The sequence below is a fragment of the Chiloscyllium punctatum genome, chromosome 36, assembly GCF_047496795.1.
Source record: "Chiloscyllium punctatum isolate Juve2018m chromosome 36, sChiPun1.3, whole genome shotgun sequence".
In the NCBI taxonomy this organism is placed as follows: Eukaryota; Metazoa; Chordata; class Chondrichthyes; order Orectolobiformes; family Hemiscylliidae; genus Chiloscyllium; species Chiloscyllium punctatum.
In genome coordinates this window covers 63,656,310-63,793,566 of record NC_092774.1, presented here as the reverse complement: position 1 = coordinate 63,793,566, position 137,257 = coordinate 63,656,310, and the positions used below count along the sequence as shown (strand labels likewise).

At 45.3% G+C, this 137,257-nt stretch overlaps 2 protein-coding genes, 2 long non-coding RNA genes and 2 other non-coding genes across 8 annotated transcripts; 5 read left to right on the top strand and 1 right to left on the bottom strand.

Annotated features, from left to right (window-relative positions):
• The first annotated feature begins 39,890 nt into the window (after nt 1–39,890).
• Nucleotides 39,891–115,541, top strand: LOC140460594 (uncharacterized). 3 transcript variants are annotated; one of them, XM_072555207.1, is made up of 2 exons: nt 39,891–40,358; nt 113,690–115,541. In XM_072555207.1, the coding sequence occupies exon 2, from the start codon at nt 114,098–114,100 to the stop codon at nt 114,968–114,970; it is 873 nt and encodes a 290-aa protein (XP_072411308.1). In that variant the 5' UTR covers nt 39,891–40,358; nt 113,690–114,097; the 3' UTR covers nt 114,971–115,541. The 3 variants fall into 3 exon arrangements, with proteins under 3 accessions (XP_072411308.1, XP_072411309.1, XP_072411310.1); XM_072555208.1 differs by lacking the exon at nt 39,891–40,358 and adding an exon at nt 110,598–110,728; XM_072555209.1 differs by lacking the exon at nt 39,891–40,358 and adding an exon at nt 110,879–110,891.
• On the bottom strand, nt 40,821–50,359 carry LOC140460606 (uncharacterized). Its single transcript, XR_011954235.1, has 2 exons — nt 50,215–50,359; nt 40,821–49,360 (listed from the first exon to the last, which is right to left on the bottom strand). It is a non-coding gene; the product is annotated as an uncharacterized lncRNA (long non-coding RNA).
• On the top strand, nt 78,895–78,968 carry trnan-guu (transfer RNA asparagine (anticodon GUU)). Its single transcript has one exon. It is a non-coding gene; the product is annotated as a tRNA-Asn (tRNA).
• On the top strand, nt 81,471–81,542 carry trnae-uuc (transfer RNA glutamic acid (anticodon UUC)). The gene has a single exon. It is a non-coding gene; the product is annotated as a tRNA-Glu (tRNA).
• Nucleotides 115,542–118,527: 2,986 nt separating the features above from the next.
• On the top strand, nt 118,528–130,540 carry LOC140460603 (uncharacterized). The gene is made up of 3 exons (XR_011954232.1): nt 118,528–118,632; nt 123,432–124,790; nt 126,584–130,540. It is a non-coding gene; the product is annotated as an uncharacterized lncRNA (long non-coding RNA).
• Nucleotides 130,541–130,844: 304 nt separating this feature from the next.
• LOC140460588 (uncharacterized) lies at nt 130,845–134,202 on the top strand. Its single transcript, XM_072555197.1, has 2 exons — nt 130,845–131,114; nt 132,345–134,202. The coding sequence occupies exon 2, from the start codon at nt 132,549–132,551 to the stop codon at nt 133,623–133,625; it is 1,077 nt and encodes a 358-aa protein (XP_072411298.1). The 5' UTR covers nt 130,845–131,114; nt 132,345–132,548; the 3' UTR covers nt 133,626–134,202.
• Nucleotides 134,203–137,257: the final 3,055 nt, after the last annotated feature.

Below are 137,257 nucleotides of genomic sequence, written 5' to 3'. Positions count from 1 at the left end.
ACAAATTCCCGACCAGTCCCAATGTGATTGAAATACTTCAACCCCTCCACTGATTTGCATCTTTAAAAAAACCGTGGAGCAATCTCCCTTTCTTTTTGACGTCGTTTCTCAACTGTAGTCGGCAGGGTTCACACCTGCGTGGGGAAACCGCAATGGATTTCATGTCCATCGCATTCACCACTCGGCCCATCAATACAGAACCACACTGACAGCTTCATTTCCCAGATCTCTCTGCCTGTGGAGCTGACAAAAAGTGAATCCTTGCAGAGTTTGTTTGAATTCAATCACTTCTCAGGTTTCGAAAGGGTTAAATATCTGCAAATGGCGAGTCTGCGTGTTTCATCCCGGTAGATGAAATGGACGTTCAGTTAAAAACAAAAACAGAAATTGCAGGAGCAACTCCGCAGGTCAGGCAGCATCCGTGGAAAGAGAATCAGAGACAACATTTCAGAACTCGTTTTTTTCCTCATCCAGGTCCAGCCAAACCTGCTGAGTTTCTCCAGCAGTTTCGCTTTCTGTCTTGAATTCTCAGCATCCGCAGTCATTTATGTTAGAAATTCAATCAATTCAGAAACCCCTTTGTGCTGCCTCAGTGGAATAGATTTCCGTTTGGGAAACATTTTCCTGACACCATTAAAAACGTGCACTTTCGCAGCCAAGAAAGCGGTAGGAGCGAGAACAAGGAACACGCCGACCCTGAGTGGTCTCGAACCACCAACCTTTCGGTTAACAGCCGAACGCGCTGACCAATTGCGCCACAGAGACAGGTGCAAGAGCTGCTTGCACAGTGTCTTTGAGGAACCTACTAATAAATTCATAATTCAACCCGCCCCGCCCAAAATTACCATTGTCTTCTATCAGTTTTACTTTCCATAATAAAGCCTTGGACATTCATTGTGGAGACATGGGGACAGCCTGATCCCACCATCTGCAGGCACATCCATGTCACGAGGAACGAGCTCTCCACCACCGGGGCCATCGCCCTCCGAGCCTTTCAGTGTTTTGCCTCTTCCTGAATTTTCTCATTGGCGCCGAGCCGAGAAGGGGTTTGAATTCCTGATGTGCAGAGAATTCTTTCAATGTCTCGGGTCAGTTCAGGTCCCGAGAATATCAGAGTCAATCAGCCTCTTAAACAAGGGGATGGAGTCTGGACTGTCTCTGCTCAGTCCGTCAGTTCATCCTTCATTCTCCTCTAATTCCACTTCCCAAAGAGTTTCGAAAGATTCACAAAGCTGGAGACTGGGATTTCTGTTTTACTTCCTGAACATTTTTCCACCTGCTAACTGACAATACTTTGACAAAACCTCTTCCCCATTGTAACATTTGCATCATGTCCAGGGATGAGCAATTTCCAATCCCAAGTTTGGGAATGTTCTCTTTGGAGCAAAGAAGGTTAACTGGAGATTTCCAGGGGCTGTTGGCAATGATGGGAGAAGACGTGGTGTGAATGGGCAGGTTAATAATCAGAAGAACCTATTGCCACTGACTAGGGTCAGTTACCAGAGGACAGGGATTGAAGTTCTTTAATGGAAAGCAGCATTTGTGTCGAACAAACACAGCGAATACTGCAGAAAGCCAACGGGTCGAGCAGCATCCATGGAAAGGGAAACAGAGCCGACGTTTTGAGTGTGCTACGGTTTTTGTTCAGAACTCAGTCTTTTGCCTCTTCCCGAAGTTGGTCCAGGTCTGTGTCTCAATTGGCAAACACATGGCAAGTGCAGTTCCGCAATGTGAAGTTATAGCCTTTGCTGTTTAAAAAAAAAGCAGTGCATTGTTAAAATTATATATTGGAATGTGGAGAAAGTGAGGACTAGAGGTGAAAGTCGAAAAATGTGGCACTGGAAAAGCACAACAGGTCAGGCAGCATCTGAGGAACAGGACAGTGAACGTTTCGGGCACAAGCCCTTCATCAGGAATGATGTATGGATGTACTAAGGGGTCTCAGAGTCCCTCCACACCAGTCAATGCCAGCTGTCGGGCAGATGCAGCAGGCAATGAGCAAGGCAAGTGGTATATTACGAAGAGGAATTGAGTTCAGAGGTGGGGTCATTGAACATATTCAAGGCGAAGTTCATCTGAGTTTTGAACACCAAAGAAGTGGATGCTTATAGGGGAAGGTAAGAAAATGGTTTTAAGACCAGTACAGATCAGTCACAGAGTCAGACAGTACTGAACAGACCCTTCATCCAACGAGTCCATGCTGAGTATGTTCTCAAACTAAACTCGTCCCACCTACCAGTGTTTGGCCCATAACCCTTCCAACCTTTCGTATTCATGTACTTATCCAAATGTCTTTTGAACATCGTAACTGTACGTGTATAAAATCATGAGGGGCATGGATAGGATTAATAAACAAAGTCGTTTCCTGGGGTGGGGGTGTCCAGAAGGAGAGGGCATGGGTTTCGCGTTAGAGGGGAAAGATACAAAAGAGATCTAAGGGGCAACTTTTTGACGCAGAGAATGGTACGTTTATTGAATGATCTGCCAGAGGAAGTGTTGAAGGCTAGTACGATTGCAACATTTAAAAGGCATTTGGGTAGGTGTATGAATAGGAAGGGTTTGGAGGGATATGGGGCCGTGTGCTGTCAGGTGGGACTAGATTGGGTTGTGATAGTTGGTCAGCATGGACAAGTTGGACCAAACAGTCTGTTTCTATGCTGTACATCTCTACCACAATGTTCAACATACGCAGTGACCTGGCCTCCACAGTTTTCTGTGACAATGAATTCCATAGATTCACCACTCTCTGGCTAAAGAAGTTTCTCCTAATCTCCATTCCCCCTTTATGCTAAGGCTATGCCCATGGGTATTAGTCTCTCCTCCCAATGAAAACATCTTCCCAATGTCCACTCTGTCCAGGCCGTTCAATGTTCTGTACGTTTCAGTTAGATCTCCCTTGAATGTGGGCCTGTTAATCAGCATGAATCAAACCCTTCAGGATGAGGACATCCGTGATTAGACTCAACAAAGTGAGAATGGAGGGTGAAAGTGTGGGATGGGGATTTTCAGCTTTTAGGGAGTAAGTTAGGAAAGAAAGTTTAATATAAATTATAATTGATCAGATGAGCCGATGGGCCAAGGAGTAGTGGATGGAGTTTAATTTAGACAAATATGAGCTGTTGCATTTTGATGAGGCAACTCAGGGCAGGACCTATGCGGTTAATGGTAAATTAATGGAATTCTGTGCTCAAAGAAGCAGTCGAGGCAGCTTCATTAAGACACTGTTGGATGGGGGTTTTTTTTGCGTGTTAAGGGAATTAAGGGAAGTTGGGATAATGCAATTAGGAGGAGCTGAGACTATTGATCGATCCGCCATGATTGTAATGAATGGCGGAGCAGGGTCGATGGGCCAAATGGCCTACTCCTTCTATTACTTTGAAACGATAACCCTGCGTTTCCCATGGTCAACCCACCTAACCTGCACATCCCTGGACACTAGGCAATTTAGCATAGCCAATCGAAATCAAGAGCAGTGAGCAATGTAGTGATGTGGAAACCAAACACCAGAGAATGAGAGAAAGGGACAAGGAGAATAAATGTACTAGCAATCAAAACTGGATTCTCACCATCACAAAAAATAAAACTAAAAGCTGCATTGTAAAAAAAGCGAATTAATTGACTGCACACATTGAAGAGAATAATTATGATCTGAGACTCCTTACAGAGATATGGCTTCAGAATGACAAGGATTGGATCCAGAATATCGAGGGGAGATGTGGCATTCAAGTCGAGTGAGAGGCTCAGTAAAGGTAGAGGGTGGGCACTGCTAATCAAAGCACTGATAACATGGTAGTCTGGTGTCAGCTCGGATTTCAGGTCCTTATTTCTCTGTCCTCTGATCTCCCTGTTCCCACAGAGTTAAATGTTGTCTGTTCTCAGCTCTGCTCGATTTCTGTTGAAGCTTTGACCCCCTTTTACACCTTCTGGAGCAACAAAATATTCTGAGCCTCCTGGAAATGACACCTTATCTATACCCCTCCTGATTTTAAAAATCTCGATAAAGTTATCTGTCAACTTGCTCGGCTCTGTTGGAAAAATGTTCCAGCTTCTTCTTAATTCAAACCCTCCATTCCCAGCAACACGCTGGCAAAGTAAGGAATAGGGAATTGCATCAAATCACATAAATGTACTGTCTGAAATAATCTAGCTGTGCTCTGGCCTGAGATATTGAGAGTCCCTGGTGTAAGTAATTACGAATGCAATAATTTTGGTCACAGAATTGAACAATCATTTTGCAACAAAGGGGTCTACTTTGATAAGGAGGTAGCGGTCATTTCTAGGGTAAGTGAACAGTTTGTAGATCAGGGAGATGAAGTTCCAGACACTTGTGAAGGGCTAGAATTGAATTTGATAAATAAGACAAAGAACTGTGGATGCTGGAAATCTGAAACAAAAACTGAGAACACGGGAAAAACTCAGCAGGACTGGAAGCATCTGTGGAGAGAAAGCAGAGTTAAAATTTCGAGTCCAACAACTCCTCTTCAGGATTCTGAAATAGTTTAAGCCTGGCAGTAAGTTCAGGTAACCTTTACTGCGACCCAACTTTGTTACAGCTTCAGATCTCCACATCACAAGGCGTACAAAAAGTAGCTTTTCTTAAAAAAAAAGCACCTCAAGCTCAAAGTGCGCACACTCACCCCCCACTCCCCCCACCACACTTTCTTTATTATTGGTTCGTTGAGTTGTCCCTTTGTAACTGGATCCTTCGTACAGCCGGGTAAAGCATGCAGCTGGGACGACTGAGTGAATCCTTTCGCGCAACGGCAGTTTCCATCACTGAAAAGGACATGAATGAATCAGATGGGTTTTTGCCCTCTAAAAACGGTTTCATCCTTAGATTCTGAAGTCCAGATTACTGACCGAATCCCAATTCTGCCATCTGCCGCGACGGGATTCGAACCTGGGAGTCCCCAGAGCTGGGTTGTTCGTGGCGCTCGGCCATCGCTCCTTCCATCCCCCTGCAATGGCACGTGAACACGCTGGTGCCTCCACAGGTGGGAGGAGCAGGTGAAGTCCTTCCGGCACTGACAGCAGGTGAACGGCCTCTCTCCGGTGTGGACCCACTGGTGGGTCAGCAGTGCAGCTGACTGAGTGAACCCCCTCCCGCACATGGGGCATGTGAATGGCTTCTCTCACTTGTGGACCCACTGGTGCGTCTCCAGATGGCTGATCCGACTGAAGCCCTTCCTGCACACCGAGCAGATGAATGGCCTCTTCCCGCTGTGAATACGTCTGTGGGTTTCCAACACGGATGGGAAAGGGAATCCTTTCCCTCAGTCCCCACATTTCCAAAATTTCTCCATTGGGGGAGCTTTCCTTGTGTTGGTCTGGGTTTGAAATTACAATCAGAACGGGGACATAGACTATCCCCACCGTCAGGGATGAGACTTTGATTCCCCCAAGCTGAGTAAATGGTGTGAAGCACTTTTCACAGTCAGCGCACTGAATCTCCCTCACTCGGTGTCTCGGTATTCTTCCTGCCACACCAGTGTCCAAAATCTCTCAAGCAAACAAAAGCAACCATGTCTTCTTGATTGGAATGGTTGCTGATATTCAAGTCCCAATGAATCAAGCGGCTCTGTCAGAACTTGATGTATCATTTGTTTTCAGATTTCTTTCGGCACGTCTTCCTGGAAAAAAAATCACAAAATAAGTGATCATTGGCAGTACACTTAAACGAACATAACATAGGTGGCAGTTCCTGTAGTTTGCCAGATGCCTGCTAATCACATAATACCCAGCACACAGAAACCTGAAATCCCTCATGCAGCCAGATAGGCTCAGGTGTGTTTAGAGGAAAACTTAATTCAAATCTAATCTAATCTTAAACTAAATACGTGTACATATATCAATATGACAATCCTGTCAATATGGCTCAGTTCCATGAGAAACTACACTTTTAATTGCGAACATGAGGAAAAAAGCAGTCATTTTCCAGGGTGCAAACTGCATACGTGCCAAACTGAGGGAATACACAAGGAAAATACCTAAAATAGAGATAGAAAGTATTTGAGCACCTTTGCAGAATCTGCTCCCTCTCTGGATTCACTCGAGTTGCTACAAGTAAACCTCCCTGGGGGTCAGACAGCCCTGCATCGGGAAGCACTGGGATGGTCAACTACGAGCAGTTTACATGGAGAACACATCTCCACATTAGCAGCCTCGAGGCAAACGTCCCTTCCTTCCACTTAAAGTTCAAGACCCCTCAAAGCGAAATTCCCCAGGTAAGTTTGGAAGAATTTCTTCCAGGTGTTCACTAATCATTTCTATGAGCAATTTGTTAAAGTTTGAATATTGTGAGTTTTGAAAATTAGTGATTCTGAGCGAAATCACAGTTCGAAAAACAGAATGTGGGAATTTAGACAGAGTTTATATTTGCACATCGACGATATGTCTGCACAACAGCATATGATACGACAGCAGTGAAGATCTTCTGACCTCATTCTCAAACGTGCCTGCCACACGCCAGATGAAAAGCTGAATACTCCTGTGGAAAAACTGCCGAGCAATGCAAGAGAATGGCACAACAGGTGCGTGTTGGGACCGTAACCCAAAAGAGAGACCATTCTCTCCTATTCATTCAAGGTCGTCTTTAGCAGCTTTCCCGTATAACGGCGCTCTGTTCTGCACCTTGCCTTCACATCCGCTTCCCAAAAAAAGCTTCGACATAAATATTTCACAATGATATACTGGCCCAATGTGCACAGTTGAGGTGACAACCTCTGAGGGGTTTCCTCTTCTCTGTATCCTATGTTGAGGAGGGCAATGCTTGTTACTGGCCACTCGGGTGTTAGAGAAAAGTTTCGAAACAGTGGAGGGAGCCCGATTCCTGGGGACGGGACAAACAGCAGCAGGGAGACAGAATGAGAAGCAGCTGTTCTGGAAACTCTGTCACTTGCAATTCTGAGAGCAATGTCAAATGTATTTCACACTAAGCAAGTCTCAGCTGGCTCAAGAGGAGTGTGGTGGATGCAGAAAGAGCCGCTGTTTGGCTTGTTGGTCTGGGGGCATGATTCTCACATAGAGTCTTTAACAGTGCAGACTTGTGCGCGGTCCGGGATTCAAATCCCAGACGAGCCTGCGTCTCTTAACTTGATTTGTGCAAAAATGCCCCATTAATTTTCTCAAAAAGCACCTTCGTGAAGCGAAGTTGGGCTGCCAGGAATACGAATGAGGCAGAAAACAGGGAAGTGAAATGGTTGGAGATCGCGTTGAACAGGTTGACGTCAGTGGTGCGGTATTTGACGAATAAGGTAAAAATGTCAGCAATCAAGGTAGGTTGAAAAATTGGGCCAGCTCTCCTCGGAGAACCAAAGTTGTCCAAGTCAGTAGGGGCCTAGAAACAGGAAATAATGCTGTGAAAATGCTCCCATGCCTGAAAGGATCTATAGTGATTCGTCATAGATTTAAACTCACGAGGATGGGCGAATGCAGGAGACTAGGTTGCGGCAAATGTGCAGGTAAAGTGCTGCTTCACCTGGAAGGTATGTTCGAGCCTGGAAGGATATTCAGGAGGGAGCAAGTAAATTGTGCTTCTGAGTGAAATCACGGTTCGTAAAAACAGAATGTGGCAATTTAGACGGAGTTAGTATTTGCTTGTTGGCGATACGTCTGCCGGTGCATGATGGGAGCAAAACCCAGAAGGGAAACCATCTTCCCTATTCACTCAATGTCGCCGTTAGCAGCTTTCCCGTAGAACGGCGCACTGTTGTGCAGCTCGCCTTCTCATCTGCTTCCTAAAAAATTTCGACGTAAAGGATCGGCAACGATTCGGCAGAGTTTTAAAGGCATGAGGAAAAGAACCAAAAGTGATATTCGGAAGAATGCTTTCGTACAGGGAGTGGTTGGGGTCAGTAAATCCCTAACTGACACTGACAAAGAGGCAGATTCATTAGACGCAAACGGGAATTCGGTGATCATGTTTAAAGTAACAATGTGCAGAATTACATGGAGAAGGCAAGAGAATGATATGAATAGAGACCCACGTTTACTTACTGTGTCGACCCAGCAGATCGAAGGTGGGCCGCATGGCGTCTATTTAGAGTGAAATCACAAGAGAATGTGGGAAGTTAGAAAAAGTTGATATTTACACAGCCTCCATACGTCTGCGCAACACCATATAAGACGACAGCAGTGAAGATCTTTGACATCAGTCTCGAACGTGCATGCCACGCGCCAGCCGAAAGGCTGAAGGGACCTGTGGCACGACACACCGTGCGAGCAGAGTGGCGCAGCGGCTGCGTGCTGGGCCCATAACCCAGAGGTCGTAGATCGAAACCATCCGGTGCTATTGTTCAATGCCTCCATGAGCGACTTGCCTTTGCGATGGTAGTCTGTTTAGCACCTTGCCTTTCAAACCGTTCAAGTAACGTGCTTTTGGAGGTCTGAGTGTTCTTCTCCTGTTCTTCGTCGGTTTCGTATGAACTGAATCGCAAAACCACTTCTCTGAGATGCCAATGAACTGATAAAATTGAAACGCATGCCTTGTGGTTTCGTGCCTTCCCTGCAGTAGTTCGCCAAGTCCGTTCCGACGTGAATGACAATACGATCCGCATGTCGGAAACCGCATCCCGGGGACAGAATGACAAGCAGATGTTCTGCAAACTCTTTGCTGCTTGCAATTCTTGGATCAAAGTGGAATGTATTTCACACTGAGCAAGTTTCAGCTGGCTCAGAGTCTTCAGTGTACATTGCTCTCTTTCCCGCCAGCTCAGAGAGAGAACAATAGGAGGGACAAAGGAGTAAATAACGAACCGTGTGGGAGGGTGAATAACTGTTAATGGAGACCGTTAGTGACTAACAATAAGTAGTGTGTCGTAGCAGACTATGTGATAACAAAGGCTCGTATGTGTGTGGTAGGGGTCAAGGACATGGGGGATTTCAGGCCCTAAAGTCATGGAACTCGATCTGGAAGACCAGAGGGCTGTAGGGTTTTGAAGTGGAATATGAGGCGTTGTTCTTCCATCTGGAGCTGAGCTTTGCTGGAACACTGCTGCAAGCCTGAGACAGAGATGTTGGCCAGGGAACATGGTGGCGTGTTAAAGTCGCAGGAAAGCAGAAGCTCAGGGCCTTTTTTTGCGGGCAGAGCCGAGATGTTCTGCGAAGCAGTCATCCAGTTTATACTTCGTGCTCCGTTGGGGAAACGACACTGTGAGCAGCGAATGCAGTAGACGAGGTTGCGGCAAATGTGCAGGTAAAGTGCTGCTTCACCTGGAAGGCATGTTCGAGCCTGGAAGGATATTCAGGAGGGAGCAGGTAAATTGTGCTTCTGAGTGAAATCACGGTTCGTAAAAACAGAATGTGGCAATTTAGACAGAGTTAATATTTGTTCGTCGGCGATATGTCTGCCGGTGCGCGATGGGTGGAAACCCCAGAAGGGAAACCATCTTCCCTCTTCACTCAATGTCGAGTTTAGCAGCTTTCCTGTAGAACGGCGCACTGTTGTGCACCTCGCCTTCTCATCTGCTTCCCAAAAAACTTCGACGTAAATATTTCACATTGATACACAGGCCCAGTATGCAGAGTTGAGATGACACACTCGTGGAGGTCTGCGGGGTCTTCTCCTGTTCTCTGTACCCTATGTTGAGGAGGGCAATGCTTGTCACTGGTCACACCAGTGTCAGAGAAAAGTTTAGAAAGAAAACGGTTTAATTTTCTGCCAGTAGAGAGGGCCCGGTTCCTGGGGACGGGCAAACGGCAGCAGAGAGACAGAATGAGAAGCAACTGTTCATACAGTCATAGAGATGTACAGCATGGAAACAGACCCTTCAGTCCAACCCGTCCATGCCGACCAGATACCCCACCCCAATCTAGTCCCACCTGCCAGTACCCAGCCCATATACCTCCAAACCCTTCCAATTCATATATCCATCCAAACGCCTCTTAAATGTTGCAATTGTACCAGTCTCCGCCACTTTCTCTAGCAGCTCATTCCATACACGCACCACCCCCTCCCCTCTCACCCTAAACCCTAAAGCCCTCTAGTTCTTGACTCCCCGACCCCAGGGAAAAGACTTTGCCTATTTATCCTATCCATGCCCCTCATAATTTTGTAAACCTCCATAAAGTCACCCTCCAACCTCCGACGTTCCAGAGAAAACAGCCCCAGCCTGTTCAATGTCAACTGGACTTTACTCTGAGCAAGACTCAGCAGGTTCAAGAGGAAGGGCGGGGGCAGGGACGCCGGCGCACCAACCGTGGGCTCGTTGGTCTAGGGGTATGATTCTCGCTTTGGGTCTTCGTCGACGCAGACGTGCGAGGGGTCCCGGGTTCAAATCCTGGACGAGCCCGAGTTTCATGACTCGCGCGAAAGTGCTTGTTTAATTTTCTCACAAAGCACCTTCGTAAAACGAGGTTGGGCTCCCTGGAGGACCAATGGGACAGAAAGCAGCGAAGTGAAATGATTGGAGATAGCGTTGAATAAGTTGACGTGAGTGGTGCAGTGTTTGAGGGATGTCAGCGATGAGGGTCGATTGGAAATTTGGGACAGCTCTCTTCGGAGTACGGAAGTTTGAAATCTGGCCCGATTGAAGCTTTTCAAGTCATGCGAAGTCTAGACAGAGAACGTAATGTAGTCAAAATGTTCCCACGCCTGAAAGGATCGGCACCACCCCCTGCATGAAAAAGTTGCCCCTTCGGTCTCTTTATAAATAGGCAAAGTCTTTTCCCTGGGGTCGGGAGTCAAGAACTAGAGGGCTTTAGGGTTTAGGGTGAGAGGGGAAAGATATAAAAGATATGCACCTTCAGGGTACAATCGCCTGAACACCCAGATCTCTAACGCCCCCTCGCGAGAACCAAGAATCCTCAGTTCTATTGAGAGGGGGAAGTTGGATGTCAGTCATTTCTGTCGTAGAGAATGCATCATTTTAAAAAAAAACTGAGAAGGGCATTCCTGACAGAAGATTCAACAGAAGGTGGCACAGAATATTCCAAGAGACACGTATCCTGGCTATAATCTGAGAGACTAAATTCAATTTTTTGTTACGAGAGGAATTAAAATTTATTGGATCAGCATATCACGAGAATCTTGTTTTATTCCGGAACAGTCAGTAGTTAGAAGGGATTTATTCGGTTTTTTAATAGTTTAGTTCATCTGTTCACCGTTACTGTTGGATAAATAAATGGATTTTTGTTGAGTGTTACGGATTTATTTTTAAACATTATAGCAGGTTATACCACTTTTCACATTAAATTGACAGATTATAGGGTGATGCGCTTGTCTTTGGGTGTTTTGGTTTGAGATCTCTGGTGGGGTGGGAGTTGGTGTCAGCTTTCCCTTTCTAACAGTATTGACGTGATGTCATACTGAATGCAGTGGAGTCAATATTAATCCCAGCCTCTTGCTCTGGTTGTGGGTGAATCGCCTTAATTTGGTCACTGACTCAGAAACAACACACAGAACCAACTGCTGAAACAATGATTCACACTTCATTGCACTTAACAACCAAAACTAAAAACCCTCAAGTAAGCAAGTTCAGTCTCACAGCTGCCACCCTCCCCCCACCCGGCTATCACCTGATTGCTGGCAGAATTTAACCGAGTTTCCATCGACAGTGCCCATCTCTGGAAGGGTCAAGGGGTTTGACGCAATATTCTTCTTCCAATACTGCTGCTGCATCGTTCTGGAGTGAGAACGTAGAACAATACAGCACAGTTCAGACCCTTCAGCCCTCGATGTTGTCCCAGCCTTTTATCCAACTTGAAGATGAGACTCGCCTGCACACCCCTCAATTTACTCCCGTCCATGTGCTTGTTCAGCAGTCGCTTCAATGTCCTTAAATGTATCTGACTCTCATTCCAACCCTGGAAGTGCATTCCATGCACTCACCATTCAGAGTAAAAAACCTACCTCTGACATTTCCCCTAAACCTTCTTCCAATTACCTTAAAATTATGCCCTGTCATTTCTGACCTGGGGAAAAAGTCTCTAGCTATTTGTTCTATCTATGCCTCTCAACATATAGTACACCTCTATAAAGTCACCTCTCATCCTTCTTCGCTCCAATGAGAAAGGCCCTAGCTCCCCCAACCTAAGACATGCCCTCCATTCCAGGCAGCATCGAGGTAAATCTCCTCTGTACCCTCTCTCAGCTTACACAGCTTCCTGTTGTGGTTCTGTTCGCCGAGCTGGGAATTTGTGTTGCAGACATTTTGTCCCCTGTCTAGGTGACATACTCAGTGCTTGGCAGCCTCCTGTGAAACGCTTCTGTGATTTTTCCTACACATCTCTCCTAAAATTAGGTGACTAAAAGTGAACATAATATTCAAAGTGTGATCTAACCAGTACTCTATACAGCTGCAGCATAACCTTGCAGCTCTTAAGCTCAAACTCCCTGCTAATCAAAGCCAACACACTGTACACCTTCGTAACAACCTTCTCAACCTGGGTGGCAACTTTGAGCGATCTATGGACTTGGACTCCAAGATCCCTCTGTTCCACCACATGGTCAAGAATCCTGTCTTTAACCCCATAGGTTGAACAAACAGAGGAGTTTGGTGAAATGAGAATCATTAGATAAATGCTATTGAGTGAACTGATGGTGCTATGGGCTGGCAAATCTCTGGGTAGAGGGGGACTTCATCATAGAATTTTAAAAGGTGGCTAATGAGTTCATATTTGCATTAATGTTAATTTTCCAAGATTTATTAGATTCAGGCAAGTTTTCCTCAGACTGGAGAGTAACATACTTAATATTTCTGTTCTCGAAGGGAAAGATGTGGTCCCTTGAGTCGATGGCAATTAAACATTTGTTTTTGAATCAATTAAGGAGATTATAACCACCATGTCAAAAAGCTCGTGGTAATTGAAAGGAATCAGCATGCTAATATGAAAACGAAATGCTGTTTCACCAATTTATTCATAGAATTCCGAGAGTGTGGAAAGAGACCATTTGGCCGATCAAGTCCTGCACCAACCCTCAAGTGCATCCCACCCAGATCCAAACTGCCACCCTAATCCCGTAACCCTGCATTTAGCATGGCTAACTCACCTAGCTTGTACATCCAAGGACATTACGCAATCCAGCATGGCTACTCCACCCAACCTACACATCTTTGGACTGTGGAGCCCACAGTGGAAACTCACAAAGACATAGACAGAACATGCAAACTCCAGATAGTCGACTCAAGGCTGAAATCAAATCGGTGTCTCTGGCCGTGAGAGGGAGCCACTGTGCCACCATGCTGTCCTCAAGGAATTCTTTGAAAGAGTATGTAAATTGAAGCCTGTGGATATATCCTAAAGGTGTTTGACATGTTTTCACGAAAAGCATATTGCACAGACGAGCTCATGGTGTAAAGTATAGTTATAGAACATCAACTGACTGGCAGAAAACTGAATATGCAAAAATGGTTCTTTTGTCAAATTGGTTGTATATGACAATGTATGGTGGGGTTCCAACAGGCATCTCTGCTGGCTCCTCAACTTTCTACAATTATATAGATGACTTACAGGAGGGGATCAAAGGTATGTGGTTACATTTGCAGGCAACACAAAGATAGATGGAGATGTACATTGTGGGGATGACATATCAATGATGCAGATTGATAGATTGGTTAAATAAATAAGCCAAACTCTTGCAAGTGGTGTACAATATGGTAAAATGCAATTTGTTACCTACTTGGAGAACAACTGCATAATTCTGAGGTGCAGAGGGATCCGGGGGCCTTGCAAATAAGTCACAAGTTAGAATGCAAGCACAGCAAGTGATTCGAAAGGCCAATGACATAAATGTGAGGCGATTATGCCTCAGTTACAGAGCAATGGTGGGACTACATCTTGAACACGGTACTCAGTTTTGATATCCTTACCTAAGGAAGAATGAAAATGCATTAAAGGCAATTCCCAGAAGGTAAACTAGATTGACACCCACAATGAACAAACTGTCTAATGGAAAATCATTAGACAGACAGGTCTGACTTTCAACCCGAGTTTGGAATAGCAAGGGGTGATTTGATTGAAGTTTCTATGAGCCTGAATGGTCTTCAAAAGATGGATGTTGAAGGATGTTTACTTATTGTTGTGAACGAACAATTGGACCACCCATTTATAGAGTCATAGAGATGTACAACATAGAAACAGACCCTTCGGTCCAACCCATCCATGCTGACCAGACATCCCAACCCAATCGAGTCCCAACTGCCAGCACCCGGCCCATATCCCTCCAAACCCTTCCTATTCATATACCCATGCAAATGCCTCTTAAATGTTGCAATTGTACCAGCCTCCACCACTTCCTCTGGCAGCTCATTCCATACATGAAAAAGTTGCCCCTTAGGTCGCTTTTATATCTTTCCCCTCTCACCCTAAACCTATGCCCTCTAGTTCTGGACTCTCCGACCCCAGGGAAAAGACTTTGCCTATTTATCCGATCCATGCCCTCATAATTTTGTAAACCTCTATAAGGTCACCCCTTAGCCTCCAATGCTCCAGCAGCTCAAATCCTCCAACCCTGGCAACATTCTTGTAAATAGTTTCTGAACCCTTTCAAGTTTCACAACATCTTTCCAACAGGAAGGAGACCAGAATTGCACGTAATATTCCAACAGTGGGCTAACCAATGTCCAATACAGTTGCAACATGTCCTCTCAACTCATGTACTCAATACTCTGACCAATAAACGAAAGCATACCAAATGCCTTCTTCACTATCCTATCTACCTGCGACTCCACTTTCAAGGAGCTGTGAACCTGCACTCCAAGATCTCTTCGTTCAACAACACTCCCGAGGACCTAACCAATAAGTGCATAAGTCCTGCTAAGATTGGCTTTCCCAAAATGCAGCACCTCGCATTTATCTAAATTAAACTCCATCTGCCACTTCTCAGCCCATTGGCCCATCTGGTCCAGATCCTGTTGTAATCCGAGGTAACCCTCTTCGCTGTCCACTGCACCTGCAATTTTGGTGTCATCTGCAAACTTACTAACTGTACCTCTTATGCTCGCATCAAAATCATTTTAGTAGATGACAAAAAGTAGAGGGCCCAGCACTGATCCTTGAGGCTCTCCACTGGTTACAGGCCTCCAGTCTGAAACACAACCCTCCACCGCCACCCTCTGTCTTCTACCATTGAGCCAGTTCTGTATCCAAATGGCGAGTTCTCCTTGTATTCGTGAGATCTAACCTTGCTAATCAATCTCCCATGGGGAACCTTGTCGAACGCCTTACTGAAGTCCATATAGATCACATCTCCTGCTCTGCCCTCATCAATCCTCTTTGTTACTTCTTCAAAAAACGCAATCATTTGTGACAAAGAAGGAGGGAAATTTTTTGGAAGGTTGTGCAGCTTTGGAATACTTTGTGACAGAAGATAGTGGAGGCAGGACCATTGAATATTTCTAAGGCAGAAGTAGATTAATTCCTTTGCTTAAGAAGAATCTAAGGTTATGGGGATGGATGCGAATGTGCAATGTATAACACAAAGTAATCAGCCATTATCTTCTTGGAGTGGAGCTGCTTAATGATCCGAATGGCTTACTTCAGCTCCTAATTTGGACATTCATATATTCTGCTAGCTATAATGACCTGAGTTTGACTAGCATATATTTCCAATAAGCCCATGTTGATTCTGCTCAGTCCTATCATTAACTTTTAACTGTCCTGTTGTTGTACCTTTTATTATAGATTCCCTGTGCTCTCTTCCTTCTTTCTAAAACAGTGGGATGACATATGCCACTTTCCAGTTACCACTTTCCAGTGAACTAGCGTTAACCACCAAGCCCAGGGAATTTAGCTACTTTAAATCCTATTCAATTCTCTGATGCATTTTTGTTTCATACATATTACTATCCGTCAGTTCTTCATTTATACTAGCCCCGACATTCGCCATAATTTCTGGGAGCTATTAGTATTTTCCACTGAATGACATTTCCATCACTGAACCTCTTACCAACAACATCCTGTGATTTAAACCTGTGACCTCCTGATTCAGAGAGAAGGCTGATCCCTACTCGCAGCTGGTTTGGGTGTATGACTGTCACCAACACTGTGGCAGATTGGGAAATCCATTCTTGTTGGGCCAGTAAATACTCAATTCACGCTGCTCAGAATCAAAGGAGTTGACAGTGTCATGACAGTGTCAGTATCAAAGGAGTTGACAGTCAGTAATTTGATTTATCTGAAACAGGTGAGATGTTCCCTGCCTCTGTGCCAAAAGCAAAGATCATGTCCAAAGAATCTATCCCTAGTGGAGGTTTCCTACTAACAATTGGAGTCCAAGACCTTTGTCCTTGTTTACTGATAGCTTATTGCTCGAGAGGTTGGATCAAGGGGACACCTATCCAGTTCTTGGTCAACTATCAACTATCCAGGGGCAGAGGGGCATCAACTTGTGCAGAAAGGAGCAGGAAGAAGCTAAACAGCGTTCATGGGTTAAACGAATGAGTGGAAAAAATGTTTAATGTCACCCAATACGACAAAATCAGAACCATTTACTTTTCACCCAAGAAAGACTGATTGGAGAACTGCTAAATTAGTAGAAACTAAGCATATAAAAGGGAAAAAAACACTTTGGAGACCAAGTACACAAATCATCAAAAGTAGCAGACAGGTACAAAAACAAATTGAAAAATACAAATAGAGGCCTCGATTACAAAGGAGATGAAATACATGGGGTTAAAAGTTATGTTTCAGTTCCAAGCATCATAGAATTCTAACATCACAGACAGACACCATTGGCCTGTCATGTCTGATAATTGAATTCTGGTGGAGTTTCCTCGCTTTCAAATTTGTGGTGTTAAATTCTAACACCACCTCTGCACACTTCTGGAGACCTCGAGTTTACAGAATCACACCACATTCCTCTCTACCTCATCCAGGAATAACTATTTCTCCCGAGAGACTGCCAGTCCCTCAGATTACTTGGTACCCCCGAATACAATCCGCATGTCAGGAAATCTCTGGTGCAGCCCCGACACGAACAGTCACCCTTGGAACTGAAGAAAATGCAGAAATCTAAGGTGCAAAGAGACTTGGGTGTTCTAGTCCAGGATTCTCTCAAGGTAAACTTACAGGTTGAGACAGTAGTTAGGAAGGCAAATGCAATGATGACATTTAATTTGACAGGACTTGAATGTAAAAGTAGGGATGTACTTGAAGCTTTGTAACACTCTGGTCAGGCCATATTTGGAGTATTGTGCGCAGTTTTGGGCACAAATCTCAGGAAGGATGTACTGGCCTAGACGTGTGTTCAGAGGAGGTTCACGAGAATGATCCCAGGAATTAACATCTGAACAAATAAGGAATGCTTGAGGACGCTGGGTCTATAGTTAATGGAATTTAGAACGATGGCGGGGGATCTAATTGAAACCGACAGAATTCTGAACAGACTGGATGTTGGGAAGATGTTTCCTTTGGTCGGAAAGGCTAGGAGCCGAGGGCACAGCCTTCGGCCAAAGGGAAGACCCTTTAGAATGGAGGTAAAGAGAAACTTCTTCAGCTAGAGTGGTGAATATATGGAATTCACTGCCACTGAAGACTGTTGAGGCCAGGTCATTGAGTACATTTAAGCTGTGAAAGATAGTTTCTTGAGTATGAAAGGGATCAAGGGTTACTGGGAGAATGGGGTTAAGAAACTGATCAGCCATGACTGAATCGCAGAGCAGTCATAATGGGCTGAATGGCCTAATTTCAGCTCCTACGGTCTTATGATACACTGATGTGTGGAGGGGTGAGGAACGGGGGGGAAAGAGATGAAGAGAGGAATACAATTAAGGGGAAGCTGGACACAGATGAGGGAGAAAGGAAGAGAAGGAAATACAAGAAGTGTATATTAAATTAGAGAACGCATAGGAGATCTGGCATACAGAGGGATCTGGGCATATAGATCCCTGAAAGTGGCAAAGCAGGCAGGCACGTGGTCAAGAAGGCATACAGCACGCTTGCCTAGAGTGTAAGAGTTAGTGAGTTATGTTACAGCTATTTATTTGGGCCGCATTCATAACATTGCGTGCAGTTCTGGCCAGCATGCTACCGGAAGGACGTGGATGCTCTGGGAGAGGGTGCAGAGAAGGTTCACGAGGACGTTGCCACTCGTGAAAGCAAAAATCCTCTTTGGATTTCTTTTGATTAGCGAAAACAGGTACTAATGTGGGTCTTTTGTAAAAGCAAAGTGGCATAAAGCAAACGTGCGATAAGTGGGGGATATCAGTTTGCTGATGTGGGATGGGAAGGGGCAATGAAGAGAGGTGGGTGGAGGCTCAGGCAGAGCGAAAACACTGATAGAGGCCAATTGAGCCGACCAGCCTCGCCCTGTGCTGGAGACTCAATGGGACAGAGACAAATGTATCTATTTCAGACCTACCTGCAGGGGTTGGACAAACATTATGCTCCATCCAGGGTAAAAATGTCCTCCATCTGCTCCTGCAGATCAATTCCGTAGGGAAGGTGCTGTCAGACAGCACTGGAAATAAAGTGGGTGCGAGAGCAGCAAGTCCAACAGAAAGGATCCTTTTGCCCCTCCCACTTCACCCAATAAACAGGGTTCAAGGTGCGACTCAGCAGCAGTAACAGCAGAATATACTGGCACTAGAGTGTGTCCAGCAGAGATTCACACGATCGATCCCTGGAACGGTACGCCTAACACACGATGAATGACTGATGATCCTGGGATTGTATTCATTAGCGTTCGGAAGGTTGAGGAGAGATCTAATAGAAACTTACAAGATTATGCTTGGCTTAGAAAGGATGGATACTGGGAAGTTGTTTCCGTTAGGCGGAGGAGACTAGGATCCAGGGACACAGCCTGATAATTAGAGGGGGTCAATTTAGAACAGAAATGAGGAGACATTTCTTCAGCCAGAGAGTGTGGCCTGTGGAATTCATTGCCAGGGAGCGCAGTGGAGGCCAGGACATTAAATGTCTTCAAGGCAGAGATTGATAAGTTCTTGATGAAGGAATTAAGGGCTACGGGGAGACTGTGGGTAAGTGGAGCTGAAATGCCCATCAGCCATGATTAAATGACAGAATGGACTCAATGGGCTGAATGGCCTTACTTCCACTTCTGTATCTTATGGTCTTAATTCATTGATGTTGACTAGATATTCTAAATTAATCTAGTCCCATATGCCAGCACATGGCCCATACCCCTCTAAACCCTTCCTATTTAGAAACCATCCAGATGCCATTCACATATTGTAATTGCACCAGCCTCCACCATTTCCTCTGGCAGCTCATTCTTTACGCTCACTACCCTCTGAGTTAAAAAGTTGCCCTTAGGTTTATTTTAAGTCTTTGCTCATCCACCTCACCCTAAAGCTATTACACTTTAGTTCTGGACACCCCCAAACCCAGGGGACAATATCTCGTCTATTTACCCAATCCATGCCTTTCATGATTTTATAAATGTATACAAAGGCCTTTGCCACACTCGGGAAAACAGCCCAAAACAATTCAGCTCAAACCCTCCAATACTGGCCGCATCCTTGTATATCTTTGCTGAACCCTTTCAATTTTCACAACGTCCTTTTGATAGGAGCGAGAGCAAAAGTGGCCTGACCAATGTCCTGTACGGCCACAACATAACCTCCCAACTCCGATACTCAGAGGATTGGGAAAGTTGTATTTTGTGGGTCTTGAAAACTGGGAAAGAATGGAAGTATAACCTGAACTTTTGAGGGTCAGCTTGGAAGCATCAACACTTCGGGGGTGGGTGGGGGGGGGGGGGGCAGAAAGAAGAGATGAGGGAAGGAAGCCAAATGTGCTGCAGCCAACACGGAGCAAGAACAGAGGATGTAAAACTGTTGCAGCCAGCTTGAAGCTGCAATGTGGATCATTGCACGTGCTGTACTTGAACCTGATGCATTTATTTGTGGGAATCAGATACATTTTAAAAATAAAAATAAATTATCTCCCCCTCCCCAATTGCTATCATCCGTCCCTCCTCACCCAGGTAATTAAGACACATACCTGAGTTGGCAGAGTAGATTCCCTCCTTGAATTCACTCCAGTTGCTACAAGTGAACAGATTACCCCCTCCCTCTCTCCCTCCCAGGATGAGGAGTTGCCCAGAGGAGGGTGTTTCACATTGAAACTGATATGGCCACTTCCGCGTTGTGATGTCAGAAATGGGGCAGGGAGCGGGAACAGGCCGACAGCGGAATTCTGCAGCAGATGGAAGGAGAGCAGTTTGCAAAAATCCCTTCCCTTCAAAGAATCTTCACAGTGTGGAAGCAGGCCACTCGGCCCAACAAGTCCAAACCAATGCTCTGAATGGTAATTCACCCATATCCCTCCCCTTATTGCCCTACATTTATCCCAGAGTAATACACCGAACTTACACATCCCTGGACACTATGGAGGGAATTTAGCCTGGCCAATCCACCCGTGAAGATCTGGATTCCAGGCGGGACCCCTCCGTCTCGAGATCGGTCAAAGAACAAACGGAATGCGGACTGTACAAAGCAAAGTTATCAGTTTAATAAAGCAAGGCAGTCTGACGCAATTCTGTCCAGCAACACAGAAGTTGAAGCTTCTGAGCTCCGTGGCGAAATTGCAGAATTACTTTCAAAATTTACACATCATTTACATGGTTTTTAAGAGACAGCACAGCCTTAAAAGACCAATCAAATGTAATAAGGTGACATGATTGACAGCAGGTTAGTCCAATATTTCCTAGGAAACAGATTGTTTTACTCTCAAAATCATCCAGTGCTTGCTCGTTCAAGGTTAGTTCCAATACCAAATTCATATGATTCATATTATTAAACTCCATTGTTTTCATTTCCCCAAAGCTAAGCAACTCAGCAAAGCAGCAATTCAAGTTCACAGTATCAAACCATAACCTGAAGCCATTTTAAATTGAAAAGCCATTCTGTGTGGACTTGCCATTCCCAGCATTGGTGCACAAGAGGGAACAGTTTACCTGTGCGATCCTGAGCAACCAGAGACAGTGCATCAATTATGCCAGGAAGATGTTCTCGTCTGCTGAGGGACTGAACATTATCAAGAATGACTATTGCAGTGGTCAGAGATTGAACAGTTCATTTACAGAACAAGTCTAAATGGTCTTTACCCTGTAAAGGTGTTGTGTGCCAGTTTGATACCAGTTGTGCTATGAGCTACCCTGGTAAGCCTTGCTCCAACCAAATAGGTCACACCGCAAAAGAGAAGATAGCTAAATGTTATCTTTCGATGACAATTTGTTTCTTCAGAGTCACAATAGAATATTTGGCAGGGATGAAGTGGTCTGTTATGTGCTGACTTCAGCAAAAGACTCTTTGACCCCCGACTGACACCAATGTCTTCCCAATTATGGGATGGGTGGAACTGTTCTGGGACAAGAACTGCATCTCTTAACAAAAGACCTATCTATTGAACAGCCTCAAGGAAGTCACAAAGACAGGCATGCCTCTTACATGCCCCTTACCTACACTAAACCTGGTTATTATTTTGAATAAACTAAGTACTCCTCGTGCTGTAACTGTAGGAATATAGTCTCCCCTGAGTTTTGCATAGAATGGAAGAATCCAAAAGCTCTACAAAACTGTAATATCACTCTTTGGGATATGCAGCTCTCGGTGACTTTTTTCTGTCGAAGGATTTTCAGGAGTTATCAGCCATCAAAACCGTACTTATATCGTTTGTGGTCTCAACCTTTTGGGTAATGAGACAACTGCTGCTTTATTGAAATCAGGATTTAAAATTTGAATTTAGGCTGTTGTTAGGAGCAACAGGTGTATGTAGGGTTTTATTAACCACAAAATTGCATTTCAATTTTAAATACTATTTTAAAATAAATATTACAAAATGGCTTCAGGTTATGATTTGACATTGAACTTGAATTGCTGCTTTGCTGAGTTGGTTGGATTTAGAAATAAGAGAGAACAATGAAGTTTGCATAATATGAATCATATGTAATTTGGTATTCGAACTAATCTTGAACGAACAAGCATGAGATGATTTTGCGCATAAAACAATCTGTTTCCCGGGAAATATCATTGGACTAACCTGCTGTCAATCATGTCACCTTGTTACGTTTGATTGGTCTTTTCTTGTAATTCAGGCTGTGCTGTCACAAAAATAAATAATGCGTAATTTTCAAATATAATTGAGTAATATTGCCAAGGAACACAGAAGCTTTTAACCTGTGTTGCTGGACAAATCTGTGCTAGGCTGCCTTATGTCATTAAGCTGATAACCTTGCTTTAAATAGACCGTACTCCTGGTGATTCCTTTGACTGATCTCGGATCGAGAGAGCCGATTGAGGGGGTCCAGACCTTCACCCTAACCTGCAGAACCCCGGAAACTATGGATAAACTTACCTCGGCCAATCCACTCTAACCTGAACATCTCTGGACACTGGGGGTAAATTAGCATGGTCAACATACACTAACAAGAACATCCTTGGGCATTATCAGTAATTTAGCATGGCTGAACCCCCCCTAACCTGCACATCGCTGGACAGTCTGGGGAATTAAACTCGGCAAAGGCCGAGGTTACCACGAGGTTGGAATTCTCTCCCAGAAATGACAGTTGATGGTGCCCTCACCAAGATGGCCGCCCGCGCTCCCCGCCCCAAGACAACATGCGCCTGACCCTCACAAAGATGGCGGCCGGTTGCCCGGGCAACCCGAGAGCGCCTTCGCCGGTGAAGTAAACACTGGGCCTGTGGTGATTTTATTGGAGGCCTCAGGCCTCCCCCGAGGAGTTTATAAACTCCCCAGTCTCCCTCCTCCCGCGGTTCCCAATCCTACCCTGTCTCACTGTCTCCTCTCCCCGGGGGCAGGAGCCAGGTCTTGCCGCTCGGGCCTGGCGACCTCCCCGGGATGTTTCTGAAACCTGGTCCTGTTCTGAAGGAGGGTCACCGGGACCCGAAATGATTTCTCTCGGCACGAGCTGCCGGACCTGCTCAGCTTTTCCAGCGGTTCTTATTACTTCAGCCACCGGCACCATTCCTCTCCCACACTCAGTAACACCGCCTCAGTCCCGCTGGAGGACCTGCACTGCACATGCGCCAGCTCACAAGGGGTGGGGCCCAGGTATGTGACGTCTCCAGGGTTGAGGGGGCGTGGTTGGGGAGGCCACCAAACAATCGGTGACAATGGGGGCGGGGCGATCGTTTTGCCGGCCCCCAGCCTCCAGAAAGGGGCTATTTCAAAAAGTTTCAACGTAGTGTTTTTTTTTAACTTTTCAGCCTGTTGTGAAATGTTATTCTGGACCTCTGGAAGGGTCAAACATTAGGAAAGTTTCAAACATAAATAAAGGGATATTAAAAAATATAAATAAAAATAGGTAAGTTAACTTACAAAAGAGACCTCGCACTAAATATCAAAAAGGACAGCAAAAGCTTCTGTTGGTATGCTCATGGGAACAGAGTCGCTGAGCTAAGTGTGGTAACTTGGAAGATGAAAATTGTGAGTTCATGGGGGAACATTGAACATTGAACATTCATTGGGGCAGAGATGATCTCAGTTTTTATGTTGGCCGATAACAGAACTATTCCTATCAGAATTGGCAAGTCAGAGGCTATAGAAAGGGTAGAATTTAAACAATCAACGTTGAGAGGGTAAAGGTACACAGGAAACAGACAAGTCCACTGATGCAGATGGCCAACACCCTGGGTCCCGAAGGAAGTGGCAGCAGAGATAGTGAACTCATTCGTTACAATATTCCAAACATCTGTGAACATGGGAAAGATTCACTGCGTTTATTTAAGACTGAGATATATAAATGTTCCTGATTGTCAAGGGGATCAAAGGTTATGGGAAGAAAGCTGGAGAATGGAGTTGAAAAACATCTCAGCCATGATTGAATGGTGGAGCAGACTCGATGGACTGAATGACCTAATTTCTGCTCCTGTGTCGTATGTTCTTATGGTTCCATTGGATTGGAAAAATGCTAATGAACACCTGTATTCAGAATGGGAGGGAGGCCATATGTGGGAAATTGCAGACCAGTTCGTTGAACATTTGTTATAGAGTCATAGAGATGTGCAGCACGGAAACAGTCCAACTTGACCATGCCAAAGGATATCCGAACCTAATGTAGTCCCATTTGCCAGCACTTGACTCATATCCATCTAAACCGTTCCTATTCATCTACCCATCCAAATGTCTTTTAAATGTTGCAATTGTACCAGCCTCCACCACTTCCTCTGGCAGCTCAAGCACACCCTCTGCATGAAAAAGTTGCCCCTTAGGTACCTTTTACGTCTTTCCCCTCTCACCCTAAATCTAAGCCAACTCGTTCTGGACTCCCCCACCCCATCGAAAAGACCTTGTCTGTTTATCCTGTCCATGTATCTCATTGTTTTATAAACCTCCATAAGGTCACCCCTCACCCTCCCAACCTCCAGGGAAAACAGCCCCTGCCGATTAAGCCTCTCCCAAATGCTCCAACTCTGGAAACATCAGTGTAAATCTTTTCTGAACCCTTTCAAGGGAGAAGGCAGGAAAATGGGGGTGATGAGCAGTCTGGATCGAATGACGAAGCAGACTTGATGGGCTGAATGGCCTAATTCTGCTCCTATATTTGTGAATTTTTGAACTCTGGAGCAGGCAGGACTTGAACCCGATCCAGGGTTAGGGTCACTACCTCTGTGTGACAAGACATCCAGAAAAATATCAAGTCCTCCCCATCGGGGAATTGCACCCCCAGTCTCCTGAGTCACAGATGGGGATACTAACCACTACACTACCGAGGACGCTGGACAGTTGCAAGATGATGGGGATAGGGGTGGAGAATAGGTGGGTGTTTCAGGAACTATTATAGACATGAAAGTGTGAATGGCATCTTTATGTACTGGGTAAAAACAAGGAGTGCAGATGCTGGAAACCAGAATCTAGATTAGAGTGGTGCTGGAAAAGCACAGCAGGCCAGCAGCATCCGAGGAGCAGGACTAAGCTAGCCAATGATCTGACCTGTGCCACACAAGCACAGTCCCCCTGGAGTGTTACCAGAGGTGTGTTCAGGCTGTAGGAAGAGATCCAATTCCCGGTTTGACCTGGAATGTAATCCCCACAGGCACACAGGGAGTGGTGATCCACTTGCTCCACATGCGGGAAGGGATTCACTGAGTCATTCAAACCTAAACACATCATTGACTTCCTACTGGACAGAAAGGATTAAACTTCTCACCAACAACCGCTTTAAAAAAAATTCCATTTTTATAGTCGTAGCGAGAATCACAGTTTCTCAAACTGTGGGCCAGTACTAGTGATGTTGAGAGACCAGGTTTGGAATGCATGGCCGCCCAGGTAACAATGGTTGCTACGGGGCTCACAGCGATGACTGAGGGGCCGTCCCTTTCGATGCTCAGTTGTTTCTGTGTTGTTGATGAGGCTTGGCCTCATGGACTGATCTCTGAAGTCAGATTCAAAAGAAGCTTTGAAAATTATGAGAAAAATCATACCCAGAAAAGACAGTGAAAAACTGTTCACCATGGTAAGAGCATTGAGAATAAGAATGCAGATTTCAAATCGATTACAAGGAAGAAAATGTGATGTGAGAAAGAAATTTCACACAGTGAGTAAATAGATCTGGAAGACATCGCATGGAACAGTGGTTGAAGCAGATTCAGGTAAGAGGATTGGAAAATTATTTGATGACAAGCAATTTACCATTTTCCAAGGAAACGTCAGGAAAATGGCACAGCATCAGAAAGCTCATTTAGAGAGCTGCATGGACACGATGGGCTGAATGGCCTGCTTCTGTGATTTAGTAATTCAGTGGTTCATAATTGCTTATCAGGTCTTCGTCAGTTGTGAACGTCAAGCTAACATCTGCTATTTTGTATGGTCAGTCAGATCGATGTTTTATAACTGCAGGGATTGGGACTAGGACCCCAGGTGTTCACAGTATGTGTCAATGATTTAGATGAGGGAACTAATTGGAATATGTCACAAATTGCAGATGACACGAAGCTGGGTGGAAGGGTGAGCTGTGAGGAGGATACAATGTTATTTGGACAGTCTGAGTGAGTGGGCAAATGCATGTCAGATGCAGTCAGTGTGGATAAACGTGAGGTTATCGACTTTTCTAGCAAAAATAGAAAAGCAAATTATTTGAATAACTGTAACCTGGGAGATGGGAAGGTTTACCAAGAACTAATCCAAGATGGAGGATTGGAAGATTTGTGGCTGTAAGAGCTGTTCCTTTTTTGAGGTCTTTTCAGTGTTGGAGGCGATTTCCTTGAATTCCAGGAGCAGCAATTAATGTTTTATATGTTGATGCATTGTTTTGGAACTTTAGAGTAAAAAAATCAAGACAACAGCAATTTAAAAATGGAGAAAGACAGCCAAAGGCAGCAAGCACATGGTCTGTAAGGGGGAGAGAGAGAGAGAAAGAAACGTATACTACGAACGGATACAGCAGTGAATCTGCATAGTTACTGCCTTTGCTGTTTGAAATCATGTATCTCTGGACATCTTGGAAAAATTAACAAACAACAAAATTCACAGCTGATCTTGGAGGAACATGTGGAGGAGAGCTCACAGCACAGGAACAGATTACTGCATAGTTTTTAACGTGTAACCTTCCCGTAAGTCTGCAGTAGTGAATACAGTGGGTTCTTTGTTGATTATATGTTTTGAGATTTTAGAAGTTCACCAGCGAGTCCACAACAGGGAATGGCTGATCACCTGCTCCAGGCACAGGAAGGGATTCATCAATTCTTCCAGCCTGCAGACGCACTGGCGGGTCCACACCAGGCACAGCATGCTCACCTGCTGTCAGTGCAGGAAGGGCATCACCCCCTCCTCCCACCTGCAGAGGCACCAGTGAGTTCATGTGCCATCACAGGGTGATTGAAGGAACAAGGGCCGAGTACCATTATCGACTGGACTATCAAACCAGTTCTGGGAACTCCTCGGGACTCCTGGGTTTGAATCCCACCACAGCAGATGGCGGAATTGGAATTCAGTCAGAAATCTGGAGTTCAGAATCTAATGATGAAATCATTTCTCGGGAAAGAAAATCATCTGATTCACTCATGTTAGAGTCTGTCTGCAACCCAATCTTGAGTCAGATTGGTTCTGTTTCCAAAGTAGGGATTTATAACATGTCACATGGATTGTGTGCTTTTTGAGCAAAATATAATGTTTCTGCAAATAAAATTCTGCAATTGCAATTTCACCCCATAACCTGATGTGTGTGCATGCATGAGAGCGTGTGTGTTTGTGCATAAGAGCATGTGTTTGCTTTCGACCATGCTTGGTAACGTGTGTGAGTAATGGGATGCAAGTCTGTGTGAATGGGGTCACTTGTAGTGTGACATGAAACCAAGCTCCCTGTTGAGGCCATCCTCATGGGTTCCATACTTGGCTATCAGTTATTAAACACACACTGGAGAGGGCAGGGTGGGGCTTGTCTTTCAATTTGCAGAAGGTGGGAGGCTCTGGATGCTGTGATCCAGGGCAAACACATCATGGAGGACATTCGTTCAGAGAGATGGAGCTGGAAGCCAGGCTGCAGATATGTTGAGGGTAAAGTGGGAAAGTTAACCAGGCACTGTATTCTGGGAGATGGTCATTCCCTTCTGGAGAGAGCCTTTTGTTTGCATCAGTGGACAGGGTCAGGAGGGTGTAAGTGCAGGTCTGGTAGGTAAAGGGGATCTGAGAGAGGGCTGCAGGTGGTAGGAGCTAACTGGTTGGGCAGTGGGAGTAAAAACAACATTGGGGAGGGGGAGTTGGTGGTAAGGGACAGAACAGTGACAGGGATGGTCTCCGTTCTCTGCGGTTGTCAGCAGGAACACAGATGGCATTGGTGTCTGTTTGGTGCCAGGATTCAGGAACCGATGTGCTCAGGGCTGGAGAAGTGGGAAAGGGAGGTTGCAGTGGGTATGGTCCAACAATGTCAGGAGGAGAGAGCCTCTGCTGAGGGTACATGAGAAGTTAGAAACTACTAGGACAAAGCAGAACATGAAAGCTCTGCGCGGCACAGTGGCTCAGTGGTTCGTACCACTGACTCACAATCGCAGGGACCTGGGTTCAGTCCCACTCTTGAGCAGCTGTCTGTGTGGACTTTAACACGTTCTCACCCTTCTGTCTGGGTGCAGTTCAGGGTGGATCGGCCGTGCTAAAGTGTCCACATATGTGCAACCGAGGGTCGGTTAACCATGGGGAACTGCAGGAAAAACGGGTGGGTCTGGATGGGATACTGTTTGGAAGGTCAGTCTGATTTTTATGGGCCAAATGGCCTAGCGGGATTATATGATTCTACTGCATTTGCCAAGCATCTATTGAGAAACAATTGCCTCAGGTCTGCTGTGGGTGGAGTGGGTTCCAATCCATGAGACACTGACACCAGTCCTGAGGAAGGTGAGATTTGTGCTGTTAGTCCCACAACCATTTGGTCCCTGTCCACTCTCTCTCCTCACACTCTGCACCCACCAATTCTCTGTGCTCAGCCTTCTTCTCTCTCTTCCCCTCATTTTCTGCACCCCACCCTCTGTCCCCGGTCATTTTCTCCCTCTCTCTACCCCCACTCCCCTGTCCATTCTCCCTCCCTTCTAACATACTTTCTCGTGCCCTCTTTGATTGCTGTATCTCTTTCTCAGGAAAGAGAGAGAATCAACAGTGATGACTCTACCTGGAAGACAGGGGTGTGCAAGAAATGGCTGATCTTTAAAATTAAGAACAGCTAAAATGATATATTCAGAAACATTGTTAACATCTAAAAGCATATTAATTTATTTTTAAAAAAGCTGCAGTCATGTTTCTGAAACTTGCATTGAAATAGACGCATAGAGTCATACAGCAGAGAAACAGATCCTTCGGTCCAACTCGCCCATGCCCTCCAGATCTCCTAAATTGATCCAGTGACCCATTTGACAGCATTTCGCCCATATCTCTCTCACACCTTCCTATTCAGATACCCATCCTGACCCTGATGTCTTTCAAATGTTGTAATTGTACCAGCCTCCACCACTTCCTCTGGGCAGCTCATTCCATACACACACCACACTCTACATGAAAGTTACCCCTTAGGACCGTTTTAAATCTTTCCCCTCTCACCCTTAACCTATGTCGTCTAGATTTGGACTTCCTCTACCCTGGGGAAAAGACATACAAAGCCGGACGAAATTCAAAAGGAATAAAATGTCGAGCCACAGGTGTGGCTGCAGCTTTTTTTCTGCTATTGACATTTGGACGCTTAAAATCTGTCAAGAACGCCAACACCTCCACAGAGCGTACTGCGCATGCTTCTCGGTGTCAGCGACAATGCGCATGTTCTGCGGAGTCAGCAACAACTCCGCATGTTCTGCGGTGTCAGCAACAACTGCGCATGTACTGCGGTGTCTGCAACAACTGCGCATGTACTGCGGTATCAGCAAAAGTACTGAGCATGCTCGTCGCTGTCCGCGGAAACAGCGCTTGACTTCCTTCTGAAGGACCAATGGTGAGACCCGGAGGACCCGGAAGAGCCTGGTCCTCCTGCCATTCAGAACAACCTCTTTGTCTGAATGCGGAAGTTGGGCTGAGTGTTTCTCAAGATGCGGTTGTTCCTCTCTCCCTTTGAACGAAGGTTGAGCTTCACCCCAGACTGCAACTCTGTCCAACATCTGTGGGTACGACACTCTCTTTTCTCACCCACTTTTTCATTTCTTTTTCGTTCTGGGATTCAGTTGCTGACGTGCACGAACTGAAGGGAAAGGGAGTGAATCCAGGGAGGGGACAGACTTTGGAAAAGTTGGTCCAGGTCTGTGTCTCAATTGGCAAACGCACAGCAAATGCAGTACCGCAATGTAAAGTTAAAGCCTATTGCTTTAAAAAAAGGCAGAAAGGAGGTGCATGGTTTAAATGATAATATATTGGTATGTGGAGAAAGTGAGGACTGCTGATGCTGGAGATCAGAGTCAAGTGTGGTGCTTGAAAAACACAGCAGCATCCGAGGAGCAGGAGAGTCGATGCTTTGGGTACGAGCTCTTCATCAGGAATGATGTGTGGATGTACAAAGGGACCTCAGCATCCTTCTGCATCAGTTGTCAGACAGGTGCAGCAAGCAGTCAGCAAGGCAATAGGAATTCAGTTCAAAAATGGGGTTGACTTCCTGCAGTTGGGGTGGAGGGGGGTTGGTCATTGAATATATTCAAGGCTGAGGTCATCTGACTTTTGAACAACAAAGAAGTGGATGGTTATAGGGGAAGTAAAGAAATTGGTTTTGAGACCATTACAGAATCATACAGCACAGAAATAGACCCTTCAGTCCAACTAGCCCATGCTTTGTTTGCATACTAAACTAATCCCATCTGCCAGTGTTTGGCCCATATCCTTCTGTCATGAAGCTGGTCCTTTTTCTAAAAGCTGGTCCTTCTTCTCAAGGATACCGTGTCCTTGGTTTTTTTCAGAGTGGTGGTAAAACGGCCCCGGGCTCCAAAATGGATGGTTTTTTTTACAGAAATGAAAAGGGTATTGGTCGGCTTTTTTGTTTACACGTCAACCGATGACACTTTAGGCCCAAGTTTTTATGTTTTCGAAATGACCTGCATAATGAAAGACAAGTGATCTGTTGTGAAAGCTGAGGCCTTGTTTGAGTGAGTTCAGCAGTGGACTGTGTGGAGAAAGGAACAGCATAATTAAGTCTAGTTTAGATAGACTGAGTTCTGTGGGTATTCTATATTCTGTTCTTTGTGTTTCATTCTGTATTCTTGTGAATACATTTTATCTGTTTTAAATCCTGGTAGTCAACCTAGCTAACTTTGGGTAATTTTCACTGTGCACTTACTGAAACAAATAGCAAAGTTATGGTCTGCGCTGCCTGCTTAAGAATGTTTTGAGTGGTCTGGCCTAGTCCATAACACCTCCAAATCTTTCCCATTCATGTCCTTATTCAAATGTCTTTTAAACGTTGTAACTGTACCTGCATCCCCGCTTCCTCTGGACATTCATTCCACATACGAACCATTCTCCATGGGAAAACAAAGGTGTCCCTCCTGTCTTTTTAAAATCTTTTTCCACTCACCTTCAAAATTTGCTCCCTAACCTTGAAACCCCCACTCTAAGGAAAGGAAACCCATCATTCACCTCATCTATACCCCTCATGACTTTATAAAGCTTGATAAGATCACCTCTCAACCTCCTATGCTCCAGTGAAAAAGGTCCCAGCCTATCCACCAAGATGTAGGTATTTTCATCTCCAGTTCAATATTGGTGCAGGCTTGAAAGACCAAATGGCCTACTCCTGCTCCCAGTTCTCTCTCACTATGTCTAGGACAACAAGAGACCATAAGACCTAGGAGCAGAAATTAGGCCATTCAGCCAATCAGGTCTGCTCCACCATTCAATCATGGCTGACAAGTTTCTCAACCCCATTCTCTTGCTTTCTCCCCGCAACACTCAATATCCTTGATACACAATAACCTATTTATGCTGTCTTGAATATACTCAGTGACTTGCCCAACACAGTCTCTGTGGCAATGAATTCCATAGGTTTCGCACTCTCTGGCTACAAAGGTTTCCCCTTTATCTACGTTCTAAAAGGTCTTCCCTTTACTCTAAGGCTGTGCCCTTGGGACCTAGTCTCTTCTACCAATGGAAACATCTTCCCAACATCCACTCTGTCCAGGCCAATCAGTATTCTGCGTGGGCTGTAAATCAGTGTAAACCAGACCCTTCAGGATGAGGTACAGCACGGATTAGGTTCAGCAAAGTGAGAACGGAGGGAGAATGTGTGGGATGGAAATTTTCAGCGTTTAGGAAATAAGAGAGGAAAGAAAGTTCAATCTAAATTAGAATTGAACAGATGGGCTGATGGGCCGAGGAGTGACAGATAAAGTTTCATTTTGATAAATGTGAGGTGTTGCATTTTGGAAAGGCACATCAGGGCAGGATTTACACACTTAATGGTAAGGCCGTGTGGAGTGTTCCTGCATCAAGAGACCATGGAGTGCAGATTTGTAGTTCTGTGAAAGTGGAGTCACAGGTAGACACGGTAGTGAAGAAAGCGTTTGGTGGCACTTGCGTTTATTGAGCAGAGCATTGAGTACGGGAGTTGGGAGTCATGTTATGGCTGTACATCACATTAGTTAGGCCACTTTTGGAATACTGCATTCAGTTCTGGTCTCTTATGTTAGAAAGATGTTGTGAAACTTTAAAAGAGTTTGGAAATGATTTACAAGGCTGTTGCCAGAGTTGGAGGGTTTGAGTGAAAGGGAGAGGCTGAAAAGACTGCGGCTGTTTTCCCTGGAGCATAGGAGGCTGAGAGATGACCTTATAGAGGTTTATAAGTGGCATGCATCGGAGTCCAAAATGACGGAGAGAGAAAAAGAAATTTACAATGCAGTGAATCTGCACAGTTACTGGACATTGCAGTGCATCTGGGAAAGGTTAATGAACAGCAAACTTCACAGCTGACCATGGAGGAACCTGTGTGGGGGAGCTCACAGAACAGGAACAGAGAAGTGTATAGTCTTTAACGTGTAACTTAGCTATGTCTGCAGTCGTGAATGGAGTGGATTCTTTCTTGATTATATGTTTTACTGACATCTGTCTCTTGATTAAATTTTAAAAATATAAATCACAAGTACTGTGTTAGCCCAGAGCACTTTTTTAGAGCAAAAAGATGGTGCTATTTTCTGGGTCTGTAGTTTGTGAAGGAACAAAGGTGGCCTTTATGAGAGTGATATGCTCTTCCTGTCAGATGTGGGAGATTAGGGAGAGGATCCATGTGACTGATGATTATGTCTGCAGTAAGTGTGTTTGCTTGCAAATCCTATTGGATTGCGTGGATAAGTACCTCGAACTGTCGCTGCAAATGAGGAATTTACAAGACCTGGGGGTATGATGGTTTGGCAATGATAGGAAGGGAAAAAAGCCGCAGCTACAGTCAGGGAGATGGGTTAACTCCCGGAAAGGTAGGAGGGGTAGGCAGGTAGTGCAGGAGTCTTCTGTGGCTGTCCCCATTTCAAACAAGTCTGCTGTTTTGGAAAATGTCGGGGGTGATGGTCTCTCAGGGAATGTTGCACGAACAGCCAAGTTTCTGGTCTCGAGACACCCCTCATTGCATGAGTGCAAATGTCGGGTTCCAAGCGATCAGTTGTGATAAGGGGCTCTCTAGTCAGAGGTACAAACTGACGCTTCTGTGGTTAGCAGCGAAAAATCAGAATGGTGTGTCACCTCCCTGGTGCCAGGATCAAGGATGTCTCCGAGAGGGTGCAGAATGTTCTCAAAAGGGAGAGGGACTGGTTGGAGGTCATTGTACACATTGGAACCAATGACATAGGAAGGGAAAAGGATGCGATTCTGAAGGGAAAGTGTAGAAAGTCAGGCACAAATTTTAAAAAAAAGAGGTCCTAGAGTCAAGAAAAATCTGGATTACTGCCAGTGCTATGAGCTAGTGAGGGTTGGAATAGAGAGGATAGAGCAGATGAATGCATGGCTGAGGAGTTGGTGCATGGGAGAAGGGTTCACATTTTTGGATCATTGGAATCTCTTCTGGAGGAGATGTGACCTGTACAAGAAGGATAGATTGCACCTGAATATTGGAAAAGAGCTAATATACTGGCAGGGAAATTTGCAAGAGCTGCTCGGGAGGAATTAAACTAGCAAGGTGGGTGCGTGGGGAGGTACCCACGGAAATAGTGAGGAAAGAGATCAACATGAGACTGGTACAGTTGGGAAAGAGAGTGAGTCAAACAGTCAGGTCAGGAAGGGACAAAGCAGAGAGCAAGGTAGGACTAACAAATTAAACTGCATTTACTTCATTGCAAGAGGCCTAACAGGGAAGGCAGTTGAACTCAGGGCATAATTAGGAAGATGGGATATGATATCATAGCAATTACAGAAACGTGGTTCAGGGATGGGCAGGACTGGCAGCTTAATGTTTCAGGATACAAATGCTACAGGAAGGATAGAAAGGGAGGCAAGAGAGGAGGGGGAGTGGTGTTTTTGATAAGGGATAGTATTCCTGTTGGACTTAAGGAGGATATTCCTAGGAATACATCCAGGAAGGTTATTTGGTTGGAACTGAGAAATAAGGAAGGGATGATCACCTTATTGGGATTGTGTTGTAGACACCTTCATGGTCAGTGGGAAATTGAGAAACAAATTTGTATGGAGATTTGAGTTACCTGTAAGAGTAATAGGATGGTTATTGTTAGGGATTTTAACTTTTCAAACATAGACTGGGATTGCCATAGTGCTACGGGTTTAGATGGAGAGCAATTTGTTAGAAACGGACCTAAGGGGCAAGTTTTCATGCAGAAGGTGGTGTGTGTACAAAGCTGCTCGAGGAAGTGGTGGGTGCTGGTACAATTATGACATTAAAAGGCATCTGGATAAGTATATGAATAGGAGGGGTTTAGAGGGTTATTGGCCAAATGCTGGCAAATGGAACTAGATTAATTTTGGATATCTGGTCGACATGGATGAGTTGGACCAAAGGGTATGTTTCTGTGCTGTGTCTCTCTCTGACTCTGGCTTGCCACTAATGTTTGCCACATCTCTATGTTCAGTTTCTATCTGGTGTCGGTGTCAACACCTTGTTGTCTCATTCCGACCCCACCTCCCACCGGATTGACAATGATGACTTTTGTAATCTCTTTTTACAGACTATCTGAAGACGGAAGTTTCAAAATCAACAGCTTATGCTTGACTCTCCTGTTCCTCGGATGCTGCCTGACCTGCTGTGTTTTTCCAACACTACACTTTTTGACTCTGATCTCCAGCATCTGCAGTCATCATTTTCACATCAATGTCTGACAGTCACTCAATCCATCGGGACAGCAAAGATTTTCAACTCTGATTCTGTGAGATGGAGCAATGCTTTTTGGTTCCTGTTTCATAATGTTTTCAGCATCAGTGGGACTGGAGGAGAGACCCTACTGTTGCAGTGCACTGAGTGTGGAGCCAGAAACCGTTATACCGCCTGGAAAGAGGAATTCACACCGGGGAGGGGCTGTACACATGTTTGTGTGCGGCTGAAGCTTCAGCCATGGAGAAACCTGAGGAATCCTGCCCCATGGAGAAACCGTGGAAGTGTGGCGACTGTGGGAAATGCTTCAGTTTCCCGTCTGCTCTGGAGACTCATCGGCGCAGTCACACCGGGGAGAGGCCATTCCCCTGCCCTGAGTGCAGGAAGGGTTTTACCTGCTCCTCCAACCTGCTGGCCCACTTGCGGGTCCACACAGCGGAGAGACCAGTCTCCTGCCCAGAGTGTGAGAACAGCTTTGCCTAGGCCTCTACCCTCGTGGCCCACCAGCAGGTCCACACTGGGGTGAGATCCTCCCCCTGCCCTGTGTGCGGGAAGGCCTTCAGCAAATCCTCCAACCTGCTGACCTGTTGTGGGTCCACACTGGGGAGAGGCCCTTCAGCTATTCTGAGTGAGGGAAGGCCTTTGGTAATTCCTCTGCCCTGCTGAGGCACCAGCATGTCCACACCGGGGAGAGGCCGTTCCCCTGCCCTGAGTGTGGGAAGGGCTTTAAACGCTCCTCTGACCTGGTGGACCACTAGCGGGTCCACACGGGGGAGAGACCATTCAGCTGTCCTGAATGCGGGAAGGGCTTTACCCAGGCCTCCAACCTGCTGAGGCACCATCGGGTCCACACCGGGGAGAGGCCGTTTGCCTGCCCCAAGTGCAGGTGGAGGTTCACGTCGTCCAGTAACTTGCAGAGACACCAGAGGGGGCACCAGCAGATTCCGCCGGCGACGCTGATGTGGGTCACCCCCAGGACTGAACCTCCTGCCTGTTCTGACAGTGGGTGCAGGGGGAGCGTCAGTCTTTGTTTTCTGCTAGACAGCACCCCCACACCCCTCCCATTTTCCTCCAACCCCAGGTTAGCTCACGGGCGGCACAGTAGCTCAGTGATTAGTGCCACTATGTCACATCGCCAGGGACCAGGGTTCGATTCCACCCTCAGGGTGACTGTCTTTGTGGAGTTTGCACATTCTCCCCCCATGTTTGCAAGGGTTTCCTCTGGGTGCTCCCACAGTCCAAACATGAGCAAGTGAATTAGCCAAGCTAAATTGTCCCAGCGTGTTCAGGGATGTGTAGGTGCAGTGTATTGTTTAGGGGGTAATGTAGACTAATGGGGTAGGGGAATAGGTCTGGGTGGGTTACTCTTCAGAGGGTCGGTGTGGAATTGTTGGGTTGAAGGGCCTGTTTCCCTGTAGGGATTCTGTGAGCTTTGCTTGCAGTGCTGCTCACTGAGCCCGGGACTGCACGTTCCCTCTGAAGTGATCCGCACAAACCTCAGATGGCATCCACACCAATGTACCAAACTAAAGGGGTAGCCATGGGCACCCGCATGGGACCCAGCTATGCCTGCCTCTTTGTCGGGTACGTGGAACAGTCCATTTTCCTCAACTCCACCTGTTCCTCCAGTACATCGATGACCATATTGGTGCCACTTCATGCTCTCACAAGGAGTTTGAACAGTTTGTCATCTTTATCAACACCTTTCACCCCGACCTCAAAATCACCTGGACCACCTCCCTTTCCAGGACCTCTCCATCTCTGGCTACCGACTAACCGTGGACATCTACTACAAGCCCACCGACTCTCACAGCTACCAAGATTATGCCTCCTCCCACCCCACCTCCTGTAAAAAGGCAATCGCTTATTTCCAATTCCTCCGCCGCATCTGTTCCCAGGATGACCAATTCCACCGTAGAAAATCCCAGAGGGCCTACTCCTTCCAAGTTCGCAATTTCTCTTCCCACGTGGTTGACAATGCCCTCCAGCACATCATCTCCACATCCTGCAACACCACCCTTGAACCCCACCCCTCCCAACGGAACAAGGACAGAACCCACCCCCACCGTCCTCACCTTCCACCCCACCAACCTCCGGATACATCACATCAGCCTCTGCTCCCTACAAACGGACCCCACTACCAGGTATATTTTTCTCTCCCCACCCCTACCAGCATTCCAGAGAGGCCATTTCCTCTGCGACTCCCTCGTCAGGTCCGTGTGCCCACAACCAGCCCACACCGCACTCCCGGCCCCTTCCCCGCCACCACAGGAAGTGTAAAACATGTGTCCATACCACTCCTCTCACCTCCATCCAAGGGCCCAAAGGATCTTTCCACATCTGACAGAAATTTACCTCGACCTCCACCAGTGTCATCCACTGTATCCACTGCATCCAATGTGGGCTTCTCTACGTCGGAGAGACAGGACGCCAACTTGTGGATTGTTTCAGAGAACCACTCTGGGACACCCACAAACCCCACCGCCCTGTGGCTGAACACTTCAACTCCCCCTCACATTCCATCAAGATCATTGAGGTCCTGGGCTGTCTCCATCGCCAAACCCTTACCACCTGACGCCTGGAGGAAGAACACCTCTTATTCCACCTTGGGACCCTGCAACCACATGGGATCAATGTGGAATTCAAAAGTTTCCTCATGTATCCTCCTCCTCCTCCTCTTCCCCCCCCCCCACCTTATCACAGCCCCAAGCCTCCACTCGCCCTCCTGACCTGTCCATCACCTTTCCCATCTATCCGCCCCACCCTCCTTTCCAACCAATCATCTTCATCTGCTTATCCCATTCTCAGCTCCCTTCTCCCCAACACCACCCCCCTTCCATTTATCTCTCAGCCCTCCTGATCCACAAGCCTCATTGATGATGAAGGGTTTATGCCCTAAACGTCAATTCCCCTCCTCCTTGGATGCTGCCTGACCTGCTGTGCTTTTCCAGCACCATACTCTCGACTCTGTCCACTGATGTTGTCAGAGATATCAGACCTGCTCCAAACTAATCCACAGTCCAGTTGATGGGACAGGAAACCGCTTCCTTTCTCGAGACAAGTCTCCCGGAGAGAACTTGCTGGTAACTGATGTACTGAACTTCACAGTGCCCCACTGCTCTCAGTTATCTGGAAAGTGTCCACACATGTGCCTAAGGTGGTGCTCGAGACCTTTAATATCTCTTTGGGTTGATCCCCATTCATTTGAGACTGTGTACTCGTACAGCCTGGAAACAGACCGTTCAGTACATGATCCCTAACTAAACTAGTCCCACCTGCCTGCTCCTGGCCCTTATTCGATAGTCATAGTCATAGAGATGCACAGGACGGAAACAAACCATTTAATCCAACTCATCCATGCTGACCAGATATCCTCAAATAATCCTACCGAAGGATGCAGGATTAAGAGTTCTCTTTGGCAAGAGACCTTAACAAACTGTAGTAATGGACTCAAAGTATGCAATCATATTTCATCTCATATTTTAGAGACATGGTAACTAGATTTAGCCTGTCTGCAATAATATATATAAAGAGGAGGGAATCATAACACAGTTAATGGAAAAATGAATAAGGAATGGAAGGGGTGGGGGGGAATGGTAGCTAAAATAGTGAAATGGGGGGATTTCATTCAAACCTAATTTAGAGGTATGTATCAAAATATAGAGACTGCAGTACTGAATATGACAGTAAAATGTCCCTTTCAGAAAGTAGCATGTGCAAGAAATCAGACAGATACATAAAATCCCTACAGTGCAGAAAGAGGCCATTTGCCCCATTGAGCCTGCACTGACACACCAAAGACCATCCCACCCAGGATCATCCCGTTCTTCTGCATTTAGTATGACTCATCCACATAACCTACACATCACAGAGCAATTTTGCATGGTCAATCCACCTAACCTGCACATCTTTGGACTGTGGAAGGAAACCCATGCAGAGAGGGAGAACATGCAAACTCCACACAGACACTCACCTGAGGCTGGAATTGAACCTGGGTCCCTAGTGCTGTGAGGTAGCAATGCCAAGCACTGTGCCACCTCAATATGATATAAAATTTAAACAAATGCTCTAAGATGCCCATGTGAAGAACTTACTGCAAATGATTTGAAGCAAGATCCATATCAATTGTGTTTTGGGAGAGATCCAGAACATATTTCATTAATGATTGAAAATCTTCGACCTTTAGAATGGTCTGCAAGAGACAGTGTTGGAGTCAGATTCAATTATGGCATTCAAAATATAGTTGGATCATTAAACTGAAAAGGAAAGTAATCAGTGTTCGGTGAAGAGTAGCACTGGATACTGTGATGATTATAATTAGGTCAGTCAGGTGAGTTCCCTTATTGTGGGTGTTCACCTGCTCTTCTTAACATTTCACTTCAATAACCTTTAGATTCCCAATATCTGTCGGGCGCTTTCTCTGTTCAAGTGTCTACTCGAGTGACTCAGTGTCAAATTTTGTTTATGAATTGTTCCTCTGATATCTCATGAGACGGGCTATGATATTAACAGTGGTATCTAAATAGTTATGGGTCACAATGTGCTCAAGTGAGAAAGAATAAACTGACCATTCTTAAATATTCATTTTTAAACCATGGAAATAAAATTTATGTTTGGAAAATATACAACTTGTCATGTATGAAGAAGATCAGAAATAGGAATGGGAATAGGTAATTGACTGTTGAGATGCTCTGTCTTTCATCACCATCCATGGCTGGTCATTTATCTGAATTCCCTTTCCTGCACATTTTGTTTTCCATGTCTTCACCTGATGAAGAGGCTACGCTCCAAGCGCGTGTGATTTCAAATAGACGTGTTGGACTATAGTTGTGTGACTTATGACTGAAAAAAATTGAGTATGTTATTACACAGACTGGAGCAGTGGGATTTAAACCTGAGGCTCAGGGCTCTATGGGAGACTACAGCTGCATCACAAAAAAAACCTCTGTAGTAAATAGGTCCTCTTCTGTTGAATGAGAGGAAACACCTTCCTCCTCAACATGAGACATGACCACTATACCCCCACAGCCCATTACAGTAAATTGAGCCCATCTCCTGTTGAATGAATGAGTGAGAACATCTTCCTCCTGAACCCCTCGAGCCCATTGTAGTAAAGGGGCGGGGACAGTGAAGGGCCTGCAAACCTCTCCACCAATCCCAAAGGCTGCGGTCGGTGCGGACGAATCGGAGAGCGACATTCCGAGTTGTGGCTTCCTTTTCGACTGCAAAGCCGGCCGCCATTGGTCAGGTGGAGTAAGGTGCGCTCTGATTGGGCGGGGCGTGGATGACGCGCTACAGTGAAGGAGGAGACGGAAAGAAGAAGAAAAACAAAGATGGCGGCGCGAGGCTGCGGTTTTCTCATCGACTCAGCGGGCGGTTTCTGACGGAGGGAGGGGGGCAGACAGGCATCGTTTACCTCAGAAAATACCTTTAAAATACATTTCAAATTAAAGCCGGAACTTTTCAAACAAAAGTTGTGAAGAAAAGGAGACAGTCCCCGGTGGGGTTTATTGTTTATTTTTGTATAATTTCCGGGGCCCGGGAAGGGGGAGGTGACGGTTACCGGGTGAACGAGAAAACAAATTAAAAATGTCGGCGGTGGAGGAGAGAGAGCCGGCGCCCGCGGCTTCTTCGGCGGCGGCCGGAGCCCAGGAGCTCAACAACCCCCCGGAGCTGGAGGAAGGTCCGAGCTCCAAGAAGCGGGGGGTCCGGCTGGAGGCTGGATTTGCTCAAGGCTTGTATCTATTAACTTATTTAAATGGTACCTACTGTATGGGGCTATGGTTTACATTAAAACCGGAGGATCATGTCAGAGTGTTTGTTTATATTGAGCAGTTGTAGTTGGTAAAATACACTCCCTGGAGGAGCACCTTCTATGATGCTGCATTTCTTGCCTTCTGCCCTTCCCCCATTTGTTATCTCACATCTTGATTTTACATTTTATTTGGTCAAATTTAATTTCATATTAATGAGACTTGGTATTCACTGTTATTAATTTGTTTGTTGGATTATTGTAAGAAAAAATTAATGGTGTCATGTCATTTCTGATGTTAGAGTTTGACATTGAATGTGCAGATGTGAATATCAGTAAGTTATGAAAATAAATCAAGAACTTGTGGTTCTAACAAAAAAGCAGTTCACTGATTGTGAGAAACAAAGCTCACACACCTCAATAATTGCAGTCCGAGACAAAATCTGAATCAGCAGTGTCCTTTAGTTTACACTTGCAAGTGGGTGAGATGTCCAGTGCCTATAAGGTAGAGGACATACACACACCAAGTTCAATTCATACATAATATTTATATGATTTGATGTCTTTTGTTTTACATCGCTCCTCCCCTGCTTACATCGTCCACTTCCCTCAGACCGGTCCCCATTACCCCCGTTTATCTCTTGCCTTATCCGGCCTTGTCTGTGACAAAATGCTTATTCCTGGCCTCACAAGGCTGTTTGACCTCATCCTGCTGTAGGTCATTGTTGGGCATATTCTTTCTTCATCATTATCTACCCCCTTCATCTGTGCCTTTCCCGAGGCTGTTCTGATCCCTATGACCCTTTTAATTGGGGTTTGTTCCTGTGTTTTTGTAAAAGTGGGAAGCAGATGTTTATACCTACTGGTTGTACAGGCGTATCTAGCTTAACTTCATCCCCTCACAACATCTTATCTATTTGCCCGTAATGTCTGCCATTGTTTTACTGGCACATCTCATTCTGACATACAATTTTAGCTAAGACAGAAACAATTATATATTTCCTCCACATCGTTTCCATTCTTGTTGACTCAGCTCGTGGCTAAAACAATTACACACTGGTGTGAGTTCATTTTACTTTGTAAAATGGAATTGCAGAAATAACATTAATTTACCTATATCCCACAATTTCCCCCTTTTCTTTAATTACCATTTGTTATCTTCTGCATTTTTCTTTTAGGGGCACCTGTTTCATCAATGCTGTTTCAATCAGTCTTTGGGTGAGCCCTCGCATACAGGGTATGATACAACAGCCAATGGCCACTAATACCCCGACTACTACTATCAGGGAAGTAAGGATAGAAACCACCATCCCCTTCTACCTTCCAAACCAGGATTCAAGCCATCCTGTGAGAGATGTATCTACTCCTGAATTCTCAGCCAGTTCCTCTGCTAAGGTAGTCAATCCTCTTAAGGCCCGAGTAATTGAACCACCAGGTGCAGTGTTATTAGGAATAAATGTACAACAGCTTCCTCCTAACATCACACACACACATACCCCCTTTTTCTGTTAAAATCCTATCAAGGGCCATTCTGTTTTCCCATACCGTCCTACTTGTCTCATCAAGCTGGTCTGATATTCCTTTAACCGCATCTCTTGTATAATTTATAAATCGCTGTTGATTATAGAAAATGTAATTTATCCAATCTACATTTTTATTAATTGTTACCCACCAAAAGAGAGCTGACACAAAGCCTGCTGCAATCTGGTTACGAGCCTTGAATTCATCAGGTACCCCCCTCGGGATTCCTACAGAATCGAGATAAATCCTGTCATCGAAAGAAGTGTCTAACAGTAATCTCTTACCCCTTCCCTTTTTCCCTCCTATGTTTTCCTTCTCAAATGCCAGGGTAAATGGAATTGTCAATTGTACAATTGCACATATCCCTTTCCAGTCTGGAGGTAGCGTGGGTCTCAATATTTCGCCTCCACAGATCCGCTCAGGCAACCTTTAGTGCTGAGTAGTTCCCTCCCTTCTCCGTTTCGGTAACATTCTTAATCTCTGTACATAATTTCAGCTCCCTCAAATCTTACGACCGACTTGTACCTCGTCTACGCACACATGATGTGTGATTTCCAACTGCTGCAGAAAACAGGGGGGGACCTTTTGCATCTTTCTTCTCCAAGGGAGGGAACATCAGAGATAGGGAGGTACAATTCCTCTCATTCCACGCAGTCTCATCCTGATACAGGGCTATCATACATTTCATGCCCTTCCTGTCTCGCTTCCACCCGAGCGGAAAGGGAACCACCTGGGTCACTGGCCTACCGGAGGCACATGCATAGCAATTGCTTTTGTTCAGACTTTTCACAGTATACTTTACTCATTCAACCCAGGCATTTGCATCCCCGTACCTAGTTTCTATTTCAATGGTCTGTTTCAAGTCCTTTACCTCTATAAATTTTACTACTTTAGGATCATCGGGAGGGGTGAAAGATTGTATCTTATTACCCAGTAGTTCTCCCCGTTTTCCCTGTCCTACACTAATTGAAGAACAAGAGCCCAAGAAATCCTTCCCATTTGCTTTCATTTCTATCCCAAACGTTTCATTTCATTGTATCTCATAGGTGCCCCCCCCCACCCCACCGCCCCAGGATTGTTTTGTGCCATGTAGTTTTCCTTATCGTTAGGTATATTGGGTTACACTTTTTATCAGGACAATCACGAGCTGGTCGGAAGGGGGCCTGGTGTACTGTGACGAGACCATTATACTAAGTACCATCCCCAAGGCCATCCCCATAGGACGTAAGATGTATCTCAGAGCTGCGGTACTGTCTCTGATTATCTACATCCCCACAATTTACTAAGCTGCATACATCAGCGTCTATTACTTGTAGATTATCAGATTCAGGAACCGTTAATAATACATATGAAAATGATATTTGACGAAATCCCAATACTAAAAGGGCTAGCATCATAATTCTAGCAGCATTCCCAGTATTCTAAACATCATGCTGAAGCACAAAAAGACTTAATATACAATCTTACAGAAATAATCCCGCGCTCGCGTCGCCACTGTATAATTAGTTACTCAAAGTCTCTTTAGTCTGAGTTTCAGCGGACCTTGCGTTAATTCGGCTGTCCAGACTTCTTCCTCAACTGGAGATTCCACTGGCCCTTTGATCCGAGTGTAATGAGTCCAGCCTTTCTCCGCTGTCCTTATTGCCGTTTCGGTAGTCAAAAGAGCCTGGTACGGCCCTTCCCAGTCCGGCTGCGATTTAGTCTCTGTCCATGATTTTCCTAAGATTCAATCGCCCGGCTGGATGGGATGAACGGTGAATTCAAGGGGTGGAGTCTGTGCCAATAAACCCTGTTTCCTGAGGAAAAACAAAGAGGAGGACAAGCCCAGTATGTACTTCTTTAAAAACAAATCTTTAGTTTCGGGAATTGGCAATTCTCCATTCGTTCCCAAGTAAGGTAATCCAAATAAGATTTCATAGGGGGATAGTCCCAAATCTTTCCTTGGGGCTGTTCGTACTCGCAAGAGAGCTATAGGTAAACATTTGGTCCAAGGGAGTCTGGTTATTATCAATTTCGAGAGCTGTCGTTTGACTGTTTGGTTCATTCTCTCAACCCTTCCCGATGATGGCGGGTGCCATGGAGTATGGAACTCCCAGGAAATTCCCAACCATTTCATTACCCCCTGTAACACTTTAGAGGTAAAGTGAGTTCCTTGGTCGGAATCAATATGGTTCACGAGCCCATATCGGGGAATTATGTGGTCCAATATTGTTTTAGACACTCCACTCGCAGTGGCAGTAGCTAGGGGGTATGCCTCAACCCAACCAGATAGATGATCTACTATGACTAGCATATATTTTAGTCTTCCTACCCTGGGGAGTTCAGTATAATCTACTTGTATACTCTGGAAAGGTCTCAATCCTGGGTCTCTTCCTCCCGGGGTCTGTTTTCTCAAGACTTTCTTATTTACCTTTCTGCATATTATACATCCCTCACATTTGTTTAGCAATTGTATATATTTCTTTACATCCATATTCCCTAAGAACTAAATCACACATTGCTTGTACTCCCCAATGGCTGCCTTGGTGTAGGACAGCCATAATTTCTCGCATCATCATTTTGTTTAACATTTCCCTTCCATCAGGTAACCTCCAATGCCCGTCTGCTGTTTTTACAGCCCCTAAATCTCTCAATTCATTTTCTTCACTTTCAGTAAATATAGGAGCTTCCCTAGGACTTGGGACAATAGGTATTAGGGAATGAATCACCACTTCTTGTGGGTTCAGGGCTGCTTCCTTAGCCACTTCATCGGCTAATCTATTTCCCCTAACTTCTAGTTCATTTCCTTTCTGATGACCATTTACATGCACTACTGCTATTTCTCAGGGAAGTAATAGGGACTCCAAGACCCGTTTAATCAATTCTTCATGTACTAATTCTTTCCCTCAGCTATTGATCAGCCGTCGTTCCTGCCATATCTTACCGAAAGTGTGCACAACACCAAATGCATATTTAGAGTCAGTGTATACTGTTCCCTCTTTATTCTCTTATGCCCTAAGGGCTCTTTCCAATGCATAGAGTTCACAAGTCTGAGCTGACCACCCATTTGGCAACCGTCCTGCCTCCACCACACTAATGTTTGTCCCGTCTACGACTGCATACCCATTATGTCTTTTCCCTTCAGTCACCCGGGATGATCCGTCTATAAAAAGTCTAGCCCCTGCATGAAGTGGAACATCTCTCAGGTCCATGCGGACCTTAGTTTGGTATTCTATAATGTCAAAGCAATCGTGCCCTGGATTCTGAGGAGAGTCTCCTTCCCCTTTCCAAAGAAAGGCAGCTGGATTTAAACAATTGTCAGTGACCAACACTAGATCATCCTTTTCTATTAATATTGCCTCATATTTCAGAATCCGCGAGTCTGTCAACCATCGCCCAGCTTTTTGGTTTAGGATTATTCTCACTTGGTGTGGAGTGCTTACTATTAGGGCTTCCCCAAATGTAAGCTTTCTGCTTTCCTCCACCAACAGTGCAGTGGCAGCCACGGCCTGCACACACTCAGGCCACCCCCGGGATACTGGATACAGTAGCTTCGAAAGATATGCTACTGGTTGTCTCATTCCTCCCCACCTCTGGGTCAATACTCCCAAAGCCGCTCCCTTATCCACGGTAGCAAAGAGGTGGAAAGGTTTATCTAGAGAACGTAAGGCTAACACGGGGGCATGGATCAGATCTCTTTTGAGTTTCTCAACTAGGTCTTTTTCCTCATCATCCCAACTTAGACATTTTGGTTCCCCTCTAATAGTTTGAGATATAATTTCTTAGTCTTCTGTGCATAGGAATCAATCCACAATCTGCAATAACCCATTAGACCCAAAAATTTGCGTAACTCCCGTTTAGTGCTGGGCAGTAGCATCCCCACTATTCCCTCCGTCCGTTCCGGGCTTATCTTTCGCTTTCCCTCACTAACTAAATGTCCCAAGTATTTCACTTTTTGCTCCACGTATTGTAGTTTGTTTTTAGATATTCGCAGTCCCTGCTGACCCAGGAAATTTGATAATATGTTAGTGGCTTCTACTACTCTTTCTCTTTTTTTTTCCTATTACTAAGAGGTCGTCTACATCCTGCAACAGGGTAGTCCCCTTGGGGCTGCTAAATTTCTCCAAAATTTGTTCTAACATCTGTCCAAATAAATTCGGGGATTCTGTAAACCCCTGGGGAAGCACAGTACACCGGTATTGCTGTTTCTGTCCTGTCTTAGGGTCTTCCCACTCAAAGGCAAACAAATTCCTACCTTCCTCTGCCAAGGGACAAGCCCAAAAGGCATCCTTTAAATCTATCACACTAAACCATTTGTGGTTATGAGGGATCTCACTTAATAAGGTATAGGGGTTTGGGATCACTGGGTGCCTGATCTGTACTATTCAATTTAATGTTCTCAAATCCTGCACCGTTCGATAAGTTCCATCGGATGTTCGCACTGGTAGAATTGGGGTATTATAAGGAGACATACATGGCTCCAACAGTCCATCTCTAATCAATCCTTCAATTACTGGCTGCAGTCCTCGTTTACCTTCTATGGAAATGGGATATTGTCGCTCACAGACAACGTCCCCTTTTCCTTTTTTTAAAATTTACTTCAAGGGGAGGGATCTGTAGTTTTCCACAATTCCCTTCCCTAGCCCATACAATAGGGTCTATCTCTCTCTCCACATCCTCTGTCAACATTGCCTTTGTACAACTAATTCTTTTTCCTGAATTCCAATCCCCAGTCCTAAGAGGATATTAAGTCTCTCCCTAATAAGTTACTTCCTATATCAGAGATATACAACAGTTCCCCTGTGACCCTATCCTTAGGACCTTCTGTCATCATAGGTTCAAATACTGGAACAGTAAATCCTTCCCCTTTTACCCCCGAAACAGTAATTGACCGTGTTGACATTCCTACTTTCTTTGGTTTAAAATTCAGCGATGACTGTGCTGCCCCGTATCTACTAGGAAGACTACCCCTTCCCTACGGGGTCCCACCTTCAGGTTTATCAAGGGTTCCTGGTGGGCCCCCGAGGGCAGGAACCCCTGACACCCCTATTCTTCATCAAAATTCATAAGCGGAATTGCCCTCTCTTCCCTTTTCAGAGCAGGACACTCCCGCTTAAAGTGCCCTATCTTTCCACAATAATAGCATCCTGCCTGTGGAGACCTCCAGCTCTGCCCCTGTCGCTCGAACCCTCTATCAAACGCTCCCCCTTGTCCTCTCTGTCCGACCTGCTGCCACCCACCGCTCCGGTTGCTCACTATTGGTTCCACTCTTTTCTTAACTACCTCATCAAGTGTCGCTACCATCATTTTCACCTTCTGTTTTTGTCTCTTATCCTCTCTCTTTACAAACACTTTCTGTGCCTCTCTTAACAATTCATCTAATGGCTTTTCACTCCACCCTTCTATCTTCTGTATCTTTCTCTGTATGTCTGGCCATTCCTTTGTCACAAAATGTACTTTCAAAAGACCCTGTGCCACTGGGTTCTCAGGGTTCGTTCCAGAATATTTCCACATTGCGTCTCTTAATCTCTGCAAAAAAAAGCTGAAGGATTCTCACCTTTCTCCTGTCTAATTTCAAAGACATTAATCGAATTCTGTGACTTCGGAACTGCCTCTCTTATTCCTTTTAGAACCAGGTCTTTCAATTCCCTAATTTCTTCTCTATGCTCCGGATTTTGACTTTCCCACTGGGGGTCTCTGAAGGGAAACTTCACTTCTCCCTGTCCAGCATCCCCATCTCCAATGGGGTGTTCCCTGTCCCATATTTTAATGGCTGCTCCCCATATAAGTCCCCTTTCTTCCCTAGTAAATAGTATATTCAAAATAGACATTAACTCAGCCCAGGTATACAGACTGCGCCCCAAAAATTGATCAATTTGTTCAGACAACCCTACCGGATCCTCAACCAGGACCTTCATTTCTTTTTTAAATGTTCTGACCTCCCCACTGCTGAGGGGGACACTTACAAACCCAATCTTTGTCCCCGATTGGTACCTCCCGAAGGGGATAGGTCATTACGTTCTTCCCCTTTTTCTTTTTTTAAAGAAATATTGCAATATTTCTAGCTCCCCATAACTTCAAACACCAATTCATCAATTCATGCTTGACTAACTTTAAAGCCTGTTCCAAACTTGTAAATATATTTATATATTTATGTTCATTTATTCAGTATTTAATATTCAAAATGTAAAATGCATACAGTTCTCAATTTTGAAATCCACTGTAATCACCAAGTTTTAGTCCCTTAATTTAAATCCAAAATTAGTTTTCTTAAGTAGTCCTGACCAATCATTGCTCAATTACAATACTATAGGTCGTGAAATAATCAGAGCTGCCTTAAAAGAATTTGTCTATTCAAGTTAAAAAAAATATTTCTAATGCATGAACAATGGCCGAATCCAAGGTCACAGATATTAACCATAGGATCTTGTTTTTACTACAATCTAACATTGAACTGAAACTTCAACTGTCCTCCATAAATCACTTTCATGTAAAGATAAAAGAGATTAGTTAGAAACTGATAGTAAGGCAGTCATGACCTGTCAGAAGAACAGGAGTTATCATTCTTTTTTTTTCATAATCTCGATAGAATCCTTAGCCTTAAAAGAAATCATGTTAAGTTTCCATAATAAAAATCAGATTCAAAACAGTCCCGGAACTCAAACTCCAGGGAATAAAACGCAAACATTCAATCACCAACAAACAAATGTGCATTCAAACCAAATCACAAAGGGTTAAACTTTCTACCAGCTGTACAGCTCTTTTCATTCACTCTCTCTCTCTCACTCATTGACAAATAAATTCAGATATTTACAAACCCAGTCTTTGTCCGACCTGTATTTTGGCCAGAAGACGGCAGGACGAAGAATGGATTCCTTAGTCCATATGAAGCAACAATATTTAATCATCTTTTTCCCCTGTACAAGTATTATTTTGCCAATTCCACAACATCCTGCCAAAAGGACTTTCTGGAGGTATGTTGTAAGGGACCCCCCCTCCATTTCCATTGCCTTTTCCTTCTTTTGTTTTCCCGGAGGCTTTTTCCTTACCCACGGCACAACCCATATTGAGTTCCTTCGTTAGTCCCTTATTAACGACTAAAACTCAATCCCAGCCACCAAGGCAATACTTAAAAGTCAGGTTTCTTACCTTGGTCTGTGCACAGAGTTGCCTGGCCCCTTGTCGCCGTACTTTCTATCGAACGCCTATCCCTGTCTGATTCAGATGTCTCTCTTGTGGGATTCGTACCAGTCGCCCAAGGGAGCAGACCAAACCAGGACACGAGACCGCTCCTCAATGGGGAACGGGACGCGTCTTCCCAGTGTCCAAGACCAGCCACTCCCCCCGGTGATGGAAGAAAATCCCGGACAGCCCCCAATTGTGAGAAACAAAGCTCACACACCTCAATAATTGCAGTCCGAGACAAAATCTGAATCAGCAGTGTCCTTTATTTTACACTTGCAAGTGGGTGAGATGTCCAGTACCTATAAGGTAGAGGACATACACACACCAAGTTCAATTCATACATAATATTTATATGATTTGATGTCTTTTGTTTTACATCGCTCCTCCCCTGCATACATCGTCCACTTCCCTAAGACCGGCCCCCATTTCCCCTGTTTATCTCTTGCCTTATATGGCCTTGTCTGTGACAAAATGCTTATTTCTGGCCTCACAAGGCTGTTTGACCTCATCCTGCTGTAGGTCATTGTTAGGCATATTCTTTCTTCATCATTATCTACCCCCTTCATCTGTGCCTTTCCCGAGGCTGTTCAGATCCCTATGACCCTTTTAATTGGGGTTTGTTCGTGTGTTTTTGTAAAAGTGGGAAGCAGATTTTTATACCTACTGTTTGTGCAGGCGTATCTAGCTTAACTTCATCCTCTCACAACATCTTATCGACTTGCCCATAATGTCTACCTTCTGACATACAGTTTTAGCTAATACAAAAACAATTATACATTTCCTCCACATCGTTTCCATTCTTGCTGACTCAGCTCTTGGCTAAAACAATTACACACTCATGTGAGTTCATTTTACTTTGTAAAATAAAAATGCAGAATTGCAGAAGTAACATTAATTTACCTATATCCCACATTATCATTTAAACCATGCACCTCCTTTCTGCCTTTTTTTTAAAAGCAATAGGCTTTAACTTTACTTTGTGGCACTGCATTTGCTGTGCGTTTGCCAATTGAGACACAGCCGTGAACCAACTTTTCCAGAGTCTGTCCCCTCCCTGGATTCACTCCCTTTCCCTTCAGTTTGTGCAAGTCAGCTACTGAATCCCAGAACGAAAAAGAAATGAAAAAGTGGGTGAGAAAAGAGAGTGCCGTACCCACAGATGTTGGACAGAGTTGCAGTCTGGGGTGAAGCTCAATCTTCATTCAAAGAGAGAGAGGAACAACCGCATCTTGAGAAACTCACAGCCCAACTTCCGCATTCAGACAAAGAGGTTGTTCTGAATGGCAGGTGGACCAGGCTCCTTCCGGTCCTCCGGGTCTCACCATTGGTCCTTCAGAAGGAAGTCAAGCGCTGTTTCCGCGGACAGCGAAGAGCATGCTCAGTGCTTTTGCTGACACCGCAGTACATGCGCAGTTGTTGCTGACACCGCAGTACATGCGCAGTTGTCGCTGACACCGAGAAGCATGTGCAGCATGCTCTGTGGAGGTGCTGGCTTTACTGACAGATTTTAAGCGTCCAAATGTCAATAGGAGAAAAAAAAGCTGCAGCCACAATTTTATTATTCCCTGTGGCTCGACATTTTATTCCTTTTGAATTTCGTCCGGCTTTGTATGTCTTTTCCCCATGTTAGAGGAAGTCCAAAACTAGACGGCATACGTTAAGGGTGAGAGGGGAAAGATTTAAAACGGCCCTAAGGGGTAACTTTCATGTAGAGTGTGGTGTGTGTATGGAATGAGCTGCCCAGAGGAAGTGGTGGAGGCTGCTACAATTACAACATTTGATAGGGATCGGGGTCAGGATGGGTATCTGAATAGGAAGGTGTGAGAGAGATATGGGTGAAATGCTGTCAAATGGGTCACTAGATCAATTTAGGATATCTGGAGGGGATGGGCGAGTTGGACTGAAGGATCTGTTTCTGTGCTGTATGACTCTATGCGTCTATTTCAATGCAAGTTTCAGAAACATGACTGCAGCTTTTAAAAATATAAATTAATATGCTTTTAGATGTTAACAATGTTTCTGATTATATCATTTTAGCTGTTCTTAATTTTAAAGATCAGCCATTTCTTGCGCACCCCTGTCTTCCAGGTAGAGTCATCGCCAACGATTCTCTCTCTTTCCTGAGAAAGAGATACAGCAATCAAAGAGGGCACGAGAAAGTATGGTAGAAGGGAGGGAGAATGGACAAGGGAGTGGGGGTAGAGAGAGAGAGAGAAAATGACGGGACAGAGGGTGGGGTGCAGAAAATGAGGGGAAGAGAGAGAGGGCGGCTGAGCACAGAGAATTGGTAGGTGCAGAGTGTGAGGAGAGAGAGTGGACGGGGACCAAGTGTTTGGGGGACTGACGGCACAAATCTCACCTTCCTCAGGACTGGTGTCAGTGTCTCATGTATTGGAACCCACTCCACCCACAGCAGACCTGAGGCAATTGTTTCTCAATAGATGCTTGGCTAATGCAATAGAATCATATAATCCTGACAGGACATTTGGCCTACAAAATTCAGACTGACCTTCCAAACAGTATCCCATCCAGACCCACCCGTTTTTCCTGCAGTTCCCCATGGTTAACCGACCCTCAGTTGCACATATGTGCACACGTTAGCACGGCCGATCTACCCTGAACTGCACCCAGAGTTAACTCATGCAGGCAGAAGGGTGAGAACGTGTGAAAGTCCACACAGACAGCTGCTCAAGAGTGGGGCCGAACCCAGGTCCCTGACATTGTGAGTCAGTGGTATGAACCACTGAGCCATCGTGCTGCTCAGAGCTTTGATGTTCTGCTTTGTCCTAGTAGTTTCTAACTTTTCATGTGCCCTTAGCAGAGGCTCTCTCCTCCTGACATTGTTGGACCACACCCACTGCAACCTTCTCCAGCCCTGAGCACATCGGTTCCTAAATCCTGGCACCAAACAGACACCAATGCCATCTGTGCTCCTGCTGACAACTGCAGAGAACGGAGACCATCTCTGTCACTGTTCTGTCCCTTACCACCATCTCCCCCTCCCCAATGTTGTTTTTACTCCCTCTGCCCAACCAGTTAGCGCCTACCACCTGCAGCCCTCTATCAGATCCCCTTTATCTGCCAGACCTGCACTTACATCCTCCTGATCCTGTCCACTGATGCAAACAAAAGGCTCTCTCCAGAAGGGAATGACAATCTCCCAGAATAAAGTGCCTGGTTAACTTTCCCACTTTACCCTCAACATGTCTGCAGCCTGGCTTCCCGCTCCATCCCTCTGGACGAATATCCTCCAGGATGTGTTTGCCCTGGATCAAAGCATCCAGAGCCTCCCACCTTCTGCAAATTGAAAGACAAGCCCCACCCTGCCCTCTCCAATGTGTGTTGTATAACTGATAGGCAAGTACGGAACCCATGAGGATGGCCTCAACACGGACCTTGGTTTCATGTCACACGACAAGTGACCGCACTCACACAGACTTGTACCTCATTATTCACACACGTTACCAAGCATGGTCGAATGCAAACACATGCTCTTATGCACAAACACACACGCTCGCATGCATGCACACACATGAGTTTATGGGCTGAAATTGCAATTGCAGAATTTTATTTGCAGATACATTATATTTTGCTCAAAAAGCACACAATCGTCAGGCAGTCAATCCATGTGTCATGTGATAAATCCCTACTTTGGAAACAGAACCAATCTGACTCAAGATTGGGTTGCAGACAAACTCTAACATGAGTGAATCAGAGGATTTTCTTTCCCCAGAAAATGATTTCATCATTATATTCTGAACTCCAGATTTCTGACTGAATTCCAATTCCGCCATCTGCTGTGGTGGGATTCAAACCCAGGAGTCCCGAGGAGTCCCCAGAACTGGGTTGATAGTCCAGTCGATAATGGCACTCGGCCCTGTTCCTTCAATCACCCTGTAATGGCACATGAACTCACTGGTGCCTCTGCAGGTGGGAGGAGGGGGTGATGGCCTTCCCGTACTGAGAGCAGGTGAGCATGCTGTGCCTGGTGTGGACCCGCTAGTGTGTCTGCAGGCTGGAAGAATTGATGAATCCCTTCCTGTGCCTGGAGCAGGTGATCAGCCATTCCCTGTTGTGGACTTGCTGGTGAACTTCTAAAATCTCAAAACATATAATCAAGAAAGAACCCACTCTATTCACTACTGCAGACTTACGGCACGGTTACACGTTAAAAACTCTGCACTAATCTGTTCCTGTGCTGTGAGCTCTCCTACAAATGTTCCTTCAAGGTCAGCTGTGAATTTTGCTGTTTGTTAATTTTTCCAAGATGTTCAGAGATATATGATTTCAAACAGGAAAGGCAGCAACTATGCAGATTCACTGCTGTATCCGTTAGTAGTATAGGTTTCTCTCTCTCTCTCTCCCTTACAGACCATGTGCTTGTTGCCTTTGGCTGTCTTTCTCCATTTTAAAATTGCTGTTGTCTTGATTTTTTTACTCTAAAGTTCCAAAACAATGCATCAGCATATAAAACATTAATTGCTGCTCCTGGAATTCAAGGAAATCGCCTCCAACACTGGAAATACCTCAAAACAGGAGCAGCTCTTACAGCCACAAATTTTCCAGTCCTCCATCTTGGATTAGTTCTTGGTGAACCTTCCCATCTCCTCGGTTACAGTTATTCAAATAATTTGCTTTTCTATTTTTGCTCGAAAAGTGGATAACCTCACGTTTATCCACGCTAACTACATCTGACATATATTTGCCCACTCACTCAGACTGTGAAATAACATTGTATCCTCTTCACAGCTCACCCTTCCACCCAGCTTCGTGTCATCTGCAATTTGTGATATATTCCATTTAGTTTCCTCATCTAAATCATTGACACATACTGTGAATACCTGGGGTCCTAGTCCCAATCCCTGCAGTTATAAAACATTGATCTGATTGACCATACAAAATAGCAGATGTTAGCTTGACGTTAACAACTGACGAAGACCTGATTAGCAATTATGAACCACTGAATGACTAAATCACAGAAGCAGGTCATTCAGCCAATTGTGTCCATGCAGCTCTCTAAATGAGCTTTCTGATGTTGTGCCATTTTCCTGACGCTTCCTTGGAAACTGGTACATTGCTTGTCATCAAATAATTTTCCAATGCTCTTAACTGAATCTGCTTCAACCACTGTTCCATGCAATGTCTTCCAGATCTATTTACTCACTGTGTGAAATTTCTTTCTCACATCACATTTTCTTCCTTGTAATGGATTTGAAATCTGCATTCTTATTCTCAATGCTCTTACCATGGTGAACAGTTTTTCACTGTCTTTTCTGGGTATGATTTTTCTCATAATTTTCAAACCTTCTTTTGAATCTGACTTCAGAGATCAGTCCATGAGGCCAAGCCTCATCAACAACACAGAAACAACCGAGCATCTAAAGGGACGGCCCCTCAGTCATCACTGTGAGCCCCATAGCAACCATTGTTACCTGGGCAGCCATGCATTCCAAACCTGGTCTCTCAACATCTCTATTATTGGCCCACAGTTTGGAAAACTGTGATTCTCACTACGAATATAACAATGGATTTTTTTTAAAGCGTTGTTGCTGAGAAGTTTAATACTTTCTGTCCAGTAGGAAGTCAATGATGTGTTTGAGTTTGAATGACTCAGTGAATCCCTTCCCACATGTGGAGCAAGTGGATCACCGCTCCCTGTGTGCCTGTGGGGATTACATTCCAGGTCAAACCGGGAATTGGATCTCTTCCTACAGCCTGAACATACTCCTGGTAACTCTCCAGGAGGACTGCGCTTGTGTGGCACAGGTCAGATCATTGGCTGGCTTAGTCGTGCTCCTCGGATGCTGCTGGCCTGCTGTGCCTTTCCAACACCACTCTAATCTAGATTCTGGTTTCCAGCATCTGCAGTCCTTGTTTTTACACAGTACATAAAGATGCCATTCACACTTTCATGTCTATAATAGTTCCTGAAACACCCACCTATTCTCCACCCCTATCTCCATCATCTTGCAACTGTCCAGCATTCTCGGTAGTGTAGTGGTTAGTATCCCCATCTGTGACTCAGGAGACTGGGGGTGCAATTCCGCGATGGGGAGGATTTGATATTTTTCTGGATGTCTTGTTGCACAGAGGTAGCGACCCTAACCCTGGATCGGGTTCAAGTCCTGCTTGCTCCAGAGTTCAAAAATTCACAAATATAGGAGCAGAATTAGGCCATTCAGCCCATCAAGACTGCTGTGCCGTTCGATCAAGACTGCTCATCACCCCCATTTTCCTGCCTGATCCCTTGAAAGGGTTCAGAAAAGACTTACACTGATGTTTCCAGAGTTGGAGCATTTGGGAGAGGCTTAATAGGCAGGAGCTGTTTTCCCTGGAGGTTCAGAGGGTGAGGGGTGACCTTATGGAGGTTTATAAAACAATGAGAGGCATGGATAGGATAAACAGACAAGGTCTTTTCGATGGGGTGGGGGAGTCCAGAACTAGTCGGCATAGATTTAGGGTGAGAGGGGAAATATGTAAAAGGGACCTGAGGGGCAACTTTTTCATTTAGAGGGTGTGCTTGTATGGAATGAGCTGCCAGAGGAAGTGGTGGAGGCTGGTACAATTACAGCATTTAACAGGCATCTGGATGGGTAGGAAGGGTTTAGAGGGATATGAGTCAAGTGCTGGCAAATTGGACTAGATTAGGTTAGGATATCTTTTGACATGGTCAAGTTGGACTGAAGGGTCTATTTCCGTGCTGCACATCTCTATGACTCGAGAACAAATGTTCAACGAACTGGTCTGCAATTTCCCACATATGGCCTCCCTCCCATTCTGAATACAGACGTTACATTAGCATTTTTCCAATCCAATGGAACCATAAGATCATATGACACAAGAGCAGATATGAGGACATTCAGTCTATCGAGTCTGCTCCCCCATTCAATCATGGCTGAGATGTTTCTCAACTCCATTCTCCAGCTTTCTTCCCATAACCTTTGATCCCCTTGACAATCAGGAACATATATATATACCTCAGTCTTAAATAAACGCAATGAATCTTTCCCATGTTAAGAGATTTTTGGAATATTGTAACTAATGAATTCACTATCTCCGCTGCCACTTCCTTCAGGACCCAGGATGTAGGCCATCAGCATTAGTGGACTTGTCTGTCCTCAATCCAAATAGTTTGCTGTGTATCTTTACCCTCTCAATGTTGATTGTTTAAGTTCTACCCTTTCTATAGCCTCTGACTTGCCAATTCTAATAGGAATAGTTCTGTTGTCTGCCAACATAAAAACTGAGATCATCTCTGCCCCAATGAATGTTCAATGTTCAATGTTCCCCCATGAAATCACAGTTTTCATCTTCCAAGGTACCACACTTAGCTCAGCGACTGTTTCCATTAGCATACCAACAGAAGCTTTTGCTGTCCTTTTTGATATTTAGTGCGAGGTCTCGTTTATAAGTGAACTTATCTATTTTTATTTATATTTTTAAATATCCCTTTGTTTATGTTTGAAATTTTCCTAATGTTTGACCCTTCCAGAGGTCCAGAATAACATTTCACAACAGGCTGAAAAGTTAAAAAAACACGACGTTGGAACTTTTTAAAATAGCCCCTTTCTGGAGGCTGGGGGCCGGCAAAACGATCGCCCCGCCCCCATTGTCACCGATTGTTTGGTGGCCTCCCCAACCACGCCCCCTCAACCCAGGAGACGTCACATACCTGGGCCCCGCCCCTTGTGAGCTGGCGCATGTGCAGTGCAGGTCCTGCAGCGGGACTGAGGCGTTGTTGCTGAGTGTGGGAGCAGAATGGTGCTGGTGGCTGAAGTAATAAGAACCGCTGGAAAAACTGAGCAGGTTCGGTAGCTTGTGCCGAGAGAAATCATTTCGGGTCCGGTGATCCTCCTTCAGAACAGGACCAGGTTTCAGAAACATCCCGGGGAGGTCGCCAGGCCCGAGCGCCAAGACCTGGCTCCTGCCCCCGGGGAGACGAGACAGTGAGACAGGGTAGGATTGGGAACCGCGGGAGGAGGGAGATTGGGGAGTTTATAAACTCCTAGGGGGAGGCCTGAGGCCTCCAATGGAAGCCCCATCGGCCCAGTGTTTACTTCTCCGGCGAAGGAGCTCTCGGGTTGCCCGGGCAACCGGCCGCCATATTTGTGAGGGTCAGGCGCATGTTGTCTTGGGGCGGGGAGCGCGGGCGGCCATCTTGGTAAAGGCACCATCAACAGTCATTTCTGGGAGAGAATTCCAACCTCGTGGTAACCTCGGCCTTTGCCGAACTTCAGCCATGCTAAATTACTGATAATGTCCAAGCATGGTCTTGTTAGTGTATGTTGACCATGCTAATTTACCCCCAGTGTCCCGAGATGTGCAGGTTAGAGTGGATTGGCCGAGGTAAGTTTATCCATAGTGTTCGGGGTTCTGCAGGTTAGGGTGAAGGTCTGGACCCCCTCAATCGGCTCTCTCGATCCGAGATCGGTCAAAAGAATCACCAGGAGTACGGTCTATTTAAAGCAAGGTTATCAGCTTAATGACATAAGGCAGCCTAGCACAGATTTGTCCAGCAACACAGGTTAAAAGCTTCTGTGTTCCGTGGCAATATTACACAATTATATTTGAAAATTACACATTATTTATTTTTGCGAGAGCACAGCCTGAATTACAAGAAAAGACCAATAAATTGTAATAAGGTGACATGATTGACAGCAGGTTAGTCCAATGATATTTCATGGGAAACAGATTGTTTTACGCGCAAAATCATCCCGTGCTTGCTAGTTCAAGATTAGTTCGAATACCAAATTACTTATGATTCATATTATGCAAACTCCAATGTTCTCTTTTATTTCTAAATCCAACCAACTCAGCAAAGCAGCAATTCAAGTTCAATGTCAAATCATAACCTGAAGCCATTTTGTTATATTTATTTTAAATATTATTTAAAATTGAAATGCCATTTTGTGGTTAATAAAAACCTACATACACCTGTTGCTCCTAACAACAGCCTAAATTCAAATTTTAAATCCTGATCTCAATAAAGCAGCAGTTGCCTCATTACCCAAAAGGTTGAGACCACAAACGATATAAGTACGGTTTTGATGGCTAATAACTCCTGAAAATCCTCCTACAGAAAAATGTCACTGAGAGCTGCATATCCCAAAGAGTGATATTACTGTTTTGTAGAGATTTTGTACTCTTCCATTCTATGCAAAACTCAGGGGAGACTACATTCCTACAGTTACAGCACGAGGAGTACTTACTTTATTCAAAATAATAACCAGGTTTAGTGTAGGTAAGGGAGGGACCTTGCCAGTAAGAGGCATGCCTGTCTTTCTGATTTCCTTGAGGCTGTTTAATAGATAGGTCTTTTGGTAAGAGATGCAGTTATTATCCCAGAAAAGTTCCACCCATCCCATAATTGGGAAGACATTGGTGCCAGTAGGGGTCAAAGAGTCTTTTTGCTGAAGTCAGCACATAACAGACCACTTCATCTCTGCCAAATATTCTATTGTGACTTTGAAGAAACAAATTGTAATCGAAAGATAACATTTCCCTATCTTTTCTTTTGTGGTGTGACCTATTTGGATGGGGCAAGGCTTACCAGGGTAGCTGATAGCACAACTGGTATCAAACTGGCACAGAACACCTTTACAGGGTAAAGACCATTTAGACTTGTTCTGTAAATGAACTGTTCAATCTCTGACCACTGCAATAGTCATTCTTGGTAATGTTCAGTCCCTCAGCAGACGAGGACATCTTCCTGGCATAGTTGGTGCATAGTCTCTGGTTGCTCAGGATCGCACAGGTAAACTGTTCCTTCTTGTGCACCAATGCAGAATGGCTTTTCAATTTAAAACGGCTTCAGGTTATGATTTGATACTGTGAACTTGAATTGCTGCTTTGCTGAGTTGGTTAGCTTTGGGGAAATGAAAACAATGGCGTTTAATAATATAAATCATATGAATTTGGTATTGGAACTAACCTTGAACTAACAAGCAGGGGATGATTATGAGAGTATAACAATCTGTTTCCTAGGAAATATTGGACTAACCTGCTGTCAATCATGTCACCTTATTACATTTGATTGCTCTTTTAAGGCTGTGCTGTCTCTTAAAAAACATGTAAATGATGTGTAATTTTCGAAAGTAATTCTGCAATTTCGCCACGGAGCTCAGAAGCTTTAACTTCTGTGTTGCTGGACAGAATTGTGTCAGACTGCCTTACTTTATTAAACTGATAACCTTGCTTTGTACAGTCCTCATTCCATTCGTTCTTTGACCGATCTCAAGACGGAGGGGTCCCGCCTGGGATCCAGATCTTCAAGGGTGGATTGGCCATGCTAAATTCCCTCCATAGTGTCCAGGGATGTGTAAGTTCGGTGTATGACTCTGGGATAAATGTAGGGCAATAAGGGGAGGGATATGGGTGAATTACCATTCAGAATGTTGGTTTGGACTTGTTGGGCCGAGTGGCCTGCTTCCACACTGTGAGGATTCTTTGAAGGGAAGGGATTTTTGCAAACTGCTCTCCTTCCATCTGCTGCAGAGTTCTGCTGTCGGCCTGTCCCCGCTCCCTGCCCCATTTTTGACATCACAACGCGGAAATGGCCCTATCAGGTTTCAGTGTGAAATACCCTCCTCTGGGCAACTCCTCATCCTGGGAGGGAGAGAGGGAGGGGGTAATCTGTTCACTTGTCGCAACTGGAGTGAATTCAAGGAGGGAATTTATCTGCCAACTCAGGTATGTGTCTTAATTGCCCGGGTGAGGAGGGAAGGAGGATAGCAATTGGGGAGGGGGAGATACTTTATTTTTATTTTTAAAATGCATCTGATTCCCACAAATAAATGCATCAGGTTCAAGTACAGCACGTGCAATGATCCACATTGCAGCTTCAAGCTGGCTGCAACAGTTTTCCATCCTCTGTTCTTGCTCCGTGTTGGCTACAGCACATTTGGTTTCCTTCCCTCATCTCTTCTTTCTGACCCCCCGACCCCGAAGTGTTCATGCTTCCAAACTGACCCTCAAAAGTTCAGGTTATACTTCCATTCTTTCCCAGTTTTCAAAACCCACAAAATACAACTTTCCCAACCCTCTGAGTATCGGAGTTGGGAGGTTATGTTGTGGCTGTACAGGACCTTGGTTTGGCCACTTTTGCTCTCGTTCTTATCAAAAGGACATTGTGAAACTTGAAAGGGTTCAGAAAAGATTTACAAGGATGCTGCCAGTATTGGAGGGTTTGAGCTGAATTGTTTTGGGCTGTTCTCCCGAGTGTGGCAGAGGCGTTTGTATACATTTATAAAATCATGAAAGGCATAGATTGGGTAAAGAGACAAGATATTGTCCCCTGGGTTTGGGGGTGTCCAGAACTAAAGTGTAATAGCTTTAGGGTGAGGTGGATGAGAAAAGATTTAAAAGAAACCGAAGGGCAACTTTTTAACTCAGAGGGTAGTGAGTGTAAAGAATGAGCTGCCAGATGAAATGGTGGAGGCTGTCACAATTACAGTATGTGAATGGCATCTGGATGGTTTCTGAATGGGAAGGGTTCAGAGGGGTATGGGCCAAGTGCTGGCATATGGGACTAGATTAATTTCGAATATCTAGTCAACATCAATGAATTAAGACCATAAGACATAGAAGTGGAAGTAGGCCATTCAGCCCATTGAGTCCATTCTGTCATTTAATCATGGCTGATAGATATTTCAGCTCCAATTACCCACACTCTCCCCGTAGCCCTTAATTCCTTAATCAAGAATTTATCAATCTCTGCCTTGAAGACATTTAATGTCCTGGCCTCCACTGCGCTCCATAGCAATGAATTCCACAGGCACACATTCTCTGGCTGAAGAAATGTCTCCTCGTTTCTGTTCTAAATTGACCCCCTCTAATTATCAGGCTGTGTCCCTGGATCCTAGTCTCCTCCGCCGAATGGAAATAACTTCCCAGTATCCACCCTTTCTCAGCCAAGCATAATCTTCTAAGTTTCTATCAGATCTCTCCTCAACCTTCCGAACGCTAATGAATACAATCCCAGGATCATCAGCCATTCATCGTATGTTAGGCGTACCATTCCAGGGATCCATCGTGTGAATCTCTGCTGGACACAGTCTAGTGCCAGTATATTCTGCTGTTACTGCTGCTGAGTCACACCTTGAACCCTGTTTAGTGGGTGAAGTGGGAGGGGCAAGAGGATCCTTTCTGTCGGACTTGCTGCTCTTGCACCCACTTTACTTCTAGTGCTGTCTGACAGCACCTGCCCTACTGAATTGATCTGCAGGAGCAGATGGAGGACATTTTTACCCTGGATGGAGCGTAATGTTTGTCCAACCCCTGCAGGTTGGTCTGAAATAGATACATTTGTCTCTGTCCCATTGAGTCTCCAGCACAGGGCTAGGCTGGTCGGCTCATTTGGCCTCTATCAGTGTTTTCGCTCTGCCCGAGCCTCCACCCACCCCTCTTCATCGCCCCTTCCCATCCCTCATCAGCAAACTGGTATCCCCCACTTATCGCACGTTTGCTTTATGCCGCTTTGCTTTTACAAAAGACCCACATTAGTACCTGTTTTCACTAATCAAAAGAAATCCAAAGAGGATTTTTGCTTTCATGAGAGGCAACGTCTGAGTGAACCTTCTCTGCACCCTCTCCCAGAGCATCCACGTCCTTCCGGTAGCATGCTGGCCAGAACTGCACGCAATGTTATGAATGTGGCTGGAATAAATAGCTGTAACATAACTCGCTAACTCTTACACTCTAGGTAAGCGTGCTTTATGCCTTCTTGACCACGTGCCTGCCTGCTTTGCCACTTTCAGGGATCTCTATGCCCAGGACCCTCTGTATGCCAGATCTCTTATGCGTACTCTAATTTAATGCACACTTCTTGTATTTCCTTCTCTTCCTTTCTCCCTCATCTGTATCCAGCTTCCCCTTAATTGTATTCCTCTCTTCATCTCTTTCCCCCCCCGTTCCTCACCCCTCCACACATCAGTGTATCATAAGACCATAGGAGCTGAAATTAGGCCATTCAGCCCATTGTGACTGCTCTGCGATTCAGTCATGGCTGATAAGTTTCTTAACCCCATTCTCCCAGTAACCCTTGATCCCGTTCATACTCAAGAAACTATCTTTCACAGCTTAAATGTACTCAATGACCTGGCCTCCACAGTCTTCGGTGGCAGTGAATTCCATATATTCACCACTCTAGCTGAAGAAGTTTCTCTTTACCTCCATTCTAAAGGGTCTTCCCTTTGGTCTAAAACTGTGCCCTCGGCTCCTAGAATTTCCTACCAAAGGAAACATCTTCCCAACATCCAGTCTGTTCAGAATTCTGTTGGTTTCAATTAGATCCCCCGTCATCGTTCTAAATTCCATTAACTATAGACCCAGAGTCCTCAAACATTCCTTATTTGTTCTGATGTTCATTCCTGGGACCATTCTTGTGAACCTCCTCTGAACACACGCCTAGGCCAGTACATCCTTCCTGAGATTTGGGCCCAAAACTGCGCACAATACTCCAAATATGGCCTGACCAGAGTGTTACAAAGCCTCAACTACATCCCTACTTTTACATTCAAGTCCTGTCAAATTAAATGTCATAATTGCATTTGCCTTCCGAACTACTGTCTCAACCTGTAAGTTTACCTTGAGTGAATCCTGGACTAGAACACCCAAGTCTCTTTGCACCTTAGATTTCTGCATTTTCTTTAGTTCCAAGGGTGACTGTTGGTGTCGGGGCAGCACCAGAGATTTCCTGACATGCGGATTGTATTCCGTGTACCAAGTAATCTGAGGAACTGGCAGTATTTCGGGAGAAATAGTTATTCCTGGATGAGGTAGAGAGGAATGTGGTGTGATTCTGTAAACTCGAGGTGTCCAGAAGTGTGCAGAGGTGGTGTTAGAATTTAACACCATAAATTTGAAAGCGAGGAAATTCCACCAGAATTCAATTATCAGACATGACAGGCCAATGGTGTCTATCTGTGATGTTAGAATTCTATGATGGTTGGAACTGAAACATAACTTTCAACCCCATGTATTTCATCTCCTTTGTAATAGAGGCCTCTATTTGTATTTTTCAATTGGTTTTTGTACCTGTCTGCTACTTTTGATGATTTGTGTCCTTGGTCTCCAAAGTCTTTTTTTTCCCTTTTATAGTGCTTAGTTTCTAATAATTTAGCAGTTCTCCAATCAGTCTTTCTTGGGTGAAAAGTAAATGGTTCTGATGTTGTCGTCTCGGGTGACATTAAACATTTTTTCCACTCATTCGTATAACCCATGAATGCTGTTTAGCTTCTTCCTGCTCCTTCCTGCACAAGTTGATGCCCCTCTGCCCCTGGATAGTTGATAGTTGACCAAGAACTGGATAGGTGTCCCCTTGATCCAACCCCTTGAGCAGTAAGCTATCAGTAACCAAGGACAAAGGTCTTGGACTCCAATTGTTAGTAGTAAACCTCCACTAGGGACAGATTCTTTGGACATGATCTTTGATTTTGGCACAGAGGCAGGAAACATCTCACCTGTTTCAGATAAATCAAATTACTGACTGTCAACTCCTTTGTTACTGACATTGTCATGACACTGTCAACTCCTTTGATGCTGAGCAGCGTGAATTAAGTATTTACTGGCCCAACAAGAATGGATTTCCCAAACTGCCACAGTGTTGCTGACAGTCATACACCCAAACCAGCTGCTAGTAGGGATCAGCCTTCTCTCTGAATCAGGAGGTCACAGGTTTAAAGCACAGGATGTTGCTGGTAAGAGGTTCAGTGTTGGAAATGTCATTCAGTGGAAAATACTAATAGCTCCCAGAAATTATGGCGAATGTCGGGGCTAGTATAAATGAAGAACTGACGGATATTAATATGTATGAAACAAAAATGCATCAGAGAATTGAATAGGATTTAAAGTAGCTAAATTCCCTGGGCTTGGTGGTTAACGCTAGTTCACTGGAAAGTGGTAATTGGAAAGTGGCACATGTCATCCCGCTGTTTTAGAAAGAAGGAAGAGAGCACAGGGAATCTATAATGAAAGGTACAACAACAGGACAGTTAAAAATTAATGATAGAACTGAGCAGAATCAACATGGGCTTATTGGAAATATATGCTGGTCAAACTCAGGTCATTATAGCTAGCAAAATATATGAATGTCCAAATTAGGAGCTGAAGTAAGCCATTCGGCTCATTAAGCTGCTCCACTCCAAGAAGATAATGGCTGATTACTTTGTGTTATACATTGCACATTCGCATCCATCCCCATAACCTTAGATTCTTCTTAAGCAAAGGAATTAATTTACTTCTGCCTTAGAAATATTCAATGGTCCTGCCTCCACTATCTTCTGTCGCAAAGTATTCCAAAGCTGCACAACCTTCCAAAAAAATTCCCTGCTTCTTTGTCACAAATGATTGCGTTTTTTGAAGAAGTAACAAAGAGGATTGATGAGGGCAGAGCAGTAGATGTGATCTATATGGACTTCAGTAAGGCGTTCGACAAGGTTCCTCATGGGAGATTGATTAGCAAGGTTAGATCTCACGGAATACAGGAGAACTAGCCACTTGGATACAGAACTGGCTCAAAGGTAGAAGACAGAGGGTGGTGATGGAGGGTTGTGTTTCAGACTGGAGGCCTGTGACCAGTGGAATGCCACAAGGATCGGTGCTGGGCCCTCTACTTTTTGTCATCTACCAAAATGATTTTGATGCGAGCATAAGAGGTACAGTTAGTAAGTTTGCAGATGACACCAAAATTGGAGGTGCAGTGGACAGTGAAGAGAGTTACCTCAGATTACAACAGGATCTTGACCAGATGGGCCAATGGGCTGAGAAGTGGCAGATGGAGTTTAATTTAGATAAATGCGAGGTGCTGCATTTTGGGAAAGCCAATCTTAGCAGGACTTATGCAGTGATTGGTAAGGTCCTCGGGCATGTTGCTAAACGATGAGACCTTTGAGTGCAGGTTCATAGCTCCTTGAAAGTGGAGTCGCAGGTAGATAGGATAGTGAAGAAGGCATTTGGTATGCTTTCCTTTATTGGTCAGAGTATTGAGTACATGAGTTGGGAGGACATGTTGTGACTGTATTGGATATTGGTTAGCCAACTGTTGGAATATTACGTGCAATTCTGGTCTCCTTCCTGTTGGAAAGATGTTGTGAAACTTTAAAGGATTCCGAAACTATTTACAAGAACGTTGCCAGGGTTGGAGGATTTGAGCTGCTGGAGCATCGGAGGCTGAGGGGTGACCTTATAGAGGTTTACAAAATTATGAGGGCATGGATAGGATAAATAGGCAAAGTCTTTTCCCTGGGGTCGGAGAGTCCAGAACGAGAGGGCATAGGTTTAGGTGAGAGGAAAAAGATATAAAAGAGACCTAAAGGGGCAACTTTTTCAGGTATGGAATGAGCTGCCAGAGGAAGTGGTGGAGGCTGGTACAATTGCAACATTTAAGAGGCCTTTGGATGGGTAGATGAATAGGAAGGTTTTGGAGGGATATGGGCCGGGTGCTGGCAGGTGGGACTAGATTGGGTTGGGATATCTGGTCAGCATGGACAGGTTGGACAGAAGGGTCTGTTTCTATGTTGTACATCTCTATGACTCTATAAATGGGTGATCTAATTGTTCGTTCACAACAGTAAGTAAGCATCCTTCAACATCCATCTTTTGAAGACCATTCAGGCTCATAGAAACTTCAATCAAATCACCCCTTGCTATTCCAAACTCTGGTTGAAAGTCAGACCTGCCTGTCTAATGATTTTCCATTAGATAGTCTGTTCATTGTGGGTGTCAATCTAGTTTACCTTCTGTGAATTGCCTTTAATGCATTTTCATTCTTCCTTAGGTAAGGATATCAAAACTGAGCACCGTGTTCAAGATGTAGTCCCACCATTGCTCTGTAACTGAGGCATAATCTCCTAACATTTATGTCATTGGCCTTTCTAATCACTTGCTGTGCTTGCATTCTAACTTATGATTCATTTGCAAGGCCCACTGATCCCTCTGCATCTCAGAATTATGCAGTTGTTCTCCAAGTAGGTAACAAATTGCATTTTACCATATTGTACACCACTTGCAAGAGTTTTGCTTATTTATTTAACCAATCTAACAATCTGCATCCTTGATATGTCATCCCCACAATGTACATCTTCATCTATCTTTGTGTTGCCTGCAAATGTAACCACATACCTTTGATCCCCTCCTGTAAGTCATTGTAGAAAGTTGAGGAGCCAGCAGAGATGCCTGTTGGAACCACACCATACATTGTCATATACAACCAATTTGACAAAAGAACCATTTTTGCATATTCTGTTTTCTGCCAGTCAGTTGATGTTCTATAACTATACTTTACACCATGAGCTCCTCTGTGCAATATGCTTTTCGTGAAAACATGTCAAACACCTTTAGGATATTCAAGTTCAGTATATCCACAGGCTTCAATTTACATACTCTTTCAAAGAATTCATTTAGGACAGCATGGTGGTACAGTGGCTCCCTCTCATGGCCAGAGACACCTACTTGATTTCAGCCTTGAGTCGACTATCTGTTTGGAGTTTGCATGTTGTGTCTATGTCTTTGTGAGTTTCCACTGGGGGCTCCACAGTCCAAAGATGTGTAGGTTGGGTGGATTAGCCATGCTGGATTGCGTAATGTCCTTGGATGTACAAGCTAGGTGAGTTAGCCATGCTAAATGCAGGGTTACGGGAGTAGAGTGGCGGTCTGGATCTGGGTGGGATGCACTTGAGGGTTGGTGCTGGACTTGATCGGCCAAATAGTCTCTTTCCACACTCTCGGAATTCTATAAATAAATTGGTGAAACAACATTTCGTTTTCATATTAGCATGCTGATTCCTTTCAATTACCACGAGCTTTTTGACATGGTGGTTATAATCTCCTTAATTGATTCAAAAACAAATGTTTAATTGCCATCGACTCAAGGGACCACATCTTTCCCTTCGAGAACAGAAATATTAAGTATGTTACTCTCCAGTCTGAGGAAAACTTGCCTGAATCTAATAAATCTTGGAAAATTAACATTAATTCAAATATGAACTCATTAGCCACCTTTTAAAATTCTATGATGAAGTCCACCTGAACCCAGAGATTTGCCAGCCCATAGCACCATCAGTTCGCTCAATAGCATTTATCTAATGATTCTCATTTCACCAAACTCCTCTGTTTGTTCAACCTATGGGGTTAAAGACAGGATTCTTGACCATGTGGTGGAATAGAGGGATCTTGGAGTCCAAGTCCATAGATCGCTCAAAGTTGCCACCCAGGTTGAGAAGGTTGTTACGAAGGTGTACAGTGTGTTGGCTTTGATTAGCAGGGAGTTTGAGCTTAAGAGCTGCAAGTTTATGCTGCAGCTGTATGGAGTACTGGTTAGATCACACTTTGAATATTATGTTCACTTTTAGTCACCTAATTTTAGGAGAGATGTGTAGGAAAAATCACAGAAGCGTTTCACAGGAGGCTGCCAAGCACTGAGTATGTCACCTAGACAGGGGACGAAATGTCTGCAACACAAATTCCCAGCTCGGCGAACAGACCCACAACAGGAAGCTGTGTAAGCTGAGAGAGGGTACAGAGGAGATTTACCTCGATGCTGCCTGGAATAGAGGGCATGTCTTAGGTTGGGGAAGCTAGGGCCTTTCTCATTGGAGCGAAGAAGGATGAGAGGTGACTTTATAGAGGTGTACTAATGTTGAGAGGCATAGATAGAACAAATAGCTAGAGACTTTTTCCCCAGGTCAGAAATGACAGGGCATAATTTTAAGGTAATTGGAAGAAGGTTTAGGGGAAATGTCAGAGGTAGGTTTTTTACTCTGAATGGTGAGTGCATGGAATGCACTTCCAGGGTTGGAATGAGAGTCAGATACATTTAAGGACATTTAAGCGACTGCTGAACAAGCACATGGACGGGAGTAAATTGAGGGGTGTGCAGGCGAGTCTCATCTTCAAGTTGGATAAAAGGCTGGGACAACATCGAGGGCTGAAGGGTCTGAACTGTGCTGTATTGTTCTACGTTCTCAGTCCAGAACGATGCAGCAGCAGTATTGGAAGAATATTGCGTCAAACCCCTTGACCCTTCCAGAGATGGGCACTGTCGATGGAAACTCGGTTAAATTCTGCCAGCAATCAGGTGATAGCCGGGTGGGGGGAGGGTGGCAGCCGTGAGACTGAACTTGCTTACTTGAGGGTTTTGAGTTTTGGTTGTTAAGTGCAATGAAGTGTGAATCATTGTTTCAGCAGTTGGTTCTGTGTGTTGTTTCTGAGTCAGTGACCAAATTAAGGCGATTCACCCACAACCAGAGCAAGAGGCTGGGATTAATATTGACTCCACTGCATTCAGTATGACATCACGTCAATACTGTTAGAAAGGGAAAGCTGACACCAACTCCCACCCCACCAGAGATCTCAAACCAAAACACCCAAAGACAAGCGCATCACCCTATAATCTGTCAATTTAATGTGAAAAGTGGTATAACCTGCTCTAATGTTTAAAAATAAATCCGTAACACTCAACAAAAATCCATTTATTTATCCAACAGTAATGGTGAACAGATGAACTAAACTATTAAAAAAACCGAATAAATCCCTTCTAACTACTGACTGTTCCGGAATAAAACAAGATTCTCGTGATATGCTGAAGCAATAAATATGATTCCCTCTCGTAACAAAAAATTGAATTTAGTCTCTCAGATTACAGCCAGGATACGTGTCTCTTGGAATATTCTGTTGAATCTTCTGTCAGGAATGCCCTTCTCAGTTTTTTTTTAAAATGATGCATTCTCTACAACAGAAATGACTGACATCCAATTTCCCCCTCTCAATAGAACTGAGGATTCTTGATTCTCACGAGGGGGAGTTAGAGATCTGGGTGTTCAGGCGATTGTACCCTGAAGGTGCATATCTTTTATATCTTTCCCCTCTCACCCTAAACCCTAAAGCCCTCTAGTTCTTGACTCCCCGACCCCAGGGAAAAGACTTTGCCTATTTATAAAGAGACCGAAGGGGCAACTTTTTCATGCAGTGGGTGGTGCCGATCCTTCCAGGCGTGGGAACATTTTGACTACGTTACGTTCTCTGCCTAGACTTCGCATGACTTGAAAAGCTTCAATCGGGCCAGATTTCAAACTTCCGTACTCCGAAGAGAGCTGTCCCAAATTTCCAATCGACCCTCATCGCTGACATCCCTCACGTCAACTTATTCAACGCTATCTCCAATCATTTCACTTCGCTGCTTTCTGTCCCATTGGTCCTCCAGGGAGCCCAACCTCGTTTTACGAAGGTGCTTTGTGAGAAAATTAAACAAGCACTTTCGCGCGAGTCATGAAACTTGGGCTCGTCCAGGATTTGAACCCGGGACCCCTCGCACGTCTGCGTCGACGAAGACCCAAAGCGAGAATCATACCCCTAGACCAACGAGCCCACGGTTGGTGCGCCGGCGTTCCTGCCCCCGCCCTTCCTCTTGAACCAGCTGAGTCTTGCTCAGAGTAAAGTCCAGTTGACATTGAACAGGCTGGGGCTGTTTTCTCTGGAACGTCGGAGGTTGGAGGGTGACTTTATGGAGGTTTACAAAATTATGAGGGGCATGGATAGGATAAATAGGCAAAGTCTTTTCCCTGGGGTCGGGGAGTCAAGAACTAGAGGGCTTTAGGGTTTAGGGTGAGAGGGGAAAGATATAAAAGAGACCTAAGGGGCAACCTTTTCACGCAGGGGGTGGTGCGTGTATGGAATGAGCTGCTAGAGAAAGTGGCGGAGACTGGTACAATTGCAACATTTAAGAGGCGTTTGGATGGATATATGAATAGGAAGGGTTTGGAGGTATATGGGCTGGGTACTGGCAGGTGGGACTAGATTGGGGTGGGGTATCTGGTCGGCATGGATGGGTTGGACTGAAGGGTCTGTTTCCATGCTGTACATCTCTATGACTGTATGAACAGTTGCTTCTCATTCTGTCTCTCTGCTGCTGTTTGCCCGTCCCCAGGAACCGGGCCCTCTCTACTGGCAGAAAATTAAACCGTTTTCTTTCTAAACTTTTCTCTGACACTGGTGTGACCAGTGACAAGCATTGCCCTCCTCAACATAGGGTACAGAGAACAGGAGAAGACCCCGCAGACCTCCACGAGTGTGTCATCTCAACTCTGCATACTGGGCCTGTGTATCAATGTGAAATATTTACGTCGAAGTTTTTTGGGAAGCAGATGAGAAGGCGAGGTGCACAACAGTGCGCCGTTCTACGGGAAAGCTGCTAAACTCGACATTGAGTGAAGAGGGAAGATGGTTTCCCTTCTGGGGTTTGCACCCATCGCGCACCGGCAGACATATCGCCGACGAACAAATATTAACTCTGTCTAAATTGCCACATTCTGTTTTTACGAACCGTGATTTCACTCAGAAGCACAATTTACCTGCTCCCTCCTGAATATCCTTCCAGGCTCGAACATACCTTCCAGGTGAAGCAGCACTTTACCTGCACATTTGCCGCAACCTAGTCTACTGCATTCGCTGCTCACAGTGTCGTTTCCCCAACGGAGCACGAAGTATAAACTGGATGACTGCTTCGCAGAACATCTCGGCTCTGCCCGCAAAAAAAGGCCCTGAGCTTCTGCTTTCCTGCGACTTTAACACGCCACCATGTTCCCTGGCCAACATCTCTGTCTCAGGCTTGCAGCAGTGTTCCAGCAAAGCTCAGCTCCAGATGGAAGAACAACGCCTCATATTCCACTTCAAAACCCTACAGCCCTCCGGTCTTCCAGATCGAGTTCCATGACTTTAGGGCCTGAAACCCCCATGTCCTTGACCCCTACCACACACATACGAGCCCTTGTTATCACATAGTCTGCTACGACACACTACTTATTGTCAGTCACTAACGGTCTCCATTAACAGTTATTCACCCTCCCACACGGTTCGTTATTTACTTCTTTGTCCCTCCTATTGTTCTCTCTCTGAGCTGGCGGGAAAGAGAGCAATGTACACTGGAGACTCTGAGCCAGCTGAAACTTGCTCAGTGTGAAATACATTCCACTTTGCTCCAAGAATTGCAAGCAGCAAAGAGTTTGCAGAACATCTGCTTGTCATTCTGTCCACGGGATGCGGTTTCCGACATTCGGATCGTATTGTCATTCAAGTCGGAACGGACTTGGCGAACTACTGCAGGGAAGGCACGAAACCACAAGGCATGCGTTTCAATTTTATCAGTTCATTGGCATCTCAGAGAAGTGGTTTTGCGATTCAGTTCATATGAAACCGACGAAGAACAGGAGAAGACCACTCAGACCTCCAAAAGCACGTTACTTGAACGGTTTGAAAGGCAAGGTGCTAAACAGACTACCATCGCAAAGGCAAGTCGCTCATGGAGGCATTGAACAATAGCACCGGATGGTTTCGATCTACGACCTCTGGGTTATGGGCCCAGCACGCAGCCGCTGCGCCACTCTGCTCGCACGGTGTGTCGTGCCACAGGTCCCTTCAGCCTTTCGGCTGGCGCGTGGCATGCACGTTCGAGACTGATGTCAAAGATCTTCACTGCTGTCGTCTTATATGGTGTTGCGCAGACGTATGGAGGCTGTGTAAATATCAACTTTTTCTAACTTCCCACATTCTCTTGTGATTTCACTCTAAATAGACGCCATGCGGCCCACCTTCGCTCTGCTGGGTCGACACAGTAAGTAAACGTGGGTCTCTATTCATATCATTCTCTTGCCTTCTCCATGTAATTCTGCACATTGTTACTTTAAACATGATCACCGAATTCCCGTTTGCGTCTAATGAATCTGCCTCTTTGTCAGTGTCAGTTAGGGATTTACTGACCCCAACCACTCCCTGTACGAAAGCATTCTTCCGAATATCACTTTTGCTTCTTTTCCTCATGCCTTTAAAACTCTGCCGAATCGTTGCCGATCCTTTACGTCGAAATTTTTTAGGAAGCAGATGAGAAGGCGAGCTGCACAACAGTGCGCCGTTCTACGGGAAAGCTGCTAACGGCGACATTGAGTGAATAGGGAAGATGGTTTCCCTTCTGGGTTTTGCTCCCATCATGCACCGGCAGACATATCGCCGACAAGCAAATACTAACTCTGTCAAAATTGCCACATTCTGTTTTTACGAACCGTGATTTCACTCAGAAGCACAATTTACCTGCTCCCTCCTGAATATCCTTCCAGGCTCGAACATACCTTCCAGGTGAAGCAGCACTTTACCTGCACATTTGCCGCAACCTCGTCTCCTGCATTCGCCCGTCCTCGTGAGTTTAAATCTATGCCGAATCACTATAGACCCTTTCAGGCATGGGAGCATTTTCACAGCATTATTTCCTGTTTCTAGGCCCCTACTGACTTGGACAACTTTGGTTCTCCGAGGAGAGCTGGCCCAATTTTTCAACCTACCTTGATTGCTGACATTTTTACCTTATTCGTCAAATACCGCACCACTGACGTCAACCTGTTCAACGCGATCTCCAACCATTTCACTTCCCTGTTTTCTGCCTCATTCGTATTCCTGGCAGCCCAACCTCGCTTCACGAAGGTGCTTTTTGAGAAAATTAATGGGGCATTTTTGCACAAATCAAGTTAAGAGACGCAGCCTCGTCTGGGATTTGAATCCCGGACCGCGCACAAGTCTGCACAATTAAAGACTCTATGTGAGAATCATGCCCCCAGACCAACAAGCCAAACAGCGGCTCTTTCTGCATCCACCACACTCCTCTTGAGCCAGCTGAGACTTGCTTAGTGTGAAATACATTTGACATTACTCTCAGAATTGCAAGTGACAGAGTTTCTAGAACAGCTGCTTCTCATTCTGTCTCCCTGCTGCTGTTTGTCCCGTCCCCAGGAACCGGGCTCCCTCCACTGTTTCGAAACTTTTCTCTAACACCCGAGTGGCCAGTAACAAGCATTGCCCTCTTCAACATAGGATACAGAGAAGAGGAGACCCCTCAGAGGTTGTCACCTTAACTGTGCACATTGGGCCAGTATATCATTGTGAAATATTTATGTCGAAGTTTTTTGGGAAGTGGATGAGAAGGCAAGGTGCAGAACAGAGCGCCGTTATACGGGAAAGCTGCTAAAGGCGACGTTGAATGAATAGGAGAGAATGGTCTCTCTTTTGCGTTATGGTCCCAACACGCACCCGTTGTGCCATTCTCCTGCATTGCCCGGCAGTTTTTCCAGAGAAGTATTCAGCTTTTCATCTGGCGTGTGGCAGGCACGTTTGAGAATGACGTCAGAAGATCTTCTCTGCTGTCGTGTCATATGTTGTTGTGCAGACATATCGTCGATGTGCAAAAATAAACTCTGTCTAAATTCCAACATTCTGTTTTTCGAACTGTGATTTCGCTCAGAATCACTAATTTTCAAAACTCGCAATATTCAAACTTTAACAAAGTGCTCATAGAAATGATTAGTGAACAGCTGGAAGAAATTCTTCCAAACTTACCTGGGGAATTTCGCTTTGAGGGGTCTTGAACTTTAAGTGGAAGGAAGGGAAGTTTGCCTCGAGGCTGCTAATGTGGAGATGTGTTCTCCATGTAAACTGGTCGTAGTTGACCATCCCAGTGCTTCCCGATGCAGGGCTGCCTGACCCCCAGGGAGGTTTACTTGTAGCAACTGGAGTGAATCCAGAGAGGGAGCAGATTCTGCAAAAGTGCTCAAATACTTTCTATCTCTATTTTAGGTATTTTCCTTGTGTATTCCCTCAGTTTGGCACGTATGCAGTTTGCACCCTGGAAAATGACTGCTTTTTTCCTCATGTTCGCAATTAAAAGTGTAGTTTCTCATGGAACTGAGCCATATTGACAGGATTGTCATATTGATATATATATGTACACGTATTTAGTTTAAGATTAGATTAGATTTGAATTAAGTTTTCCTCTAAACACACCTGAGCCTATCTGGCTGCATGAGGGATTTCAGGTTTCTGTGTGCTGGGTATTATGTGATCACCAGGCATCTGGCAAACTACAGGAACTGCCACCTATGTTATGTTCGTTTAAGTGTACTGCCAATGATCACTTATTTTGTGATATTTTTCCAGGAAGACGTGCCGAAATAAATCTGAAAACAAATGATACATCAAGTTCTGACAGAGCCGCTTGATTCATTGGGACTTGAATATCAGCAACCATTCCAATCAAGAAGACATGGTTGCTTTTGTTTGCTTGAGAGATTTTGGACACTGGTGTGGCAGGAAGAACACTGAGACACCGAGTGAGGGAGATTCAGTGCGCTGACTGTGAAAAGTGCTTTACTCCATTTACTCAGCTTTGGGGAATCAAAGTCTCATCCCTGACGGTAGGAAAGACTATGTCCCCGTTCTGATTGTAATTTCAAACCCAGACCAACACAAGGAAAGCTCCCCCAATGGAGAAATTTTGGAAATGTGGGGACTGCGGGAAAGGATTCCCTTCCCCATCCGTGTTGGAAACCCACAGACGTATTCACAGCGGGGAGAGGCCATTCACCTGCTCGGTGTGCAGGAAGGGCTTCAGTCGGATCAGCCATCTGGAGACGCACCAGTGGGTCCACAAGTGAGAGAAGCCATTCACGTGCCCCATGTACGGAAGGGGGTTCACTCAGTCAGCTGCACTGCTGACCCACCAGTGGGTCCACACCGGCGAGAGGCCGTTCACCTGCTGTCAGTGCCGGAAGGGCTTCACCTGCTCCTCCCACCTGTGGAGGCACCAGCGCGTTCACGTGCCATCGCAGGGGGGATGGAAGGAGCGATGGCCGAGCGCCGCTAATAACCCAGCTCTGGGGACACACAGGTTCGAATCCCGTCGCGGCAGATGGCAGAATTGGGATTCGGTCAGTAATCTGGACTTCAGAATCTAAGGATGAAACCGTTTTTAGAGGGCAAAAACCCATCTGATTCAGTCATGTCCTTTTCAGTGATGGAAACTGCCGTTGCGCGAAAGGATTCACTCAGTCGTCCCAGCTGCATGCTTTACCCGGCTGTACGAAGGATCCAGTTACAAAGGGACAACTCAACGAACCAATAATAAAGAAAGTGTGGTTGGGGAGTGGGGGGTGAGTGTGCGCACTTTGAGCTTGAGGTGCTTTTTTTTTAAGAAAAGCTACTTTTTGTACGCCTTGTGATGTGGAGATCTGAAGCTGTAACAAAGTTGGGTCGCAGTAAAGGTTACCTGAACTTACTGCCAGGCTTAAACTATTTCAGAATCCTGAAGAGGAGTTGTTGGACTCGAAATTTTAACTCTGCTTTCTCTCCACAGATGCTTCCAGTCCTGCTGAGTTTTTCCAGTGTTCTCAGTTTTTGTTTCAGATTTCCAGCATCCACAGTTCTTTGTCTTATTTATCAAATTCAATTCTAGCCCTTCACAAGTGTCTGGAACTTCATCTCCCTGATCTACAAACTGTTCACTTACCCGAGAAATGACCGCTACCTCCTTATCAAAGTAGACCCCTTTGTTGCAAAATGATTGTTCAATTCTGTGACCAAAATTATTGCATTCGTAATTACTTACACCAGGGACTCACAATATCTCAGGCCAGAGCACAGCTAGATTATTTCAGACAGTACATTTATATGATTTGATGCAATTCCCTATTCCTTACTTTGCCAGCGTGTTGCTGGGAATGGAGGGTTTGAATTAAGAAGAAGCTGGGACATTTTTCCAACAGAGCCGAGCAAGTTGACAGATAACTTTATCGAGATTTTTAAAAACAGGAGAGGTATAGATAAGGTGTCATTTCCAGGAGGCTCAGAATATTTTGTTGCTCCAGAAGGTGTAGAAGGGGGTCAAAGCTTCAACAGAAATCGAGCAGAGCTGAGAACAGACAACATTTAACTCTGTGGGAACAGGGAGATCAGAGGACAGGGAAATCAGGACCTGAAATCCGAGCTGACACCAGACTACCATGTTATCAGTGCTTTGATTAGCAGGGCCCACCCTCTACCTTTACTGAGCCTCTCACTCGACTTGAATGCCACATCTCCCCTCGATATTCTGGATCCAATCCTTGTCATTCTGAAGCCATATCTCTGTAAGGAGTCTCAGATCATAATTATTCTCTTCAATGTGTGCAGTCAATTAATTCGCTTTTTTTACAATGCAGCTTTTAGTTTTATTTTTTGTGATGGTGAGAATCCAGTTTTGATTGCTAGTACATTTATTCTCCTTGTCCCTTTCTCTCATTCTCTGGTGTTTGGTTTCCACATCACTACATTGCTCACTGCTCTTGATTTCGATTGGCTATGCTAAATTGCCTAGTGTCCAGGGATGTGCAGGTTAGGTGGGTTGACCATGGGAAACGCAGGGTTATCGTTTCAAAGTAATAGAAGGAGTAGGCCATTTGGCCCATCGACCCTGCTCCGCCATTCATTACAATCATGGCGGATCGATCAATAGTCTCAGCTCCTCCTAATTGCATTATCCCAACTTCCCTTAATTCCCTTACCACGCAAAAAAAAACCCATCCAACAGTGTCTTAATGAAGCTGCCTCGACTGCTTCTTTGAGCACAGAATTCCATTAATTTACCATAAACCGCATAGGTCCTGCCCTGAGTTGCCTCATCAAAATGCAACAGCTCATATTTGTCTAAATTAAACTCCATCCACTACTCCTTGGCCCATTGGCTCATCTGATCAATTATAATTTATATTAAACTTTCTTTCCTACCTTATTCCCTAAAAGCTGAAAATCTCCATCCCACACTCTCACCCTCCATTCTCACTTTGTTGAGTCTAATCACGGATGTCCTCATCCTGAAGGGTTTGATTCATGCTGATTAACAGGCCCACATTCAAGGGAGATCTAACTGAAACGTACAGAACATTGAACGGCCTGGATAGAGTGGACATTGGGAAGATGATTTCATTGGGAGGAGAGACTAATACCCATGGGCATAGCCTTAGCATAAAGGGAGAATGGAGATTAGGAGAAACTTCTTTAGCCAGAGAGTGGTGAATCTATGGAATTCATTGTCACAGAAAACTGTGGAGGCCAGGTCACTGCGTATGTTGAACATTGAGGTAGAGATGTACAGCATAGAAACAGACTGTTTGGTCCAACTTGTCCATGCTGACCAACTATCACAACCCAATCTAGTCCCACCTGACAGCACACGGCCCCATATCCCTCCAAACCCTTCCTATTCATACACCTACCCAAATGCCTTTTAAATGTTGCAATCGTACTAGCCTTCAACACTTCCTCTGGCAGATCATTCAATAAACGTACCATTCTCTGCGTCAAAAAGTTGCCCCTTAGATCTCTTTTGTATCTTTCCCCTCTAACGCCAAACCCATGCCCTCTCCTTCTGGACACCCTCACCCCAGGAAACGACTTTGTTTATTAATCCTATCCATGCCCCTCATGATTTTATACACGTACAGTTACGACGTTCAAAAGACATTTGGATAAGTACATGAATACGAAAGGTTGGAAGGGTTATGGGCCAAACACTGGTAGGTGGGACGAGTTTAGTTTGAGAACATACTCAGCATGGACTCGTTGGATGAAGGGTCTGTTCAGTACTGTCTGACTCTGTGACTGATCTGTACTGGTCTTAAAAGCATTTTCTTACCTCCCCCGATAAGCATCCACTTCTTTGGTGTTCAAAACTCAGATGAACTTCGCCTTGAATATGTTCAATGACCCCACTTCTGAACTCAATTCCTCTTGGTAATATACCACTTGCCTTGCTCATTGCCTGCTGCATCTGCCCGACAGCTGGCATTGACTGGTGTGGAGGGACTCTGAGACCCCTTAGTACATCCATACATCATTCCTGATGAAGGACTTGTGCCCGAAACGTTCCCTGTCCTGTTCCTCAGATGCTGCCTGACCTGTTGTGCTTTTCCAGTGCCACATTTTTCGACTTTCACCTCTAGTCCTCACTTTCTCCACATTCCAATATATAATCATTTTAACAATGCACTGCTTTTTTTTAAACAGCAAAGGCTATAACTTCACATTGCGGAACTGCACTTGCCATGTGTTTGCCAATTGAGACACAGACCTGGACCAACTTCGGGAAGAGGCAAAAGACTGAGTTCTGAACAAAAACCGTAGCACACTCAAAACGTCGGCTCTGTTTCCCTTTCCACGGATGCTGCTCGACCCGTTGGCTTTCTGCAGTATTCGCTGTGTTTGTTCGACACAAATGCTGCTTTCCATGAAAGAACTTCAATCCCTGTCCTCTGGTAACTGACCCTAGTCAGTGGCAATAGGTTCTTCTGATCATTAACCTGCCCATTCACACCACGAATTCTCCCATCATTGCCAACAGCCCCTGGAAATCTCCAGTTCACCTTCTTTGCTCCAAAGAGAACATTCCCAAACTTGGGATTGGAAATTGCTCATCCCTGGACATGATGCAAATGTTACAATGGGGAAGAGGTTTTGTCAAAATATCGTCAGTTAGCAGGTGGAAAAATGTTCAGGAAGTAAAACACAAATCCCAGTCTCCAGCTTTGTGAATCTTTCGAAACTCTTTGGGAAGTGGAATTAGAGGAGAATGAAGGATGAACTGACGGACTGAGCAGAGACAGTCCAGACACCATCCCCTTGTTTAAGAGGCTGATTGACTCTCATATTCTCGGGACCTGAACTGACCCGAGACATTGAAAGAATTCTCTGCACATCAGGAATTCAAACCCCTTCTCGGCTCGGCGCCAATGAGAAAATTCAGGAAGAGGCAAAACACTGAAAGGCTCGGAGGGCGATGGCCCCGGTGGTGGAGAGCTCGTTCCTCGTGACATGATGTACCTGCAGATGGTGGGATCAGGCTGTCCCCATGTCTCCAGAATGAATGTCCAAGGCTTTATTATGGAAAGTAAAACTGATAGAAGACAATGGTAATTTTGGGCGGGGCGGGTTGAATTATGAATTGATTAGTAGGTTCCTCAAAGACACTGTGCAAGCAGCTCTTGCCCCTGTCTCTGTGGCGCAATTGGTCAGCGCGTTCGGCTGTTAACCGAAAGGTTGGTGGTTCGAGACCACCCAGGGACGGCGTGTTCCTTGTTCTTGCTCCTACCGCTTTCTTGCCTGCGAAAGTGCACGTTTTTAATGGTGTCAGGAAAATGTTTCCCAAACGGAAATCTATTCCACTGAGGCAGCACAAAGGGGTTTCTGAATTGATTGAATTTCTAACATAAATGACTGCGGATGCTGAGAATCCGAGACAGAAAGCGAAACTGCTGGAGAAACTCAGCAGGTTTGGCTGGACCTGGATGAGGAAAAAAACGAGTTCTGAAATGTTGTCTCTGATTCTCTTTCCACAGATGCTGCCTGACCTGCAATTTCTGTTTTTGTTTTTAACTGAACGTCCATTTCATCTACCGGGATGAAACACGCAGACTCGCCATTTGCAGATATTTAACCCTTTCGAAACCTGAGAAGTGATTGAATTCAAACAAACTCTGCAAGGATTCACTTTTTGACAGCTCCACAGGCAGAGAGATCTGGGAAATGGAGCTGTAAGTGTGGTTCTGTATTGGTGGGCCGAGTGGTGAATGCGATGGACATGAAATCCATTGCGGTTTCCCCACGCAGGTGTGAACCCTGCCGACTACAGTTGAGAAACGACGTCAAAAAGAAAGGGAGATTGCTCCACGGTTTTTTTAAAGATACAAATCAGTGGAGGGGTTGAAATATTTCAATCACATTGGGACTGGTCGGGAATCTGTAGCCCACTGCCTGTCAGGGTGGAACAAGCAGAGACCCACAGAGCTGCTATTGAGGCGATGAGGCAAGAGTTTGGAAATGAGATCGAACAGTGAGGGGCGTGAAGTCGTAATCGAAGTTAAGCAGGCACCTGAGGACAAGGGTGTTTTATTTGCCAGTGAAAGATACTGCTTCACAAAGTTGGGATTATGGAAGGGAAGCAGTGACGGTGATTATCTTTGGCTGTTCCTTTTGTGAATGTTCCCATTGCTGCGCATGTCCGTGTTAACGTCAGAACTCTGCAGCATGGCGGCGCCAGATCCGCACAGTGACAGGGGCGCAATGGATGACGCATCTGACTCCACCTACCTGTTTGAAATGCGGCTCACAGCTTCTTCACACACCCCAATTAATCTTTCTCATTGTCCTGAAGCCGGCATACGGTTTGAATTCCAGAACTGCGGGAATGAGACTCTTTTCACTGTGTCGCGTCAGTAAGTGTCCCTGAGAACATCAGAGTCAAGTCACAGCGCTGTCAGAGGAGAGGAAGCTGAAATAGTCCCACACGCTGCTCACGGGCACATTTCACTTTCCCCAACTCACCGCCCCAACCACTGCGGCTCTTGGGAGTGGAAAGGGAACAAACACCAAAACCCAGTCTCAGCTTTGTAAATCTTCAGGAAATAAGAAAACTGTACATCCCTTCGGGTCTTCCATCCTGGGCTGACAGCGTTGATTTTAAATGGCTGTCCAGTCAGTGCCGATTCGTTTTGGCTAAAAAAAATCTTCCTTTTCTCATCCCAGCATTTCTTGCTACAGAGAACTGTGTGGCAGAGTTCATGTATATATTTCCTTGTATGGTATTTTGTAAATTACATTCGTTTGCTGGTTGTTTGTATCGGGTATTTCAGGTTCATTAGCCGCTGTTTAAGTGTGTTGGTAGGTTTGTGGGCGACCATGATGCTGAGAGGGTTGATTTGTCTGGACATCATTTCCCAGATGTCTTTAATGTAAAGTAATGTGGCTAAGGTTTCTGCAGACGTTATGTCTGCTTGTGTTAGTTTGTTGATGTGAAATCGGCACACTGGGTTTATTGGGTAGGCAAAAGTGAGGACTGCAGATGCTGGAAACCAGAGTTTAGATCAGAGTGGTGCTGGAAAAGCACAGCAGGTCAGACAGCTTCCGAGGAGCAGGAAAATCGATGTTTCGGGCAAAAGCCCTTCATCAGGAATAGAGGCAGGACCCCTCCAGAGTGGAGAGATAAATTGGGGTGGGGTGTGCTGGGCCAAAGGTAGCAAAAAGTACAATCGGTGAATGGGGGAGGGGATGGAGGTGACAGATCAGAGAGGAGGGTGGAGCGGATAGGTGGGGAGGGAGATTGGCAGGTAGGACAGGTCATGAGGACAGCGCTGAGCTGGAAGGTTGGAACTGAGGTAAGGTGGGGGGGTGGGGAAATGAGGAAACTGGTGCAGACCACATTGATGTCCTGGGGATGAATGTATCCGAGGCAGAAGTTGGGACGTTCTTCCTCCAGGCATCGGGTGGGGAGGGAGCGGCGATGGAGGAGGCCCAGGACCTGCATGTCCCTGGCAGAGTGGGAGGGGAGGTTGAAATGTTGGGCCACAGGGCGATGGGGTTGATTATTGCGGGTGTCCTGGAGATGTTCCCTCAAACGCTGTGACTTGACTCTGCGACGGGGCTCCAGTCTCCCCAATGTAGAGGAGACCGCATCGGGAGCAATGGATACACGAAATGACATTGGTGTTCGCCTTCTTCCTTCCGTGACCCGGGTTCGACTTCCGGGCAGCAAAGCAATTTTCAGGAGAGCTGTCAAACTTCTCCCGTATATCCCTGGTGGTCTAGTGGTTAGGATTCGGCGCTTTCACCGCTGCGGCCTGGGTTCGATTCCCGGTCAGGGAATCATTTTTCAGTGTGTTGCATGGCTATCCATTCTCCTTAAAAGCGCTGGACAGTTACTTATTTGTCTTCGTAGTGACTGGGTGCTACAGTGTGTCGTGTTTCGTTGAAATAGTGCCCTCGTTCAGATTTGTTTGTATGCGTAGGGATGATTACTTCTGTAGCGAAATACTTGGTTCGCGTGTGGTGTTTTCCTGTAGAGGCTGTTTTGATTTTACCATTGACTGTTCGCTCTACTGTGACATCTAGAAATGGCACTTTGTTGTTGTTCTCCTCTTTTGTGAATTTTATGCCAGTAAGGAGATTGTTGATGGTGTTGTACGTTTCCTCTAATTTGTTTCATTTTTTGATGACAGAAGTGTTTCATGGGTATTTCGTTGATTTATTTGTAGGGCTTGTTACTGAATATAAAGTGGGTGGTAACCACGAGGTTGACAGTGCTATCTTTGCTGATGAAGTTGGTGCTGTGTTTTTGTCTTTAGTTCTTCGAGTAGTGTCTTCAGTTTTCTTTGGTCACGTTGATGTTAATGGATGTGAACAGGGCTGTTATGTCAAAGGACAACATTACTCCATCCTCTTCTATCTTCGTGTCTTTGGTGTTCAGGAATTCTTGGATGGAGTAAATGGAGTGGCATGAATCTTCGACTTGGTGTTTTAGTCCTCAGTGGAGGCCTTTGACGAGTGTGTATATTGGTGTTCCAAGTAGTGAGACTATGGCCTGAGGGGGGCTCTTGGTTTGAAAAAGAGGAGAACAACAATAAACTGCCATTCTTAGATGTCACAGTAGAGCGAACAGTCAACGGGGAACTTCACACTGGCATCTACAGAAAAACAACATACACAAACCAAATACTTAACCACAGAAGCAATCATCCCAACACCCACAAAAGAAGCTGCATCAGGAGATTATTTCAACGAGCCACTACATACTGCAGCACAGAGAAACTACGAAGAGCTCAAGAGAAATAAGTATATGGTGCATTGAGGGAGAACGTGTCCCCAATAAACCCATTCCGCCGATTTCTCATTGATGCTTTCAAGCTGACTCTCAAAAATTCGGTTTGAACCTCCATTCTTTCCTCTTTGTTTTTTGTGGGTTTTGAAAGCTTTCCCAATCCTCTGACTGAGTATTGGAGTTGGGAAGTTATGTTGTGGTTGTACAGGACATTGGTTAGACCACTTTTAGAATATTGCGTGCAATTCTGGTCTCCCACCTATCACAAGGATATTGTGAAATTTGAAAGGGTTCTGAAGCACCAATAGGTCCACAGAGGGGAAGCGGCCCTTCTGCTGCCCTGAGTATGGGAAGGCCTTCAATGATTCTGCTGCCCTGCTGACGCACCAGTTGGCCCACACCGGGGAAGGCTGTTCTCCGGCCCCAAGTGCAAGATGGCCTTCAGCAGGTCTTCCCACCTGCTGAGACACCAGTGGGTCCATACTGAGAGGCCGTTCTTCTGCCCCAACTGCAGGAGGGGCATTGCTCTTTCCTCCGACCTACTGGCCCATTGGTGTGTCCACATGGTGGAGAGGTCGTTCAGTTGCCGTATGTGCAGGAAGGCCTTCAGCAATTCCTCTGCCCTGCTGAGGCACCTGTCCATCCACACTGGGGAGAACCGTTCTCCTGCGCCGAATGTGGGAAGGTCTTTACCTGCTCCTCCACACTGCTGAATCACCAGCTGGACCACACGGGGGTTTTGGGGGGGGGGGGACAGTGGAGGAGGGGGGAGGCCATTCTGCTGCCCTCAGTGCGGGAAGGCCTTCAGCAATTCCTCCACCCTACTGAAGCACCAATATGCCCACACCAGGGAGATGCCCTCCAGCTGGCCCGAGTGTGGGAAGAGGTTCATGTTTTCGTACAACTTGCGGAAGCACCAGCGGAGGCACCAGTGCTCCCAGCAATCAGATCCCACCGGTGACGCTGCATTCGGTCACCTCCCAGGACTGAACCTCCTGCCAGTTCTGACAGTGGGTGCAGTGGGAGAGTAGGTGGGCTGTTTTTCTTTTCTGCTGGACTGCAATTGCCTCCCCCACACCCCACAATCACAACTCCATGGGGGCTCAGGGTTAGCACTGCTGCCTCATGGCACCAGGAACCCAGGAATAATTCCACCCTTGGGGTCTGTGTGCAAGTTATGGAGGGTAGGAAAATGGATCTGAGTGGGTTAGTCTTCGGAAGATCAGTGCAGATGTGTTCGGCTGAAGGACTTGTTTCCACATTATGGGAGTTCTATGATTCTATGAGCTTTGCCTTCAGTGGATACTGCTGCTCATTGAGCCCGGGACTGCACATTGCCAATGAAATGATCCAGAGAAACCGAAGACCGCAAGACCATCGGAGAAGAGGTTAGGCCATTCGGCCTACTCTGCCATTCGTTAGTAAGAAAAGTATTGGATGAGATGAGCTACACTGCGGAAACAGGCCATTCGTCCCAACAAGTCCACACCGACCCCCCCGAAGATTAACCCATCCTGACCCATTTCCCTCTGACTAATGTACCTAACTCTATGGGCAATTAAGCATGGCCCATCCACATGACCTGCACATCTTTGGTTTATGGAAGAAAACAGGATCACAGAGAGAAAACCTACGCAGACACTGGGAGAAAGTGCAAATTCCTCACAGATAGTCACCCAAGGCTGGAATCAAACCTGGGCCCCTGGTGCTATGAGGCTGCAGTGGTTATCACTGAGCCACTACATATTGCAACCCGAAGTTGGCAAGTAGGAGCTTGGGAGAATACAGCAAGCCAGGCAGCACCAGAATGTGGAGTAGTCAGCATTTTGGGTATTAACCCTTCTTCAGGACTGAAACGTTGACTTCTCCATGAGAAACGATTCACAGGAATGTTGCTGGGGGTTGGAGGGTTTGAGCTACAGGGAGAGGCTGAATAGCGTGGGGCTGTTTTCACTGGAGCATCGGAGGCAGAGAGGTGACCTAATAGCAGTTATACAATCATGAGGGGCATGGACAGTGTAATAGACAAAGTCCTTTCCTTGGGGTGGGGGAGTCCAGAACGAGAGGGCATAAGTTTAGGGTAAGAGGCGAAATATATTAAAGGGACAACTTCTTCATGCAGAGGGTGGTACATATATGAAATGAGCTGCCAGAGTATATGGGTCAGGTGCTGTCAAATGGGAGTGGATTAATTTAGGATATCAGGTCAGCATGGACAAGTTGGAACAAAGGGTCTGTTTCCTTGCTGTACGTGTCTCTGACTACTGGTCCTGATGTAAGTTTAAAATAGAGTCCAAGTAACTTTGAATAGTTCAATCTTGTTGAGCTCACCTCCTGAAAAGTTTCAGATGAATCCCTCTGAGAGATACTGTTTAAACATGCTGAGTTGGACAAAGTATCCCATCAAGTTCAACACAAACCCAGAGTTGAAGAAGTCAGAAGTCAGAACACCAAGGGGACCAAAACTGATCACAATATTCCAGGTGCAGCCTCATCAACGTCCTGTATAACTACAACATAACTTGCCAACATCTATACTCAATTCCCTAACTGATGAAGGCCAGTGTGCTGAAACCTTTCTTCACTGCCTTGTGTACCGATGTTATCAGAGATATAGGACCTACTTTAAACTGATCCACGATCCAGCTGCTGGGAGCACAGAAGTAGAGTAGTGCTGCGTGAGTGTGCTGGGTCGATAACCCAGAGGTCGATGGGTAAAAACCATGTGATGCTATTGCTCAATGTCTCTGTAAGCTGCTTTCATATACAAAGGTTCTGTGCATCTGGTTCCCAAAGCTTCTTCAGTGGAGGCGTGGCCGCTGGAGCCCAGGCGTTCAACAACCCCCCGGAGCTGGAGGAAGTTCCGAGCTCCAAGAAGCGGGGGGTAAGGCTGGAAGCAGGATTTGCTCAAGGCTTGTATTTTTAACTCATTTTAATGGTACCTACTGTATGGGGCAATGGTTTACATTAAAACGGAGGATCATATCAGAGTGTTTATATTTAGCAGTGGTAGTTGGTAAAATGCACTCTCTGGAGGAGCACTTTCTATGATGCTGCATTTCTTGCCTTCTGCCCTTACCCCATTTCTTATCTCCCATCTTGATTTTATATTTTTTTGGTCAAATTTAATTTCATATTAATCAGACTTGCGATTCACTGTGTGCTATTAATTTGTTTGTTTGAATATTGCAAGTCAAAATTAATGGTGTCATGTCATTTCTGATGTCAGAGTTTGACATTGAATGTGCAGATGTGAATATCAGTAAGTTGTGAAAATAAATCAAGAACTTGTGGTTTTTAACAAAAAGAGCAGTTCACTGATATTCATGGCATCGTCTCATTTGGGTGTGATGATTCAAATCTGACCAACAAACCGTTTCATGTAGTCATCCAATTGAATAAAAAAATTCTTTAATTTAATTAAAGAAAATAACTCTGGCAAGCTAAGATTTATGCAATCTATTTATAAGATTATGTCCATTGCTCGCAATATGGTCCCATCCACATTGAGGAAACTGCACGCCAACTAGCGGAACATTTCAGGGAACAACTCTGGGACTCTAAATCTAACCGACACACCGCCCTGTGGCGGAACACTTTAACTCCCCCTTCCATTCCACCAAGGACATGCAAGTCCTGGGCCTCCTCCACTGCCAAACTCTTGCTACCTGACACTTGTAGGAAAACACCTCAACTTCTGCTTTAGGACCCTCCAACCACATGGTATCAATGCAGATTTCATCCGTTTCCTTATTTCCTCTCCCCCACCTTGTCCCAGATCCAACCTTCCAATTTGACACCAACCTCTTGACCTGTCATACCTGTCCACCTTGCTTCTCACCTATTTGCTCCACCCTCATCTCTGACCTATCACCATCAATCCCTACCTCCATCTAACTATTGCACTCCCAGCTGCCTTCCCTCCAGCCCCACTTCCTTCCCATTTATCTCTCAGCCCCCTTGGGCCACCCTTTATTCCTGATGAAGAGCTTATGCTCTAAACCAAGACTGTGATGAAGCAACATCCTCAACAAATAGAAAATAGCTCCCAAGTCAGATTTCATTCCCTCTTCTGTTTCCCAGTTCTTTCAGAAATAAGGAATGTCTTTTTCTTCCACTAGAAAGTGGTCTTCCACTTTGCGCTGTCTGAAGTGTTATCCCTCACCACTCCTTCAGCCACCTTTTAAGAATCCTTTCAACCTGTTTTTCTGACAATTGTGGAGGTGACCAAAAGCAAACATTTCACTTCTCCTCAATGTCCCATTTCTCCTCCTATGAGCCATTTTGTCATGTTGTCTCTGTTACAAACAGCCAAGTGCACTTGGTTTCTGAATTGAAATTTGGCCATTAAAGTGAACAGGATTAATATTTATCGATAGCTAGCTGTGTTTGCACTAACTGTAATTATCCACCAATACGACGTCTTTTGTTCCACCAAAACTGGAAACAATGATCTGTGCTTATATTGCAGTCGGATATAGAAAATTATCCCAGCGATCTTCACGTTATTATAGTTTACTGAGGCCATAACATCATTACGTGGCAGTTTGATGTGACTAAAACCTGGATGGGAATCTCTAGATTATGTTGTTAAAATATCGGTATAATGTTATTCACACTGCGCTGTCACCAACTAAACGAAGCGGCTGTGTGTTTAAATACCGTAATGAACAGTTTGTGTTCGACTTCTCACATTGCGGGGAGCTGAGCATTTACCCAAACAATGGGCACACCACCTCCCTGACACAGTGTTCACAAATCAAACTGACAGCAAAGATTCACGTGTGATCGAAAGTTTCCGCAAAGAAAATCTGACACGACCGATATACGGAAAGAACGTACTCATTTCTTGATTTGAAATGTAAGAAGTTGAGTGTAGTGAGCCAGACATGATTTGAACAAGGAACCTTCTGATCTGGAGTCAGACACGCTACCGTTGCGCCACAAGCTCACGGACAGCTGATGACCTCTATTCATGCTTAAGGGAAGTGATCGCACTACAATAATTTTACGTTCAAGTCTGTTCTGTTTCTCCCCCTTCTCTTCCAAGGGTTGGGCTTGTCTTTCGATTTGCAGAAGTTGAGATGCTCTGGATGCTGTGATCCAGGGCAAACACAGGCTGGAGGACCTTCGGCGTAGAAATAGTGACGAGCATGTACGGTTATGTCAAGCTACAGGAGAACAAAATTGTGGCTCTACTCTTTTTTTTCCCGACTGGCATTTGACCACTTAAAATCTGTCAATAACAGCAGCATCTCCAGAGCATACTGCACATGCTCCTCGGTGTCAGCAAGGTCTGTGCGGGTTAGCCGGTGTCAGCAAAAACTGCATGCTCGGCGCTGTCCCCGGAAACGACTCACGATCTTCATGGACCAATGGAGAGCATTGTCGGACTGGAAGGAAACTTATCCTCCTGCCAATCAGAGCCCCCTTACTGTCTGAATGTGGAAGGTGGACCATGTCATTCTGAAGCTGCTGCTGTTCCTCTCTCTGTAAATGAAGATTGAGCTTCACCCCAAACTGTAACTTCCTTCCTTTGTCCAACATCTGTGAGTATGGCACTCTTTTCTCACCCTCTTTTTCCATTTATTTTTCATTCAGGGCTTCAGTTGTTGACTTGCAGCAACTGAAACGGAAGAGAGTGAATCCGGGGGGCGGGGCAGACTCTGGAAATGTTGGAGAAATTACTACTGCAGATGCTGAAGATCAGAGTCGAGAGTGTGGTGTTGGAAAAGCACAACAGGTCAGGCAGCATCAAAGGAGGGTATGAAGGAACAGAGACTTTCAGCTTCTGTGGAATGAGAGAAAGAGTTCATTATAAATTAGCATTGATCAGATAGGCCAATGGGAGATGGAGTTTAATTTAGAGAAATACATTTTGGTCAAGCAATCCAGGCAGGACTGACTGGGGAGTGTTGCAGAATAAAGAGACCTTGGAGTGCAGGTTCATACTTCATTGAAAATGGAGCCTCAGGTAGACAGAATAGTGAAGGCAGTGTTTGGTATGCTTTCCATTATTGGTCGCAGCATTGAGTATGGGAGTTGGGAGTTTGGGAGTTGGCTGTGCAGGACATTGGTTAAGCCACATTTGAAATGCTGCATCCACTTCTTGTCTCCTTTCTATCGGAAAGATGTTGTGAAACTTTGAAAAGGATCAGAGTTGGAGGGTTTCAATAGACAATAGACAATAGACGCAGGAGTAGGCCATTTAGCCCTTCGAGCCTGCACCGCCATTCAATATGATCATGGCTGATCATTCCTAATCAGTATCCTCTTCCTGCCTTATCTCCATAACCCTTGATTCCACTATCTCTGAGAGCTCTCTCCAACTCTTCCTTAAATGAATCCAGAGACTGGGCCTCCACTGCCCTCTGGGGCAGAGCATTCCACACAGCCACCACTCTCTGGGTGAAGACGTTTCTCCTCATCTCTGTCCTAAATGGTCTACCCCGTATTTTTAAGCTGTGTCCTCTGGTTCGGCACTCACCCATCAACAGAAACATGTTTCCTGCTGCCAGTGTCCAATCCTTTCATAATCTTATGTGTCTCAAACAGATCCCCTCTCAGGCTTCTAAGCTCAAGGGTAAACAAGACCAGTCGCTCCAGTCGTTCAGTGTGAGGTAATCCCGCCATTCCAGGAATTGACCTCGTGAACCTACGCTGCACTCCCTCAATAGCCAGAATGTCTTTCCTCAAATTTGGAGACCAGAACTGCACACAGTACTCCAGGTGTGGTCTCACCATGACCCTGTACAGCTGCAGAAGCACCTCTTTGCTTCTATACTCAATCCCTCTTATTATGAAGGCCAGCATACTATTAGCCTTCTTCACTACCTGCTGTACCTGCATGCTTGCCTTCATTGACTGGTGTACAACAACACCCAGATCTCTCTGTACTGCCCCTTTCAGCTCCAAGGAGAGGCTGAGTAAGCCAGGGATATTTTTTCTCTGGAGGGTCAGAGGTTGAGGGGTGACCTTATAGAGGTTTATAAAATTATGAAGGTCATGGATAGGATAAATAGACAAGGTTGTTTCCCTGGAGAGTCAGTGGGGGGGCGGGGGGGGACTAGAGACATAGGTTTTCAGTGAGAGGGGAAACATATAAGAGTTCTGAGGGGCAACTTTCCCACGCAGAGTGTGGTGCATTTAAGGAGTAAGCTGCCAGAGGAAGTGGTGGACACTCATACAATCGCAACATTTAAAAGGCATCTGGATGGGTTTATGAATAGGAAGGGTTTGGAGGGATATGGGTCAGGTGCTGGCAAGTGGGACTAGATTGGATTAGGATATCTGCTCCGCATGGACAGGTTCGAGTGAAGGGTCTTTTTCTAAGTTATACATCTATGACTCTATTTGATTACAGATGCTGCTCCTCTCTCTGAATGAAGATTGAGCGTCACTCCAGACTGTAACTTTCTTCCTGTGGCCAACATCTGAGTACAATACTCTCTTTTATCAACCACGTTTTCAATTTTTTTTCATTCTGGGGTTCAATTGTTGACTTGCAGCAACTGAATGGAAAGGGAGTGAATCCAGGGAGGGGACAGACTGTGTCTCGATTGACAATGTAGACAGTCAGAAGGCTGGAAGAAGACAGCAAGCCAGGCAGCATCAGGAGGTGGAGAAGTCTACGTTTCAAGTGTTTCTTCAGGAAGGGGGATCGGTGTAGGACAAGATGCAGATAAAGGGGTGCCGGGAGCAAGGTGTTGAAGTGGGAATTGGTGAAGACAGAGGGTACAACCTGATGGTCGATGGGAGGAAGGAATCTGGTTGGTGGCAGGGAAGAGTGAATAGGAGGGGCAGAGGCCGTGAAGGGAGTTGGGGGATGGAGAACTCCATGTGGAAGATGAGGTGTTGTGGATTGGATCGTTGTGGCAATGAAGGAGGCCAAAGCTGGTCATGTCAGAAAGGGAGAGGGAAGAGGAATTAAAATGGGTGGTGACTGGGACATCTGGTCAGCCTCTGCAGACCCTCTTGCCCTTCCTTGTTTTCGCAAAATGCAACCCCTGGCTTTTATCCACACCTCTCTTATGCACATACTCTCTGACACATACACATCCCCAATACTCCCCCTCGCACAGGGTGATACTCCATAACACTCACTTCACCAAGCAAGCACACATGCAAAAACACACTCATGCACAAACTCACATGGAGACACCTGTGCTGCCCTGCATAGTTTGCAGAAATCTCTCTTCTCTTCAGAGAATCCCCACAGTGTGGAAGCAGGTTACTCGACCCAACGAGTCCACCCGACCCTCCAGAAAGTAACTTCCCTACCCCCATTTCTCTCCATTCATCCCTGACTAATGCACCTTACCTGGACATCCCTGGGCACTATGGGTAATTTGAGCATGGCCAATCCACCCTAACCTGGACAAAGTTAAAAATCACATAACACCAAGCTATTTGGAAGCACTGGCTTTCGGCACGAAACTCTTTCATCAAGTGGTTGTGAAGAATAAGATCATAAGGGTCAGAATTTATGGAAAAACATTTCAGTGGCAGGACACTGTAATGATATATTGAACAAACCTGGATTGTTAAGTCTTTCATCTTTTCAAATGGGTTGCAGGCATCATTAATATGTAAATATCCAACTTTCTGTAAGGCACTTCTCAACATAACTTAAGGTTTTGTAACAAAAGATGACATCTCAGACAATGCATTAAATGTGAGGTCAGAGTCCAAACCTTGAATCAAACTGATTCTATTTCCAAAGTCAAATTTACAAAATATTATATGTATTGACTGCCTGCAAATTGTGCATTTTTAAGCAAAATAGGATGTATCTGCAAATAAAAATTCACCCCCATGGACTTCTGTGTGTATGCGCGCATGACAGAAAGAAAGTCTACTTACGTGCAGTACATGTCTATCTCTATTTGATAAGATGCTTCATTTCTGGTGAAAATATTGTCAATCATAGCTGGGTACTAACAGTTAGATGTAAGGGAGAGAGGATCCTCAAGTTGGGCACAATCAGAATCCTGGGAGAGCCCTATTTCTGGTTTGCTTCCTAATGAACAGACATTAAGCACTAGCACCTATTTATTTCTCATGTTGTTGTTTCATTTTTTCTTGTCTGATTCCCTGCTATGACTATACTTTTGTGCCTGGTTGGTTGAGAGACTGGGAGATTGTGCATTGGACTTTGATTGACTTACTGAATAATTTATTGTTCCAGAAGGTGTAAAAAAAAGGGGGTGGGGGTAAAAGCTTCAGCAGAAATCCAGTAGAGCTGAGAACAGATTGACATCTTATTCTGTGGGAACAGTGAAATCAGAGGACAGAGAAATGAGGACATGAAATCAGAGCAAACACCAGACTACCCTGTGGTCAGTGCTTTGATTAGCCATGGCAACCCTCTACCTTTACCGAGCTTCCCATTTGACTACCCCCTCGATATTCAGGATCCAATCCTTGTCATCCTGAAGCCATGTTTCTGTGAGGAGCCTCAGATCATAATTATTCTCTTCAATGTGTGCAGACAATTCATTTACTTTTGTTACAGTGCAGCACACATGTTGAAACACCACTTTTTGTTTCCATTTTTGTGATCATTCAGAATCCAGTTTTGATTGCTGGTATATTTACTCTCCTTGTCCCTTTCTATCATTCTCAGATGTTAATTTCCCACATCAATACATTGCTCACCAGTCTTGATTTGGATTGACCAGGGTAAATTGCCCATCATGTCCAGGGATGTGCAGGTTAGCTGGGTTAGTCATGGGAAAGGCAGGGTTATAGTTTCATAGTAATACAAGCAGGAGTAAGCCATTTGGCCCATCCAGCCTGATCCGCCATTCATTAAGATAATGGTAAAACTATCTATCATCTCAGCTCCTCCTCCCTGCATTATCCAACTATTCTTAATTAACCTACCATGTAAAAACCTAACCAACTGTGTCTTCAATATACTTAATGAGGCTGTCTCTACTGCTTCCTTGGGCAGAGAATTCCATAGATTGACTACTATCCAGGAAAAATAGTTCCTCCTCATCTCTGTCCAAAATCCAGTCCTGCAAATTATGTGGCCTAGTCTCATCCACCAGCAGAAATGTCTGGATAGTGTAGGGTTTCATCCCTACAGTGCAATGAATTCCCAGTTTCCACCAAAGTCCCCTACATAACTGGATATTAAATCTACCGACATCTAGGTGGATAGACTGGGACTTTTCTCACTGCAGCACAGGAGGTTGAGAGGTAACCTTAGAGATTTATAAAATCATGAGGGGGGTAGATGAGGTGAATGGTGGGTGTCATTCCCCACATGTGGGGATTTTAAGAATGGAGAGCAAACTTTGAAGGTGAGAGGAGAAAGATTTTAAAAAGACTTGAGGGGCAGCATTTTTTTAAAAAAGAGAGTGGTTTGTGTGTGGAATGAACATCCCGACACAGTAGTGGATGCAGGTAAAGTAACAACATTTAAAAGACATTTGGATAAGTACATGAATAGGAAAGGTTCAGAGGGATATGGGCCAAACACAGGCAGGTGTGACTAGTTCAGTTTGAGAACATAGTCAGCATGGATTAGTTGGACTGAAGGGTCTGTTTCTATGCTATATGACTCTATAACTGTTCTGTACTGGTCTTAAAAGCCATTTTCTCACCTTCCCCCATAAACATCCTCCTCTTTGTAGTTCAAAAATCAGATGAACTCCACCTTGAATATATTCAATAATTCCCTAACTGTATGCAGGCATCCCCACTTCTGAACTCAATTCCACTTGCGAATATACCACTTGCATTGCTCGCTGCACCTAACAACTGGCATTGACTGTTGTGGAAGGACGCTGAGGCCCCTTTGTACATCCACACGTCATCCTGATGAAGGGCCCGTGCCCGAAACGTCAACTCTCCTGCTCGTCGAATGTTGACTGAGCATTTCCAGCACTACACTTTTCGACTCTGATCTCCAGCATCTGCTGTCCTCACTTTCTCCATATCCCAATATATCACCATTTAAACAATGCACCTCTTTTCTGCATTTTTTTAACACCGCAAAGGCTCTAACTTCACATTGGGGTATTGTATTTGCCATGTGTTTGCCAATTGTAGTCTTCGGGGGACAGAGGGTAAACATGGGGAATGGTTCGCCGAGAGTCACAGCTGGGTCTGCAGAGGCCGACCTGACCTCCCAATCAACACCCATTTTAATTCCCCTTCCCACTCCCTTTCTGACATGACCATCTTAGGCCGCCTCCATTGCCACAACAAACCAAACTACAAATTGGAGGAACACCACCACATCTTCCACCTGGGCAGCCTACAGCCTGGAGGACTCAACAATGAGTTCTCCAATTTCAAATAACCTCCTTCCCCACTCCTCAAATCCCTTCCCAGGCTCATCCCCACCCCTCCCTGCCACCAACCAGATTCCTTCCTCCCAGTGACCAGTTTGTACTCTCTACCTGTCTCCACCTATCCCCAATTCACCACGCTGCTCCCAGCACACCCTTGTTCTGCAGCTCTCCCAACACCCACCCCCAGTCCTGAACAAGGGTGACACCCAAAGCAAGGAACATGCGCAATGCTTGTTGACACAGAGGAACGTATGCAATATGCTCAGTGGCGATGCTGGTATTATTGACAGATTTTGAAGTGTCCAAATGCCAATAGGAGAAAAAAAAGTAGAACTTTCTTATGTCTTTTCCCTAGTGTAGGGAGTGAAGGTCTGCACTACAGGGCCTCGGTTCAGGGTGAGAGCAGAAAGATATAAAAGGTATCTCAGGGGCAACGTTTCCATGCAGAGGGTGGTTCGTGAATGGGATGAGCTGCCCGAGGAAGTGGTGGAGGCTGCTACAGTTAAAGCCCTTAAAAGGTCTCTGGATGGGTCTACGTACAGGAAGGGTTTAGAGGCAGATGAGCCAAGTGCTGGCAAGTGGGACTGGATTAATTTAGGATATCTGGTTGGCATGGACGGGTTGGCCCGAAGGGTCTGTTTCCGTGCTGTACATCTCTACCATTCTAAATAATAAAATGTATACTTTGATAAATTACAAACTATATCCATGTTAATAAGGCTTAGTACACCACACACTTCACTAACCATTCTCAACAGGTCCTACCCCTTCAATGACTGAGGAACATCCGCCTCCAGAATGGTCACCGGCTCCTGCCTGCTGTACAGCCGGGCGGTGTGGCCGTGACACAGCAGCTGCACCAGGAAGGCGGCGGTGCCCAGTGACGGGTGTCTGCCCCGGGCCGCCCCTTCCCCGCTCGAGCGACTTCTCCTCCCAACCGCCTTCACCCCCGCGTGACGTCAGCTCAGGGGGATGGGCGGGGCCGGGGGAGCCTCACCGTCACCAAGTAACAGCCACCTCGCGCTACAACTGCTGCTCCCTGAAGCGGGGAATCTGCATTTTAAAAGGGACATGGACATTTAACGGGCTATTTCAGCAAATAGATTGAAATGGACAAGATTACATTTCAAAGGGATGTAGGCACATTCAAAGGGATATCTTAATATGCAAAATGACGCAGTCATATCTAAATGAATCTACATTTCGAAGAGACGCTGCCCTATTTATAAGTAGAAATGACCCTTTAAGAGACAGTCATATCTAAAGGGGTAAATATACATTCTCGAGAGGCAAGATTGCGCTTAGAGGAACACAACACATTTAAAGGGCATAACTACATTTGAAGGGGCATTTTTATATTTAAAAAGACACATTGAAATCTCATAATTAAAAGGACATGGTAATATTTAGAAAGCATGACCATGTTTGAAATAGTGCAGCCACTTTATAAGAAAAGGGATTTGGGTTGGGGCGCGGGGGAAGATTTAATTTTTAAGAAAGTAAGCAAGTTATTACGATTTGGAATGATCTTGTGGGGGGGGGGGGGGGGGGGGTGGCACCAGTAAGTGGCAAACGTTAATACAAAATTCTTGAAAAGAAAATGATTCCAGATATATGCGGATACAGGGAAATAATTCAACAAAAGAGCCATTACAAATGCACAATAAATATTCACAGTGTACCCCTTATTCAACTCATTCAAGAATTTCAAATTGTGTTTGAGGCAATTCAATGGCAAATGGCAACATTTGTTTGTTAATACACTCACCATAAATTGTGAATATGATTTTGATAAATAATCTATGTTTTATCCCAAATGGAACAATTAACTGCAAAGTTACTTTCAACCATTTAATAAAACACTGTATTTTCATATGAAATAAAATTTGCAATCATTTTATAAAATCTTTACAAAGGAAATATATTAAACAAAATAGCTTTCCTGGGTATCAATATTTACAACAGTTAAGCAGCTATTATTTGGCAATCGACCAACCAATTGAAATAATTTCAGAATAAATTAGCTGTTTCATTATTATACATTGAGATATTTTAATTAAAATGTCACAAAGGAAATCTTTAACACAAAGCAAAGTTAGATAAAATACAAAAGTATCTTGCAGAATTCACTTCAAATCATATCTGTTGAATCACAAAAAGATTATGCTCAATGTACAAAATGATGGACAAACATTGTAAAGAATGTATATATCTCAATTATATCTTAAATGAATATTTACTCTGCCTTGGACAACAACAACTGAAAGTTTTTAACAAATTGACAACTACAATAGCAAAGCTTTAGAAAATACACCACTGAGCCAAATCTTGCATAAAAGTTTTTTTCAGGCAATCCTTTAAAGATTTCAGGCTTCTCCACTTCAGTTAGCTGAAGAAGAAAAAAATGCATCTGGTTGGAAACACGAATAGAAAAGAATCAGAGGGATATGGACCAAATGTTGGCAAATGGGTCACTAGATTAATTTAGGATATTTGGTTGTCTGGACTGAAGGGTTTGCTTCTGTGCTCTACAACTCTATGACTCTATTTCAACATAGTCAGAATCAATTTCACAAAACTAGGATTAGGCAATTCATCCTTTACAGCCTGTCTTGGGCTGTGGCCTAACTGCGCACGTTTCGATGCAAGTTTCAGAAAGATTTCAGCAGTTCTTTTCAAAAAGTGAACATATATTCAGAAACATTGTTAAAGTCTGAAAGTATCAATGTAACTATTCTCAATGTTAAAGATCAGCCATTTCAGAAAGTAATTTAAATGTAGAGCTTTTCTAACAATGGGTGTGAAGTCTGTCTGTCCCAATATCGAGTCAGACTGACATTGTTGTTCGAAAAGCTCTGCATTTAAATAACATTGTTGAAGGTAATTTAAAACAAGTTCTGGGATTAATGTACCAAAGAACAGAAGCCCATTCTGAAATATGAAAGTGTTAATCTAAAATTGTTTAGTGAAGGACATCTCCATGACCGTGGACTCCTTTGGCTATAAATTCTGTGATCATGATCTTATTGTCAATGACCACCTGATGAAAGAGCAGCACTCTGAAACGGAGTGATCAGTAAAAATGTCTCATTTGGATCACCCAAGGTTAGAAATGGAAGCATATCTCTTCAAGGTTACAGTTTGATTTGCCCTTTCAACGTTCTTGAAATTTAAGGTGTTCCATTGTAGTGTTCAATTCTGATCCATTAAAATCAGTATCCAGTCTCATCCGAGTGCAGAACCAACTCAACTGACGGAACAAACAAAAACTTTTCAGTTTGCTTTTTAGATGTGACATCTTCTCTCCCTCCCTCTCTGGTGACTCATCAGGACTACCAGAGCTGGAAGTACCACTCTCGAAATACGATTACTGACCTACAGTTTTCTTATGCTGCTGAACATAAGGATTTAAAAGCTGCTAGCCTGATCTCTCACAAAAGCACAAAAACAGACTGCTCACCCCTGTCTGCATCGAGGAGAAATTTCAAGTGGAACAGATCACAAAATAACTGTTACCAGTCCCACAACACGTGTTTCCCATGGACAAAGTTAAAAATTTCACAACACCAGGTTATAAACCAACAGATTTATTTGGAAACACTAACGTTTGGAGCACCGCTCTTTTATCAGGTTGGTTGTGGAGAATGAAATCATGTTCATGGAATTTATAGCCAAAGGAGTCCAGTGTAATGGAGATGTCATATGTTAAACAATTTTAGATTAAATCATTCATCTTTTAGAATGGGTTTCTGCTCTTTTTAGCATGTTAATTCCAGAACTGGTTTTTAATTACCTTCTCAAGAAAGTCATTCAAATGCAGAGCTTTTCTAACAATAGGTGTGAATTCTGTCTGGGTCCCAGTGTTGAGTCAGACAGACATTTTTCTTAGAAATGTTGTGCATTTAAATTACATCCTTGAGAAGGTAGTTTTTAGATTAGGGCGTAGGTTAGGCTGGATTGGCCATGCTAAATTACCCTTATTGTTCAGGATATGCAAGGTAGGGGGGATTAGCTATGAGAAATATGAAGTAAGGGAGTGGGTCTGGGTGGCAATGGTGCTAAATGCCTTCTTAACCATCCAGTCTACCAGTTCTTTGCAGGTTGCATCACTATGTATCTGAACCCTCTTACATCTCTGTTTTAAATATACAAGCCCTGTCCTTCCTCGTTTTAGCAAAATGCAACCCCTTGCTTTTATTCATACCTCTCTCATATACGCACACCCTAACACTCTCACACACTCACAGACTTATACTCCATCACACTCAACCAAGCATGCACTCTCACATACAAACTCTCATGCACACACACACAACTCTATGGAGTGAATTTTTATTGCAGAATTATATTTGCCGATACTTTCAATTTTGCTCACAAAGCACACAATCTACAGTCAGTCAATGCATGTAATATTTTATATATTCCGACTTTAGATTAGATTAGATTAGATTACTTACAGTGTACAGTTAAAAAGAGAACTAGTCTGATTCAAGATTGGGATACTGACAGACTCGAAACTCACAACTTTAATGTATTGTGTGAGCTGAGATGTCACTTTTTTTAAAAATATAAAACCATAAGTCATCTCAAGAACATGACTTAGATGTGTTCTTGGAGTAACATATTAATGAACCAAAACCTGCAACCCATTCTAAAAGATATCAGTTGCATGACACTGTGACCTTTGCTATAAGATCTATGTCTTATGATCCTGCTCCACAGCTACCTGTGGAAGGAGCAGCGCTCCGAAAGCCAGTGCTTCCGAATAAACCTGTTGGACTATAACCTGGTCTTGTGTGATTTTTAACTTTATCCACCCCAATGGTTTCTAGTGAACACAGCCCATACCTCCCAGTAAACTTTACAATGCCAATGAAACAACACAGTACCTGCACTCCGGAAAAATTTATAATTTCTAAGGATACTAGCTACCCATTCACTGCTCCATGTGATACACAACATTGCAAACTTAGTGCAGGAGGCTGAAAGAAACGAACAGCTTCAAAACAAAAAACCTCTTGGAGCTCAAAACTTTGAATGAGAGTCTGAGCCCGCGGTAAGTTCAGGTAATCTTTATTGTGACCCAACTTTGTTAAAGCTTCAGATCCACCAGCAAAAAGGTGTAGAAAAAGTAGCTGCTTTTTAAACAGCTCAAGGTCAAAGCACACATACTCCTCACCCCCCCCCCCCCCTCACCCCTCAACCACCCCCCGCCCCCCACCATCCCACCTCACTTTCTTTACTATTGGTCATCACCGAGTTGTCCCTTTGTAATTGGATCCTTGGTACAGCCGTAACCTGGAGGAGGTATTGCCTCACTCAGCAATTTCAACCCATATCCTGTCTCCTAGTAAGTTTCTCCCTGCTCATCTGCCAGGGGCTGAGTCGGGGGGGGGGGGGGGGGGGGGGGAAAGAGGGGAGGTGCTGGGCAGTATAGTGTTAACCACACAGCTGTGGGTCTGGAGTCACGTGTAGGCTAGACCAGGTAAAGGATGCAGCTGGGTGACTGAATGAATCCTTTCCCACAATGGCAGTTTCCTTCCCGAAAAAGAGCATGCGTGAATCAGATAGGACCCCCACCCTAAAAACGGTTTCATCATCAGATTCTGAACTCCAGATTTCTGACAGAATTCCAATTCCGTGATCTGCCACGGCTGGATTCAAACTCAGGAGTCACCGGAACTGGGTTGATAGTCCAGTCCCTAATGGCATTCAGTTGTTGCTCCTTCAATCACCCTGTGATGGCACGTGAACTCGTTGGTGCCTCCGCAGGTGGGAGGAGCGGGTGAGGGCCTTCCCACACTCTGTGCAGCCGAAGGGCTTCTCCCCAGTGTGGATCCGTTGGTGGGTCTGGAGATTGGAGGAATCGCTGAACCCCTTCCTGCACTCAGGGCAGCTGAAGGGCCACTCCCCTATGTGAACCCTCTGGTGTCTCAGCAGAATGGAGGAATTGCTGAAGGCCTTCCCGCACTCTGTGCAGGGGAATGGCCTCTCCCCCATATGGATCTGCCGGTGGGTCAGCAGAGTGGTGGAATTGCTGAAGGCCTTCCTGCACTCGGGGCAGCTGAAGGGCTTCTCCCCAGTGTGGGGACGCTGGTGCTTCCACAAGTTGCTCACCTGACTAAATCCCTTCCCGCACGTGGGGCAGGTGAACGGCCTCTCCCCTGTGTGGACCCGCTGGTGAGTCAGCAGGTGGGAGGAATTGCTGAAGGGCTTCCCACACTCGGGGCAGCTGTAGGGCCTCTCCCCCGCGTGGACCCGCCAGTGGGTCAGCAGGTCAGAGGAATGTCTGAATGCCTTCTTGCACTCGGAGCAAGAAAACAGCCTCTCACCAGTGTGGAGTCGCTTGTGGGTCTGGAGGTTGAAGGAATTGCTGAAGACCTTCCAGCACTCGGGACACGGAAATAGCCTCTCCCCTGTGTGGACCCACTGGTGAGTCCGCAGGGCAGATGCCTGGGTAAAGCCCCTCCCACACTCAGGGCAGCTGAAGGGCCTCTCTCTGATGTGACTGCGCCGATGAGTCTCCAGGGCAGATGGGACACAGAAGCCTTTCCCGCAGTCACCACACTTCCATGGTTTCTTCAGAGGGCGGGATTCCTCAGATTTCTCCATGGCCGAAGCGTCAGCCACACACAAACGCGTGTGGAGCCCCTTCGCACCGTGATTTCCTCTTTCCAGGCCGTATAGCTGTTACACGCTCCACACTCAGTGCACTGCAACAGTAGGTCTCTCATCCAGTCCCACTGATACAGGAAATGTACTCAAACAGGAACCAAAAAGCTTTGCTCCTTCTCACAGAATCACAGTCAAAACTCATTGTGGTCCTGATGGATTGAGTGACCGTCAGACATTGACACCAAAGTGTGGACTGCTGACTCTGGAGAGTCACTGTCAAAAAGTATGGCACTGGAAAAGCACGGCAGATCAGGCAGCATCCGAGGAGCAGGAGAGTTGACATTACAGTTAATTTTGAAACTTCTGTCTTCAGATCTTCAAATGCTGTAAAAAGAGAATATAAAGCCATCACTGTCAGTTCTGCTTTCTGCAGAACATTCTTTTCTTTTATTATTCCACAAAACTGAAAGCGTCATCCCATTCTCTCTCTCCCCCTCTGTTCTCACTCCACTTTAACTCATTCGCCTGAAGGTGCTGATTCAGGATTTTACAGGTGCAGAAAAGCAAAAACGTCAAGGCTTATCTCTCTGAAACTCCACCTGAAAGTTAATATCTTTCACGTCATTGGCATAATGCTGAGAGAGAGCAGGTCGGATTTGGAAAGCAAAATAAAGTGTGCCAATTCAGGATGAGCCTGCAATGCAGCTTCTTGAGGAACAACCTCAAGAAATGGTTAATGTCCCGGGAAGGAGAGCATAATGAGACTTCAAGGTATTAACACCGACACCAGAAAGAGAGAAACTGAACATACAGACGTGGCAAACGTTAGTGGAAAGCCAGAATCATAGAGATTTTCACACAGAAACAGACACAGGCATTTCAGTCAAACGATTCTGTGCTGACCAGATATCCGAAATTAATCTAGTCACATTTGCCAGCACGTGTTCCCTGGCCCTCTGAACCGTTCGTTTTGATACACCCGTCCAGATGCCTTTTAAATGCTGTAATTGTACCAGCCTCCACTACTTTCTCTGGCAGGTCATTCCGTACACACATTCACACCCGCCCAAACCTTGTGAAAAAGTTGCCTCCTTAGGTCTCTTTTAAATCTCCACGCCCCCTCCCCCTCCGCCCTCACCCTAAACCAATCACCCTCTAGTTCTGGACTCCCCCACCCCAAGGAAAAGACCATGTCTATTTACCCTATCCATGCTCCTTATGATTTTATAAAAGTCTATAAGGTTACCTCTAAGATACAGCCCCACCTTATCCTTCCGTCTTTTTTCACCCAGGCAATTAAGGCACATACCTGAGTTTGCAGAGTCTGCTCCCTCCCTGGATTCACTCCAGTTGCTACCAGTGAACAGATTTTCTCCCTCTTAGATTGAAGAGTTGCCCAGCGAAAGGGTTTTCCTCTGAAACGAGCAGAGCCACTTCCGTGTTGTGACGTCATCGATGGGTCGATGCGGGAAAGGGAGACAGGAAGGGGAGGAGCGAATAGCGGGGAGGGGGCGGAGCGATAGGGCGGAGAGACAATTGGGGTCAGGGGCGGGGCGACTGGGTGGAGCGAGAGGCGGAGTGCGGCCGGGACAGTGGGAGGAGCAAGTGTCGAGCGACGGCCAACGAGGCGGGGCGTGACGAGACGAAGGGGCGGGGCGAACGGCGGCTCTGCACTGCGCCTGCTCCGGATTGACAGGCCACACTGCTCTGCACAGTTTTCAAAAATCTGTTCCCTTCAGAGAATCCGCACAATGTAGAAGCAGGTCACCCGGCCCAATGAGACCACACCGACCCTCCGAAGGGTAACCCACCCACTTCCATTCCCTTTCCTCTCTTGCCCGATATTTACCCCCCGAATAGACCTCACCTGCACATACCTGGGCACTATGAGTCATTTAACATGGCGAATCCACCCTAATCTGCACATCCCTGGACCATGTGGGGCAATTTAGCATGGCCAATCCACCCTCACCCTTCACAGATTAACTACTCTCCGGGAAAAACACCTCCTCCTCATCTCTACCTTAAATCTACTCCCCCTAATTTTATGGCCGAGTTTCATCCACCAGCAGAAACTACAGACAATGCAGGGAGCTGGTGGGCGTGCGTCTGGATGCCATGCTCTTCAGAGGGGTTGAATGGCCGACTTCCACACTGTAGAGATTCAATGATTTATTGCAGTCGTGTTTGCCCCGGATCACAGCGCGCAGAACCTCCCACCTTCCACCAAATCAAAAGACAAGTCCCACTCTGCCCTCTCGTATGTGTGCTATCTGTCTGCTTAATAGTTTCCAGTGAATACGGCCCAAACCCCGTTGCTGTCAGTAAACTTTAAAATGCTCAGGAAACAATGTAATACCTGCGGTACTGAAAACCGTAAGGTTTCTAATGAAAGCAGTGACTGATTCACTCCTTCTAATGTACAGCAGTGGAAATACAATGTTGGAGGCTGAAAGAAATGAGCAGTTTAAAACAAGGACCCACCTAACCCTTCACTCAGCTCCCCACTCAGCACACTATACTTACTGCCGGTAAACCTTAAATCATTTCATCCCCACAGTGCAATGGATTCGACTTTCCACTAAAATTCTGGATGTCCTCATTCACTCAGTTGCTGTCCCACAAATTAAAGATTTCATTGTAACTTGTTCTGTGCAACGAACCAGAATTGATCAGGTACCTCGAAGTGAAGGAGCCATTGCGAAGTCGTGACCATAATACAATAAGCTTCAATCTGCAATTTGAGAGGGAGAGGGTACAATCGGAAGTGACAATATTTCTGTTGAATAAAGGGAACCATGGAGCTATGAGGGAGGAGCTGGCCAAAGTTCAATAGTGCAATACCTTGGCAGGGATGACAGTGGAGGAACAATGGCAGATATTTCTGCATATAATGCAGAAGATGCAGGATCAGTTCATTCCAATAAGGAAGAAAGATCCTAGGAGGAGGCATCGGTGGCCGTGGCTGATGAGGGAAGTTAAGAAACATATAAAGTTAAACGAGAAAAAGTATAACATAGCAAAGATAAGTGGGAAAATGGAGGACTGGGAAGCTTTTAAAGTACAACAGAGGATTACTAAGAAGGAAATACACAGAGAAAAAATGAGGTACGAAGGTAAACTGGCCAAAAATATAAAGGAGGATAGTAAATACCTTTTTAGGTATTTGAAAGGGAAAAAATGGTTAAGACTAATATTGGGCCCTTGAAGACAGAAACTGGGGAATATATTACGGGGAACAAAGAAATGGCGGAAGAATTGATTTGGTACTTCAGATCTATGTTCACTGGGGAAGACACAAGCAATCTCTCTGAAGTAACAGTGGCTGAAGGATCTGAACTTAAGGGAATTTATATTTGCCAGGAATTAGTGTTGGAGAGACTGTTAGGTCTGAAGGTTGATAAGTCCCCTGGGCCTGATGGTCTACATCCCAGGGTACTAAAGAAGGTGGCTCCAGAAATAGTGGATGCGTTGGTGATTATATTCCAGATTTCGATAGATTCGGGATCCGTTCCTGTGGATTGGAGGGTGGCTAATGTTGTACCACTTTTTAAGAAAGGTGGGAGAGAGAAAACAGGAAATTATAGAGCAGTTAGTCTGACCTCAGTGGTGGGAAAGATGCTGGAGTCTATTACTGGGGATGAAATTACAACACATCTGGATAGTAGTAACAGAATAGGTCAGAGTCAGCATGGATTTATGAAGGGGAAGTCATGCTTGACTAATCTTCTGGAATTTTTTGAGGATGTAACTCTGAAGATGGACAAGGGAGATCCAGTAGATGTAGTATACCTGGACTTTCAGAAAGCTTTTGATAAAGTCCCACATAGGAGGTTAGTGAGCAAAATTAGGGCACATGCTATTGGGGGAAAAGTACTAACTTGGATTGAAAGTTAGTTGGTTGGCTGACAGGAAACAAAGAGTAGTGATAAATGGCTCCATTTCAGAATGGCAGGCAGTGAATAGTGGGGTACCGCAGGGATCAGTGCTGGGACCGCAGCTTTACAAGATATATTAAGGATATAGAAGATGGTATTAATAATAACATGAGGAAATTTGCTGATCATACAAAGCTGGGTGGCAGGGTGAATTGTGAGGAGGATGTTAGGAGATTACAGGGTGACCTGAACAGGTCAGGTGAGTGGTCAGATGCATGGCAGATGCAGTTTAATGTGGATAAATGTATGGTTATCCACTTTGGTGGCAAGAACAGGAAGGCAGATTACTACCTAAATGGAATCAATTTAGGTAAAGGAGCAGAACAAAGAGATCTGGGTGTTCTTGCACACCAGTCAATGAAGGCAAGCATGCAGGTACAGCAGGTAGTGAAGAAGGCTAATAGCATGCTGGCCTTCATAACAAGAGGGATTGAATATAGAAGCAAAGAGGTGCTTCTGCAGCTGTACAGGGCCCTGGTGAGACCATACCTGGAGTATTGTGTGCAGTTCTGGTCTCCAAATTTGAGGAAAAACATTCTGGCTATTGAGGGAGTGCAGCGTAGGTTCATGAGGTCAATTCCTTGAATGGCGGAACTACCTTACACTGAGATATTGGAGCGACTGGGCTTGTATACCCTTGAGTTTAGAAGGGATCTGATTGAGATATAAAAGATTATTAAAGGATTGGACACTCTGGAGGCAGGAAACATGTTTCCGCTGATGGGTGAGTGCCGAACCAGAGGACACAGCTTACAAATACGGGGTAGACCATTTAGGACAGAGATGAGGAGAAACTTCTTCACCCAGAGAGTGGTGGCTGTGTGGAATGCTCTGCCCCAGAGGGCAGTGGAGGCCCAGTCTCTGGATTCATTTAAGAAAGAGTTGGATAGAGCTCTCAAGGATAGTGGAATCAAGGTTTATGGAGCTAAGGCAGGAACAGTATACTGATTAAGGATGATCAGCCATGATCATATTGAAAGGTGGTGCAGGCTCGAGGGGCAGAATGGCGTACTCCTGCACCTATTGTCTATTGCTCCCAGTATGGGCAAAACATCTTTGAAAGCTGCTCTGAAAGTGCTCTGACTCTACTGCTTTCAGCAGAGCTGATTAGAGTTATAAAGCATGGAAACAGACCCTTCGGCCCAGCTTGTCATGCCAACCAAATATTCGAAATTAACCTAGTCGCATTTGGCCCATATCCCTCTAAATCCTTCCTATTCATGTACCTATCCAGACGCCTTTTAAATGTTGTCATTATCTGGTAGTTTGTTACACACATGCACCATCCTCTGCACGAAACCTTGCCAGTCACATCCCTTTTAAAACATTCTCCTCTCACCTCAAACATATGCCCTCTAGATTTGGACTCCCCTACCCTGGGGAAAGGTGCTTGGGTATTTACCCTATCCATGCCCCTCATAAACATCTATAAGATCACCCCATAGCCTCCAATTCTCCAGGGAAAATATCCCTGGCCTCTTCAGCATCTCACTATAGGTCACAAGCATGGCAACAGCCTTGTATATCTTCTCCAACCACTTCCAAAGTTTCACAACCTCTTTGCTATAGCAGGGAGACCAGAACTGAACACAGTATTCCAAAAGTGGCCTAAACAATGTCTTATACAGCTGCAAAATGCAGTACCTCTCATTTCTCTAAATTAAACTCCATCTGCCACTCCTCGGCCCATTGGCCCACCTGAACAAATCTAATTTATAATGAAATCTATTTCCTCTCTTATTCCCTCGAAGCTGAAAATCTCCATCCCACATACTCTCTTTCCATTTGCCGAACCTCATCCCTGCTGTACCTCATCCTGAAGGATCTGCTTCATGCTGACTAACAGGCCCACACTCAGGAGAGATCTAATTGAAACACAGAGAATACTGAATGGCCTGGATACAGTGGATGTTGGGAAGATGTTTCCGTTGGTATGGGAGACTCAGACCCGAGGGCACAGCCTCAGAGTAAAGAGAAGGCCTTTTAGAACATAGATGAACATAAAATCCTTCAGCCAGATAGTGGTGAATCTATGGAATTCATTGCCACAGAAGGTTGCAGAGGCTAGGTCACTGAGTATATTTAAGACTGAGACATATGTTCTTGAGTACCAAGCGGATCGAGGGTTATGGGGAGAAAGCAAGAGAATGGGATTGAGAAACCTATGAGCCACAATTGAATGGTATGAGCAGACTTAATGGGCTGAATGGCCTACTCTCTGCTTCTATGTTTTATCGTCTCTTGCTGTCCTGGACACAGAGTGAGAACTGGGAACAGAAGTCGGCCATTTGGTTTTTTGAGCCTGCATAAGCATTGAACAGATCATAACTGGATATGAATCTAACTACATCGAAGTGGATAGGCTGGGAATTTTTCACTGGAACACAGTAGGTTGCGAGGTGACCTTATAGAGGTTTATAAAATCATGAAGGATATAGATGAGGTGAACGGCGGGTCCTCTTTCTCTCGCGTAGTTTCAAGATTAGGGAGCAAAGTTTGACAGTGAGTGGAGAAAGATTTTAAAAAGACATGAGGGGCACCAGTTTGTTTTAAAAAAACACAGAGCGTGGTTTGTGTGTGGAATAAATGTCCAGAGAAAGGATGCAGGTACCGTAACAACGTTTCAAAGAAATTTGGACAAGTACATGTATAGGAAATGTTTGGAGGGATATGGGCCAAACACAGGTAGCTGGGACTAATTTAGTTTGAAAACGTAGTCAGCATGGACTAGTTGGACTGAAACTGTTCTAAAACCATTTCCTTGCCTTCCCCCATAAACATCCACTTATTTGTTGTTCAAAAATCAGACAAACTCAGCCTTGAACACATTCAATGACCCCCAAACTGCAGGAAGACATCCCACTTCTGAACTCAGTTCCTTTTGTTAAAATACCACTTGCCTTGCTGATTGCTTGCTGCCCCTGTCTGACAACTGGTATTGACTGGTTTCAATTACATTCACACATCATTCCTGGTGAAGGGCTCATGCCCAAAACGTCAACTCTCCTACTCCTTGAATGCTGCCTGTCCTGCTGTGCTTTTCCAGTGCCACACTTTTCGACTCTGATCTCCAGCATCTGCAGTCCTCACTTTCTCCACATCCCAATACATCACCATAGAAACAATACACCTCCTTTCTGCTTTTTTTTTTCACAGCAGAGGCTATAATTTTACATTGTGGTACTGCATTTGCCATGTGTTTGCCAATTGTGGATTTCTCTACATCTGGGAGACTTGGAGAACAGCATCGTGCCTGGGCCCGCAGAGGCCGACCGGACCTCCCAGTCACCAGCCATTTTAATTCCCCTTCCCACTCCCTTTCTGACATAACCAGCTTTGGCCGCCTCCCTTACCACAATGAATCAAACTGCAAATTGGAGGAACAACATCTCATCTTCCGCCCAGGCTGCGTAGAGTTGGGAGGACTCAACATTGGGGAACTCAATTTCAAATAAGCTCCCTATCTTTCTAGCTCCTCCTCCTCCCTGCCATCAACCAGATTCCTTCCTCTCATTGATGGGGGCTAGAGGGTGGGGCTGGGGAGAACAGAAAGAGAATGTACGGGGGCTGGGAGAATAGAGAGAATGGATGGGAGCTCGGTGGAGCTGTGGAGAAGAGAGAGAGAGAATGGACGGGGGAGCAGAGGGTGAGGGAGAGGAGAAGGACTTGGGGGGGGAGAGAAAGGCCTGCAGGGCAGAGCGTGGGGGACCCAGAGAATGGGGGGAAGGGTCTGAGAGGGAGAATGTGGGGGTAGAGTGTTGGGGGGGGGGGCAGGAGAGAGAATGGTTGGGTGCAGAATGTAAGGAGAGACAGAGAATGGACGGGGGCAGAGGATGGGTGGAGAGAGAGAATGAGTGGCAAGGAGAGGGTGGGGGCAGTGGAAGAATGGGCAGCAGAGAGTTGGAGAGAGAGAATAGACAGGGAACAGAGAGATGGAGAGCGGAGGGTGAGGGGAGAGAGGGAGGATAGATGGGGTCAGAGGGCGGGGAGAGGGAAATGCACATGGGGCACTGTGGGTGGCAGGGTGGAAATGGACAGGAGGAGCTGTGGATGGACAGGGGGTGCTGGGGGGGGGGGGTAAACGGAAAGGAGGTGCTGTGGGTAGCAAGAAGGGAATAAGTGACCTCAAGGACAATCTTGTTATGCAGAGGGTGGTGTGTGTGTGTGTGTGTGTGTGTGTGTGTGTGTGTGTGTGTGTGTGTGTGTGTGTGTGTGTGTGTGTGTGTGTGTGTGTGTGTGTGTGTGTGCATGTGTAACAAGCTGCCAGGGAAGTGGTGGGGGGGATATGGGCCAATGGCTGGAACTTGGGGCTGGGTCAGCTTGGGACATCTGGTCAGCATGGATGAGTTCAACCAAAGGATCTGTTTCCATGCAGTATGTCTCTAGATATGTATAACTCTATGATTGAAACCAGACCTTTTTACTGATAATCTTCCTGCTGGACTTTTGTAGTGCACCCAGTTTCAGGAGATTTGTGGTGGGTATAAGTGGCACATGTCTCCTATCATGGGAATTCTGGAAAATATAAAAGGGCTGTTAAAAGTACTTCAACTTTGGGAACACTGGGTCTTGTGGAAGCAGGGCATTTGACAAATCTTTTCAGAGAAATTTCCTCCAACTGGTGGACTATAGACAGTTTTCCCAGGGAACATTACACAGATATTAAGAATATTACCTTCTGTAAAACATTTTCCTGAAAAATGCAGAAGAATTCAACTTGCTAATGTGAAACAAATGTTGGAGAGAAAGGAAACTGCCAAGATCAAAAGGCTGATGAATGTCAACATTTATCAGATTGTTTCGAGAACAGAAAAACCTGCACTGGAGACACCCTGAAGAGGGTTGTCTCATACCTATTCCTTCAATTAGTTTTGTATGTCTTAATTGTTAAGTCATATCTAGCACATGGAAAGATGGCTATGGTTTGTGGAGGTCAGTCATCTCGGCTTCAGGACATCTCTGCAGGAGTTCATAGGCCAAACCATCTTCATCAATGACCTTCCTCCATCATAAGTTCAGAAGTGTAGATGTTGCAATAATTGCAGATGTTCAGCACTATAAACAACTCCTCATAAACTGAAGCAGTTCAGTTTGAAATGCTACAAGATCTTAACCATATACAATGGGCTGATGAGTGGCAAGTAACATGAATGCCACGCAAATGTCACACAATGACTCATCCTCAAAAGAGATAATCTGACCACTGACCTGTGATATCAACAATGTTACTGTCACTAAATGCCCCACGATCAACATCCTTGGGGTTTACCATTGATCAGAAACTCAACTAGATGAACCATATATACACAGTGGCTACAAGAACAGGTCAGAGACCAGAAATACTGCAGTGAGTAACTCACCTCCTGACACTCCAAAACGTGTTCCAACTTCGACAAGCCACAAGTCAGCAGTGTAATGGAATACTCCCCACTAGCTTGGATGGGGTTGCAGCTTCAACTGTATTTGAAACGCTTCATACCATCCAGGTCAATGTTGCCTGCTTGAGTGGTACCATATTCCACTGTTCAGAAGCAGTAGTGTGCAGTATCTACAAGACGCACTGCAAAAGTTTACCAAAGCACCTTACAAATTGCCTTTCAAACTAACAACCACTTCCATCTAGAAGGACCAGGAAAACAGATACATGGGAACACAACCTCTTGCAAGTACCCCTCCAAGCCACTCACCATCTTGACTTGGAAATGTATTACTCTTCCTTCAGTGTCACTGGTCCAAATCCTGGAATTCCTTCCCTCAAGACATTGTGGGTCACCGTACAGGATGTGGACTGCAAAGGTTTAAGAAGGCAGCTCACCATCACATTCTCAAGGGGAAGCAAATGCTGGCCAGCCAGCAATGCCCATGTACCAGAAGTAGATTTTAATAAATTATTGAAACAGCGGGTTGGAATCTGCAAAATAAAGAAAATCAACGTTAAGAAGGGTCAGATGGAGAGCATTGATTCGGTGCTTATTTGAGAACAGATAAAGAGCGATTATACTGACACTGAATTGGAACTAGAGTTTAGAGTTAAACACCTGTAGTGTTCCACTCAATGCATAAATCTAAAATCGCTGAAAGATTTGCCCCTGACGTGTACTTCATTAACACATGAACAGGACAATTAAGAAGGCATATGGGATACTGGATTTCATGACATTAATGGCGCCTTCAATTCCCACGATCCCATGCGATCGAGAAACCTCTCTATGGGGCCCTGGCAGTGCGCATGCGTGCGGTGAGTGTGAGCGAAATGGCGCCGGCGGCTGAAGGAACAAGAACAGAAATCGCTGGAAAAGCTGAGCAGATCCGGCAGCGTCTGTCGAGAGAAATCGAGGAGGTGTTTCGGGTCCAGTGATCCTTCTTCAGAATAGGGTGAGACAGTGAGAAAGGGTAGGATTGGAAACCGCGGGAGGAGGGAGACTGGGGAGTTTATAAACTCCTCGGGGGAGGCCTGAGGCCGTGAATAAAACCTCCCCAGGCCCACTTCACTGGCGAAGGAGCTCTCGTGTTGCCCGGGCAACAGGGCGCCATCATTGTAAGGATAAGGCACATGTTGACTTGGGGCAGGGAGCGCGGGCGGCCATCTTGGTGAGGGCACCATAAGCCGTCATTTCCGGGAGAGAAATGACAGTTGGTGTCATTCAACTAGAATTTCCTCATTTCACTCAGAGACCTGTCCCTGAGCTTGGTTTGTGTGTCCTTCAGACAGGAAAAGGGAGTGGGAGGGAGAGAGAGAGAGATCTAGAATGACACGAAGGCGGACTGTGAATTTGAGGTGAATGAATCTGATCATTTGTGGCGCTGGGTCCTTCCAAGATCGCAGTGACCAGGAGAGCATTGATGTGTTGATGTTATTTTCAGTTTGTAGACAGGAGAAAAGAGAACGCCAGGAGTGGAGGAAAGACATGATGAAGATAGATTTGAAATTCAATACAGGAGGAGGGTTAACTTGAGCCAGCACCGTCCCATATCCCTCCGAACCCTTCCTATTCATATACCCATCCAGATGCCTTTTAAATGTTGGAATTACACTCGCCTCCTCCACTTCCTCCGGCAGCTCATTCCATACACTTACCACTCTCTGCATAAAAAAGTTGCCCCTTCGTTCTCCTTTAAATCTTTTCCCTCTCATCCTAAACCTATGTTCTGTAGTTATCGACTCCCCCACCCCAGAGAGAAGACTTTGTCTATTTATTCTATCCGTGCACCTCATCATTTTATAAACCTTTATAAAGTCACCCCTTAGTGTTCGACTCTCCACGGAAAACCGCCAGACTGTTAACTTCTCCCTATAGCTCAAATCCCTCAACCCTGGCATCATCCTTGTAAATCTTTTCTGAACCCTTTCAAGGTTCATACATCCTTCTGATAGGAAGGAGACCAGAATTGCATGCAATATTCCAAAAGTGACCGAACCAATGTCATGTACAGCCGCAAACAGTACCTCCCAACTCCTGTACTCAGTACTCTGACCGATAAAGGAAAGCATACCAAACACCTTCTTTACTATCCTATCTATCTGCAACTCTACTTTCAAGGAGCTATGAACCTGCACTCCAAGGTCACTTTGTTCAGCAACACTCCGTAGGACCTTACCATTAAATAGTTCTGCTAAGATCAGCCCAAGATTTGCCAATTGCATGACCTCGGACCATAGTTTGTGGTGTGGGTTACCAGCACCGGGATTTGTAAACTTTTAATCCCATCAATTGCCCCAACACCATTTCCCCACAACTACTCATTTCCTTCATTTCTGCTCTCAGTGGACCATGTGTTCCCCAACATTTTGGGGATGTTACCTGTGTCCTCCTTTGTGATGATAGAAGTAACATATGTAGTTAATTGGTCTGCCATCACTTTGTTCCACATGAGAACTTTGCCTGTTCTAGTTGTTATCGTTTTCTCTAATCTTTTTTTATCTTCACATACCCATTGTCCCCTTTTGATCAATCCTTTTGTTGAAACCTGAACTGCTCGCAGTCTTCAGATCTGGTACTTTATTTTTAGCCAATTTGTACGCCACTCCTTTGGATCTCGTCCTATCCATCATGTCCCTTGTTACCGTGGCTGTGCCACCTTCTGTGTTTTATTTTTTCAGACAGGAATGGACAACTGTTGCAGTTCCTCCAGGTGCTCTTTCAATGTTTGTTATTTCTTTCAATCGTGTTACCTCATTTATTGTGGCCTGTTTGTGCCTCTGCCATTGTAATTTCCTTGCTTTAGATATAATTCCCCAGTCTCAGAATCACCTCTGTTCCTCTCCATTTTAATGGAAAGTTCTCTCACTTGGTTCTTCACTCTTCTGCAAGAGACCTCTTACAGCTACAATGCCAATTATTCCCTTCTCACGAAGAAATTAATATTTTGGAATTAAATTGCCATTGTTCAGCAGAACCATAGCCACTTCTGGCCTCAGTCCTATCAGAAGGATGTTGTGAAACTTGAAAGGGTTCAGAAAGAATTTACAAGGATGTTGCCAGGGTTGGAGGGTTTGAGTGATAGGGAGAGGCCAAGCAGACTGGGGCTGTTTCCCCCTTGTGCGCTGGAGGCTGAAGTTGATAAAATCATGAGAGGCATGGATAGGGTAAATAGTCAAGGTCTTTTCCTTGAGATGGGATACTCCAGAATGTAAGGGTAATAGGTTAAGGGTGGGGTGGGGAAGGGAAGGTTTAAAAGGGACATAAGGGGCAACTTTTTCATTCAGAGGGCAGTGTGTGTAAGGAACAAGCTGCTAGAGGAAGTGGTGGGGGCTGGTACAATCACAACATTTAAAAGGCATCTGGATGGGTATATGAATAGGAAGGGGTTATAGGAGTATAGGCCAAGTGCTGGCAAATAGGCCTAGATTGATTCTGGATATCTGGTCGGCATGTTCACTTTCTCTCTGGTGTCGGTGTCAATACCTTGATGTCTCGTTTTCTCCCCCTTCCTGGGGACGTTAACCATTTCATGTCTCATTGTTCGTCAAGAAGCTGCATTGCAGGTTCACCCTGAATTGACGGTTTTTGCTTCCCAAAATCAGATCTGCTCACTCTCAGCAGTATTCCAGTGTTGGGAAAGAAACTAACTTTCAGGTGGAGCTATCCAAAATTCAGAGAGATGTCAGTCTTGACATTTTTGCTTTTCTGCCCCTGTAAGATCCTGAATCAGCACCTTCAGGAGAATTAGAGTGGAGTGAGAACAGAAGGGGGAGTGAGAGGGAGAGTGAGAGTGGGATGATGCTTTCAATTTTGTGGAATAACAAAAGAAAAGAATGTTCTGCAGAAAGTAGAGTTGCTTGTTCTGAATTTCTACCCTGGACTGACAGTGATGACTTTTGTAATTTTTTTAAAGAGTATTTGAAGATCTGAAGACAGAAGTTTCAAAATCAACAGATGAAGGCCTTATGCTTGAAACATCGACTCTCCTGCTCTTCGGATGCTGCCTGACCTGCTGTGCTTTTCCAGCACCGCACTTTTCAACACTGAATGTCCAGTGTCTGCAGTCCTCACTTTGATGTCAATGTCTGACAGTCACTCAATCCATTGGGAACACAACAATTTTCGACTGTGATTCTGTGAGAAGGAGCAAAGCTTTTTGGTTCCTGCTTCTATATGTTTTCAGAATCAGTGGGACTGGATGAGAGACCGTATGGTTGCAGTGCACTGAGTGTGGAGCCAGAAATAGTTATATGACCTGGAAAGAGGAATTCAAGGCAAGGAGGGGCTCTACACATGTTTGTGCGCAGCTGAAGTTTTGGCCATGGAGAAACCTGAGGGATCCTGCCCCGTAGAGAAACCATGTAAGTGTGGTGACTGTGGGAAAAGTTTCCATTTCCCGTCTGCCCTGGAGACTCATCGGCGCACTCACACCGGGGAGAGGCCGTTCCCTTGCACAGAGTGCGGTAAGGCCTTCAGCAATTCCTCTGACCTGCTGAAGCACCAACAGGTCCACACAGGGGAGAGACCCTTCAGCTGTCCCAAATGCGGGAAGGGCTTTACCCAGGCCTCCAGTCTGCTGACCCACCAGCAGGTCCACACCGGAGAAAGGCCGTTCCTTTGCACCAAGTGCGGGAAGGCCTTCAGCAATTCCTCAGCCCTGCTGAGGCATCAGCGGGTACACACTGGGGAGAGGCCCTTCAGCTGCCCTGAGTGTGGGAAGGTATTTAGCAATTCCTCCGCCCGGCTGAGGCACCAGCGGGTCCACACGGTGGAGAGGCCCTTCAGCTGCCCCAAGTGCGGGAAAGCCTTCAGCAATTCCTCCGACAGGCTAAAGCACCAGCGGGTCCACACGGGGGAGAAGCCCTTCAGCTGCCCCGAGTGTGGGAAGGGCTTTACCCACGCCTCCACCTTGCTGACCCACCGGCGGGTCCACACCAGGGAGAGGCCCTTCACCTGCCCCGAGTGCGGGAAAGCCTTCAGCAATTCGTCCGACAGACTGAAGCACCAGCGGGTCCACACAGGGGAGAGACCCTTCAGCTGCCCTGAGTGTGGGAAGGGCTTTACACAGGCCTCCACCCTGCTGGCCCACCAGCGGGTCCACACTGGGGAGTGGCCATTCACCTGCTCTCAGTGTGGGAAGGGATTCACCCGCTCTTCCCACCTGCAGAGGCACCAGCAAGTTCACATGCCATGACAGGGGGATTGAAGGAGCAATGGCAGAGTCCCATTATTGACTGGACCCCTGGGTTTGAATCCCATCGTGGCAGATGGCGGAATTGGAATTCGGTCAGAAGTCTGGAGTTCGGAATCTAACAATGAAACCATTTTTGGGGGCGGGGGCATGAGAACCCCCATCTGATTCACTCATGTCCTTTTTAGGAAAGGAAACTGCCGTGTGGGAAAGGGTTCATTCAGTCGTCCCATCCTTTACCCGGGCTGGCCTACATGTGACTCCAGACCCACAGCAGTGTGGTTGACTCCCCCACCTGCAGAAATGAACAGGGAGAAACTTACTTGGATACAGGGTCTGGGTTGAAATTTCTGAGTGAGGCAATACTTCCTACGGGTTAAGGCTGTACCAAGGATCCAATTCCAAAGGGATAACTTGGTGCTGATTAATAGTAAAGAAAGTTGGGGGTGGGGGGACTGTGTACTCTTTGACCTTGAGCTGTTTTTTTTTAAAAAGCTACTTTTTCTACGCCTTTTTGCTGGGGGGATCTGAAGCTGTAATAAAGTTGGGTCTTGATAAAGGTTACCTGAACTTACCGCTGGGCTCAGACTTTCATTGAAAGCTTTGAGCTCCAAGAGGTTTTTGTTTTAAAGCTGCTCATTTCTTTCAGCTTCCTGCACTAAGTTTCCAATGTCATGTATCAGATGGAGCAGTGAATGAGTAGCTAGTATCGTTAGAAATTGTAAATTTGTCATGAGTGCAGGTCCTGCATCATTCCCTCAGCATTGTAAAGTTTCCTGGCAGCACCGGGAGGTGGGGGCTGCCTTCACTCGAAATAATATGGAGGAGCCAGAGATGGACTGGGTTGGATCAAGTTCAAAAATCACACATCAGGTTATCGTGGTTTATTTGGAACCACTAGCTTTCGGAGCGCTGCTCCTTCATCAGGAAGCTGTGGAGCAGGATCATAAGACAGAATTTATAGCAAAAGATCACAGTATAGTGCAACTGATCAGATATATTCAACAAACCTAGATTGTTGTGAAGTCTTTTGTCTTTGAGAATAGGTTGCAAGTTTTAGTTCATTAATGTGTAAATCCCAGAAAGCCTTTGAAGTCAGATTCTCGAGATGACTTAAGGTTTTATATAAATAGGTTTCATCTCAGTTCAGACAACAATGAAATGTGTGAGGTTTGAGTCTGTATCCCAATCTTGAATCAGACTGGTTCTATTTCCAAAGTAGGAATTTACAAATATTACATGTATCAACTGCCTGCAGGTTGTGTGCTTTTGGATCAAAATTGAATGTATCTGCAAATGCAAATTCACCCCATAGACCTGTGTGTGTGCATGAGAGCGTGTGTGTCTGTTTGCGTATGTGCTAATGTCTCCTCTGAAATGGTGAGGTGCTTCCATTGTCCTGTCCTGGGAGCAATGCTCTTGCTGGTGCCTCTCTGTCTGACCTGTCCTTTTGTGTGGCTTTGGTATTGCTGGGTTGTGAAGCTGCCCTCAGGGCTTTGGGATAGCTGTGGTATTCTGTCATTGTTAGTGGGTACTTGAGGTGTACAGGTATTCCCTTGTCTGCAAGTGTTGTCTAGTTTCACTTGTCAGCCTGCTTGGTCCCTGCTAAGGCATTCTGGGTGTTTTGGTACAGTTTGGCCAATTTTGCTTTTGTGGGCCTATTATGGGTTGCCAGGGTGGCAGATCTTTTCCCACATACAATTACCAGGAATACTTGGAATCCTGAGAAGGATTTAAGTGAATCCTCAAGAGATGTTGTATCCCTTGGACTATTCCCAGCAAGTGAATGAACTATCAAGACTCTTGTAAAGATTCGTGGGAACTCTTGCAGGGATTTAAAGAAAACTAGATTTACAATTTAAGGCCATACATCCCATTCTGCTAAGTTACACCAGTTAATGGGTAATTTTTATTTGTTTAAAAATGTGAAATCTTAATGAAGAGTTCTTCCAGTTAATCACTGGGTATTCAAATTTCTCTTCAGAATTAAAGATCATAACAAAACCGGGTGTCATTGTGGGATGTTGAATCTGTAGTATGTGCTTGGTAAAATTTGGATGAACAATATTTCAAAGTGAATTTTATCGTGTTAAGTACTAAGACTTTCTGGAGAGGAAAGATTTGCCCTTGTGTGTTTTGCAACACTTAATCAAGGTCAGTTCAATAGAATACGCAGACAAGTTGATGCTAGAGTTGAGAGCTATGGCAAATTATCAGAAATAATGCAGGCAGTCGCACGGCAATTTAGGGTTAGAAAGTTAGCTTAAAAAATGGTGGAAAGTTTTGTCAGCTTTTCTTAAAAATAGTTAACAAAATAAGTGTTGGTTCTGCAGAAAATGCGTCTGGGGATTTAGTAACAGAGGATAAAGAGATGGCAGATGAATTGAAAAGAATTTGAATCTGACTTCACTTGAGAGGATACAAGTAACACCCTAGAACTAGCTGTAAATCAGGAATTGAAAGGGAGGGAGGAACTGAAGAAAATTACAATCACCAGGGAACTAGTACGGAGTAAACTGTTGGAACTCCGAGCTGATAAGTCCCGGGTATTTGAAGGAATTCATCCTAGACTCTTAAAGAGAAATTAGGGCGTGAAATAAGACCATAAGACATAGGAGTGGAAGTAAGGCCATATCGAGGCCACTCCGCCATTCAATCATGGCTAATAGGCATTTCAACTCCACTTCCCCGCATTTCTCCCCGTAATAGTTAATGTATTGGTTTTAATTTTCCAAACCTCATTAGTTTCAAGGGTGTTTTTTTTTTAGCTTGGACAAATCCTTTCTTCAAAAAGGGAGACCATTTAACTTAACATATGTAATGGGGAAAATGTTCAAAGCTATTATTAAAGATATTATGACAGAGCACTTGTATAAGTTCAAGGTAATCAGGCAGCGTGAATGTGTTTTTGTCAATGGGAAATAATGTTGTAATAATTTTTTGAAGAACGGCCTGTCCGCACTGCGACTGAGCTGATGAACCTCCAGAGCCCCCAGGGAATGGAATCCCTTCCCTCAGTCCCCACATTTCCCCAAATTCTCCGCAGTTCTGGTATCCTTTTGGTTCTGTGTTTCCGATGAACAATTGAAACTGTGATCACACTCAGGAAACGTGTACAGTCACTCCCTCCTGCGAATAGTGCAATGTTTCTTCAGTCTGTGTAACTGGTTAAAGCGCTACCCAAAGTCAGCTCACGGGGAGACTCTCTCAACAAGGGGAGAAGACATATAAAAGTTGAGCAGCGAGACAAAATGCAAAACCAATCAAATGTCGAACCACGGAGAAAAAATATTGTGGCTCTACCCCTTTTTTTCCTATTGGCATTTGGACACTTAAAATCTGTCAGTAACACCAGCATCCCGATAGAGCATACAGCGCATGTTTGACGGTGTCAGCAATGCCGTGCGCATGCTCGCTGGGTGTCAGCAAAATACTGGGCATGCTCATCGCAGTCCGCACAAAAAGGCGCGCGATCTTCTTTTGATTGACCAATAGGGAGTACTGGAGGACCGGAAGGAGTCTAGTCCTCCTGCTAATCACAGACACCCCATTGTCTGAATGCGGAAGTTGGACCATGAGTTTCTGAAGATGCTGCTGCTCCTGTTTCTCTGAAAGAAGATTGAGCTTCACCCCAGACTGCAATCTTCTTCCTCTGTCCAACATCTGTGAGTACGGCACTCTCTTTTCTCACCACCTTTTCCATTTTTTTTTCATTCTGGGGTTCTGTTGTTGACTTGCAGCAACTGAAAGGAAAGGGAGTGAATCGGGGTGGGGACAGACACTTGGAAACGTTGCTCCACGTCTGTGTCGCAATTGGCAAAATAGACAGGCAGGAGGCTGGAAGGACAGAAGAAGCCAGGTAGCATCAGGAGGTGGAGAAGTCGACGTTTCAGGTGTAACCCTTCTTCAGGATTGGGGATGGGTGCAGATAAAGGGTGTCCTGGGGGCAGGGTGGTGAAGTGGGGATAGGTGAAAGGTCTGACCTGGTTGGTGAATGGGAGAAATAAATCTGGTTAGTGACAAGGAGGAGTGGAAATGAGGGGGAGGGGCTGAGAAGGGAGTCGTTGGGGGGCGGGGGGGGGGGTGGGAATGGTGGGAAAGAGATGGGAAGTGAGGTTATTTGAGACTGGAGAACTTAACGTTGAGTCCGCTGGGCTCTACGCTGCCCAGGCGGAAGATGAGGTGTTGTTCCTCCAATTTGCTGTTTGGTTCATTGTGGCAATGGAGAAGGCCTAAGATAGTCTTTTCAGAAAGGGAGTGGGAAGGGGAATTAAAGTGGGTAGTGACTGTGGACCTGCCTGCGACGCTCAGCAAACGGTTCCCAAGTGTATGCTCAGTCTCCCCAATGTCGAGAAGACCACAGTCGGAAACATGAGAAAAAGAGTACAACAATGTGAAGTTGTGAAAAAGAGCAGAAAGGAAGTGTATTATTTAAATGGTGATATACTGAGAGGTGGAGAAAGTGAGATCTGCAGATAATGGTGATTAGAGTCAGTAGGTGTGGTGCTGGAAAAGCACAGCAGGTCAGACAGCATCTGAGGGGCAGGACAGTCGATGTTTCGGGCAAAAGGGAATAGGGAATATGTGGATGTAGAAAGGGAGCTCAGTGTCTTTCTGCACCAGTCACTGCCAGTGTCAGACAGGTGCAGCAAGCAATCAGCAAAGCAAGTGGTATATTAACAAAAGGAATTGTGTTCAGAATTGTGGATGTCTTCCTGCAGTTAGGGGTCATTGAATATATTCAAGGCTGAGTTCATCTGAGTTTTGAGCAACAATAAAGTGGATGTTTATGTGGAAAAGCAAGAAAATGTTTTGAAGACAAGTACAGAACAGTTACAGTGTCATACAGCAAAGAAACAGACCATTCAGTCCAACTAGTCCACGTTGAATATATTCACAAACTAATCTAGTCCGACCTGCCAGTGTTTGGCCCATATCCCTCTGAACCTTTCCTATTCATGTAATTAACCAAATGTCTTTTGAAAGTAACATCACTTCCTCTGGACATTCATTCCACACATGAACTACTGTATTTTTTTTTAAAAAGCTGCCTCAAGTCTTTTCAAAACCTTTCTCCTCTCTCCTTTCAAAATTTGCTGCCTAATCCTGAAACCCCCAACTGAGGGAAATGACACCTGCCATTCACCTCATATATACTTCTCATGATTTTACAAACCTCTATAAGGTCAGTTCTCAATCTCCTGTGCTCCAGTGAAGAAAGTCTCAGCCTATCCACCGAGATGTAGGAAGATTCATATCCAGTTATGGTCTGTTCAATGCTGGTTCAGGTTCCAAAGATCAAATGGCCAACTCCTGCTCCCAATTCTCACGGTCTGTGCCCAAAGTTAAAAATCAAAAACACAGGGTTATGATCCAACAGGTTTATTTGGAAGCACTAGCTTTCAGACTGCTGCTCCTTCATCAGGTGGTTGTGAAGAATAAGATTGTATGACACTGAATCTATAGCAAAAGTTTACAGTGGGATGTAACTGAAATTATATATTGAAAAAGACCTGGGTTATTATTAAGTCTCTCCTCTTTGAGAATAACCATGTTGGTTTCAGTTCTTTCATATGTAAATAGCAAAACCTTTTCTAAAAGTTACATTCCCAATTGGTGTCATATTGTCCCAGATAACCTATTGAAGGTGTGAGTTTCCCAGTGTGAGGCTGTCTGTACCACAATGGTTAGACTGATTCTAACCTTAAAAAATGGATTAACTGAATCTTACTTGGATTAATGCAGTTTGTGTCCAGGACAGCGAGACCATCAGATCTAGGAGCAGCAATTAGGCCATTCAGCCCATTGGGTTTGCTCATACCATTCAATCGTGGCTATTAAGTTTCTTATCTGCGTTCTCCTGCTTCCTCCCCATAACCCTCGATCCACTTGATACTCAAGAACCTATCTATGTCAGTCTTAAATATCTTCAGTGACCTGGCCTCCACAGCCTTCTGTGGCAGTTAATTCCATAGATTCATTACTCTCTGGCTGAAGATGTTTCTCCTTATCTCCAATGTAAAGGGTCTTCCCTTTACTCTAAGACTGTGCCTCGAGCCCTAGTCTCTCCTCCCAATGGAAACATCTTCCCAACATCCACTCTGTCCAGGCCGTTCAGTATTCTGTATGTTTCAATTAGATCTCCCCTGAGTGTGGGCCTGTTAAACAGCATGAACCAGACCCTTCAGGATGAGGACAGCAGGGATTAGGTTCTACAAAGTGAGAAGGGAGAGAGAGTGTGTGGGATGGAGATTTTCAGCTTCTAGAGAATAAGAGAGGAAGCAGAATTCACTATAAATTAGAATTGATCGGATGGACCAATGGGCCAAGGAGTGGCAGATGGAGTTTAATTTAGAGAAATGTGAGGTTTTGCATTTTGGTCAAGCAATGCAGGCAGGACTGGTACATTGAAGGGGAGTGTTGCAGAACAAAGAGACCTTTGAGTCCAGGTTCATACCTCCTTGAAAGTGGAGTCGCAGATAGACAGGATAGTGAAGAATGTGTTTGGTATGCTTTCCGTTATTGGTCAGAGCATTGTGTATCGGCATTGGGAGATCATGTTGTGGCTGTAACTTGGTAAGGCAACTTTTGGAATAGTTCTGGTCTCCCTGCTTTCGGAAATAACTTGTGAAACTTTGAGAGGGGTCGGAAAAGATTTGCGAGGATGTTGCTAGACTTGGAGGGTTTGAACTACAGGGAAAGGCTGAGTAGATCCAGGATATTTTCCCTGGAGCATCGGAGGCTGAGGGGCAGCCTTATAGAGGTTTGTAACGGGCATGGATAGGGTGAATATCCAAGGTCTTTTCCCCAAGGTAGGAGAGTCCAAAACTAGAGGGCATATGTTTGAGGTGAGAGGGGAATGATTTAAAAGGGCCCTGAGGGGCAACTTTTTCACGCAGAGGGTTGTGGATGTATGGAATGAGCTGCCAGAGGAAGTGGTGGGGCTGGTACAATTATATTTAAAATGCATCTGGTTGGGTACATGAATAGGAATGGTTTAGAACCATAAGATCCACATGCTGGCAAATGGGACTAGATTAATTTCGGATATCTCTTTGGCACAGACGAGTTTGACCAAAGGGTCTGTTTCCGTGCTGTATGACTAATTATCTTCGGTGAAAGCAGAAGTGTGGTTGTGAAGACTGGAGGCTGGGAGCAGAAGAAGTTACAATGAAATATTTGATTTATGAGAGAGCAACTGAGTGAGTGTGGACATTTGGGATTTTGGTGGAAAGTGGGAATTCATTGCCCTGTGGGGATCAAGCCCTCCCTATCCAGTCATTTCAGCTGGTGGATGAGACTCGGCAGTTCATGCAGGCAGTCAATCCAGATAATATTTTATAAATTCCTGCTTTGGAAATAGAAACAGTCTGAGTCAAGAGTGAGATACAGGCAAACTCTGACCTCATACCTTTAATGCATTGTCTGAGCTGAGATGCCACCTTTTGTGGTAAAGCCTTATGTTATCTTGAGAGGGGGCCTTACAGGAAGTTCTGGGATTTACATATTAATGATACCTGCAATCCATTCTAAAAGATGAAAGACTTAACAATCCAGATTTGTTCAATATATCATTTCAGTGGCAGGCCACAAATGTCTTTCCATAAATTCTGTGCCTTATGGTCTTATTCTCCACAACCACCTGATGAAGGAGCAGTGCTCCGAACGATTGTTCTTCCAAATAAACCTGTTGGACTATAACCCGCGTTTGTGTGATTTTTAACTGTGCCCAGGTTAGGGTGGATTGATCATGCTAAATGATGCATAGTGCCCAGGGATGTGCAGGTGAGGGTGGATTGGCCATGTTATAGTACCCATCGTGCCCAAGTAGGTGCAGGTTTGTGTGGGTTAGCCGTGCTAACTTACACATAGTGTCCAGGGATGTGCAAGGTAGGGTGGATTGGCCAAGGGATATGGGCCAAGTGCTGGCAAATAGGACTAAATTGATTTACAATATCTGGTCAGCGTAGACGAATTGGACCAAAAGGTCTGTTACTGTGCGGTATATCCTAATGACTCTGGCTTTCTACTAACGTTTGCCACGTCTCTTCTGTTCAGTTTCTCTCTAGTGTCTGTGTTAATACCTTGATGTGTCTGGTTATTCCTCAAGACGCATTCCCGATTCATCCTGAATTGACACATTTTAATTTTGCTTCCCAAAATCAGACCTGCTCACTCTCAGCAGTATCCCAATGTTGTGAAAGATGTTAACTTTCAGGTGGAGTTATCCAATATATAAGTCTTGACGTTTTTGCTGTTCTGATCTTGAATCAGCACTGCAGGAGAATTACTTAGAGCGGAGTGAGAACGGGGAGGGGAGAGAGAGAGAAAGAAAGAGAGAAGGATGTTGCTTTCAATTTTGTGGAATAACAAAAGAAAAGAATGCTCCACAGAAAGTAGAATAGCTTGTTCTGAATTTCTACCCTGCACTGACAGTGTTGACTTTTGTAATCTCTTTTTCCAGAGTATTTGAAGATCCGAAGACAGAAGTTTCAAAATGAACAGATGAAAGCCTTATGCCCGAAATGTTGACTCTCCTGCTCCTTGGATGCTGCCTGACCTGCTGTGCTTTTCCAGCGCCGCACTTTTCAACACTGACTCTCCCGCGTCTGCGGTCCTCACTTTCACGTCAATATCTGACAGTCACTCAATCGATTGGGACAGCCACGATTTTTTATTACAATTCTGTGAGAAGGAGCAAAGCTTTTTGGTTCCTATTTCAGTACATTTTCATTATCAGTGGGACTGGATGAGAGACCCGACTGTGCACTGAGTGTGGAGCCTGAAACTGTTATACGGCCTGGAAAGAGGAATTCACAGCAGGGAGGGGCAGGACACGCATTTGCTTGTGGTTGAAGCTTTGGACATGGAGAAACCGTGGAAGTGTGGTAACTGTGGGAAAGGCTTCCGTACTCCGTCTGACCTGGAGATTCATTGGCGCATCCACACCGGGGAGAGGCTCAGACTCTCATTGAAAGCTTTGAGCTCCAGATGGTTTTTTGTTTTAAAGCTGCTCATTTCTTCCAGCCCCTGACCTAAGTTTCTAATATCGTGTATCAGATGGAGCAGTGAATGAGTAGCTAGTATCGTTAGAAATTGTAAATTTTTAAGGAGTACAGGTACTGCATCGTTTCATCAACATTGTAAAGGTTACTGGCAGCACTGGGAGGTGTGGGCTGTCTTCACTCAACTCTTATCTTTAAAATTGAGAATAGCTAAAATGATGTATTCAGAAACATCATTGAAGTCTAAACGCATTTCAATTTTTTTAAAAGAGCTGCTGAAATCTTTCTGAAAATTGCACTGGAATATGTGTAGTTAGGCCACAGCTCAGGACAGGCTGTACCGCCGCTCCCTCACCACCAGACGCCTGGAGGAAGAATGCCTCATCTTCTGCCTTGGAACACTTCAACCCCAGGGCATCAATGTGGACTTCAACAGTTTCCTCATTTCCCCTTCCCCCACCTCACCCCAGCTCAGTAACTGTCCCCATGACTGGTCCGGACTTGTCCTATCTGCCTATCTCCTTTTCCACCTATCCACTCCACCCTCTCCTCCTTGACCTATCACCTTCATCCCCTCCCCCACTCACCCACTGTACTCTATGCTACTTTCTCCCCACCCTCACCCTCCTCTACCTTATCTCTCCACGCTTCAGGCTCACTGCCTTTATTCCTGATGAAGGGCTTTTTCCCGAAACGTCGATTTCAAAGCTACTTGGATGCTGCCTGAACTGCTATGCTCTTCCAGCACCACTAATCCAGAAGATGGTTTTCCATGGATCTATGGTTTTCCAGTAGCCCACACTCAGCATTGTTTTAAGGTAATTGGAGGAAGGTTTCAGGGGAGATGTCAGAGTAGGTTCTCTACTCAGATAGTGGTGGCTGTGTGAAATACACTGTCAACAGTGGTTGTAGAGTCAGATACATTAGGGACATGTAATGGACTCTTGGATAGGTACACGAAAGTTAGTACAATAAATGGTATGTAGGTCAGTCTGATCTTAGAGTAGGATAAAGGGCCGGTACTGCATCGAGTGCCAAAGGGCCTGTACTGTGCTATATACCTAAGTAGAATCAAAAGTTTTGTTTTATCAGCAGTACAGTCAGATCCGAGCAAACAAGGACATGCAGGTCATACCGTGCTTAGACAGAGTGAGGCATACAGAGTTACAGCTGCACAGGAGGTGCGCAGAAGCAACATTAGATTTCACATTGGAGAGCTCCATTCAGCAGTCTAATAATAGCAGGGAAGAAGCTATTCTTGAACCTGTTGGTACATGTGTTCAAGCTTCTGTATCTTCTGCCTGGCAGAAGATGGTGCAGGAGATCATTCCTGGGGTGGGAGGGGTCCTTGAGGTTGGTAGCCTTTCCACGACAACGAGAAGTGTAGATGGATTTCATGGGTGGGAGGTTGTCTTCCGTGATGAACTGTGCTGTGCACACAACCTTCTGTAGTTTCTTCCGGTCCTGGGCAGAGCGGTTGCCGTAGCAGGGCGTAATGCACCCAGATTCAATGCTTTCTGTGGTGCATCTCTAAATGTTGGTGAGTGTCATTATGGACATGCCGAATTTGTTGAGCATCTTGAGGAAGAAAAGGTGTTGTTGTGCCTTCTTGACCGTTGCATGGGTAGGTTTAGATATTTCGCCACTCCTTTCTCATTCTTACTAACTCCTTTACTTGATGCAGTCACAGTCAGTTTCATAACTTGTGCTAATCTCTTTTGAAAGTCTTCTTCAGAAGGATAAAATATTATGAGGGGCAAAGGTAGTGTACATACATAATATGAAATCTTTAAACTTGAATTCATTTTAAAGAGCAGAACAACGTATTTATGGTAAAAATGGGTAAACTTAACAGGTTTTATGAAGGCTGAGAGTGGGAAGTATGTGGAGGTGCATGTTAAAACAGGACCGAGTCTGCATGGCTTTGACAACAGGAGGTCATGTCTGACAAATCTATTAGGATTCTTTGAGCAGGTAATGAGTAAGTTAGACAAAGGGAGAGCTCGGGGACGTGAGCGATTTGGATTTCCAGAAGGCCTTTGACAAGGTGCCGTGCAGGAGGCTGCTAAGAAAGATAAGAGTCCCTGGTGTAGGAGCAAGGTACTGGCACGGATAGAGGATTGGCTGACTGGCAGAAGGCAGAGAGTTGGCATAAAGGGGTCTTTGGAGTTCCAAAGGGGTCCATGCTGAGAATGCTTGGACATGCCAGGAGAATGGTCAGAGAAGGGGCAGATGGAATACAATGTGGTAAAGTCTGAGGTTATGCACTTTGGTGGGAAGACCAGAAACAGAGACTGTTTTCAAAATGGAAAAGGCTTCGGAAATGTGAAACAGAAAGGGATTGGGGAATCCCAGCTCAGGATTCTCAGGGGGGAGGATTGGACCATTCATTTGGGGTGGTGTGGAAAGGATCGTACCATTGAGACTTGGGAGGTTGTACCCTTAACCGTTGTGGGGGAGTAAAGGATTATACCATACAGAGGGGGACGATTGCATCATTCGAAGGTGGAGGGTGTGGAGGAGGTAAAGGAAAGGGGAGGATTGTACCATTCACATCAGGGGGTGTGGATTGTACCATTCACAGGAAGAATTATTTCTTTTTATTTTTCAGAATTTCCAGGATACCGGACATATGCCAATTTTACCCACCAGAAATCGACAAACTGGGTGCACTAAAAAAGTCCAGCAGGAAGATTCAGTAAAAAGTTCTAGTTTCGGTCATAGCAATTATAGACTTATAGAGTCACACTGCACAGAAACAGACACTTCAGTTCAACTCATCCATGCCGACCAGATGTTCCAATCTGGCCCAGTCCCAAGTTACAGCATTTGCTCCATATTCCTCTAAATCCGAACTATTCATCTAGACACCTTTTAAATGTTGTAATTGTACCCCCCTCCACCACTACCTCTGGCTGCTCATTCCATACACGCTCTACCTTCTGCGAGAAAACATTGCCCCCTTAGTTCCTTTTTAAATCTTTCCCCTTCTCATCTTAAACTTATACCTTCTAGTTTTGGATTCCTCCATCTTGGGGGGAAAAGACCTTGGCTATTCGCCCTATCCATGATTTAATAAACCTCTCAGGTCACTCCTCAGCCACCTCCACTCCAGGGAGAACAGCCTCAGCCTCGTCAACTTCTCCCTATCGCTCAAATCCTCCAACCCTGGCAACATCCTTGTAAATGTTTTCTTAACCCTTTAAAGTTTCACAACATCCTTCCAAGTGGAAGGATGCTGGAATTGTACACTTATTCCAAAAGTGGCCTAAACATACTCTTGTACAGCCACAACATGACCTCTCAAATCCTATACTCCATACTCTGACCAATAAAGGAAAGTATACCAAACACCTCCTTCACTATCCTATCTACCTGCCACTCCACTTTCAAGGAATTGTGAAACTGCACTCCACGGTTTCTTTGTTCAACAACACTCCATAGAACCTTACCATTAAGTGTGGATGTGCTGCTCTGATTTGTTTTTCCAAAATGAAGCACCTCGCATTCATCTAAATTAAACTCCATCTGCCACTATTCAGCCCATTGGTACATCTGATCAAGATCCCATTGTAATCTGTCGTAACCTTCCTCGTTGTTCACTACACCTCCAATTTTGGTGTCATCAGCAAACCTAACTATACATCCTATGTTCACATCCAAGTCATTTGCATAAAAAATACAGAAAGTCGTGGACCTAGCACCGATTCTTGTGGCACTCCACTGGTCATAAGCCTCCAGTCTGAAAAACAACCCTCCACCACCACCTTCTACCTTTGAGCCAGTTCTGTATCCAAATGGCAAGTTCTCTCTGTATTCCATAAAATCTAACCTTGCTCACCAGTCTCCCATGAGGGACCTTGTCGAACATCTTACTGAAGTCCACACAGATCATGTCCATTGCTCTGCCCTCATCCATCTTCTTTGTTACTTCTTCAAATCACTCAATCAAGTTTGTGAGACATGATTTCTCACACACAAAGCTATGGTGACTCTCCCTAATCAGTCCTTGCCTTTCCAAATATGTGTAAATCCTGTGTCTCAGGTTTCACTCCAACAACCTGCCCACCACCGATATCAGGTTCCCTGGCTTTTCATTATCACTTTCTTAAATAGTGGTACCACGTTGACCAACCTCCAGTTTTCCGGCACCTCTCTTGTGACTATCAATGATACAAATATCTCAGCAAGGGGCCCAATAATCACTTCCCGTAGCCTCCCACACAGTTCTCTGGTACACCTGATCAGGTCCTGGAGATTTATCCACCTTCGTGTTTCAAGACATCCAGCACCACCTCCTCTGTAATATGGACATTTTTAAAGATGTTATAATCTATTTCCCTACATTCTATATTTTTCATGTCCTTCTCCAGAGTAAACATTGATGCAAAATACTCGTTTAGTATCTCCCCCATCTCCTGTAATTCCACACATTGGTTGCCTTGCTCATCTTTGAGCCCTATTCTCTCCCTAGTGACTCGTTTGTCCTTAATGTATTTGTAAAAACCCTTAGGATTCTCTTTAACCCTATTTGCCAAAGTTATCTCATGTCCAGTTATTTCCCCTCCTGATTTTCCTTTTAAGTATACTCCTACTACATTTATACTCTAAGGATTCACTCAATCTATCCTGTCTATACTTGACACATGCTTCCTTCTTTTTCTTTACCAAACACTCAATTTCTCCAGTCATCCAACATTCCCTACACCTACCAGACATTCCTTTCACCCTAACAGGAATATACTGCCTCTGGACTCTCGTTATCTCATTTCTGAAGGCTTCCCATTTTCCAGCCGTCTCTTTACCTGCAAATATCTGCCCCCAAACAGCTTTTGAAAGTTCTTGCCTATTACTGTCAAAATGAGACATTCTCCAATTTGGAATTTCAACTTTTAGATCTGGTCTATCCTTTTCCATCACTATTTTAAAATTCATAGAATTATGGTCGCTGGCCCCAAAGTGCACCCCCACTGACACCTCAGTCAGCTGTCCTGCCTTATTTCCCAAGAGTAGGTCAAGTTTTGCACCTTCTCCATAGGTATATCCACATACTAAATCAGAAATCTTTCTTGAACACGCTCAACAAATTCCTCTCCATCTAAGCCCTTAAACCTATGGCAGTACTGGTCTATGGTTGGAAAGTTAAATCTCCTACCATAATCATATAAGGGGAACTGAGTTTAAAACTGGTCCCAATCCTCCAGGTGCAGTTTCAGCAATGCTATGTTTGGTTGCAGCAACACTTCCCTTTATGTTCTATTCCTTTAGCGATAAAAGCGAATGCTGCATTCACTTTCTTTATTATCTACTGTACCTGCATGCTAGTTTTCTGTGACTCACTAATGAGGATATCCAGATCTCTCTGCACCAGATCATCCCAAACCCTCTATTAGATAATAGGTTGCTTTGCTGTTTATTTTGACCAAAATGCATGACCTCACACTTATCCACATTAAACTCCGTCTGCCACATTTTGTCCCACTCTCCTAACCTATCTAGATCCATTTGAAAGGTTCATATATCCTCATTGCAATTTACTATCACGCCTATTTATGTGTCATCCACAAATTTGGCAAATGAGCCTTTTATATGTGTATCCAAGTCACTAATGTAGATTGTAAATAGCTGGGGTCCAAGGACCCAACCCTGTGGCACCTGACTTGCCACGTCTTGCCATCCAGAAAAAAGAGCCATCAATTTGGACTGTCTGTCTTCTGCCCATCAGCCAGTCACCTATCCAAGCTGATAAATCAGCCCATATTGCATATGATCTAACCTTGTGAATTAACGCTTTGAGTGGCACTTTAGCAAATGCCTTCTGAAACGCCAGATATATTACATCTACAGGATCACCATTATCCACTTGTTACATTGATGAAGAACTTAGTCAAATCTGATTTGCCCATCATAAAACCATGCTGACTTCTCAAACGTCCTGATATTGCTTCCTTGATAATTGACTCTAACACCTTCCCAACAACAGATGTTAAACTAACTGGTCTGCAATTTCCCACATATTACCTGCCTCCCTTTCTGAATACAGGCATTACATTAGCATTTTTCCAATCCACTGGAACCATAGGATCCTAAGATATAGGAGCAGAAACTAAGCCATTCAATCATGGCTAAAACGTTTCTCAACTCCATTCTCCTGCTTTCTCCCCATAACCTTTGATCACCTTGTCAATCAAGAACCTATCTATCTCTGTATTAAATAAACTCAATGAATCTTTCTCATGTCCAGGGAATTTTAGAACATTGTAACTAAGGAATCCACAATCTCCACTGCCACTTCCTTGAGTACCCTCGGATGTAGGCCATCAGGACTAGGGGAGTTGTTTGCCCTCAATCCTAATAGTGTACCTATCGACGTTGATGTGACTTTGACTTGCTCGTTCCAATCCGAATGGTACTGCTGTCCTCCAACGTGAAAACTGAGGAAAAGTATTGATTTAGCAGCTCTGTCATTTCAGTGTTCCCCTTATTAACTCACCTGTTTCACCTTCCAAGGAACCAACATTTACTTTAGCGACTCTGTTCCCTTTGGCACAACAACAGAAGCTTTTGATATTTTATACTCGGCTTCTTTTGTAATTTACCTTCCCTATTTCTAATCATTTTTTAAAACCCCTTTGTTTGTGTCTGGAAGTTTCCCGATGTTGCAGCCTTCCAAAGGTCTGGAGTAACATTCCTGAACAGGCTGAACATTAAAAAGAAAACCACATTCACATTTAAATGAAACCCACCTTTCAGGGGCTGGGGGCGGGGAAAACCAACCCCCATTGTCCCCTATTGGTTGGAGGGCTCCCCAATCACGCCCCCTCAGTTGGTGACGACATTGTTTGGACCACGCCCCCTGTGTGTTGGCGCATGTGCAGTGTAGGTTCCGCGGCCGGACAATGACAGTGTTACTGAGTGTGGGAGAGGAATGGCGCCGGCGGCTGAAGGAACAAGAACAGGAGCCGCTGGAAAAGCTGAGCAGGTCCGGCAGCTCGTGTCGGGAGAAATGTGAGGACGGGTTTCGGGTCCCGGTGATCCTCCTTCAGGACAGGACCAGGTTTCAGAAACATCCCGGGGAGGTCGCCAGGCCCGAGCGCCAAGACCTGGCTCCTGCCCCCGGGGAGAGGAGACAGTGAGACAGGGTAGGATTGGGAACCGCGGGAGGAGGGAGACTGGGGAGTTTATAAACTCCTAGGGGGAGGACTGAGGCCTCCAATAGAAGCCCCACAGGCCCCAGTGTTTACTTCACCGGCGAAGGAGCTCTCGGGTTGCCCGGGCAACCGGCCGCCATCTTTGTGAGGGTCAGGCGCATGTTGTCCTGGGACGGGGTTGTTGGATTGTTGTATAATATTGATCTCTCTGTATTTTTAATCTTGAAGATTTTTAAAATGTACACTGGCTTCAATTTATGAATTCTAAGTACAGAAGCAAACTATAAACATCTCCTTACATGGATCCCAACATATGCATAGGAGCCAAGACTGTCTCAAGATTTACTGAGGTGCTGAATCAATAGCTCTTTCTATTTTGATTAATGAAAGTGGTGCCCAGCAGACTCCTGCTCACAGCCTGTTCTGTCAGCCTTTATGGGAGAGATACGACAGCAAAACATCTCTGACTCTATAATTGCTGAGATTACCTTTACAACCTTTCTTAAACCAGGCTGCAATGTTTGCAGTTCTCTAGTCTTCTGGCACCTCCTCCAAGTCCATGGAAGACTGATAAATTACGGCTTCCACAATTTCTGTTGTCCCTTCCTTCAAGATTGTTGGATGCATTTCATCAGTGCCTTGTCAAACTTTAAGTACCAAATGCTTATCGAAGACTTTTTCATGTTAATTCTTTACTCTTGGGAGGTCATGTTGCGGCTGTCCAGAACATTGGTTAGGCCATTGTTGGAATATTGCGTGCAATTCTGGTCTCCTTCCAAGGAAAAGATGTTGTGCAACTTGAAAGGGTTCAGAAACGATTTACAAGGATGTCGCCAGGGTTGGAGGATTTGAGCTATAGGGAGAGGCTGAACAGACTGGAGCTGTTTTCCCTGGAGCGTTGGAGCATGAGGAGTAACCTTATAGAGGTTGTAAATTTATGAGGGGCATGTATAGCATAAATAGACAAAGTCTTTTCCCTGCGTTCGGGTCTGTTTCCACGCTGTACATCTCTATGACTCTGTTGGTTGCATCTGTAAGATCCTGAATCAGCACCTTGAGGAGAATTAGAGTGGAGTGAGAACAGAGGGGGGAGAGAGAGTGGGATGGTGCTTTCAATTTTGTGGAATAACAAAATAAAAGTATATTCCGCAGAAAGTAGAATTGCTTGTTCAGAGTTGTTACCCTGCACTGAGTGTGATGACTTTTGTAATCTCTTTTTAGAGTATTTGAAGATTTGAAGACGGAAATTTCAAAATCGACAGATGAAGGCCTTATGCCCGAAGCATTGACTCTTCTGCTCCTCGGATGCTGCCTGACCTACAGTGCTTTTCCAGCGTCACACTTTTGAAGTCATGACTCTCCAGCAACTGCAGTCCTCACTTTCACATCAATGTCTGACAGTGACACTGGGACATCGGGACTGCAATGATTTTTGACTGTGATTCTGTGAGAAGGAGCAAAGCGTTTGCTTCCTGCTCGAGTACATTTTCAGAATCAGTGGGACTGGATGAGAGACCCTACGTTGCAGCGCAGCGAGTGTGGAGCCTGAAACAGTTATACGGACTGGAAAGAGGAATTCACGGCAGGGTGGGGCTGTACCCACGTTTGTGTGCGGCTGAAGCTTCGGCCATGGAGAAACCTGAGGAATCCCGTCCTGTGAAGAAACCGTGGAAGTGTGGTGACTGTGGGAAAGGCTTCTGTGCCCCGTCTGCTCTGGAGACTCATCGGCGCAGTCACACCGGTGAGAGGCCCTTCAGCTGCCCCGAGTGCAGGAAGGGCTTTACCCAGGCATCCGCCATGCTGACCCTCCGGCGGATCCACACGGGGGAGAGGCCTTTCTGCTGCCCCGAGTGTGGGAAGGTCTTCAGCAATTCCTTCGCCCTGCTGAGGCACCAGCGAATCCACAAGGGGGAGAGGCCACTCTCCTGCCCCGAGTGCGGGAAGGCCTTCAGTGATTCCTCTCACCTGCTGACCCATCGGCGAGTCCACACAGGGGAGAGGCCTTTCAGCTGCTCCGAATGCAGGAAGGCCTTTACCCAGGCCTCTGCCCTGCTGATCCACCAGCGGCTCCACACAGGGGAGCGGCCCTTCAGCTTCCCAGAGTGCGGTAAAGGCTTCAGCGATTCCTCCACCCTGCAGACCCACCAGCGGGTCCACACGGGGGAGAGGCCCTTCAGCTGCTGTGAATGCGGGAAGTGCTTTAACCAGGCCTCTGCCCGGCTGAGACACCAGCGGTCCCACACCGGGGAGAGGCCCTTCAGGTGCCCCGAGTGTGGGAAGGGCTTTGCCCGGGCCTTCAACCTCCAGACTCACCAGCGGATACACACGGGGGAGAGGCCCTTTAGTTGTCCCGAGTGCAGGAAGTGCTTTACCCAGGCCATCACACTTCAGAAACACCAGCAGGTCCACATAGGGGAGAGGCCCTTCAGTTGCCCCGGGTGCAGTAAGGTGTTCACCTGCTCCTCCCACCTGTGGAGGCACCAGCAAGTTCACGTACCATAGCAGAGGCATTGAAGGAGTGCCATTATTGACTGGAGTATTAACCCAGTTCTGGGGCCTCCCGGGTTTGAATCCTGCCGTGGCAGATGGTGAAATTGGAATTCAGTCAGTAATCTGGAGTTCCAAGTCTAACGATGAAGCCATTTTTCGGGGGGAGTTGGGGTGGGGGTCGGGGGGGGGGTGGAGTTAGGGTGAGAAAACCCCCATCTGATTGACACACGTCATTTTTCGGGAAGGAAACTGCCATTGTGGGAAAGGATTCACTCAGTCATCCCAGCTGCATCCTTTACCCTGTCTGGCCTATGGTTGACTCCACACTGCACCCGCACCCACTTCACCCCCCACTGGGCCCGTCCCATTCCCCAGCAAATGAACAGGGAGAAACCTACTTGGATACAGAGTATACATTGAAATTGCTGAATGAGGCAATACTTCCTACACGTTAAGAAAGGGAGTGTGTGCGCTTTGACCTTAAGCTGTTTTTAAATAAAAAGCTCTTTCTACGCCTTTTTGCTGCGGGGGTTGGGGAATCTGAAGCTGTAACAAAGTTGGGTCACAATAAAGGGGTACCTGAACTTCCCGCCAGGCTCAGACTCTCATTGAAGGCTTTGAGCTTCAAATGGTTTTTGTTTTAAACCTGTTGATTTCTTTCAGCCTCCTGCACGAAGTTTCCAATGTCGTGTATCAGATGGAACAGTGAATGAGTAGCTCGTATCGTTGGAAATTGCAGATATTTCAGGAGTGCAGGTCCTGTGTTGTTTTATGGGCATTGTAAAGTTTCCTGGCAGCACCAGGAGGTGGGGGCTGTGTTCATTCGAAATGATGGGCAGTTGCTGGTGTTGGACTGAGGTGGAGAAAGTTAAAATCGACACCACTCCAGGTTAGAGTCCCAACAGATTTATTTGGAAGCGCTAGCTTTCGGAGCGCTGCTCCTTCATCGGGTAGGTGTTGGGCAGGATCATAAGACATAGAATTTATCGCAAAACATTACAGTGTCATGCAGTTGATCAGATTTCCTGAACAAGTCCAGTTGCGATTCAGTCTTTCATCTTTTCGAATGGGTTGCAGGTTTCGGTTCATTAACATGTATATCCCAGAACTACTTTTAAGTCACATTCTCCAGATGACTTCAGATTTTGTAAAAATAGGTGACATCTCAGCTCAGACAAAGCAAGAAAGGTGTGAGGTTCAAGTCTGTCTGTATCCCAGTCCTGAGTCACACATGTTCTATTTCCAAAGTAGGAATTTATAAAATATTACATAGATTGACTGCCTGCAGATTGTATTTTGCTCAAAAAGCACAATGTATCTGCAAATGCAAATTCACTGCATAGGTTTGTTTGTGTGTGTGTGTGCATGAGAGAGAGAGAGATGGAGTGTTTGTGTGTGCATGCTTGATAAAGTGTTTCGATGCAGTGGAGTATAAGCCTGTGAGAGGGTGTGTGCATGGATTTGAGTGTGGGAGGTGTGTGTGAGAGAGGGTCTGTGTGACTGGGTGTGTATGTATGGGAGTGAGAGACAGTGTTAAGTGTAGTGTGGTCACCCAAGGTCCCGGTTGAGACCATCCTCATGGGTTCCAAACTTGGCTATCGGCCTCTGCTTGGCCAGTAGAAACAATTCAGCAGTTACTGGGTGACATGGTGGCTCAGTGGTTAGCAGTGCTGCCTCGCAGCACCAGGGATCCGGGTTCGATTCCCACCTCGGGCAACTGTCTATGTGGAGTTGGTACATTCTCCTCATGTGTTTCCTCCGGGTGCTCCAGTTTCCTCCCATAATCCAAAAGATGTGCAGGTCATGCTAAATTCCACATAGTGTTGGGTGCATTAGTCAGGGGTAAATTTAAGGTAGGTGAATAGGTCTGTGTGGGTTACTCTTTGGAGGGTCAATGTGAACATTTTGGGCCAAAGGAACATTTGTTTCCATACTGTAGAGAATCGAATCTAATCTACACACACACATTGGAGAGGGCAGGGTGAGACTTGTCTTTCACTTTGCAGAAGGTGGGAGGTCCTGGATGCTGTGATTCAGCGTAAACACATGCTGGGAGACCTTTGGCTCAGAGAGATGGAGTTGGAAGCCAGGCTGCAGGCACGTCATGGGGAAAGTTAACCGGACACTTTATTCCAGGAGATGGTCATTCCCCTCTGGACAGATCCTTCTGATTAGGTCACTGGACAGGGTCAGAAGGGTGTGAGTGTGAATCACACAGGTAAAGGGGATCGGAGATTGGGAGGCAGGGGGAGCAGCTAACTGGCTGAGTGGTGGAGGGGGCGTTGGGGGTAAGGGCTGAATATTGACAGGTGATTGTCGTCTTTCTCTGAAGTTAGCAGCAGGAGGCCAGATGGCATTGGTGTCTGTCTGGCACCAGGTTCAGGAACCGACGTGCTCAGGACAGGAGAAGTGGGAAAGGGAGGCTGCAGTGGGTGTGATCCACAAAACTCAGGAGGGGCAGAGCTTCTGCTGAGGGCGCATGAGAAGTCAGAAGCTAAAAAGATGAAGCACAACATCAAAGCTCTGGGTGGCATGGTGGCTCAGTGGTCAGTACTGCTGCCTCACAGTGCTGGGTATGATTCCAGCCTCCGGTGACTTTGGCACATTGTCCCCCTTGTGTCTGCGTGGGTTCCTCCCACAGTCCAAAGATTTGCAGTTTAGGGTGGATCAGCTGTGCTGAAGTGTCCAAGGATATGCATTTTCAGGTGCATAAGCCATGGGGAACTGCAGGGTTGTATGGTAAGTGGGTTGGTCTGGTGGGATGCTATTTGGAAGGTCAGTGTGAGGTAAATGGGCTGAATGGCCTGCAGTGATTCTACTGCTTTAGCCATTTGTATCTTGAGAAATGATTACTGTGGTCCTGGGGAAGGTGGGATTTGTAGTGTCACTGCCCTCTGTCCGTTCTCTTTCTGTCCCCCTGTCCATTTTCTCTCTCTTGACACTGACCCTCAGCTCCTCCCCCCTCAACCATTCTCTTTCCCCACCACCTATTATTTCTCGTGCCTCCATCCCTCTTTGATCGCTGTATCAAGCCCTTGTAAGAAGAGAGAGACAGATGGTGATGACTCTACCTGGGAGATGGGGGTGCACGAGAAATGGCTGATCTTTAACATTGAGAATAGCTATTCAGAAACAACATTAAAGCATGTTCAATTCTAGTTTTTAAAAAAGCTGCAGGCATCTTTCTGAAACTTGCGTTGAAATATGTGCAGTTTGGCCACAGTTGAGGACAGGCTGTAAGGGGTGAGTTGCCTATTCTAATATTGTCAAATTGGTTCTATGTAGAAATAGAGTCATGGAGCATGGAATGAAACAGTTTGGTCTGTGCCGACCAGATATCCTAAATTATTCTGTTCCTATTTGCCAACATTTGGCCCAAATACCTTTAAACCTTCCTGTTCGTACACCCATCCAGGTGCCCTTTAAAAGTTGTAATTGTACCAACCTCCACTCCGGCAGCTCATTCAATACATTTACCATCCTCAGCCTGAAATAAGTTACCCCTTAGGTCCGTTTTAAACCTTTCCCCACTCACCCTAAACTAATGTCCTCTCGTTCTGGCATTTCTTGAGGCATATTAAATGTCACCCGTTTTTTCTAATCCTTTGGTGCCTCATCTTTCCCCACTCAACCTAAACCTATGC

Excerpts from the sequence above, each read along its gene's own strand:
- LOC140460588 (XM_072555197.1), top strand. The coding sequence starts at position 132,549 with ATGATTTTTGACTGTGATTCTGTGAGAAGGAGCAAAGCGTTTGCTTCC.
- LOC140460594 (XM_072555207.1), top strand. The coding sequence starts at position 114,098 with ATGGAGAAACCTGAGGGATCCTGCCCCGTAGAGAAACCATGTAAGTGT.